This window comes from Perissodus microlepis, chromosome 8, assembly GCF_051167445.1.
Source record: "Perissodus microlepis isolate ML-2025 ecotype Zambia chromosome 8, ASM5116744v1, whole genome shotgun sequence".
In the NCBI taxonomy this organism is placed as follows: domain Eukaryota; kingdom Metazoa; phylum Chordata; class Actinopteri; order Cichliformes; family Cichlidae; genus Perissodus; species Perissodus microlepis.
Genome location: NC_140468.1, coordinates 11201669 through 11330694, shown reverse-complemented (window position 1 = coordinate 11330694; position 129026 = coordinate 11201669). Strand labels below are relative to the sequence as shown.

The 129026-nt window shown below is 38.5% G+C and overlaps 9 protein-coding genes across 14 annotated transcripts; 6 read left to right on the top strand and 3 right to left on the bottom strand.

The window, feature by feature from the left end:
- Nucleotides 1–14705: 14705 nt before the first annotated feature.
- LOC146381452 (poly(ADP-ribose) glycohydrolase) lies at nucleotides 14706–43144 on the bottom strand. Its single transcript, XM_084937489.1, has 17 exons — nucleotides 42618–43144; nucleotides 42440–42528; nucleotides 41595–42343; nucleotides 41198–41320; nucleotides 35058–35144; nucleotides 34726–34800; nucleotides 30761–30853; nucleotides 30028–30182; nucleotides 27094–27173; nucleotides 26948–27008; nucleotides 26753–26828; nucleotides 25488–25635; nucleotides 21767–21845; nucleotides 20878–20986; nucleotides 18162–18267; nucleotides 16858–16986; nucleotides 14706–15527 (listed from the first exon to the last, which is right to left on the bottom strand). The coding sequence occupies exons 1-17, from the start codon at nucleotides 42728–42730 to the stop codon at nucleotides 15352–15354; spliced, it is 2448 nt and encodes an 815-aa protein (XP_084793615.1). The 5' UTR covers nucleotides 42731–43144; the 3' UTR covers nucleotides 14706–15351.
- Nucleotides 43145–43154: 10 nt separating this feature from the next.
- LOC146381451 (disintegrin and metalloproteinase domain-containing protein 9-like) lies at nucleotides 43155–49542 on the top strand. Its single transcript, XM_084937492.1, has 12 exons — nucleotides 43155–43713; nucleotides 44019–44113; nucleotides 44196–44589; nucleotides 44834–44964; nucleotides 45168–45330; nucleotides 45518–45607; nucleotides 45734–45929; nucleotides 46060–46171; nucleotides 46756–46936; nucleotides 47090–47176; nucleotides 47251–47352; nucleotides 47849–49542. Exons 3-12 carry the CDS (start codon nucleotides 44575–44577, stop codon nucleotides 47873–47875), a joined length of 1104 nt encoding a protein of 367 aa, XP_084793618.1. The 5' UTR covers nucleotides 43155–43713; nucleotides 44019–44113; nucleotides 44196–44574; the 3' UTR covers nucleotides 47876–49542.
- Nucleotides 49543–49553: 11 nt separating this feature from the next.
- Nucleotides 49554–61558, top strand: LOC146381450 (disintegrin and metalloproteinase domain-containing protein 9-like). The gene is made up of 22 exons (XM_084937488.1): nucleotides 49554–50099; nucleotides 50407–50513; nucleotides 50600–50676; nucleotides 50765–50843; nucleotides 50926–51002; nucleotides 51221–51413; nucleotides 51507–51569; nucleotides 51844–51915; nucleotides 52011–52180; nucleotides 52310–52400; nucleotides 52920–53050; nucleotides 54049–54220; nucleotides 55146–55235; nucleotides 55335–55530; nucleotides 55659–55770; nucleotides 56574–56754; nucleotides 56909–56995; nucleotides 57091–57196; nucleotides 57497–57617; nucleotides 57707–57806; nucleotides 58760–58797; nucleotides 58918–61558. The coding sequence occupies exons 1-22, from the start codon at nucleotides 50030–50032 to the stop codon at nucleotides 59039–59041; spliced, it is 2457 nt and encodes an 818-aa protein (XP_084793614.1). The 5' UTR covers nucleotides 49554–50029; the 3' UTR covers nucleotides 59042–61558.
- Nucleotides 61559–61774: 216 nt separating this feature from the next.
- Nucleotides 61775–64862, top strand: pstk (phosphoseryl-tRNA kinase). The gene is made up of 6 exons (XM_084937493.1): nucleotides 61775–62087; nucleotides 62802–63039; nucleotides 63123–63324; nucleotides 63430–63505; nucleotides 64283–64376; nucleotides 64473–64862. Exons 1-6 carry the CDS (start codon nucleotides 61869–61871, stop codon nucleotides 64685–64687), a joined length of 1044 nt encoding a protein of 347 aa, XP_084793619.1. The 5' UTR covers nucleotides 61775–61868; the 3' UTR covers nucleotides 64688–64862.
- Nucleotides 64863–65420: 558 nt separating this feature from the next.
- On the bottom strand, nucleotides 65421–68650 carry LOC146381448 (zinc finger protein Pegasus-like). 2 transcript variants are annotated; one of them, XM_084937490.1, is made up of 4 exons: nucleotides 68545–68650; nucleotides 68108–68264; nucleotides 67828–68016; nucleotides 65421–67651 (listed from the first exon to the last, which is right to left on the bottom strand). In XM_084937490.1, the coding sequence occupies exons 2-4, from the start codon at nucleotides 68241–68243 to the stop codon at nucleotides 66723–66725; spliced, it is 1254 nt and encodes a 417-aa protein (XP_084793616.1). In that variant the 5' UTR covers nucleotides 68244–68264; nucleotides 68545–68650; the 3' UTR covers nucleotides 65421–66722. The 2 variants fall into 2 exon arrangements, with proteins under 2 accessions (XP_084793616.1, XP_084793617.1); XM_084937491.1 differs by lacking the exon at nucleotides 68545–68650 and adding an exon at nucleotides 68396–68538.
- A 504-nt stretch (nucleotides 68651–69154) lies between these two features.
- On the top strand, nucleotides 69155–73789 carry acadsb (acyl-CoA dehydrogenase short/branched chain). 3 transcript variants are annotated; one of them, XM_084937485.1, is made up of 11 exons: nucleotides 69155–69274; nucleotides 69603–69768; nucleotides 69857–69957; nucleotides 70053–70259; nucleotides 71072–71242; nucleotides 71553–71678; nucleotides 71765–71857; nucleotides 71936–72025; nucleotides 72129–72266; nucleotides 72561–72660; nucleotides 73183–73789. In XM_084937485.1, exons 1-11 carry the CDS (start codon nucleotides 69242–69244, stop codon nucleotides 73257–73259), a joined length of 1302 nt encoding a protein of 433 aa, XP_084793611.1. In that variant the 5' UTR covers nucleotides 69155–69241; the 3' UTR covers nucleotides 73260–73789. The 3 variants fall into 3 exon arrangements, with proteins under 3 accessions (XP_084793611.1, XP_084793612.1, XP_084793613.1); XM_084937486.1 differs by having other exon boundaries at nucleotides 69226–69292; XM_084937487.1 differs by having other exon boundaries at nucleotides 69249–69348.
- A 2086-nt stretch (nucleotides 73790–75875) lies between these two features.
- On the top strand, nucleotides 75876–77740 carry hmx3b (H6 family homeobox 3b). The gene is made up of 2 exons (XM_084938671.1): nucleotides 75876–76460; nucleotides 76740–77740. Exons 1-2 carry the CDS (start codon nucleotides 76181–76183, stop codon nucleotides 77330–77332), a joined length of 873 nt encoding a protein of 290 aa, XP_084794797.1. The 5' UTR covers nucleotides 75876–76180; the 3' UTR covers nucleotides 77333–77740.
- A 1330-nt stretch (nucleotides 77741–79070) lies between these two features.
- bub3 (BUB3 mitotic checkpoint protein) lies at nucleotides 79071–84666 on the top strand. 2 transcript variants are annotated; one of them, XM_084937483.1, is made up of 8 exons: nucleotides 79071–79234; nucleotides 81261–81455; nucleotides 81547–81616; nucleotides 81719–81870; nucleotides 82387–82545; nucleotides 82660–82837; nucleotides 83078–83294; nucleotides 84281–84666. In XM_084937483.1, exons 2-8 carry the CDS (start codon nucleotides 81261–81263, stop codon nucleotides 84288–84290), a joined length of 981 nt encoding a protein of 326 aa, XP_084793609.1. In that variant the 5' UTR covers nucleotides 79071–79234; the 3' UTR covers nucleotides 84291–84666. The 2 variants fall into 2 exon arrangements, with proteins under 2 accessions (XP_084793609.1, XP_084793610.1); XM_084937484.1 differs by lacking the exon at nucleotides 84281–84666 and having other exon boundaries at nucleotides 83078–83298.
- A 12204-nt stretch (nucleotides 84667–96870) lies between these two features.
- LOC146381444 (uncharacterized) lies at nucleotides 96871–114565 on the bottom strand. 2 transcript variants are annotated; one of them, XM_084937482.1, is made up of 7 exons: nucleotides 114074–114565; nucleotides 113516–113635; nucleotides 112437–112537; nucleotides 112036–112184; nucleotides 110952–111180; nucleotides 109411–109631; nucleotides 96871–98321 (listed from the first exon to the last, which is right to left on the bottom strand). In XM_084937482.1, exons 2-7 carry the CDS (start codon nucleotides 113632–113634, stop codon nucleotides 98154–98156), a joined length of 987 nt encoding a protein of 328 aa, XP_084793608.1. In that variant the 5' UTR covers nucleotide 113635; nucleotides 114074–114565; the 3' UTR covers nucleotides 96871–98153. The 2 variants fall into 2 exon arrangements, with proteins under 2 accessions (XP_084793608.1, XP_084793607.1); XM_084937481.1 differs by having other exon boundaries at nucleotides 113516–113640; nucleotides 114074–114563.
- Nucleotides 114566–129026: the final 14461 nt, after the last annotated feature.

Here is a 129026-nt window from a genome sequence, read left to right as displayed (position 1 = left end):
CTGCAGCCTGAGATGATGATCATCTGCAGTACAAACTGTGCCAAACCACTGAGGGGCTTTTAGTCTAAGTGGCACCCACCAGAGAAACGGGCAGAGTTGAGCCCCCATGTCTTTTTGGGTCTGCTTCTTCCACAGATAGGAGTTTCAATTTGGTCCCAGAAGTTCTTAACAAGTCTTCTTCAACAATCCACCCAACCACTTATCATTTTTATAATGGATTGCATTTATATTTATATATCAAAGAGCTTTACAATTCCACTATTCATTCACTGGTGGAGTAGCCACAGCTGACAGAACTCTGGCCATCACCAGTAGGTGAAGTGTCTTGCCCAAGGACACAACGACCAAGACAGACAGAGCTGGGGATCGAACTGGCAACCTTCTGGTTACAAGATGAGCTTCCCAACCCCCTGAACCACGGTCGCCCTATTTTATGGTCAAGGGGGAAACTGGACCCTATCCCAGCTGTCACAGGGTGAGAGGCAGGATACACCAAGGAAAGGTTGTCAGTCCAATTCAGGGTTAACACAAAGCGACAGCAAACCATTCCCGCTCACATTCCCAGAGAGAACCAGAGACAGGGATACAGGAAATTCTCTCTTGCTGTGAGAGAACAACCTTTTCACACATATTGTATTTACACTGATCAAAATAATTAAAGGAAGACTTTTTAATCAGAGTATAACATCAAGTCAATTCATTTTCTGGGATATTGATCTGGTCAGTTAAGTAGCAGAGGGGGTTGTTAATACGTTTCACCTGCTTTGGTGTTAATGTAATTAAGAGCAGGTGCACTAGAAGAGCAACAATGAGGCAACCCCCAAAACAGGAATACAGGTGGAGCCCAGTGGTATTTTCTCCCCATCTTTTCTTTTTGGTTACGGTCAGGGTCACTGCTGGTGGCATGAGGCCATTGCCAGAAGGTTTGCTGCATAGTCTAAAGAGCATGGGGGATATTCCAGGAGACAGCCAGTTACTCTAGGACAGTTGGATAGGGCCGTAGAAGATCCTACGGGGGGGCCTGAGAGCCTGAGCCCAGTGTCCAGTGGGCCCTGTGCTCACTGCCTGTTACCATGAAGCCTGGCCTTGGCATTTGCTATAGAATACCCAAATTAGCAAGTCCATCGGCACCCTGTGTTTTTCACAAATGTTACAGACGTGAAAGAGACTGGAGAACGTAATGCTGCCTGTAACGTCGTTCAGCATGACCAGAATGGTGGTGAGTTTGTGATGGTGTGGGGATGTGATGCATGGAGGGAATGCATACAAGCACATGTATACAAACTACTGAGCACTATTTTGAGTTGCTGGAATTAAATTTTACCAAAATGAACTAGCTTGCCACATCTTTTTTTTTTTGGAGTGTCTTTAAATTCAGCCCTCTGTAGATTGATCATTTTTCATTTCAAACAAACAATCTTTCATTCCGAATGCATTTTAGTATAGATATCTATTATCTTTTTTCTTTTTTACATTGAAATCTGATGTGTTTCTTTAATTTTTTTGAGCAGTGTATAAAATATGGATACAGATGGATGTAACCCTCTTGATGGTCTAAAAAGTGATGCACACTAAAATGCCACTGACCAGCACAAGGCTTAAAAACAGTCCGCTATCTGACATCACCCAGTTCCTACTAATGGTAAATGGACTTGTACTTTGGCAGTGCTTTTCTACTCTGAATCTCAAAGAGATTCATACAAGCACTTGTTGTATCTAACATTCACACATGCACTCCCAGTCTGATGAATGCACCACTTACAATAATCCTACAAATGTACTGTTTACACAGAGTGATTAAACAGGAATTTGTACTTGCATCTGACAGGCCAAAGCAGTGGCTTGACAAATAAAGAGCTTACAGAAAAAGCATTGTTTGTAAAGAGCTCAGGACGCTGGTAAACTGCACCAACTAAAGCAATAACTTTTTTTTTCGTTATGTTTGTTGACATGACGTCATGAATTAACTGAGTGAGGATGCAGGTGTAAATTCTTCAACCTAAACGCTATATGGTATTATGCCTATATGCTTGCTTTCAATAAACTCTGAGCTGTTTATTGGCTGAATTTAGCTCCACAATAAGGGACAAACAGCTCAAAGGTCCAATATTGGCTGTCCAGCTCAAAGGTCTATTGACAGAACACTACGATTGGTTGTGGAAAGTGAGTGCTGATGGCAACCAGCGCTTTCACTTCATGAGGAGCAGCCTGTGACAAGACTTGGCGGTGAGATCAATGGCGGAAGCCCACCTGGAGATGGATGATGGGAGAACATTACCACTAATAAGCCTCTGCCACACTGCCGACAGAGTCCGGACCTTGCTTGCTAGCTGCTATCGACTAGAGAGGGAGAGTAGAGCAGAGCTGTCCATTCACATGTCCTCTTTCCTGCTCGTGTGCTTGGCAGAGTACAAGAGAAATGAAAAGCAACTCTCTGTAACAGAGAAACACGAAGGCAAAGTAGGAGAAGAGTTCTTGAAAACTGAGAAAGTATTTTCAAATATTACTTCTTTAAGAGTGCAGAAGCACTGAGGATCACAAATCATGCAACTGTTGTAATCACTAATCCCGGTGTACCGTGCTCATAATGAGGATCAGTAATTGGACATATGCAACATGTATATTAAAAAAAGTAGCTACAAGATTACATGACTCCATTCAGCAGCTAATTAGTTACTCTGAACCTGTCCTTTCACTGTTAATATTATCATCAGGTAATTCAGAAACCTGAGTACTCATGCAGCCTGCTTTGAAAATGAAAATGAGCTTGACATTTTCCCTCCAAAATGAGACAGGAAAGAAATGTCCCATTGTCTTGTGTCTCAGATATTGACATTTATGAGGGAATTCAAAGACATTACCACTGCCATTCTTACAATATTTCAATTAAGGCTGGGTTTATAGTTAGCTGTCTGTTTTCCCTCACAAAGATATACTGATAATGGTCATACTGGCATTTATGGGGAAGCTGATCCCGGGGCAGGAGCTACATTTAGACATGTTCTTGAAGCCTAATTGGGTGAGAAGTGAGGTCCCATTAAATAATATGTCAAAGAACAGTATGTGCCAAGAGCTGAAATGAACTACTTCCACAGTACCGGTCCCATTTAATGTAGATGTGAGAGGATCATTCACAGTAAATTCCAAACCTGGTGCATTTCAGCTTAGATTAAGTAGCTTTTTCAGAGAAGGAAAGACAATATTAAAAGTTAGGCGAAGGATTTGTTTCCATCAAATAAAGAACTAACTACTCATATTTTCTGATGGACTGTAGAATAACAGCAATAATTATTACTGAATGAAAATGTTGAAATGACTCCAGTCTTTATCACACACTTGAATTTCACTGTAGTAGAGCGGCTAACTTCAAGCTCTTCACTTCAGCGACTGTCAACAGTTTCTTCAGCTGTTGTGATAATGTTATAATGAGGCTCTGTTGGATGACAGCATGACACCCATTCATCTCAAAGCACACTGCCTCTAATTTATTTTCCTATTTACTCTGTTCAGCCCAGGTACTTGTTTTCTCATGGTTTCTAAACTATAATCCATCCCCAGACTGCACATTATCCAAGCCAGGCTACTGTAAACGTAGCACCTAAACAGTGTTGGCAACGTATGATTCATTTTGTGATTGGAAGATCAATAACCAATTTGAAGATGACCTGGTGGAGAGGATCAAGATTGCGAAGCTATGCTCCGATGTGCAGCGTAAATCTCGGCTGGTGGATGTGTGTCCAGGCCTGCCACGGGCTCCTGCTCCGGGGGAATGATTTATGCCTCGGCCCTGCGATGAGTCCAGCAGTGGTTGTGCTTTCATCGAACAGGCGTGGCTAATTTGAGTGGCCTCGATAAAGGAGGTTTCTGTGTGAATAGTGGGGACGGTAAGTGTAAGGGTTTTACAGTTAGAAAAAGTGAAGAAAGTTGTGTGTCGGGGAGGAGGAAAAAACCTTAAGGGTCATTGAGCATTGCAGTCATCAGCATAATCATTACTATAAGCACCTCACAGCAATAAAGATGTCTCTATGTCTTTGAAACACTTGCATGCGCTTATTATATTTAAGGAGACAAACAAAAAGAAACAGAAAGTCTTAGTCCATGTCTTGAGCAAGTTAAGAAGGTAAATGGTTGTGCCAGGCCATCATCTTAAGACCAGAGTCAATCATACACCAAAGCGCTGCAAAGAGACAAACGCTTAAATGCCCTCCTCACATCGCAGTAACAACCGCTCGTCTGACTGCACGACCTCCCAGTTCAGCATGAGAGCTGGTTGCATAAGTGCAAAATATGAATGGATCCAAGGCGACAGGAGGGAGAAAAGTTAGATGGAAGGAAGTCATTAGGAGAGCTGCACTCTCCTCACAAACCCTATCTCAGTAATGCAGAGAAATTTGCAAACTGGCCATGAGTTCTGAAGGATATCTCATAACACTTGACAAGTGAAAATCGCCACCAGGCAGCTAATGGCTATGCTGTCAAGAGGGCAAATAAAAAGTCATGAGTTCGCATGCATGTAGGCTTTGTGGCTCTGGTCATGTGAGACACGCTTTCCAATAAGGCAATTCTCTCATTCCCTAAATTCCCCCAACAGATCTACTTAGCTGCCAGGCCAGATGTGAGGTACGGGGATCGTTGGCCTTAGGAAAAAGAGGTTGACTGAGGAGAACAGCGGCAAAAAAAGGTGTGCTTCATTAAGTGCTCAAATCCCAGGTGGCCATTTGTCCCAGTAGCACTGTCCCTGCGGAGCAGAAGTGTGTAGGGTGAAGAGGAGATGAACAGAGGCCCCCGTCAGCAGAAGTAGCATCCTCGAGCCCACAGCTGCCAATGCCTCCATCGGTCTCAAGACGTCAGTAACTAAACCACACACCACGAAGCAGTGCTCGCTCCCTGACCGCTGCCAATTACAGTGACCCATTAAGAAAAACAACTGCTGCTTCAGCAGATGGAAGAAAATAAATGTGTTTATTTGCCTGTTCTGTGAAAGAGGAGTGTAAACTTATTTTGAACCTCTCGTCTAACTGAACTTTACTTCCTTATTTTCATGTAACATTTCAGTTCTTAACATGCCAGAGGGTGTTTTAAAAGGACACTTTACCAACCTGACTTAACAGCATTGTCCAGGAATGTACATCTGAAAAAGCAGTTTCATTGATGTATGTTTTTTTTTTCCAGAAATCATGGCACAGTTATTAACAAGAAATCCACACACCTTGTTGTGTGCAATTTGAAGCAGGAAGTATTTTCTTTTGCAGAAGCATGAAGTTAACTGACATAAGGGGGACACCGGTCATGCACTACCATGAGCCTCTCATCATGGGTAGATGCATACTTTCTTCTGTCATTCTGTAGAAATAAAAAAAGTCCTATATGAAGGGGCTCAAGGCTTGTGGACTTTTCTGATTATCCAGGTCCAGATCCAGGTTTTCTGGAAAGGCAGAGCAAGTATCCTTATATTCATGAAAAGCCAGATACCTCTACCACACATAGCTCACCAAAATTAGATAATTAAGGCAAGATTTTGAGAAAGAAAAAAGATTTTAAGGTGAATTCTAAGAAAAAAAAACTTGGTAGTGCTATTTTAACATGTACCGGTATTGTTGTTTATTAAATTATTAATTTTTTTCATCTTTCCTATTAAGAAAGATGAACTGTTACCGATGTTTCTGTGTGTGACCTTATCATAAATATAGTTTATACTATATCAACAAAGACCATACATTCCCATTAGTTTCTACCCAAATCCCCAAATAAGTACTGTGGATATAAGCTAATTTCGTCAGCCTTTACAAAGCTATATTTACCTGATACCTGGAATTTTGGTAGAAGTAGTTTCTAATTTAATCCACAAACCTAACTAGCAGAAAGGAATTTAGATTTTTGTTTATCATTCTTCCCCTACTGGTAACGCAAATATCACAGCTGAAATACAGACAATACCATAGGGAATGCACATACTGTGATCAACGAACACATTATGCAACATAGTTCACAGGGGACTTCCCTGTGATATAAACTTAATCCAACCATGAAGAGTTCTTATGAGAAATAAGATGAGAAGCATTAAAAACTTTACAGACGGCACAGCTGTGAAATAATGCCGCGTGACCTCTTTTCACAGATACAGCTTAAGTGTTTCCTGTACATTCTCGGGCTCATTTGTGTCTATTTACTTCCACGGGGCCATGAAGGCACATGAAGGAGGTGCCGAGAAGGCGAGTCAGCGTCGCAAAGTAATGGTCCCGAGGTAAATGAGCAGCTGCAGCTTGCAATATCTGGTGACACAGAGAATCCCTTTGCCGAGTCTCTCTCACAAGGGAAGGGCTCATCTTAAATCATCCTCTGATTTCTACAAGCAGCGCAACAATATCTGACTCCAAAGACCGAAGCTGCGGCTTTTTATGGGTGCTCAGGTAATTGAGCAGCAACAGCGGAAAAGATCTCATTCACTTATGCGTGAAGGAAGTGTATCTAAACTAAATGACTGGTGAACTGAAATGGGGATCCCACTCTCCATCTCTTTGTCGCCTTTTAGGAATATGTCAATAAGATGTGTTTGTGAACTTGCAGTGTTTGGCACTGGAGCGATGGCGTTATCTGGGCTACATGTGTCCTGGTGTAAATAAGCTTGTCAGTTTAGCCACAGGTTCATATGTAATAGAGGACAGGGCTGAGGGATGACGGTAGTGCTGCTTTATAGCTCCTCAAGCCACACTTGTCAAGGGAAGTGGCCTACAAGACAGCTCAGATGGGCACAACAAATAGGCTTTGTGTCTGTAGTTTACAATTACCCAACACTGAGATAAACTATAAGGCGACTGACTCAGAAATATATGCTAGCAAAGATTCACCGTTGCTTATGCCAGACAGAAGCCAAACATCATAAAATTTTACTTCCATGATTAAAACACTGACAGCTATGCAAAGAAAAAATAAGAGAATAAGGATTTTATATTATGGTCGCATGAAAAAGAACAAGAAAAAACTGCCAAAATTTGTAAATCTATCCACTTTTTTTCTTTTGTGATGCGCTTTAATATATCATATTAACCTCATGTTAAGAACTCAGTCATGAATAATCTTAAGCAGAGAGCAAAGATAAAAGAGTCTTTTTCAATTAGAAGCCATAAATCCCCTGAGTTATCTGAGGTAGCTGCTAGATGTTATTATGTTTCATTTACTATGTGTTGATTAAAAAAATATGTCTCCTAAAGGACCGGGGGGCTTTAAAAAGGCCGAGCAGGAAATTACATTTTAACCAGGAAATCCTCAACCCTCGCCCTGTGGGAACAAAGACAAGTACTACATTTGGTTTCTTAAATTATCTGTGAATAACAGTCAGCTATGCATTTCTTGTCCTACATCCAGCAAAGGGACCACTGCATTGTGTGCTGCCACCCTAACAGTGACAGCTTTGTAACAAGCCCAGTGCACAGCAGAGCCTTGGGGTTCACTCTGCCAAAGCTACTCTGAAAAGCCCTGAAAGCGCTTTCAGACAACTCCCTTCGCTCAATGGACAGACAGAAACAGAGTCAACCTGCGACACGTGACGGGTCCTTGCCTCGAGTCACCACGCAGTGCTATTCTCCATGGTCCCCACCCTGTCAAAGACCCTTCACATACATGCACAAAACAACATATCAAGCATTTTATGGGAGACGTTAAAGGAAAAATTGCAGCTATGGCTTTCTATTGAAGGTTTAACTGTTTGAAAGTTAATGTCAGTATTGAAAAAATGTAAAATTGCAGGTTTGTCCGATAAACAGTGAAAAACTGTAAAGATCTTCAATTTGCAGTGCAACATATCCTCATGTTTAAATTAGAACCCACCATATTTTGATCCATTATCTACGTCTTAGTGAGTAAAGTCTACTTAAACTTATTTTTGTTACTTTGTTTTCTCTCCAGTGACCATGTGTTGGAATCTAATCATATCCTGAAAATGATCAAGGCCAAAAGCCAGGAAAATGTCTCCTTTGAAATGTTTGGGAAGCATCTGCCTCCGGCACCTTTGAAACCCCGATAGAGACATCTGTCTGATGCGGTAACATGCCCGAAGTACCCGAAGATCAACACTGACATGTACATCAATACATTTCACTTGAACGTGTGGCTTTTTTCAAATAATACTGTAATTTGAAATATTTTAAAGCCTATTTTAGGTGTGTTTCATATTCCCTAATAAGATTCACTGCTTTGAAATTTTTGCCAGGGAATGAAATATGTTTTTCTCTTTCTGAAATTATGATTGGTCTTGTGCGGATATGGAACAGATGGTGTTATCTACCTCACGGGTGAGTGGAGCAACAAGTGTTTAATTAAAGGCCCGAGGAACTACTTCATTCAAAAACACAAACTCCAGAAAGCAAACCAGCACAACTAAAAAAAAAAAGAAGAAGAAGAAGAAGAAGAAGACAACTTCCTGCATGGTGCATTTAGAGAGTTAAATTTGATGTAGTGAATCCAAATGCATGGCAAAAATGGAAAATCAGCAATCATGGGCACTAATGAACAGTTCATGCAATTTTAAGTGGTCAGCACTTTGCAGGTTCTCTCAGTTTTATACACTCACATTTGAATGTGCTCTTTCTTCTGCAAAGGCCTATCCAGCAGATTTTTAAGAACTCTGACACTGGATTCAATAGAAATGCTAGGAAGCTAACACATGCATTTTCCCCCATATACAATTATGGCCAGAAGAACTGCTCTTTTTCCAGCGTGGAATGATTGTACAGCAAATGTCTTTAATGATGTTTTAAAAAAAGAAATGCTCGCAAAACACAAGTTGAAGCCAACACATTCCTACTCCTGCATGCCAGAAGGGATGGCCTTCCTTCATCTTTCATTGAAGCCGAGTCAGTATCAATCACATGACACTCCAGTGACAAATAGGCAATCAAATAACACAAGGAGCAAAAAATAATTTCACTCACTCACTCCTTGACCTTACAGAACGAGCAGTCAGTTTAGGTATTACTGCTGGCTATCAATTAAAATTGATTTTTCTTTTGGATCAATTGCTGTGTAAACATTTAAACAAAAATGGTCATAGAAAGCTGTCACTAATAAATAAAAACTGTTTAAATGGATTTATCCACTACCTCCACGCTCTATACAACAGCCCATATTTATTTTGGCTGCTGGCTGTTTAGGCCAAATAAAAGACAATGCAAGCAAATTTTCTGGGCAGCAAAGGAACTGCCTTTGGACGAGGAACCATCTCAGCATGTGTAGAGCCGGAGGAGAGACAAAATTACCATCAAACAATGGCAACTATGCCACTGCTGAGGCACCACACAGGACGCAGAAGAAGTAGTCAAACATTTAGGTCACACTGAGTTCAAACACACACACACACACACAGATACAGCTGTGAATTATGATGGCACAAATCTGATTAAAGGGCAAAGCAGTCTGAAATTTGTTAGGTATATTTGTTCATCTGCTCTCTAACACAAATATCACATGGAAACAACTCAGTGCATTTTGACATTTAGAAATGATCAAGATAACCTGCTCAAGTTCAAAGTAAGCATCAGAATGGGGCAGAAAGGTGATTTAAGTGACTCTGAATATAACAAGTTTGTTGGTGCCAGCCACATCGAGGAATTTGTGGTTTTATTAAGTCCAATATGGCAGAAAAATATCAAGCAATATGTGTATGGTGTCATGTGAGAAACCTCAATAAAAGATTAGAAAGTGTTGTCTGGTTTAATAACTTGTTTCTGCTAAAACGTTCAGGCGGTAGGGTCAGATATGTTGGCATAAACAACATGAAATCGTGAATCCATCCTGCCTTGTATCAGTGGTTTAAAGCAGTTTCTTGAACATGAAAATGAGTTCACTGCACTCAAATGGAGCAACCAGATCTGAATCCAGTAGAGTTCTTTTGGGAGGTGGTCAAACTGGAGATTCCCATCATGGATTATGGAGCAACTGTGTGGCGCTATTAATTCAGTTCAATTCAGTTCATGCAGCAGCAAATCACTACAACAGTCGGAGGAAACCTCAACAATTATACAACCTCTTTGAGCAAGCACTTGGTAACAGTGGGAAGGAAAAAATCCCTTTTAACAGGAAGACCTGTTAAAAGGGGGTTTTAACAGGTCTTCTAATACTAGATTGGAGTCCAAGCTGGTATTTGCAAGGTGTAAGTAATAAAGTGTATATCTAAACTTAGAAAATAAAAACAAACTATACAAATTTAAGGTTGAGCATTTATCATATGACAATCCACTGCATTACACTTCAGTGAGAAAATTTCACACTTTTCTCTAATTAAATAAAACAAACCAAAATGGAAGCTAATGCACAATTTATTTCAGCTGCTGTTCTGCCAGTGCATCCCTAAAATGACACATCTCGTATTTCTTCTCATTCACCTTTGACTTTTGTCGTAGTAAGTGCAACAAGGGACAAAAATGTCCTGCACATAAAGTGGGACAACCTGGTCACTCTAAGCTTAGCTGACTGTGTCCCGCACCAGAAATGCAGCTACTGTAATAGGATGTACCTGCGTTAAAGATCTTGCTAAAGAACATTGTGCAATAAAAACTGCAGCGCGGAGATTAATTAGAGCACGCTCAGAGCTCTTTGATGTCTAAATATTTAATTATAAAGAGGTCATTTCTTTAAAAGTTCAGTCATTCAGTTTTAAAATTAACTGCTAATATGCACAATGAAGACAAATTAGGACATACAAATCCCCCAGTTTGATTCTACATAGGCTGACCTTGGGTGACGTTTTAGGTTAGTACGCTTAGTTCTGTCTATTTCGGTGTTAGCAGTGACTATTTTTACATATATTAACCATCAATGCTAGTACCAGTACTGTAAAAAACATAACCCATTTTCCTAGATCAGAATCATTTGCAAATTAGCTGCATGCCATTAGAACTCAATGCCCCAGGTGTATTTGCAACATTCATCCTTTTTTCCCCCATAAGGACTTTACCATGGAAAAGGACACAGTATGAATAATTAGCAAAAGGCTGCTCATGACAGCGAATCCTATTTTGGTTTTATGTCTTCAGTCCAAACAAATACAAGCCGCAGCTCCCAGGGTTTCATCAAACATATCAATATTCAGCTGATAATACCTTTAATCTGTGGCCAAGAAAACCTTGCATAACTCCTCAAAATGCTGCAGGGAGTTTCCACTAATGATCAAAAATGATGAGGAAATATGAAGTAAATAGCTTATAATTAATTTTAATAGGCCTCCCAATTTATAATACAGCACCCTACATTATCCAAGCTGACCCCCTTGGATGGAAACAAAACACAAGTGGATGTTTTTTTTATTTTTCAAGCTTCAAAACGAATTTATTAATGGGCTGTTTAATGTGTTGTCTTTGTTGTCTGGGCTGCATTGATGATTCGGTCATAATCATCAAATAAGATGGCTTTACATTAGTACGCCATGTAGTCTATTTTTACAGTGCATGTGTAATTATTTCTGCTAACTCGCCTTATTTAACATATGAAACATAAACTTAAATTTGAGTTTGTTGTTTTGTTATCTTACTGCTGATAATTTCTTCCTAATGATGCAAACAAGCCTCATCCAACCATTCACGTACACAGTTCCACAAGTGCCTTTTGTGATGCCTACGCACGTTTAATGTCACAATCACATTGTGATGGATGTATCGGGTCAACTCGGGGTTCAGTACCTTACCCGAAGATACTTCAACATGTACACTAGAGGAGACAGGGATCAAACCACCAACCTTAATAGGTGACATGATTTAACTCCTGAGCCACATCTGCCTTAATTAATAAACATAATAACCATCCACCCATCCATTCATTCACTTCTTATCCCGTTCAGGGCAGCGGGGGTGCTGGAGCTTATCCCAGCTGTTATAGGGTGGGGACCACCACTGGACAGGTGTTCAGGATATGGTAGACGATTCTCGAGGACAGCTTTTTCAATGATAAACTTCCTGAGTACCGCACTTGTAGCCTAGCGCAAAATGGGAATGGTGGCTTAAACTCTGGGCTTACCTGAGGATTTTTTTATAGTACAGTGTAGATACTATTTTATTAGCTTTTTTTTTTTTTTTTTAGCTTTCTTAGATTTCCACTGTGAGCTACCTTTGTTTACTTTGTGTTACACCAGAAAAACCTAGCTATGTACTTCTTTAAACACTTACTTATATACTACTGTAGAAAAAACGTACACTGCTGGAAACTTTGTTAATAATTACTTTGTTAACAGTGCAGTCACCATGGGGAAAAATACCCCAAGTGGCACAGGAAACCAGTCCACAGTAATTACTCAAAAAGCTTTTTTAATAGTCTAGTGTTTTTTATGTGGATCAGCCTGCTACAAAAGAATCACCTTTTACTCCAATGCCAACTTTTGTTGCTCTTTGAAGCACTAAAGGGGCCGATCTTTTGTAATTTAGCTTTAGAGATGTGTACATTTGTCTGCACTAAATTTCATCACAATCCATTTACAATTTTTTTTTTAGAATTTAGCATTAAAGCAAAAGTGGGTTCCCATATTAATTAGGATTAATCCCTGAATTTATGTACACAGTGTCTTCTTGAGATCTTTGAGATGAAAGTAAGCCAAGAAAATCAATCTAGAGCTGTACTTACTCGATGTCTAAAACAGCAAAAGATATTCTACATACTATAAAATAAATATCCAGTGGAAGTAAGCTGAAGAGCTAACAGAATATAAGCATACACAACAGAAAATTATTTTAAAGGACCCACTCCATACTGAGATCAATCTCGAAACTCCATTATTAATAGGACTTTTCATTACCAGACTGCATTACAGAGATGTTTAGAAGACTAAACACAGGGCATGTTTGTGACTTTCTGACAGATGGCAGGCTAAAGGTCGAAAACACACATGAGGCTCACTGTAGAGGGATCAGTCCAGTAGGATACCCCTGTGTGTCTATGGTGGAACCCCTCTGGAGAGATGCCACCAAAGGCTTTTTTGAAGCCAGCAAGGTACAAAGAGAGACCCCCTGCTTCAGGCCCTGATTCCATAAAGGCAGACAGTACCAAGCTTAGAGGCACCTACATATCTCTCATTTACTTACAAGCTCCCATGAATCCATTCAGCAAACAAAACTAAATTAACATTCAACAAAAAAAACAAAACAATCATATAGTACTGTGCAAAATTCTTGAGCAGATTGTAATTTCTTTATGTTTTACTTCCAAACGAGTCAGGCTTTCTTGGGACATTTGCTGCTTTTTCACTCATTTTCAGTCCAGTCTTTGTACCTGACAATTTTCAGAAGAATTTTTTTTCGTTTATTGAACAACTTGGCAATCATCCATAAATCATTGAAACTGAAAAAGACACCTAACTCAAGGGATAAACCAGTGTTGTGTCTCCACACAACAGACAACTTAGCAAAGAACCAATTTTATATTGTACTGAATCCTCAGTAGAGCTTTGTTACTAGCAACCTGTCACAAAAACACAATTTGTTGCCCTTTCTTTTGTTGACTTTATTAAAAATGCCAGTTGTAAATGAGTATTTAGCCCCAAATAGCTATTAACAGAAATATTGCAATGTTTGCAAAGGTAATTTTGAGGTTTTGAGGATCTTGTCAAACTCAATGGAATTGTAAATACTGAAAGGTACCATTAGATTTTGATCCACCATGCATCTCCAGCACACTCCCAATGTGGTAAAAGCATACCTGGACAGAAAACACTAGAACACTATCAGTCATGAATTAGTCTCCTTAAAGCCTGGTACTCAGCATTATTGAATCAGTGTGGGGTCATTTTGAAGAGAACAGAACTAAAGGCAGCCAACATGCAAAGAAGAGCCATAAATGAAGTTCAATAAGACTGGAGAACTATTCCTGAAGACTACTTTTCTAAAAGGGTTCAGGCTGATTTTGAAAAATAAGGTGGTCCTACCAAATATTGCTTTTCAAACTCACTTTTCCTAGCAAAATAAAGAAATGAGAGGGGGCTCTGGATTTTTGCACAATAGTGCATATAGACCTCTGCGGACTGGCCAATCTATAAATTGAAAGATAACAACTTTTGCGTTTAAATAAATGATGGTCAAATGTGAAATAAAACATCATCTATTTCATTGAAGTACACAATTACAGCTTGAGCCCATGCTTTAGTTACCATTAAAGGATAAAACTGTATCGATGTCAGACTGCTAATGGTGTTAATCGGCTTTTATTTAACACAAATTGGCTTAAATACATAACTGTAATAAAGACCCATGGAAATCCATGAAAGCTAAACACATTGTGCCAAAGATCTACCTGCAGAAACTTCGGTCAGCCAGCTTCTTGACGCAAAAGAAGCTGCATTTTGTATAACAGTCAGACGAATCACACAGAGTCCCACTACCTGACTCCCAGATCTGACTGGATGCTCTATGATCTACTCTTCACTTAATGAGGTGTCATGTGCAGTTTATATAAAAGGTGTGACCTTATTAAACTGTGAAGGAAAGGATGAAGCAATAGTTGGGGACAGATAAATGGTAAGGCTGTGTAGAAAGTCATTTTGCCATAACATCTGTGGGACAAGGAGCCATCATTCATCAAGTCAGAGATGAGATTTGTGGCTCAATTTAAATTGCGCTGTTGATTTTTAATGTAACATTTTTTAATTTTGCCAAGAATATTTCAGATTTTTAATTCTAGTGATGTTGTATAAAAATTAAAAAGGCAAAGAAAACAGTTTAACATTGAAATGAATGGAAGACGCAAACAATCATTTTTTAATATCTTAATTGCAATCACAAACAGAGAAACACCCACAACAATGTAATCTGAATGGATCCATTTTCAATGCCTGCAAATAAATAAACACAGAAGTGAAGCGATTATTGCTGAGAAATAGGCTGCTCTTTAAATCAAACCACTTTTCTGGGACCGCTCCAAGCTTTCCAACACACAATTCTTATTACTCTTTTCCTCTAACTTGATTTCTGACAGCCAATTCAATTAGGCTGGATATGTGTTGGTGTAAAAAATAGGCAACATGACAAACTGAGAAGATGGATGGCAACCTTTGCTTCACCATTAAAATCACAATCGCGTCACACTGAAGCTCAATCTACTGCAGTATTACCAGCTACAGCCAAATGAACACATCTTGGAGTACAGTGCCAGACGCAGCCATAACTAACCACCCCCTGCTTTTTTTAAAGGGTATGCATACTAGACCTTCATTATCATTTTTATTAGCCTGTGGTTAAAACCACATCTGCTACATCCACCATCATATAAACAAAAGAAAATAGATTTTGTTAAAAAAGCAAAGGAACTGAAAATATTTTATTCATTTAATGTTCATTTTTTAAAGGCAAGTCACGGTGACTCATCAGCCACCTAACCTTAATGGCAGTCAGTGGGTGCGTGTTGTCTGGCTGAACCCATGTTGGAGTCATCAGGCGCCAGGGAGGAGTTGACCTGCTGGTAGATGAAGGAATAGAGGCTGACGTCAGGGCGTCGACCAAGGCAGTTCTTGCACTCTGAGCTGTAATACTGCCCCAAGAGATCATATGCCTTTCCTGTAACAAGACAAGGAGATATTGTCTAATCTTCATATTAGGCTGAAATATGGGATGGAAATTTCATGGTTCACGAGATCATATTATTTTCCAAAACTCATAACAAAAAATAATTGCATTGTTACAGTTGGTAAAAACAATAACAATTTTCTAAGTAAATATGTTTCGAAAGGTGCTATTGTAATGAAATTCTCACCAGATGTCGGCAACAACCCATCCAATCCAGACATTCAAAGAAATCAAACCATAGATGTAACATAATTATGTTACATAATGAAGTGACACGAGAAAAAGTATTGAACATACAAAAGCCTGTTCGTGATGACAGCTTGAAGACGCCTCCTGTATGGAGAAACTAGTCCCATGCCGCGGCCATTCTTTCACACAGTCTTCAACTCCTGAAGGTTTCATGGGCCCCTTCTATGAACTCTGAGCTTTAGTGCTTTCCATAGAGCTTTATGTGCTTTCTCCAAAACCAACTGAAAGTTTCCTTGGATGTTTCCATTGTCTTTTGGTAGATGGCAGCAGATTTTTAGCAAAAATGTCCCCAATTTTTCCATTCATCCTTCCTTTTTGTAGCTCTCCACAAGTCAGTCAACTCCATTGTTCCTGAACAATTCTTCTGATAATTATTTTCACTCCTCTGTCTGAAATCTTGCGGGGAGCACCTGGTCATGGCCAGTTTATGATGAAATTATCTTCTTTCCACTTCTGGATTGTGGCCCCAACAGTGTTCACTGGAAAATTCAGTAGTTTAGAAATTCTTCGGTAACCAATGCCATGAGTATGTTTTACAACAATAAGGCTGCAAAGGTCTTGATAAAGCGCATTGATTTTACCCATCATGAAATGTTTCTTGTGTGACACCATGGTAACGAGATACCTTTTTATAGGCCATCGGTTGGGAACCAAACCAGTTGATATTAATTTGCACAAAGTTGCAGGAATTGCTTTCTGATTACTGATAGATTTCAGCTGGTGTCCTCTCTTTCCATGCCTTTTCGCACCTCCCTTTCTTCATGTGTTCAGTACCATTTCTCTGTCACTTCTCATTGTTACATATAATTTATCGACATCTATGGTTTGATTTCTTTGCATGTATGGACTGGATTGGTTATTACAGACATCTGGTGAGAATTTAATGTCAATAGCACCTTTAGAAAAATACTTATATTTACTTAGAAAATTGGTGGCGTGTTCAATACATATTTTCTGTATTTACTTTATTTCTTTAATTGCATCTTTGACAATTTAAAAATGTTGAATGTAAAAGTACAAAAAGTTTCATAAAAACAAGAAGCTGGCACGATGCCTGGGCTGTTCCCCTTACCAACACTGATGTTTTTCTGAATGAGGAAAGAGTGCATGTTGTGGACATCTGTCATGAGCTGGCTGTCACCAAAGGTGAAGTAGGCTACGTCTCGGCCCGCCTCAGCAGCTGCCAGCATCTGGAGCAGAGCTGGAGGAAAAGAAGGCAGTGATGAGCCTCAACAGTGTATGTGACACAAAATATGTTTCAATGCAGTATATCAACTAAACTGGACTTTAAAAAAACGTTATTTATAGTTCGAAAGGAAATTAACTGAGTATTCAAGTATATTAAGGATTCAAGCAAATGCTTGAAAGGAAAATATAGGAGCTAAAAACAATTTGAACATTCTTTTGAAGAGTTTTCCACACACGTTCATAGATTCAGTTGCAAAAACAAAACAAAGACAAATAAAACAGAGGTCTGAAAAGTCATCCAATAGCTTTTGTTTAAAACTGAGAAGTATCAGCTTCTGTAGCCTACAGCAAAAGGTAAGTTATCTGGGGAACTGGTCTCACCCCTACTGAGTATGCTGGATTAGTTACAAAGGGAGTCCAGGTCTGGCCCCGGTGAGCTGTGAATATTTTAAGAGACCGGAAATGTGTCTACTGATTAATGAATGTTAGTACACTGCCAAGTTAATGAGCAAAACTGAATCAACATTTTCACAGGATGTCTGAGCTGAAAATCTCTTCATTTCAGCTGTTTCTCTCCCCTTCTTTCAACTCTTTCCTCAAAAATTATCCGGCAATTAAAAAAAAGGGGGTCTATGTGATGCTACAGACAATAAATCGAGGCAGAGAACAGCATCTGAATTACAGAGCTCTTCCCTGGAGGCACATCATTAAGCAGACGGTAGTGATAGTGCCTATAACGGACTGTACCTTGCTACAGCTAATTAATAAATGGATGGATGTATAGTTTGTAAGCACAAGGTCTCCAAGTCAGATAGTAAGCGAGAAGCAGAGCTATTATTGCAAATTGTTGGCAAAAAGGAGCTCCCTTTGCTGTGACAGTGATACAAAGCACAGACAGAAAGCTGCAACAGATTGATGGACTCAAGCAGGCGATCAATTTCACTATTAATGAAACATATTAACTTTGTCATTTGATCAATAGAAGGAAGCCAACGAACAGGCCTTAAGTAAATGAACGCATTCCCAGAAGACAAATGGAGCTCACACTGATCTGCTGGAGCTTTTCTATCTAAAATACATTCTGTTATATCGAGGAAGAGACTCCAATTAGACTGCCAAGTGCACAAAGATTGCAGGAGCCCTTTTCGCCACGAGATCCTCTGACGGCAGTGTTACGTCAGTGCTTACCTTTCAGACGTGTGTCACCTCCGAAAACCCCACAGCCCCAGTTTCCTGTCGCAACTGCTGCAAGGTTCTGACTTTTTTCTTCAGGGCATGCAAAGCCACAGTAAGCCTACACAAAGACAGCAGAAAATTAGAAATGCAATCATTTAATGTAATTATATTGTAAGCAACATGAAAGGACGGATTCATTTTGCCTTGCATCAATGGTTCAGGCTGCTGATGGTGGTCCAGTAATTTATGGGGGATATTTTTTGGCCCCAAATGAGCATTGCTTCAACACCACAGCCTACCTCAGTGTTTCTGGATTGCAGTGGCGGGATGTGGTTTGTGGCTTGGCTGTAGGGTTCAATACTGAGTACATGTCCATCCATTTCTGATCACAGTATACACATCTTTTGATAGCTTATTCCAGCAGGATAACATGCCATGTAAAGAAGCTCAAATAATCTTAAACTGGTCTCTTGAACATGACCATGAGTTCACTGTTCTTCAAAGTCCACAGTCACCAGATCCCAGTCCAAAAGGGCAACATTGGGATTTGATTAAATGGGATCTTAACATCACGGATGCACAGCTAAAAAATAAACAGCAACTTTGTGATACTATTGTGTCAACATGGACCAAAGTCTCTGATACATTTTTCCACAACCTTGTTGAATCTATGCCATGGCCAACTGAGGCAGTTAAGCCCAGTACAAGCATGGTACACCTAACGAAGTGGTAAAATAGTGTAATTGTCCAGCTGTGATGTAAGTGAAATGGTTTGACTACAAAAAGTAATTGAATATTTTTTTTGTAATAACAGTCATGCTGCTGACAGGCCATAAAAAATTAGGTTTGGTTGACTAGGCTGAACATGCCTTTTTAACACGATGTCATTTAGCATCATTGTTCCACTTCATGGCTATTCACTCAATGTTATCGATTCGTTTGACTAAACCCATGTGTTATAACCAAAAACATATGAAATCACATGTTGGGTGGGTTGCAAGTGACATGGCAAATTATTTGCAAAAGGTTGTTACATGAGATATCTGCAGGGGGCTCTTAACATTAATGATGCATACTGAAAACGAATTGTAAGTGCCCGTCCTCCAACTGACCAGTCGTAAATTCTTCCTGTGAAAGGGCAGATATGACAGTTAACTGAACAATAGTCGAACTGGGATTGATCTTCATGTTGGTCCATTTTTTAAATCCTTGTCAGAGCTGTCAAACCCCTCCATGATTTCTGACAGCAGACCTGACAACATCAACATCTTGATTTTCTATTACAAATAGATATGACAACCATGGGAAGATTACACATAACAAAGGACTTTTGTTTTTGTTTTTTGTGTCTTTAACATGATGCAAATGTGCTAACAGTGATTAATTGCACTAAGGTTAATTATGCTTATTAGAATTCATGCTGGGCCTAATGGACAGTGTAATGAATATGATTATGTTTATTCTTTACAAATACAGCAATCTATCAGTACGTATTACATGCATATGGCACGTCATAATTCATCTATTTAGCCTGAGAAAAGTAAACACGAGTCAATATCAACTCAGATGATATTTGTGATGAAACAATGCAAATCAAAATTCTAAAATGACATTACTTCAGTGGCAGTGATAGAAGTTCCCTACAGATTCACCATCATAAATACAAATTTGTAAAAATTAACTGAGAATTTAGAAATTAAGAGTAGATTTTTTTAAAACCTAGCTGCTCTATAGTGTAGTGGTTAACAAAGTCACTTGGCAGGCTAGGCTGCTACACATATCCCTCTGCATGCAGTGTAAAAATTTGCCAAATCAAAACGTACAGTGCTGCCCTTAAAAAAGGAAAAAAAAAAGTATATTTTCAGCAGCACTCACTATGTATGACACAATTTTCTTTTTTTTTTTTCTATCTAAACAGGTGTGAAGCGTAAGACAAATTATAGACTGGATATAAAAGATGGCTGCACCTACTATGACATAACCAACTAGTTTGTGGATTACATCTGTGAAGTTTAGTTATCTGTTGTTTAGCTATTGTTTTAACTGCATGTGACCGTATTTGGAAAAGGGTATTGCAGTGGCTTGGCTGTGGGGTTCTATGTGTTTCAATTCAATTGATTTCAATTCATATAGTGCCAAATTCCAGCAACAGTAACCTCAAGAATTGGAGGGAGGGGTGGAGCAGGCACACCTGATAATTATTCTCTCTCCTCATATAGCCGGTGCAGGGCCGGAGGAGATGACAGAGATGAAGCACAAAGTCATTAACGCTTACCGGAGTGAATCTACTACAAGGATAAAACTGGCAAGTTAACAGTTAGCACACAATAGGTATGAAGGTGCAGCCATTATTCACTATGATAATAAATGGGATGTTAATACTGGCTAATATAAGACAGCCTTACAACAAAACCAACCTGGCATGCAAAGAGACCACAGCCCTTATTATACTAAATTTAGGCCTTTAAAGATGTGTGCTATGGTAAAATTCTTCATAGGAAGTTGTAAACATAATTCTTTCTGCTGCAAAGCTGGCCATGAAGTCTGTGAGGACTCACTCACTTTTGGAGCTAACTATAAGTGACCACACCGAACTCCGAAATTTATGGTCCTAATTTCAACAATTTTGGGCAAATACTTTACTCAACTCATCGTAACATACAGAGCGAAGAAAAACAACTGCAAAAAATAACACAAAATACGGAGTGAAACAAAAGTGAAAGACAACCTTGTTAAGTTCTCGGTTGAGTCGATCTGGGTGAAATTGTTCAAGAAAGTTCCTGAACTGCAGCGCATCGATGGCCACAATCGTAGTGCATCTTCTCTGCCAGCCATCACTGAAAATGAAATAAAAATTCAATCAAAGAAATGGTTTTGAAATGTTTTAGTGGAACAAAATGCTGCCCTGAGTCAGAAAGGACAAGGCAATCCATCCATTGTGAGATTTAAAGTTAAAGGAAAACGTATGTGTACTAAATATGGTAACCTTTCTAAATGGGATCTCAGAGTGGGGCCAGCTGGCCAGTGGAAACCTAGGTTGAGTTTTTGTGTGGCTTACATGCATTTCAAGGAAAGAATCTACCACTGCATGTTTCCTTCAGTAACTCCTTTAATAATTGCAGCTTAAATTCCATAGCTACCACATCACTATTTAATGAGAAATATATACATTTTTCTTTCAGATTCACAAAATTCTGTCTGGACTCTGAAAGTAATTAGTAATTGTGAATTTCTATGTATGTAGATGGCAACAGATTTGCAATATCTGCTGATTTATCAGAGTGAATGGCCATATTATCACAAACAGATTGCTTGTAACTGGCAACTTGGTCTCAGCCTGATAGAAAACTGATTCCATCTCATTTTGGTTTTATGGCTGTCTTGACATAACAACTATTTCAGAAGCAACAATTTCACAGGTTCATTGCACACGCTCGCAGTAATTTTGGTCATGCTACAGTTTGACTAGTGTGACTATTTTACAAGATATTTCAACTAGACCAAGGTGGTGAAAAAGACAAGCTAATCAATGTAAGGAGATCTAACAAAGTTACAACAGTTTTTATTTACTATTTTAAAATGTAAAAGGTCTTAAACCAAGTAAAATTACCAGATACCTTGGAGTTGTGTCCAAACGGCTGCCACCCCACTGGTAGGTCTGTGCATATCCTGTGTATTTACTGTACTGCTGTGTTCCTAATAACAAACAGGAACTTCAGGCACACTTAAGCAAGCAACATATAAACATATAAATCTCAATTTTATTTACACATACTTAGAATTAAAGATTATTTATCTTTCTCTTCATGATTCAAAACTAATATGTGGGTTAGTTTATTGTGTTAACATACAGAATAACAAATCTTTGATAGGTAAAAGCAATGACATTTAAAAACTCTGTTAGGGCTCCCACCTAAATGCTATCAGTAGTTGAAAACCCATGTTACTATACTTTAGTGTAACACAAACAACTGGCTCCTAAACACAGTTCAATGCTTAAAATCACAAGGAAAATTTATATTATTAAAACAACAGGACAGTCAATATAATTGGGCCACAGATTAACTTCCCATTCATTAACACTCATTAGTACCTAGCTGTTGAGAGCACTTGCAGAGATGCTTCATGCTGCAAGGTCAATAAACCAAGTGATTAGTAGAGATGCCTTGGTCAGCAGCTATTATTAGTAACACATGGGGGAATCTCTAGGGTGCACTCCACTTGACAGACACGTCATTAATAATTAACCAACCTCTATTTTTTTAAATAAGCAAAATGAGTAAGACAATGACGTATCTCATGTAGTTTAACAGCGCTAGAAAATAAATCTTCTACATGACTTATGTGCCCATACAAAGTTTTTTGAGCTTCAGTGCCATTGGCACATTTGAAATTAGAGATGCATACTTTGGGTCAAAAGGTCTGCAAAAGACTGACGTACATGCACAGGTACTTTTCAGTCACGCTGTTGATGGCAAACACATGTCAACTTGCACCCAGCACTATAACTGAATAAAAAACCCCATAAAGCTACTACTTAATAAATACTTTAGTGATGTTGATATCTAATCTAAAGATGGGATATTACAGCCGTTGTACTAGATGGTTTTGTGTGCATACACTATGCATACACCTGACCTTTACTGGTTTTCCAAATAAGATTTCTTTTCTCAAACATTTTTGCATTTGAATGGCACATTCTTCAGGAGCAAAACAGATTATGCTTTTGCTTTGTATTCAACCCATTTGCCATTTAAAAATTAATTCTAGTAAGAACTGAAGAGGATCGATCTTGGCCAGAAGAAGATGTGTCTGTTCCTTAGAAATTATTTATAAATGAACAGGTCATATTAAAAAACAGCAGGTGTAATTCACTGAAACCTGAAGGTCGTCCCATTCATGTGTAAATGCATCAAAACAAATTGTCTCACATTCTTGTGGAAGACCAGACAGTAGAAAGTCAGCAGTGTATCTCATTTGAACAAGTTTTACTTCTGCATTTGAACAAAAGAGGATAGCACATGGGTAAAATATAGCTTTAATTATGTTCAAATTGTAGATGCTGTAAAAAAAAAATACTGTGAAAAAATAAAAATGAAAAATCCCTATGACTCTGTCTCCTGCATGCACCGAGCATGAACCACATTTTCTGGTCAGCACCACCATTCATATGGTTCATATGAGTTCTCCTTGATACTATTTATACTTGTGACCGCCCCACTGGCAGCCAGATATCTAGCAATCAAGGAAAATTCAATTAGGATAAGGCACTTTTGCAAATTTCAGTGCAGGAGTACGATCCATTAGCTTCAGTACTGTATGCCAAAATGTATCACAAGGGAACATGATTTACCACGTGACCACATTGCAGCAAAGGCTTGGACTTTTACCGTGGAGGACAAGAGATACAGCCCGGGTTTAATAAAGATGATGGAATGGAAGAGTCCATTAGTAGAGCAGGTCTGAGTCAGGTCTTCCAGCTATAATTAATTCTGGGCCCAAGTAATAAAGTTAAGTGGCATAAGCAGAGACGCGGGAAAGGCGGCCAGCAAGAAGTCTCAAGGTGACTCTATGAGAGCAAGAGACTCTTATGCTGCAGTATGACTGGTGCCTCTAGGACCTCACTTCCTGTTCTTACCCAATGCACGTGCTATGTAAGGAGGACATTTAACATGATATAATATAATCCATGATGTTTGTTGTCCCTTAAGGGTATCGAAATGAGTTGTGGATTAACCAAAACATTGCAATCAATGCAAAACAACAAGCTGAAATAGGCAAAAACATAGTAGATATTTGGAGTACTTCATAGAGATTTTACTCAGCATGATTTCAAAAATGTGTAATATGTGGCCTGTGCAGACACCTGGATTAATTACAGCAGCTTATATGTTCTATCAGTTATACAAAATAAAATAACTGAAATAAATGGTGCATAAATAAGTCCGGTGGGGCCAAAGAGAGACAGATCTGACTAATTTTAATTGCAAATTACTGCAAATGCTTTTTTTCCTCGAATAGCGCCTGTGACACGGCTACCTTTAAGTATACATACGTATCGGTAACACACAAATTACGTTGCTTATGGTTTTTTTACGGAACAGTGCACAAACAACATTACAACGTCTCTTAACAACCGCTAAAAATATATACTGTATATATACTACTTATCAATTTTATTAGTCTACTGTTACCAGGCAAAATGTTTTTGGCCGCATGAAAAAAAAATGCATTAGCCGCACGTCAGTATAAGCCGCAGTGTTCACAGTGTGGGGAAAAAGTAGCGGCTTATGACCCGAAAACTACGGTAAATGGACTAAACTAACAGAATTTTAAATACTGTCTTTAATACTTGGATGAAAATAATTTTCTGTCAATGACTACCTGAAGTTAGAGCGCATGAACATCACCACATGCTGTTTCTTCCTTGAGATGGTCTGCCAAACCTTTGCCCTAACCTACTTAAGTTGATGATTGTTTCTGAGTTTCTCTGCATTCACTTTAAAGCTTTTAATAACTGAGTAGCACACTCTATTGAGCGGAGATTAGATGACTTGGCCACTGAAGAATATCAAATTTCTTTGCCCTGAAAACTGCTTTGGTTGCTTTAGCAGTATGCTTTGGGTCACTTGCACAGTGAAACCAATTAATCTATTTCTGTTTACTTCTATCAGAAGACACATCAACCATACTCACTAGTGTGACTTGGTTCCACTAGCGGCCTTTACTGTCACATTATATTTGAGAATTTGAGTAGGGTTTGTTTATTTTGTTAGTTTTTTTTGTTAGTTTGTATCTTGGTTGGTTGTCTAAAGTCTTCATCGAACACAATCAAGCCACAAAGCAGACAGGTGCCATCAGCCTCCTGCTGGGGCTCCCTAAGGGATGCTCTTGTTACTGGGTCTACTGGCCTGTTCCAGCCTTGTTTGTGGCAAACACTCCTTTCTGAGGTATTACTCAACAGAAAGCCCCAACAGCGCAATCACAACAGCATAGTCTGTCTCCAGAATTTACCGTGTGTACCCAATCAAAGAAAACAGGTGACAAGGACAGATACAGAAAACAGGACAATTGCCACAAACATCCTTTAGCCCCATGCTGAGTCAGAAAGCTGTAAACTGAAGCTGTGCAATGTGTTCTCCATGCTGGGTTTGACTAGAAATCAATGCAATTTTTCTACTGTCAAATTCGAAAAAGCAAAGTAGAAGAAAAGTAGAAGAATGAGACTATGGCGTTATTGATTTGATCGGAATCATATGATTAAATTGTGAATCATTGAATAGGATTCCTTTAGTAACAACTACTGTTTAACAAGGTTAAAGAGTGTTTGTCACTTACCTGTGATAATCAGACATTCATTATGATCCAGTGCTTCAGTGAAGAGACGAGAAACAATTAGCTCGGGGTTAATAAGGAAACGTATTTCCTCTTGAACCAGACCAGACCCGGTGACACCTCCTCCCACAAACCGATTAGCAAAATCCACCTGCAAATCAAGACAGATGGTTGATGATGAAGGAAAGATTATGAAACATTATTAATACTCTTGCAGCATCTATTGTTTTGTCACATGTGAAAGTGTTAGAAAATAAAAAGAAAATATCTAAGTGCTAACATTCTGTCTGACGTTAAAATGGACAGCTTTGGAAACAGGAAGAAAGCACCTCATGAAATGGTCTTTGCCCTTTTTATTCAGTTTGTGACAGAATCCCTGACAAGCTGATTGGAAAGGTGCCCTAAGGTGCTGGCATTACTCAGAGATCTGTCCTCCATGCCAAAATAAACTCTTCCCAGGAGAGGCATTTAGGTATGAGGCTGCCAGTAGCAAATTTCAAATGAAGAGAGCAGTCCTACAGGTGAAAATAAACATATTTCTCCAGTCACAAATACTGCTATTTCAGTCTGTTTGTGATTCAGAACAAACGTTCATCTCATTGATTCAGCTCAGAGAGACGTGAATTGATTGTTTTAGTCAGAAAGCACCCATGTGGAACATATAATCTTACAATTTCATCTCTGACAGTTGCTCATTGGCCTGTAGACAGACCAGACCAAACCCCTCACAACCCCAGGAAGAAGCTGCAAAGGGATGAGCAGCAGTTTGAGAGCAGATCTCCCTAAACTGGTCACTCATCTCTGGGACAGCGAGCCAGCCTCCAAAGTCTGCTTTGACAGGCTGTCAGCACCTCACCACAGCCCCCACCCCAACAGAGCATCCATCAATCCAAGTTGCAGTGTGCCCCGGAGCTGGTCATGTGTGCACATCAACTGTCAGTTTGTGGCAACTGGAGGCAAACAAAAGGTGAAAGCCAGAGCAGGCCATCCTGACAGTATACAGGAAGTATCGTCGACGCAGAGAGCACAAGAGGCTCAGAGGCCTCGACCCCAGTCCCAGCGCAAACTCCCTCCGACACATCAAATGCTCCCTCAAAGGCCTTTTCAGCAGTAGTAAGCATTCTGGGTGGAAGACTCTAGAACGAGGCGGCTCAGTAAAGGGAAAGAGGATGGGAACCAAGCACACTCAAACAAACAGCTCGTTTGGGCAAAGATTCAATGGGTTCAAGTCTCTCCAACTCGTGCATTCCTCGCATACTCTCTCTTACCTGAAGCATTCCATAACCATCATTTTCAATGGTTCCTTCACAGGTGATGTGGAGCTTCGTGAGTGGAGTCTGTGAGCTGAAACAGTTTCCAGTTTTTAATCAACATCAAGAACATGTGAACATGTATCCATGCTTGTTTCCAAACAGCCCAATGAATACATCATATAATATTATTTTGACATCATATTATTATACCTTTTCCAATTTGGTGGCTTATTCAGACTTTTTCGGGTGAATGTTACAAGACCTGTAGGCACTGCAAAAAACAAGGTAAATGTTTTATCTGGCAAGACAATTATGTGGCAGTAAATTTTTAACATGAAGAAAATGTGACCACTCACTTTTCTCAGTAACACTTTTAAAATAGCACATAAGGGTTTTCAGCTTTTCAGTCTTCTTTGCAGAGGACCCCTCAAAAAGCCTGCAGATGAGAACAAATCATGGATTTAATTACATAACTGTTGATATTGTACATCCTGTTTTTTAAACAAAAATTAAAAGCTTACTTCTTAAGAAAGTTGGTTTAACACAGCATCCCAACCAAATGCCCAACCCTCACAATCAAAATGCCACAGCTAGGACCAGGAAAAATTGAGACACAGGATGTCCACTTTAGCCATGTGAGTTCAGTCATGCTTTAACGTTTGATATGAATTAGTTCACCTCTCACTCAGTTTCCTTTTCAGTCAGTAGCCGGTTATGTAGGAGCTCCTTCGCTGTTTCGACAACGGAGTTGCCCCAGGCTTGCCATCACAGAGCAATACTCATGTGCCACTTCACAGCACTCACACAAAAAGGGAGAGAGAGAGGGAAACAGGCCTCCCTCTTTGGGGATACATTAAGAAGCCCCGTGTCCCTTTTAAGCAACAGAGTCCTCAGGAGGCAAAAAGGCAATCCCCCTGGAATATAGCACACATACACACAAAGCTGCTAACAGCGAGGCACAGTGGATGGGTTTGAATACACTTTGAGCATTAAGCCCACCATCTCCCACTCAAGCACACTCTAAAAAACCCTGCAGCTCACCCCACATGCCACAATATAAAGAGAGAAATTCCAAGTGAAGGAAATGAAATAATGACAAAAGCTCAGTGCACTGAGAGCCCTTTAGGGGATGGGAAACTCATTCATTGAAGTCAGTCCCAGCACTCATTTCTCTTTGTCAGTGTGGACTCGAGAAACAATCATGCCTCATGTAGTCCCCGGGGAAAATGTCTTAGACATAAGGTAGCTACTACATAAGGCAGCCTTTTAGTAACAGATCCCCATACAGTCTTTAGGGAATACGGTATTAATATATAATTATATAACATCAATTTACCTCCAACAGATGTACAGAAGGTATGATGCAACTCAATAAAAGGGTGTATATAGCTATATTTAGTATAACTGCTGGGTTTCTAATAAACTTAGCTGCACTCTGCGGTAAAATAATAGATACAGTTTCAGGAAGAACATGTTGAATGGCAGAGTCACTGCTGAAAAAAACCCCCAAAGATAATAGTGTTTATAGTCACTTTTATCTCAATGCAAATAAGAAGACTGCTTTGAGTTAAAAAAAAAATAAAAATTAAATTCACAGATAATGAGTGTTTGTTTTTCCTTTAGTAACCCTCTGGGTATTCCTGTGAAATAAAAATGTATTAAGGATTTTGAATAATGAAATAAACTTAATTTTCTGTCTCATACCACATAGGATATTTAGGACACTTTTGCGCAGGAAGACAGGGGGACGATGCTGCAGTTTCTTTGAAATTACAGCACAACCACAACATAAATGAAATTCAGATGCCAGTGAACTCCTTTACTGCCTTTTGCAAAATAGCCAACGGCCTTCTCTATTGTCACAAGCAGCCATCTGAGTCAATGTTAATCTAATTTCCTCTTCCATTTAGGTAATTACAATGTGATGCCAACAGAGATGACTCTGCAGTGAACTGCAGACTCATTTACATTACACCGCCCACACAATCTCCACAGTGAAACTTTGCAGAATTAAGAAAACACCCTAATGTTTGTCGCATGCAGTGTTTTTGAATGGAATGCACTTGTTTTTACATTCTCATACTGGAGAAACGCTCAAGTGCAAGAGAAAGCAAACAGTAGCATCGTTCAAATTCGATGAATAAATGTAAATTTATGTTCAACAGAAAGCACCAGCACCAGATAGTTCAGAAAAACACTCCCTTTAGGGTTGGCTCTAGCACATTTCTGTTCAACCTGTCATTTAGGTCATAGTTTGTCACTTAATCTTTGCAAGATTATTATAGTTAACTAAAACTAAAGTAAAAACTAAAAGCGGGTGTGTAAAAATTTACATAACAAAAATAAAAATAGAAACTAGACCTAATTAGAATTAATTGAATAACTTTAATGATTTTCTTAACTTAGAAAACTTAAAAAAAAAATGCAGGGAACATCCATATTTCTAGTATTTGTTGTTTGGTAAAATTGTATTAACAAAGTGCCTGATGAGGCACTGGTGGGCGTGTTTATTGAGACTCTGGAAGTTGTGTTTTTATTCTCATAGCTGTACCAATTTCCTAAATCTTTCCTCTGACAAATCACCTTCAAATAATAATAATCAAAAAGAGAAAAAATTAACAAGGAAACCCAAATTAAATATTTTCAAACAGCAAAAACTAAACTGAAACAAGAAAATCTACTCTGGACTCTAACTGAACTAGACTGCATTAAAAACAAAAAAGAAAAAGGAAATGAAAGTTAAAATCAAAATGCAAAGAAAATGCAAAACTATATAATATCTCTAAATTCTTGAATTGTGCTCACATACATTTTACTGATGAATTCCCATGATGCTTTAACATCTATCGCCGAAGCAAATTTTCATGAACAAACATTTCCTGAAACATCTGTGTTCACTGAGTAGAAAAAATCCATGTGAAAATGCGCCAATATCTATCTTCTTCTATGTATGAAAAAAGTTCAATGATAGGCTTGATGGATGATTTGCATTTACCAGGAGCTTGCTGCGTGGCTCCATTAGCGAACACTGATACTCCTATGTTCAAAATGTTTTACTACAGGATTCCCTTTTTGCACATCCTGGGCCCTGGTTTCCCTCAAGCCGTGCTTCATACTTTCCAAGTGAAGACCTACATTGATAATCCTGACATAGAACCGCATTATGTCATGTGACAATAAGGAAAGCATGCATAGTGAATAAAGTTAGTTGTCCCGAATGCATACTTTACCGAACAACATCATGTTACGTTTAGCACCATGAGTCAAAGAGTAGTACATCACCAGATTACCTGAAAAAGTTAATGTCTGGGTAGTTGGAGTACTCGGTCTTTCTAGAGTTCCGTCGGGGGAAGGTGCAGAAGAAGGCGTTGGCGAGCAGACATGCCACCTGCTCCTGAGACATGGTGATGGAGTGGTTCATGCTTGCCTTGAGGAGGGGTATTGGCTAGAAGAGGAAAATAGGTACAACCGAGGAAGGTCAAAATAATTTGTTCTGTCAATGTATTGAATTAGACGCTGAAAAAATCGTAATAATCTTGCACCATTATGTGCTTCCTAAATCAACCTTTAATTTAAATCAAACTCCATACACCCTCATGCCTGGGAGATTTACAGTTATGATTTTATAAATAAATTTGTATAAGCAAGGAAGAACAATGCGGAGTTTGCTACATGAATAATGTTCCATCACAAATCTGTTTGGCTAATGTGCCTACTTGTGAGGGACCGTTTGAGTTTTTAAATGAATCACAGTAGAAATAAAATCAATGCAGTGAAGTAATATTTAACAAGATGATAGGCTGCTTGGTCAAATTAGGGCATGAATTTTTTTCCTACTGCAAAAACACACTAACTACACGATGTAAGATCCAGATGATCAAAACATCTCATCTTATGTGTTTTGAACTCATAATTTTTACTATGATTTTACAGGATTATATGACTTTTCTGATCAATGTGCTGCAGTGATCTATAATGTTAAAGACCAGTATGTCGGTCTCCATTGGTTAGCAACGGATTTACCTTGGTACAGAGCTCAGATGCTCTCAGCGCTAATTGCACCATGTCTGGCAGCAGGGACTCAAACAGATGTTCAGCAGCATCAGGCTCCAGGACCTTGGAGAGAACCAGAGATCTGTTTATATTTGTTGCTTTGCCACAAATATCAGCTGTGACATTATTAGCTGTTTCGGCTGATTAGTTTGAGACAGACAGAGAAAATTACGAGCTATGATCCATATCAAAATTTTTAGGGTGAAACAAATACTGTTAAAATATCTGCACTATAGAAAATCAATGGGGATTCCAATCCACAATATGCAGATGTAAAACATCTATGGGAGCTCAATAACTATTACAGCTGACTGTTCTCTTCTTATACTGAATATTAAAAAGGGAATGTGAAAGATGTGGTGACATATTATAAAAAGACATCAAATCTTAGTGGGACAGTTCATCTATGTTAATAATAATATCACCCCATAGTAGCATATCCTCCATGACTACACCACATTTATGAATCGTATAGATAACAGACATTATATACTCCTTTTTACATCCATATTGGCTACAAAATGTCAGAATGATCAATAACAGAGCAATTTCATCAAGGTTACACTTGCATGCCAACTGATTAAACAGTCTTCCTGGAAGAAATGCAAATGACCAAGTGTCTGAAATAGAAAGGACAGTGTGTTCCCAGGACAAGAAGCCTTGACTGTTGATTTAGCCTTGGACATTTATATTATGGCGAAAGAAGCCTGACTAAACAGTGTTGTAAGTAATGACCTAGCTGACATTGTAAACTGCTCCTACAGGCATTATAAATTAAGGCAGCTGACGGAGAAGACAGTAGAAATAGCTGAGGCAGTATAAGCTGAACTCTTTAAATCAGAAGAAGACGTGCATCAAATCAGCTATACTAACTCTCTGTATGACCTCATACTGCTCTGTACATCGCACCGAAATGACAAAGCAATCAACCAAGACGTGGGGGTGTAAGCAGCAAGAAACCAGAGGTTTTCCCAACAGGTCTACAAATTAAAGCAATCTGCTTAACCAAGTCCACAGACATGAGACCATGTAAAAGTAAAACACACATGCTCCTAACTGTAAATACAGCACTGACTGGGCGGATGAAAGAGAACAAAACTGATGCTTTCTGTCAACAGCTGTTCACTTATTCATAAGGAATCCATCCTCAGATGAATATTCAATGAAACTGCCTGGCCCGTCACTCCATGCTATTCAATCCCTCCTTTTCTCTGACACTCAAATCATACAATGTGGCAAGGAGCACGGGAGAAGTCAGGAGGTGAAAAGCTTCGTGCATTATTCTACGCTGTTTGCTTTTCCACACAATTGGAAGTAAAACGAACGCTTTTATTTTTAATTAAATGTCAACAAATACTAAACTCTACTTGCTCTCTTGGATCATTTACACACATGAAGACTATTGGCTTATTCCAGGGTTAATTCTGGGGTCAACTGGGAGAATTACCCTTTAGTAGAAATTAGTTCCACTGAAACTATAAAAAGCAGAAGACTAACAGTTATTTAAATTTATTGTGTCATTTGTGCATTTAAAAAACAAGCAATCTTATTTTTTCTGTTTATTATAGAATTATCATTCAATAAAATATTGTATCTAAAAGAGCTTATTGGATTAATATAAGAAACTGTTTTTCCATTATTAGAATAACTGGAATAACTGTCTTTTAATTCTTTATTTTTTATTCACTTGGCATCTCCTGTATTTGTAATAATGTCTACTGTGGCTAACTTTATTGTGTTTAAGGGGCAATTCTGAAAAAATGCATCAGAACAAAAAGAGCAAAAATGTCTCTAAAGAAAATAATATTTTTGCTTTGAAAATAAAAAAGCTGGTCATGACTGCTTCGTTACTGTGTCACAGTAAAAACATTGACTCTGCCACAGCTCAGCTGTTTTCTGTGCAGGAATGCACTTAGGTTAACAAAGTTACTGTAAGATCACAATAAATCAGATGATTTGTGCTAGTGTTTCATGAAAACAAATGAAAGAAGCTGATGCTTTACATTTGTTCTGAAAACAGATTTCAAGAGCTGCATGCGAGTTTGTGATGCTGATGGAGCTAGAGCTGAGCTCTAACAAACAGTGATTTCGTTATCGGGAGGTGGAGCTCGGCTCTGGTGGCCTCAGCCCTTTAATATATTATAAAAATCACAGATTTGTAACACATGAAAGTTCTGAGTAAATTCTATATGGCACGAAAGTAAAAGAGTTAAGTACGGTGCCCATCAGTGACACTTACGTCACTAGTTATCAGCTGGTATCAAACATAATCCTCAATTATACCAATTTTTGTTTTTACAATTTAGCAGTCAAATGTGCACACAAGCAGATGTTTGATGTCTCTATCTACACTTTACAAGGGGCCTCATCTAAAATGTAACTTTATATGAAATGTTCATTGGTAGTTGGTATTTTTTTGTATGATATAAGACAACTTTGTCATTCAAATTGACAAATGACACAATCCAAAGCCAGCTGAAACAATAATACTTAGCCTATGGCTAAAGCTTCTCAGCCTTAACATGTTGAAAATTTGCTAACAGAATTCCCTTTATAACATAAATTATATCATACATATGCCATACAATTTATTTAACATCATAAGGCTGGAATAAATCAGTTTCCGAGAATGTAAACTCAACCACTTTCATTTCTGACAAGTTACTAAATGTGACCTTTTGACTAAAGACCAAATATTTTCTCTTGACTCCCATTTTGCCTGTAAAGGGCTGCAGGATTCTGTCCCACTGTTAAATCCATTATTGCTCAGCAAAATAACAGAAACCCATTTGGTATAATGACATTGATGAAAAAAGGTTTACGTGTCCTTTTTCATGCGGTATAAGAGATATCGGTGAAACATATAGCTGATGCCATGTAGTACATGGTGATGTAGCAATACTTCACCGTGAAAAAAAAAAGAGTATTTCTTACTCTTACAGGCTCAGTGCTACTTATATTAAACATAAAAACACAGATATCGCTTCAAGTGGAATATTCGCATCCCCTTCATGAGGCAGATTGTAGTACAGTCCTCTGTGATTCTCTACACAGAATGACACAGAGCACATTAAGACAGATGATGGATGGGCTCCAAACAAGGCCGGAGAAGACGCTGACAACTCTGAGCAAAGACCTGTGAACCAACAGTGCTCTGGAAATTATGATGCAACTCAGGCTCATCTTTGTTTGTGCTTTTACTTAGCTTGGGACAGTACCAAAAAAATCATGTAAACAACATCTTAAAACCTGTGAAATTCTCTATAATTATGAGCAATGTTTTCACTCTCATGTCTGTAATGCTGGAAAAGGAAAGTTTGAAAAAGGGCAAAACAAATCAAATGTTTTCAAGGGGAATCTATCAAAACTTGATTTACTTACATTAGTAAGAGAACTTTAGAATAATTTAGAATGACCTTATATTCTCCTTTAAAACAATTATCTTAAGTTTTTATAAGGTACAATTGTATCATTTTAATATCCATTTAATGAAGTCCAGGTGTGGATGGCAAGGATTTAACCAGACAAATCTCTCTTAGTATCAATAACCTCAAACAAGTTGTGTCTGTAATGTCTTCATAGTATTTGCAATTACGGAGCTGCAAATTTGGTTATTAGTCTTATCTACTGATACTGATTCATACTGCTTTTTAATAGTGTTTTTATAGCAGAATAATTAACAGATGAACACGGTGCTTTCTGCTGGCAATTAAGCATCGTGATTGGACAGTTAATACTTAGCTACTTAATACTTTATTATACTACAGTTAATCCTTTGACATCTTTAAGATGTGCTTGTGTGTGATTACAGACCTCTATGTCAGTATTAATTCGATGACAGCTCCAAACAAAAGATGCTTAATTCACTATATTTTCAATGCGATTAAAAAATCAACAATTATTAATCATCACACTCTGATAGCTATGCTGTTTACCTTTGTGCAATACAAATGAAGCGCTGTGAAGTCCCATTTCTTGGCATGTGATGCACTGTACTTCAACATTGCATTCTGTAACATCACAAAAATAAACATATAAGATTGATAATCAAAATTAATCTTAAACATCACTTCAAGTCACAATTACTCCATATGTATGCATACCTGCATTTTTAAAGTGTCAGCTTACTTAAATTCTGTGACAGTATGCTTTTTGGTTTCTGGGTTAATCATGCCATCTTATGGTAGAGTCTGGTAACAACAACTGAGACATACTAGAGGAGACATACTATGTCTTGCCAATGAAGGGACAAAGATATACAACGTACCTTCAGCTCATGTGGATTTGTAAATGTCTTGTTTAAAGTTTCCTTGATCAGCTCCCACCGACTTTTATTCTGCAGTTCTTGTGTTTCCTGTGGAAGTATACATTTCAGGTCTGAGATTTTGTATGCATAAACAATAATACTGTGTTGTTTTGTTGTACTTCATGACTTCAGAGATGTGAGGAATCTTTACAGCTATTGTTGAAGGAATAACCCCAGCCTGGATGAATAAGCACCATATGCTTTGCTATTTTTTGACATCTTGCCAGCTATAATGTTGCAAACTTAGAACTGTTCTAACTATTGCAACTAACAAGCAGGAGTTAAAGTGAGCTGGCAGGATCCGGAGCAGCATTAATGAGTTAGTGAACCACATTTTAGAGTCCATTGAATTCACAAAAATATCAAAGGAGTTGATTTTTTTTTCTGTGTTGCAGCCTGGTGCTGCTTACCTCTGATATCAGCGAGAAATTAACGCCACCCCATGGTCCCATCTGCACACTGCACACATTGTTTTTTTTACTTCTCATTCCTGTCATGTGTTCATGTCATTAAAGCAAGTAAAGTTGCAGTTTTTGGACTTAGCAATTCATGAGCAACCATAAACAGAGTTTAACCTCCTAGGACCTGGCGTCCACAAATGTGGACATCACATTTTGGGTTGTCTAGACCAAAATACTGCATTTTGCTCTACAAGGGCCTGATATTCACTTACGAGGACATCATACTGCCACTGTTCTATTGAAATTTTAAACAAATATGCTCATATCTGGATCTCATTTTTCTCAGAAACAAAAATTAGGTAAAAAAAAAAAATCTGGTAATTCTTTGTTTTTACATTTATCAGGTGCCAATTTCAATTCAATTCAATTCAATTTTATTTATATAGCGCCAAATCACAACAAAAGTCGCCTCAAGGCGCTTCATAGATACAGAGAAAAACCCAACAATCATATGACCCCCTATGAGCAAGCACTTTGGCGACAGTGGGAAGGAAAAACTCCCTTTTAACAGGAAGAAACCTCCGGCAGAACCAGGCTCAGGGAGGGGCGGCCATCTGCTGCGACCGGTTGGGGTGAGAGAAGGAAGACAGGATAAAAGACATGCTGTGGAAGAGAGACAGAGGTTAATAACAGATATGATTCAATGCAGAGAGGTCTATTAATACATAGTGAGTGAGAAAGGTGACTGGAAAGGAAAAACTCAATGCATCTTGGGAATCCCCCGGCAGCCTACGTCTATTGCAGCATAACTAAGGGAGGATTCAGGGTCACCTGGTCCAGCCCTAACTATATGCTTTAGCAAAAAGGAAAGTTTTAAGCCTAATCTTGAAAGTAGAGATAGTTTCTGTCTCCCGAATCCAAACTGGAAGCTGGTTCCACAGAAGAGGGGCCTGAAAACTGAAGGCTCTGCCTCCCATTCTACTTTTAAATACTCTAGGAACAACAAGTAGGCCTGCAGAGCGAGAGCGAAGTGCTCTAATAGGGTGATATGGTACTACAAGGTCATTAAGATAAGATGGGGCCTGATTATTTAAGACCTTGTATGTGAGGAGCAGGATTTTGAATTCAATTCTGGATTTAACAGGAAGCCAATGAAGGGAAGCCAAAACAGGAGAAATATGCTCTCTCCTTCTAGTCCCTGTCAGTACTCTTGCTGCAGCATTTTGGATTAGCTGAAGGCTTTTCAGTGAGTTTTTTGGACATCCTGATAATAATGAATTACAGTAGTCCAGCCTGGAAGTAATAAATGCATGAACTAGTTTTTCAGCGTCACTCTGAGACAGGATATTTCTAATTTTAGAGATGTTGCGCAAATGGAAGAAAGCAGTCTTACATATTTGTTTAATATGTGCGTTGAAGGACATGTCCTGGTCAAAAATGACTCCAAGGTTCCTCACAGCGTTACTGGAGGCCAAGGTAATGCCATCCAGAGTATGAATCTGGTTAGATACCATATTTCTAAGATTTTCAGGGCCGAGTACAATAACCTCAGTTTTATCTGAATTAAGAAGCAGAAAGTTAGCGGCCATCCAGGTCTTTATGTCTTTAAGACATTCCTGCAGTTTAACTAATTGGTGTGTGTTATCTGGCTTCATGGACAGATAGAGCTGGGTGTCATCTGCATAGCAGTGAAAATGTATGCTATGTCTTCTAATGATGCTGCCTAAGGGAAGCATGTATAATGTAAACAGAATTGGTCCTAGCACTGAACCCTGTGGAACTCCATAATTGACCTCAGTGTGTGAAGAGGACTCTCCATTTACATGCACAAATTGGAGTCTATTAGATAGATATGATACAAACCACTGCAGTGCAGTACCTGTAATACCTACAGCATGTTCTAATCGCTCTAATAGGATATTATGGTCGACAGTATCGAACGCTGCACTGAGGTCTAGCAGGACAAGCACAGAGATGAGTCCACTGTCAGAGGCCATAAGAAGATCATTTGTAACCTTCACTAAAGCTGTTTCTGTGCTGTGATGAGCTCTGAAACCTGACTGAAACTCTTCAAATAAACCATTCCTCTGCAGATGATCTGTTAGCTGTTTGACAACTACTCTTTCAAGGATTTTTGATATGAAAGGAAGGTTGGAGATTGGCCTATAATTAGCTAAGACTGCTGGGTCTAGAGATGGCTTTTTGAGTAAAGGTTTAACCACAGCCAGCTTGAAGGCCTGTGGTACATAGCCGATTATTAGAGATAGGTTGATCATATTTAAGATCGAAGAATTAATCAATGGCAGGACTTCTTTGAGCAGTTTTGTAGGAATGGGGTCTAAAAGACACGTTGATGGTTTGGAGGAAGTAATTATTGAAGTTAACTCAGAAAGATCAATTGGAGAAAAAGAGTCTAACTTAACATCAATGGTACTAAGAGTAGCTGTAGATAATATTACATCTGTGGGATGATTACTGGTAATTTTTTCTCTAATGATAAAAATTTTATTTGTGAAGAAGTTCATGAAGTCATTACTAGTTAACGTTAAAGGGATGGTTGGCTCAACAGAGCTCTGACTCTTTGTCAGCCTGGCTACAGTGCTGAAGAGAAACCTGGGGTTGTTCTTATTTTCTTCAATCAGTGATGAATAGTAAGATGTTCTGGCTTTGCGGAGGGCTTTCTTATAAAGCAGCAAACTATTTCTCCAGGCTAAATGATGATCCTCTAAATTTGTGACACGCCATTTCCTCTCCAGATTACGAGTCATCTGCTTTAGGGTACGTGTTTGAGAATTATACCACGGAGTCAGGTACTTCTGATTAGAGACCTTAGTTTTCACTGGAGCTACAGTATCCAGAGTCGTACGTAGTGAGGAGGTGAAATTATTAACAAGATAATCGACCTCTGTTGGGGTAGCGTTCAGATAGCTGCTCTGCTCTGTGTTGGTACAGGGCATTGAAGATGATAACAGTGGGTGGATTATATTCTTAAACTTAGTTACAGCGCTTTCAGAAAGACATCTACTTTGATAAAATCTACTCTCCACTGCTGTGTAATCAATTATTGTAAATGTAAATGTTATCAGGAAATGATCAGACAGGAGAGGGTTTTCAGGAAACACTGTTAAATGTTCAGTTTCTATGCCATATGTTAAAACAAGATCTAGAGTGTGATTAAAGTGGTGGGTGGGTTCTTTTACATTTTGAGAGAAGCCAATTGAGTCTAATAACAGACTAAATGCCATGTTGAGGCTGTCATTTTTAGCATCTACATGGATGTTAAAATCACCCACAATAATTATTTTATTTGAGCTCAGAACTAAATTAGATATAAAGTCTGAGAAATCAGACAGAAACTCTGTGTAAGGCCCAGGTGGACGATAGATGATAACAAGTAAGACTGGTTTCTGAGTTTCACAGCTGGGGTGGACAATGTTAAGCATCAGGCTTTCAAATGAATTAAAAGTCTGTCTTGGTCTTTCATTAATTAATAGGCTGGTGTGAAAAATTGCTGCCACACCGCCCCCTCGGCCTGTGCTTCGAGGTTTCTGGTAGTTAGAATGACTCGGGGGTGTTGATTCATTTAAACTAACATAATCATCCTGCTGCAACCAGGTTTCTGTAAGGCAGAGTAAATCAATTTGTTGATCAATTATTAAGTCATGTACTAACAGAGACTTGGAGGAGAGAGACCTAATATTTAATAATCCACATTTCACTGTTTTACTCTTTGGTTCAGATGTGGATACTGTATTGTTCTTTCTTTTTGATTGTTTATGTTTAAGTTGTTTGTTGCTGGTTTTTAGTTTGTTTTTTGTCTTTTTGGAAGCTGACACAGTCTCTATGGAGATGGGTTTTTGGGGGGGTAGCAGGAGGAGAGAAGCTGCAGAGAGGCGTGTAAGACTGCAACTCTGCTTCCTGGTCCCAACTCTGGATAGTCATATTTTGGGGGGTTTAATAAATTTGTCCATATTTCTAGAAATGAGAGCTGCTCCATCCAAAGTGGGATGGATGCCGTCTCTCCTAACAAGACCAGGTTTCCTCCAGAAGGTTTGCCAATTATCTATGAAGCCCACATCGTTTCTGGGACACCACTCAGACAGCCAGCAATTTAAGGAGAACATGCGGCTAAACATGTCACTCCTGGTCTGATTGGGGAGGGGACCAGAGAAAACTACAGAGTCCGACATTGTTTTAGCAAAGTTGCACATCGATTCAATATTGATTTTAGTGACCTCCGATTGGCGTAACCGGGTGTCATTACTGCCGACGTGAATTATGATTTTACTGAATTTACGTTTACCCTTAGCCAGCAGTTTTAAATTTCCTTCAATGTCGCCTGCTCTGGCCCCTGGAAGACAATTGACTATGGTTGCCGGTGTCTCTAGCTTCACATGTCTGAGAACAGAATCACCAATTACCAGAGTTTGACCCCCGGCGGGTGTGTCACCGAGTGGGGAAAAACGGTTAGACACATGAACGGGTTGGTGGTGTACCTGGGGCTTCTGTTTAGGACTATGCTTCCTCCTCACCGTGACCCAGCCGCCCTCTTTCCCCAGCTGCTTGGGGTCTGCCGGGGAACAGCTAGCGGGGCCTACGCTATCTTCGGCTGCACCAGCTACAGGGGCCTGGCTAGCTACGGGTGAATGAAGGGTGCGAAGCCGAGTCTCCAATTCAGTAATCCTGGCCTCCAGAGCTGCAAATATGCTACATTTGTTACAGATATCATTACTGCTAAAGGAGGCCGAGGAGTAACTAAACATCTGACACAATGAGCAAGAAAGTGCAGGAGGGACAGGTGAAGTAGCCATGGTGCTAACGAGTCGGCTACGAGCTAAGCTAAGCTAGCGAAACAGTACAGAGACAGTGAGTGAATACTTTGGCTATAAATTAGGTAGTGAGTACACAGAAAGTGTGCTTCGGATGAAGCACGTGAAGATTATACTATGAAAGAAGAATGTATTTAAAAGTTGTTAATTAAATTGCTAAGCAAATAAGCTACTCAGAAACACCACTGTGTTTGAGCAGGAACAGGAAGTGATACTCTACCGCAGAGCGAGCGAACACCAAGTGACAGCGCCACCAATCAGCCCAAATATCAGAGAGAAATTAAAAATGCATGCAATGGAAGAGTTCAGGTCTTAGGAGGTTAAGATGCCTCATTTTTAAATGCAGCTCAACAAATATCAGCAAACATACAAACTCCCTCTGTGCAGTTTGTATCACAACCTGCATCAATTGCTCTATTTCCCTAGAAGAAGAAAAATCTTAAAGTGTGACAGCTTTACTCTCTGAAATCAAGAAAGAGGCATGAAAGAGAGGACAGGAGAGAAAGATAATATTGAGGTCAAAGGTAAGGCCTAAGCACGTGACATTTGATGAACAGTAAATTTAAAGGTTATGCATTAAATTTTAATTAATGCAAGATTTTTTTAAAATCACAAAGTACATTGATACATGAAGTGTTCCTGACGTTGTTTATTATTAATAAAAGTTTTTGATTTAATATAAAGAAATCTTTAAAAACTAACTGAATTATGATACCTTTATCATGTATGTGTATCATGTGACTGCACTGATTACATAACCCACAACTTAAACAACTTAAGTAGAACTTGCGAATTTATGCCCTTAACCTGTAACTTCATGTGCATTTCTTAATTCACATCGAAAATAAGTTTTAAACACTTGAGCCTTTACCTCATCTTCTATAGGAAATAAGTTCCTGCTGGAACAAGGCATCTTGACATGTGCATCATCCCAGGCATCCTGAAATCTAGTGGGATATGGAACAGGAACTTTATCCTTTTGAAGAAGATCTGTCTGTTAATGGGAATCAAAATAAATGACATTAGTATGGACATTCCACGTGCACAAACCAAACAGTCTTATGATTAATAATACAAGTATGTCTATTCTATATATTCAGGATAAACACTGAGATGAAATCACAACAAAATCTCTTAAAGTCACATGTGAATTTCAATTTCAATTAATATTAAATTCTTGAATTGTTAGGTTTAACATTAACTTCTTGAATTGTTAGGTATATTACTATATCTGTGCTGTGATCTGAATAGAAGAGAACTGATCAAACCCTAATCATCACGGTGTGATGGCCAGGAACATTCTTCAGTGGAGGAAGTGGTTCACCACATTCTGGCATCCTCTTTAGCTCACTTATTGGTGTCCCGAGCCAACTGACTTCAGAAGGGTTAGTTTCCTTTTCTCTATCTTGTTTCTCTGGAGACTTTTCTGACCTGCGTCGTTTCCCAGGAAAACCTGGTGATGACACCCCCGAAAAGAAGTCTGTAATTTTAGAATTGAGTTTGACTGAACCATCGGAGGTTGCTGGGCATGTGTCCATTTTTGTTGTTTCTAAATCATCATCACTTTGAAGCAATGTTGGTGTAAGATCACTCCCTGCAGAATCTTTGGCAGCTGGTGATACAGGAGGATCTTGATCTAAGTCTGTTGGAGTTAATGGCTGGGTTTCTTCATCTGTGTCAGTGACAAAAAGTATTTCAGCTTCTTTGGACTCTAAAGACTGAGCTGAGGTGCTTTGAAAACCATCATCATCCATCATTTCTTCATCATTTTGGGTTTGGCACACATCTCCTGTACTCGAGGTTTCCATTGGCTTGATCAACCATCTTTCAAGAGTATTTCTGAACTTTTGTTGCTGTGTTGGACCAATTCTTTGAAGGCGACCTTTCATTTTGACACCTCTTAAGTCACCTGCTCCACTTGTTTTTGGCCTTATTACCACCTTTCTCTCGGTTTTATTGTCCATTCTTTCTTGATCTGAAGTCGCAGCACCGACGCTCTGACTACTCGAAAGTGAGCCTGACAAATAAAACACAGAATTTTTATTTTACAAAGGGGGGATACTGCAATGTAGTAATATGCTCTCCAGGGGGGAAAATATTTTTAGACAAATACCTCCACGAGAAGATGAAGAAGACAATGGAGCACTTGTTTCCACCTTTAGTCGTTTTGCTAAAGGTTCTAAGTCTGTCAGTGCAGTCATTCTACAAAAGAATAGAACAACACATAAAACATGTCCGTGCCGTGCGGGTTCAATTTAAACTTGAAGACTGCACCGTACATGTGCACTTACAGGACAACTTGAGCTGACGCCAAAGATAAGATGCTGTTTTTTGCACAGACTTGATTCTTATACAGTCCCTTTTTCAGTAGATGAACAAATCCTAAAAAATGGTGCGCAGCCATACATAACGCAATCTCTTTTTAGAAAGTAGATGCCAGTGCTTTAGTTATGAACGTAATTACTAAAGTAGCCCATTAACTTACTCGTTATCACACTTAAAATTTAATGCATGGCAATAAAGGGAAACATATGTTTGCATTTCACATTCAGCAGATAGTTGATAGGCTATCTACAAACGACTCACGTAGTCGTATCTTTTTGGTTAGCCTACGTGCTAACTATTTTTGAGCCAACAATGATCCAAAAAACTTGAGTAGCTGCTGTGTTAATCGATAGCGTTTTACTTGGAAAGAGACTCGAAGGACAGCATAGAAACTTTTCCAGCCTTTTGTTATTGTTAAACCGTAGACCCGTACTTTTTTACTTTCACTGAAGCGATGCTACAGTTCATTAGCTTACTTTAAAAACAACAAACACTTCCGTGAGAGTGACGTAAGATGTCTACGAGAAAAACGCGATAACTCAAACGTACATCACTTGAAAGCGCCCTTCGAAGGCCGGAAGTCTAACCTGCTCTTGTTGCATCACACCCATCACACGATTCTACAGACGTGGTTTACATCATTGTTTTATAGAAACAGAGAAAATCTTTATTTTTATCATGTTACGTAAGTGTTTCACATATTTGAGGCGTATTTGAGAGCTCATTCCATTCAACAGCTCTACACACACCTATAAAAGTCCACACATATAATTAAAATTAAATAAGTGCACCAATGCATACCTGTTGTATGACAAATATTTTAAATTGCTGTTATTTTCCGCCTAAATTTATCATACCTGTCTTTCCCGTCAAAGGAGGTTCCTTATTACAAGCAAGCAAAAACAGGTAGACCTACTTTGGTTTGCCTTGAATTAGGCATAAAAGACACTCAGTAGACTCAACAGGCACGAGACCTGGATACTTTAAGGATCATCATGGTCAGATCATACACTCTGATCACTATTTTCTTGCACTTTCATGTTTCTGGGATTGACAGCAGAGGTGAGACACATTTGAGATGGGCTAAATATTGTGTTGTTTGTCTGCTGACCTTTCTCTTTTGTACACTCATAACGACGATTGCTACATATTGTTGTTCATTTGTATTTTCATTATTACTCTGACTAAGAGCTTTGTTTGCTCTATAGTGTATACTTAATTCTTTCTCATTTAAAAGGATTGGATCGCAGAAATCTGATTGTGTTTTGGGTGTTGGCATTTAAAAGACCTTGTACTGATAAGTGATAATGAGATTATAAGTGAGTACTTCTCAGTATTTATAGTATCTTACTGAATTTACCTTCCAGATGTTTTCCATGGGCTTTCCAAGTATTCCATTGTAAATCCTCAGGTGATTCACAGATGGTCTAGGAGCATTAACAGTCCACGACATTCAAAAGAGGTGGGTACCTGATACCTGACCAAATCATCTTTTCAGCAGATGGTCTAATATGGAACATTTAACATTTTTTGTATACATTTAGAAATATGGAGATGAGACCTTGCAGTCACTATAGACAATAAAAAGCACGTCCTTCATCTGAAAAAGAACAGGTATGTGCAGAATTAGGCCACACAGATATTAATGTAAGTTCCTTTTTTATGCTTTAGAAGAAAAAAAAAATTTTCTCTTCCATTCAGAGACTTCTTACACTCAAATTTTGTTCAGTATTTGCGTGATGCCACCGGTAACTATGACACATCATATCTAGCAAATCAAGTAAGTTTAAGCTCAAACTCATTTGTAAGGCTGGATCTGAAGACTAGTTCTAAAACCTGTTTTTTTCTTTGCATTTCCCAGGTGCACTGCTATTACCACGGAGAAGTGGAAGGATATAAGAATTCATTTGTAGCAGTTAGCACATGCTCTGGTCTCAGGTATAAACAACTCTACTTCATCTGGAGTCAGGCTAGTTTTGTACTCCTCTTGATAACTGGAAGTGGCTTTCTAGTTCCTCCTTCAGTGTTAGGATCCCTGCGTTTTGGTCCCAGTTTTGTTTTTGCGTTTTTTGTTGTTTTCCCATTTCCTGTTTTTATTTATTTATTAACAATCTATAGTTTTGTTTCTTATCTAGTTCTGTTCTGTGTCACAATTTAAATATACTGGTGGGGTTTTTTACAGTTCAGCGACAACAATTTGGCTTTTGTCTCCACTGTGGTGGCCCATGAGATGGGCCATAACCTGGGCATGAATCATGACACTGCGAACTGCCCCTGTAATGGAACAAGCTGCATCATGTCAGGAAGTGCTAGGTAAGACATTTTCCACAAATAAATAAAAAATAAAAGTGTGATTTATTATGTTTTCTACATGCTTAATTTTTCAGCATTTATTATCCCTTCAAGTGGAATCATATGAATTATTCAAAAAGGTGTTTGGGGTTTTTTTTTTTTGTTTAATATGAGGCATATCCAATTGGATATTTCTATTAATGGATTATCCCATTACTTTGTAGTGGTGCCACCAGTTTTAGCCAGTGCAGTGCATCAGACTTTGAAACACTGATTTCAAGAGGAGGAGGCGTGTGTCTGACAAATCAGCCCACTGCATCATATGTGACTGAATGTGGCAATGGCCTACTGGAGAATGGGGAGCAGTGTGACTGTGGCAGACCAGAGGTACTACTTTAAGATACGGTCACACACACTGGAAAAAATACCTAATGTTATCATTTGTATTCTTGGTGCAGTGCAAAATCTAAAATGTTACGCATTTTATTAACTAGGGTGCACATAAACATCTGCGTCATGACATATCTTTTTGTCTGTGTAAGTAAGAATAATTATTTCCATCTATTATATACAGGAATGCAAGAATGAGTGCTGTGATGCTGCCACATGCAACTTTACTCGCGGGTCCATGTGTGCTCATGGAGCATGTTGTGACAATTGTCAGGTCTGAAATGTGTTGGACTTCTGGGCTTCTGTGTTACAATTTTTCATTTCTTGTGCATTCCAAAAACATAAAAGTAGGTTTGATTTGAGTTTTGGGTTTTTTTCTTTTTTTCTTTTTTTTTTTAAGATCATGGCTGCCGGAACACCATGCAGAAAGTCTGTCAACACCTGTGATCTTCCTGAATATTGTGATGGCACAAATGAATTTTGTCCAAATGACTTCTATCTCATGGATGGCCTACCCTGTGAAAACAATACTGCGTACTGCTATGAAGGACGCTGTCAGACATATGATTATCAGTGCAGACATCTGTTCGCACCAGGTAGATCCAGTAATAATTTATTACTTTTTTATGCTTTTAGTTTTCAGTAATGTGGTTACGATCACTAGGCAAGATAAGAATGCTCAGATTTGTCTTGTTTTTTTCTGGATATTATTTCTCTTTTTGGCAGATAATGCAATAAAAGCAGCAGATATTTGTTTCCAAGATGCAAATATGCAGGGAGATCGGTTTGGTAACTGTGGAATCAACAGCAATGGAAACTACATCAAATGTACTTTAGTGTAAGTACTGTCTTTGAATGATTAGACATCATTAATTTAACATGTTGTGAATTTAAGTAGTTTGCTCTCTCTGTACCTCCATTGGTTCTCCCTTGGGTATCCTGCTTATTTCCCACAGCTCAATTAGGTTAACTGTTGATTCTAAATTGGGTCTAGATGTGCATGTGAGCATGAGCTAATGTCTGTCTCAATGTGATAGACTGGCACCTTGTCTAGGTGTACAGTGCCAACTAATGACAGCTGGGTTAGACTGCAGCTCACTTGGATGAACGGACAGACTTTATTTATTTATTTATTCATATTGACAAAGTCATAGACTCAAGTTCACTGTTCATAAATATTACATGATTACTTTTAGCTACCTGAATAATTTATTGTGAACCCACATCAGCGCTTGCTGAAACTTTTTGTGGCAAGATTAAGATTTTCAAATAAGCTATACTTTTCGTCCAAGTGAGATAATGCGAAAACTTTTAATAAAAGTGCAATTACAAAGATCCTTTGATTAGAATAAAGAAAAATAATGGCATCTTTGGCATACCATTTAAAGGTTTGTTGATTGTTTCTTTGACTTCCTGATGCAGAAATACCATGTGTGGAAAGGTGCAGTGCGCCAACGTGGATGTGTATAACCCTCCTCCTGGTGCCACAGTCAGTATCAAAATAGTTGCTGGGAAGACTTGTGTTAATGCAGACTTCAACCTTGGCACCGATGTGGTAGATCCAGCCTATGTTAACCCTGGCAGCCCTTGTGGTAAAGGAAAGGTGAACAGACTCTCGTTGCTAATGACAACAGAAAGAAATGTAACAAGTAATGCAAATGTGATTTCACTTTTTCTATGACAATAGTGTTTCTATGAGAAGGAAAATCTTCTAATGACTCATTTTAACTGCAGCAGTAAGTAATTTTTTTTTCAGGCCTGTCTGGACTTTCAGTGTGTGAATACCTCAGCTCTCCTGCCCAACCTGGACTGTGATGCAAATACCACCTGCAATAGCCAAGGGGTAAAACTGAATTTTCTTTTTTCATACAGACACTTAGGACACGCCAGACTTTCTCTTTTTAATGTTTATTTCAGGTATGTAACGATCAAGGGAACTGCCACTGTGAAGATGGCTGGGCCCCACCTAATTGTGACAAGTCAGGGCACGGTGGCAGCATAGACAGCGGTCCTGCTCAGGTAGGTGGACTTGAATAGACCTATGATCATCAATGCTGAGTTGGGCTAACAAAGTCCGTTGAATTCATCATTAGAGACACAGTATTTCAAATTACTGTTGAATAAATTGTTCTGTCCTCCACTGACATGGTTGTGGTAACTTATTCTGATCTAGGCAATTTGGTGAAACTGTTTTGTGTAAATTTCCCAGTTTAACTATATGCGTGTTGGATCAGAAATAACATAATTATCAAGTTATGATGTGTGATCATCCATGTTCTATCTAACAGTTGATGCCTGCACAGATAAAAAGCTAAAACTTTATCTGGTTTAAATTTGGTCACAACAAGTGAACTCTTTGTGCACCTCTTAATAGCCTGTGGCACTGATACTATTACTTGTTACTATTTATTAAAAGTCACTGATTTTTGGTAATCTGATTTAAAAACATGACAAAACAAAAAGTTATTGATATACGTTGCTAATGCATTAAGTAATAAGACTTTCTCTACCACAGACTGCTCTTTCAGGAACAGCCTCCTGATCTTCTTCCTGTTGGTGGTTCATCCTCTGGTCTTTCTCATTCTGGTGTTGCTCTACATTTTGAGACACACTGTAAATATCTTAATCATCTCGACAGAGAAAGGAAACACTGCCTTTTTTGTTGTTATTTAAGGAAGAAATGATGCTTTTGCTTAAAATGTAATCAGTGCAGGGGCAAGGGAAGTTGACTAAATTAAAAGTAAACTCATATTTTTAATGTATCTTTCAATAATATCTTTATGTTCACTGATTTCACATCTACCTTAAAGGGAGATACACAAGCTGATCTGCCTAACTGGTTTCACTTGAATTAAATGTCAGTGTTTGGTATGGAGAACTGGAATGTTGGAATGCAGAAAAACTATCAGTTCCAGTTCATGTTCTCCTTTGTATTTTTTATCATTAATACCTGTTCAGGAAAGCCATGTATGAGCCAAAGGTTCAGTTTGGAAGAATAGAGGAGAAGGGATGTGTGGTTCAGTTTTGTCATGAAACCGTCAGCAGGGGTCACTATTTTAAAAGCTTTTGTAGACAAATAACACAGGTCAGTGGATTGAGATCAATGATAGAAACGGTTAATAGCTCTGACACAAACAAACTGAACAATTACTTTCATTTTTCTCAATACTTTGAAACATTGACTTCTAATTACTTATCCGTCTTCTAAACCTTAAGCATACTTTTCTGCACTTGCACTGCATTGAGAGGAGAGCCTCCAAAGTCAAGGCAGAGAGACATTTCACTGGATCTATCAGACCCTTTGCTCCTTATTGTCACCTTTGCCCTGCCTTGCACCCATTTAGCACCTACCTTCTTCTGAAGTTGAGAATAGAGTTTATCAGGTCAGCTTTTTGAACTTGAAATTCTGTGTATGTAACTATTATTATTTCTGTCATTATTGTAATGTATATTTTCATGCAGTTCACAAAGGATCTCCTTTTGATTTGGCCATTGTAAATCTCAAGTCTGCTTTTGAAAGACAACCAGTTTGCAGCCAATGGTGCATAGTACAACTTTTCATGGTGACGAAACTTGAATGCTTGGTTGTCATAAATAGGTGTACCTTTGGCTGGGTGTTGTCTGGAATGCAGACTCAAAGTACACTGAAAAGGTACTTTATTAAGGTGAAGCCAAAGATCCAAAAGGCCATTATACAAACAGAATCCAGAAATTCAACCAGGGGCAGCTCAAGTAGCCAAAAGTAGTATAATGTAACAAAAATCTAAAGCAAGAAGTGGGCTTAAATACATACAAAGTGATCAATGGAAGTGGACAAAACAGGATAATGAGAAACACCTGATTCTGATCAAAGATAATGAGACAGGAATGTATTTAATTACAGCTCATTTTAGCTGCACTTCTTGTCACACTGAACTTGGTAAAAAGGATTTGACCAATGAAATGAGCTACCAAAAATAAAATATAAATAAATTCATACGAAAATGTGAAGCTAAATTCTGGTTGTGTTAAAAAAACATTTTTTCAAAAAAATTACATCCATTTGCAGTTATTTTTTTCATGCCTTCTAGTTTGTAAACGTGAATAATGTGCTTTACCATATGTGTTTGTCTGCTTACTTTTTGAACTTAGACTGTAAATGTCTTTTGTACACAGGTATTTCTTGGGGAAAATAAATCTTGATCTCAGTGATACAACCTGTTTAAATAAAGAACGTAATGATAATTTCTGTCGTGTAGCCTATACTTCGGTTTGGTACCATAAACCATGTCATCACTAGACTAATATGCTATAGTTGGTTTATCCATAAGCTCCTCGAATTTCTGACTTCCAAATAGCCTCCGAGATCTTAACCCTGACGCAATATATACCGAAAATATCCACTCAGCAAGTATTGTTAAAAGATTGCAATCTTTATATAAACAACACAAACAAACGGAGGCGTCTCTTGGTAGAAAAGTTATTTGGGACAAAGTTGTAAGGTAGGACTGAAATATAACCTTTAACGCTTAAAACTTCTCATATAAAAATCCTCTGACAAATCGCTTTGAATTGTCACTGCAACAAAGTCTGGTTTTCTAAGGCGCTCACCTGTCCAAAGCCACACCCATCGTTAGCCACCTGACAAGGAGCAGGAAGCAAAGACAACGCAGGCACTCTGTGGGCCTAACTGGGACGCAATCTACAGACTTCAAAAATGATCATCAAAAATCGCATCCTAATAACTGTTTTTGTTTTTTCCTTTATTTCTGGGATCGATAACAAAGGTAAGACTCCTCTAAGCTTGGCTAAATGCGTAGGCTGTCGATGTTAAAGGACATACAACGAAAACTTGGAATTTTTCATTCTTAAAAAAAAAGGGGGGGGGGGGGGGAAGAGAGTCCAGAAAAAAGCTGTGTGTGGTTAATCAGGACATATTTAGCTCCTGAAAGTACAGCAAAAGAAGCTTAAATGTTGCTCTGGTCATTTTAATTTGGGTGTATTCTGAAATGTCTCTTTTCCTGAAGACTTGCATTATGTAATCATGGAGTGACTTCTCTATTTTTATAGTATCTTGTTGAATTTACATTCCAGATGCTTTCCAGGGGTTTACATCAAAGCTTTCCAAGTATTCCATTGTAAATCCTCAAGTGATTCATAGAGGGTCTAGGAGCATCAACAGACAACATCATTTAAAAGATGTGAGTACCTGATACCTGACTGAATTATCTTTTCAGCTGATGGTTTAATATGAACTTTTTTTTTAAAATGCTCTTTACATATTAAGAAATATGGAGACGAGACAGTGTCATATGCAGTCAACATAAACAACCAAAAGCATGTCATTCATCTAAAAAAGAACAGGTATGTGAATTTGGTTGTAGTGACATTATAAGCTTATATTAATGCTGCAGACAAATATATATATGTACATCTTTTCTTTTCTTTTCAGAGACTTCTTACACCCAAATTTTGTTCAATATTCACGTGACGCTGCCGGGAACTACAACACATCGTATCCGAAACAACATGTACGTTGAAACACAGCTTAAGTTATAAGGCTGGTCTTGAGCATTAACTCTAAAACCTGTTTTCATTTTGTTGTTTTTTCAGGTACATTGTTATTACCACGGGGAGGTGGAAGGCTATAAGGATTCAATGGTAGCGCTGAGCACGTGTTCTGGTCTCAGGTTTGACCATCCCTATTTAAAACAATTCAAATTATTTTCCAGTTATTCTGGTTATTGGGAAATGTTCTCGATAAGTGCCAATGATTTGCTTTAACCTTTTTGAGGAATAGTATCTAAGTTTCCTGAGCTCATAGTACCTGCTACAGGATTGCCATGCCAAGCCCCTGAGCAGAATTAGAGCATTTGTCACTTAGAATGTCTTGAATGCTTTTCTGTAGGGGTGTGATCTTCTTTGAAAATAAGGCCTTTGGCCTGGAGCCTGTGCCACAGTCCACCACCAATGACCACCTTCTCTACCTTTTGGAGGACGTTCAGACCGAGCCCATCACCTGTGGAGTCGTTACTGAGGCTACTTCAGTGCGGAGCCACGAACCCTTTGAGCCTGGCCAATCCCTGACTTCTCTGCTGCGGGTTAAATGCTCATTTGTTACTTCAATATATATTTGCAGTGTTAAAAGGTTATCCAACATGAAAATCATTGGGGGGTTTTTGTTGCTTTAACAGAGAAAACGCAATTTACCACAGACCAGTTATGTGGAGTTGGTGCTGGTTGTGGATAATCTCAGGGTGAGTGTGTAAATATATTTGTAGATAGATATATATGTGTCTATGAACTCACTGATATGGAAATAATGACTAGGCTTTTGTAAACTGATGCAGTAAATGAACATATTATTCCTGGTGTCACCAGGCATATAATAGTTTTTAAAATAACTTTTCCCACAAAATCTGAAGTGCTTATATTGTAAAATATAGTGCCAAAGCTATTGAGCAGCATGTTAATATAAACGGCATTAAATACAAATTAATTTTATTGCTGTTACGTTAATTGTGTTGACAGTATACTTTTAAGAAAAACAATGCAACAGCAGTGAGAGAGGAGATGGTGCAAATGGCTAATCTACTGGACGGGGTGAGATTTTAAGTAGTTTGTAAAAGAAAACGTGCCTAATTAAACTAGATTCTGTACTAAAACACTGGTATGTTTTATTTTCCTCTTTGTTGTAGTACTACAAGCAGCTGAATATCCGAGTTGTCCTGGTGGGCCTGGAGATTTTTAAGGATAGTAATCCTTTTAGTGTGGACGGCAGTGCAGGAGATGTGTTGGGAAATTTTGTTCAGTGGAGGAAGACTTTTCTGATACCCAAAATCAGGCATGACATTGGACAACTCATTGTGTAAGTAACGCATGGTCTTTGTCCTTTGGGTTATTTATTTATTCTGAGCAAGATGTTGTATCAATAATGCTTAATATCAGAATATCAACTGCTCTCTGACACATTTATCCCTTTTTCCATATTTGTTAGTGGTCGGCCTGGGGCATATCCAGGAGGTGTATTAGGTATGGCCTTTGTGGGCACAGTCTGCTCTGCCTCAAGTTCTGGAGGAATCAATGTGGTTAGTTCATCTCTGTTAACTTCTAACACCAGCTGACACACAGAAACTGATACCAATCATACATTATTCATAAACACTGCAGCTTATTCTCGCAGGCTTTGAATGCATTCTACTCTAGTCAAACAGGTTATACCTGAATGCACTCCACCACCATGACAATGCATCTTTCTTTGTATTATTACAAAGCCTTTTTGTAAACTGCTTTTCTTATCAGTCAAACAACATAATGTATAACATGTATCAATTGCTATTACTATTGCAGTTGAGAAAGTGATTACATCAATAAATAGATTTCTAATATTAATAGAAATCTATATGTACTATATAATATTATATTTTTTGTAGATATATTTGATATATGCTTTTAAGTTCATTTACATTTTTTTTCTTCTGGCTATACACGAATAATGATTTATCATATCATTGATTTAAACTCTCATTTCAAATTCAGGAGCTGCAAATTGGGCATAAATGCTGTTAAAATGTCACCATTTAATGTCCTGTGTTTGTTTTTTACAGTTTAGCGACAACAATTTGCCTTTTGTCTCCACTGTGGTGGCTCATGAGATGGGTCATAACCTGGGCATGAATCATGACTCTGCGAACTGCGCCTGTAATGGAAAAAGCTGCATCATGTCAGGAGGTGCCAGGTAATACAGTTTTCACTAATGTTCAAAAAATGTTTAATTTATAGTTTTTTCCATAGAAGTCTTTTTTTTTAACCTTCCTTACAATTCCAATTCTGAAAATTTGGGACAATATGTAAAATTTAAGGAAACAATGAATCCAATCACTAGTAAAGGTCATAAATCAAACATGCATACATCAAACATAGAAAACCTATCAAATGTGTGAACTGGGAAGTGTACAGTTTGTATTAGCATATTTAGAATATGGTATCAGCAACACGACTCCAAAACGTTGGGATGGGGGCCACAAAAGGATGAAAAAGTGATACTAGAAAGAAACATTTTGCAACTAATGAGACAACAGGACAATAATATTATATGATATGGGTACAAAAAGAGAGGTAGAATTTCTCAAAAGTAAAAATGGGCAGAGGTTCACCAGCCTTCAAAAAACTGCCCAGAAATTGTCAAGCAATTTCCGAATAATGTTCCTCAGTATAAAAAAAAGACTTTGTAGATGTCATCATCTACAATAAATGATATAATCAAAGATTATGACAATCTGGAGAAGTCTTTAAATTAATATTGCATTCCTGTGATCTTCAAGTCATTGCATGGGTCAGATACACTTTCAGAAATCACTGTCTGTGAACTGCAGGTTAAAGCTCTATTATGCAAAGAGGAAGCTGTATGCGAACGTTATCTGGAAACGCTGTCACTAGCTCATTTCAAATGAACTGAACCAAAGTGAAAAAACTGTTCTGTGGTTGTACGAATCAAAATTTGAAATTCTTTTTCGGAAACCTGGGCGCTGAACTGAAGAGGAGCGTTAGTGCCTATGGAAATGGCAGCTTTAACATCTGGAATGGCACCATCAGTGCTGAAAGATGTATAAAGGTTTTAGATCAGTATAGATATTTAGAATTTGACAACAGAAACCTTTCACTATAGTGAAAACATCTATATGAGGCCTGTCCAACTGTATATTTCTATAAATGATTTATCCTGTTATTTTGCAGTGGTGCCACACATTTTAGCCAGTGCAGTGAAGCAGATTTTGAAGCACTGATTTTAAGAGGAGGAGGCCTGTGTCTGAGAAATCAGCCTGCTGCATCAAATGTGATTAGCAATCCTGAGTGTGGCAATGGCCTACTGGAACATGGGGAGCAGTGTGATTGTGGCAAACCACAGGTAGAGTACTACTGTCAAATATAGTACTGTGCAGAAGTCTTGAACCAACCCTCATTTCTTTATATTTTGCTTCCAGGGAGCAGAACTTTCTTGTAATTGTTTGTTTGTTTATTTATTTATTGAGCAATAGTTTTTCAGACTTTCTAAGAGTTCATCTAAAGGTCATTTCTTTTATTGTTATTTTATTATTATATTTTTTTAAGCTACTTCACTTAAATTTTTTGAATATTCAGGAAATACCAAAAATAGCGTAGTTTAGCAATCATAAATTGTGTTTTTGCACCATCAAGGTGATTGCCAAAGAGCCATTAGCCAAAAACATGGCATGTTTGGTATGGTGTGCAAATTTTTGAGGAAACTGGACAGATGGGGGGGGGGGGAAAGGGAGAAGTGACCGACCTGAAAATCTATCTGCAGCAAATGAAAAAAACAAAAAACACTGTATTTCCATGTATGTTTGCAAATTTCAATAAATCACTGCAATTATTTTCCAGTTTCCTTGCAAACTATAATGAAATAAGGGGTGGCTTAAGTCTTTTGCTCAGTACTGTAAAGTCAAACACACTGGAAATAATACTTAATAACAAGCATTAACAATAGGTAGTCATATAAAGGTTTTTCTTACATGCCTTATAAATTTTAATTAATAGTACCATCTGTTAATTGCATTAAGTCTTAAGAGGGAATATTAGATATCATATCATATCAGGATGTCTAAATATGGAAACGGACATTTACAAATTAAATACAATGTGCAAAGAATTGCAACCTTTTTTTGTAAATTAATTTCACTTATTGCGGCACGATTACCCAATTATACTTCTGCTTCATGCCTCTGAGAGTGAAAATGCTCTGGCGGTGTTGAACTTTTGTATCTTTTGTTTAAATAATTAATAACTGTCTTTCTTTCATCTGTTTCATACAGGAATGTACGAATAAGTGCTGCAATGCTGCCACATGTACATTTACCCGCGGATCTGCATGCGCTCACGGAGCATGTTGTGAAAACTGTCAGGTCTGAAATGTGTTGGATTTAGCTTTATGGTTTTTGCACCAAGAAAAAACATTTGGAAATGTGGGTGAGTTAACTTTTTTCTCTCTTCTGTTTTTTTAGCTGAAAGTTGCAGGAACGCCATGCAGAAATTCTGTCAATACCTGTGATCTTCCTGAATATTGTAATGGAAGAAATGAATCCTGTCCGAATGACTTTTATCTCATGGATGGTCTGCCCTGTCAAAACAATACTGCGTATTGCTATGAAGGACGCTGCCAGACATATGATTATCAGTGCGGACATCTGTTTGCACCAGGTACATCTAATAATAATTCATTACTTTTTTCATGCTTTTAGTTTTCAGTAATGTGGTTACGATCACTAGGCAAGACTTCTCAGACTTTTCTTGTTCTTTTTTCTGGATTATATTTCTCTTTTTGGCAGATAATGCAATAAAAGCAGCAGATATTTGTTTCCAAGATGCAAATATTCAGGGAGATCGGTTTGGTAACTGTGGAATCAACAGCAATGGAAACTACATCAAATGTACTTTAGCGTAAGTACTCTCTAATGATGTCATTAATTCATCATCTTATAAATTTAAGGATTTTAACATGTGTTGAAAAAGTGCTGCGCTAGTCATGTTGAACATCGACTTTGTTACATAAAGTCTGTCAAATCTGAGAAGAATTCCCATCTTAATCCCATCCCCTCAGACTTTGCTCTTTTTGTACAATGATGTATAGCTATATCTAATGATATCTAATGAAAACATGGACAATTTTACTCTTATAATTTGGCACTTTCTAAGTCGTCTTATTTTCCATTTTTTGATCCCTGTTGGAGTTCGCTTTTCAAAGATGTTTGGTTGAAATAAGCACCTTCCTAACTATGGTTTGATACTTAATTCTAGCCATGATTTCTTACGGAACAACATTATTTGTGAACAAACTTATTTCCTTTTACTTGCCAAATGTTAAATGTGAGATTATATTTACTCATTGAACTAAAAACATGAGAAACCAGAAGTGCAGATTATACTTGTTTTTAAAATAAAAGTGTGGTTCTTGGGTTTTAACTTAAACCTATTGCTGATAAGTATGATGTCATGAATCTCCTCTCTCATCGTGAGCATGTGAAGCTTTGCTGGTACACTAAATTCAGCATGTATTCAATTAAGCATATGTGAATGTGTTTGAAAACAAAAGTAGCATTACTTTATCTGATGGCAGTAACTGAGTGATAAGATACAATTGTAGTATTTCAGTTAAAGATTAGATTTACCTTTTTTTTTTTTCATCCAGTGTTTAAGTCATTTGCAACTGTGATTCATTTTCTTAATTTGACTCTGTTACACAGAAATGCCATGTGTGGAAAGGTGCAGTGCACCAACGTGAATGTGATTAACCCTCCTCTCGGTGCCACAGTCAGTATCAAAATAGTTGATGGGAAGACTTGTGTTAATGCAGACTTCAACCTTGGCACAGATGTGCTGGACCCAGCCTATGTTAACCCTGGCAGCCCCTGTGCTACAGGAAAGGTGAGCAAACTATTTTAATGACAAAGTAAAGAAATGTAACAACTAATGCAAATATGGTATCACTTTTTTTACAAAAATACTGTCAACATCATAAGGAAAAACTGCTAATGACTCAATCTAACTGCACCAGTAAGTAACATTACTTTTCTTTTAGACCTGTGTGAACTTTCAGTGTGTGAATGCCTCTGCTCTCCTGCCCAACTTGATCTGTGATGCAAAAACCACCTGTAATGGCCGAGGGGTAAAGTTTCTTCTTTTCTTTTTTTTTGTCTTTCTTTACTCAGATTCCAGACACTTAGGACCTGCTGGATATTTACTCTTTAATGTTTATTTCAGGTTTGTAACAACCTAGGTCACTGCCACTGTGAAAATGGCTGGGGCCCACCCTACTGTGACAGGTCAGGGTGGGGTGGCAGCATAGACAGCGGCCCTGCTCAAATAGGTACGTCTTAATTCACTGGTTATGACTTATGACAAATAAGTCCCCTAATACCACATGTGTGGCAATATGACCATCTGAATTCATCATTAGATACACAGTCATCTGTTATCCCTTCATTAGTGGAGACATTATTGCCATATGTCTGCTGGATCAAAAACAATGTGATAGTTCACTATTTATTTTCATCTAATAAAAAGCAGAACTTTTAGAAAGTTCCCTCCTGGTGCAATTAAATTTTCACTATTGTTCCTAATTCACATCTGAACTTAATAAAGAACAAACATCTCTTTTTTGCATAAGACTACTCCCTCAGAAACGGCCTGCTGATCTTCTTCCTCTTGGTGGTTCCTCTTCTGGTTCTTCTCATTTTGGTGCTCCTTTACGTCTTTAGGAGAGAGTCCTTAGAGCCTTGCCTCAAAAGGTAAACCTCAACTCAAATTAAGTGTACATGCTAATAGCTTTGTTTTTCATATGGTGTTGTACATTTTGATTATTTTTTTTCTTTTTTAGGTTACGTAAGACTCGGACCAAAAACACAAATGCAGGCTCAAACAGCAATGCTCAAACGGGTGCCAGAACCATACCTCCACCTGAGCGTCCCACCAACCGGGTAAATATATTTATCCACTTATCTTCATAGTTATGGTAAAAAGAAAGTACACTCCCTGTCGATCCAAGGCTTTTACATCTTAGGGCATGTTACAAATGTCCTTAACAGGTTCTAAAATGATTTAAATGCAACCTGATAGGCACAAGAACAAACTGTGTCATTCTCAAATGAACAGAAATTGTGAAAATGCAAAGCAGGAAAGACATCAGAAATGAACTTAATTGATCTGTCTATTAATCTGGGAAGGGTTAGAAGGCCACACAATATGAAGGCCATCATTCTACAGTGAAAAAGATTCACAAGTGGAACACATTCAAGACAGCTGCTAGTCTTCCCAAATTCATCCCAAGGTCGGACTATGCAATGCTCAGAGAAATGGCAACAATTCCATGACGGCACAAACAGAAACACAAGGTTGGTCAAGGAAGCCGCTTCTCTTTAAAATGAAAAAATGGCAGCACAGCTTAGCTATGCAAAGTTGACCAAACTTTGCAAAGCAAATTTATAACATTCTGAAAAAGAAAGGAGTCCAGTCAAAGAATGGCCCAGTCAAAGTCCAGACTTAAACCTGTGGCAGGACTTTAAGAGAGCTGTGCATGCAAAGCTCAATTAACAGAAGCAACATTGTCCACAGTCACGTGAGACTTATAGAGAAAATGATTACATGAAGTTATTGCTGTTTAAGGTGGTTTTAGATGCTGTTGGATCACAGGGTGTAGTTCATTTTTCACACACTGTTTCTGCATTTTGGCTGGCATAATGTAATATGTCATATCCTGATGCATAAAACCTGAAAACTTAAAGAGTGTGTACTTTCTTGTGTGAAGGACGTGAAGTGCAATGTTTGTTTATTTTCTAGTGAAAATGCAAATCCCTAAAGAGGAAAGGTAACTCTGTTCGATGTTTAGTGTTTAGTGTTGCTCATTGTTGTGTTTGCCTTGTTCTTATTCTAGCCTGCATTTCCAGCAGCTGCCTCAACTCCAGTTTCTGGGTATGAACGGACTTACTTTTTTACTTAACTAAATCCATAGATAAATGGAAACTGAAGCTGTCAGTACACAAACAAACATGTGTGATTGGTTTCTGACTTACTTTAAACATAATCTGTCAGTTTCAAGTACGGAGAAACGAACTACTGGGATGATGAAAACAGTCATGACCCCCCTCAACAACCACCTCCTGTACAAGGCCCTGGAGTACCCAGACCAATCCAACCGAAACAGCTACCAAGCTAATTGTTTCATACAGTATCATTTAAATTATTTTCTGAAGTTATGAATTTGCTAAAGATCAAAACTGTATGAAGAGACTATTTTAAAATACTAATTAAAGGCACGCTGTTTGTAAGATTGACTGTTATTATGTGGTGGTGGATGAGACAGGTAAATGTTTACTGAAATGACTGTTTTATTAGGTCTTTTTACTATTTGGGGATACATGCAAATAAAATTCAAAAAGAGTTTTATATTTTACATCATCATGCTTTTTAAAAAATAAATATTATTGATGTTTCTTGCAGTTAAATGCAATTTTTATAATGTGTGCAATGTAATAATGAAGGGTATCAAAAATGGACTTTGATTGTTTCATTGTAACTGAGTAAAAAATTCTTGTGGCTTTTAAATTATTTCTACACTAAGAGTAGAAACAGAAACACTGTGTGTAGAATCATAGAGAGTCAAAATGGCAAAAAAAAAAATGTAAAACTAAATAAAGCTTCAGCATCCAGCCCATTTTGGCCACTTAAGATATGTTGATAGAACTGCAATTTATTTATTTAGAAATTTCTGTTTCCCTCAATACTATGCCTCTTTTTTACTCTTTTGTTTTTTGTTGTTTTTTTTAAATAAAGGGTATATAAAAGTAGCTTTGCCAATAACAACTTCTTGAGGCTTCTACCTTGTGACAGGAATGTGACTCAAAACTGACTCGAAATCATTTCATCACATCATAGATATTTTTGACATATTTTGAAAGATGATAGATAGATAGATAGATAGAATATTATTTTGAACATGCAAATATAATTGAAATAACAAGAGAGAAAAAACAAAACTTAAAAATCATCAAGTTTTCATGTATATATCTAAGTTTTCATGTATATAACACATTGAACATACACAAATAAAACCATTTTCAGCACATAAACCAAAACAACAACAAACTACATTTTTACATAAACTAATCACCCTGTGTTTAACACCTGCTTAATGTGTGAATTTTTGTATTGATTTACTTTTCTTGATTTCATCTGTACAGGTGTTCCACACACTAACTTCTCTGACTGTAATGGTGTGATATTTTACATTTGTCCTTACTACTGGCGTGCTGGTCATGAGTATTTGGTCTTATTTGGAACAAGTTCTGAATGTTGTTGGGCAAAGATTTATTTGCTGCCTTGTACATTGTTTGCACAGTTCTGAGGTCAACCAAATCTTTAAATTTGAGAATATTTAATTTGATAAAAAGTGGATTTGATGGTTCTCTTGAAGTAGCTTTATTTATTATCCTTATTGCTCTTTTTCTGCAGAATGTATATTGGATTTTGTACTTGTTTCCCCACACGACCACACAGTATGTCATGTATGGCGGTATGATAGAACAATACAGAGTATATAATGATGTTTGATTTATGAGATCCTTAACCTTGTAGAGAATTGCCAGAGACTTTGACATTTTGCCTTTGATATAAGTAATGTCTGGAATCCAGGATAGTTTGTGATGTATTATCACACCAAGGAATTTTATTTCAGATACTCTGTCTAATTCAGTGTTATTTATTGTCAGTTTACTATTAGTAGAATATGTGTGTTTCCCAAATATTATGAATTTTGCTTTACTCAGGTTCAATGTTAATTTATTATGGTCAAACCAGGTCTTCAGATTATTTAATTCATTTTCTAGTTCATTCAGAAGTTGTTCCAAGTTACTTCCACAGCACAGTAAGTTTGTATTATATTGTATAATATTATTTTCAAAGATGTTGAAATTGCACATATCTCATTAATGTACAATATGAAAAGCAGCAGCCCCAAAACTGATCCCCAACACAACGGGTTTCAATTCTGACTTTATGACATTTATTTGGGTAAATTGTTTATGGTTTTTAAGGTAACTGTTAGCCCATGATAATGCCACCCCTCTGACCCCATATGTAGTTTGTTATGTAAAAGGTTGCGATGAACTGTATCAAATGCTTTCTTTAAATCTAAAAAAACCTCATAAAACAGCATATTCTTTGTTTTCAATAGCAGTTGTTACTGTATCTATAAACTCCATTAAGGCATGCATTGTGGTCATTTTAGGTCTAAATCCATACTTGCTGTAGTACATTGTTTTTTTGTGATAAAGTCATATAATCTATTGTAAAATATTTTTCCAGTATCTTAGAGAACTGCAGTAGTAGAGAGATGGGCCGATAGTTTGCTATCTCCAGCTTTATACATTGGATCTAACTTTGCGGTTTTCATCTTATCAGAAAACAATCCACTTTGTAATGACAGATTACAAATGTAGGTAAATGGTTTCACAATACATCCAATAATATCTTTAATTAAGTCCATATCAATGCCATCACAGTCAGTTGGTTTCTTGGAGTTAAAGGATGTAACTACATCTATAATTTCCTCTTCATCTACTCCCCTCATAAACACTGAGTTTGCTACATTGATAGTTTTAGGAGGGTGCCCAGATTTTACAATTTCTTTAGCCAAGCTAGGACCAACATCAAGAAAAAAGTCATTAAAACTATTTGCGATTTGTTTTATGTCACTAGTTGTTGTATTTTGTATTTGAAAGTTATTTGGATATTCCAATCCTTTAGTTTCTTTATTTACAATATTATTTAGTACTGTACAACACAAGGTTGGTCAAGACGTCGTTTACAACACTTTTTTAAAATTCTTTTGGAATAACCTTTTAAAATATTATGTGCTTTTATTTTGAAGGACGTCGGCAGGAAATGACACGCGGAAGAATATGAGGAAGTTAATATCCAACATGGCTGCAAACAGAGTACAAATGTAGTAGAAGCTAGGTTGTGAAGCTGCTCTTTCGTAGCCCATGGCAACTGAGGAGGCCGTGAGTGTCAGCAGGGCTTCGGCCTGTCTGTGTGTCCTCTGCGGGCTACCCGCTGCTGGGAAGTCCACCCTGGCCCGCCGGATTCTCAGTACCGCCGCACAGCATGGATGGAGAGCCACTGTGGTGCCATACGATGACCTGATCCCAGAGCAAGCTTTTCGAACCAAAGTGGTCGAGGATGGTGTTAACCTGCAAGAAATGGTAAGGACATGATTCAAATGTAATGTGAACCAACCATCCTGCGGAATATTAGCTATAGTAGGGCATTATGACTATTAGAGAACGCAATCAAAATAATACAGCTTTACATTAAATAACAAATAGTTTGGTGCTAATTAACAGAAAAGGTAAAGTAAATAAATAAATAAAAATAAAAAGTTTATCTCTTTGACAGCACTAAGTTAGGTCAATTTATCCATCCATGTAAGTAAATTGCATGTGTTCAGTGCTTGAAGATTAGAGGTTAGATTTGTTTTGGGTTTTGGGGTTTTTTGGCTTACTCAGGTAACTCTCACTAAACTTTTCCATCAAATGTTTTACCCTTTCCCAGTTTAGGAAAGGGTAAAACACTGACATAGATAAAACATCAGATAGGCCATGGTAAATTTTAGCACTTGCATCATAGGATATTTGAGGATAAGTATTTTGTCCAAGGACACTTCATCATATACAATCCAGGAGCTGGGGATTGACCCAACATTAGTAAACAACCTGCTGTAAGTCTTGAGCCAACATAAACAACAAGCTTCTTAATTTCCCCGTAATGTTACCTTCTGCTACACGATATGTGACTGTATTAATTATTCAAAGTACTTTTATTCTGCAGCAGATTGTTTTTAAAATCCATATTGTCTCCATACATCATAAGTAGCTTGAGTATGTCCTACTAATTTTAGAACTGATTCTCCTCTCTAGCACACTGAATGGAAGTCACACAGACAAGCTGTGTTGTACTGTATTGAGCAGTTCTTGCAGAAGTCAGAAATACTGCCAGAGGCACCGAGCAGCTCTGGGATCAGTGTTGCTGCCTGGGAACAGTGCACTCAAGGTCTGATGGGGCCTAAAGGTCTGAAGCCACCTCTCGTCTTCCTACTGGACGACAACTTCTACTATCCAAGTATGAGATATGAAGTTTGTCAGCTTGCAAGGAAGTGTAAGACCCCTCTTATCAACTGAATATGCCACTTAACGTATGCGGCTCTTCAAATATTAGGTTAACGTCTTCTGATGTTGCAGATTCGCTGGGTTTCTGCCAGGTCTACCTACAGTGTGATTTAGAATCATGCATCAGCAGAAACCAGAGTAGGTCTCAGCCCATTCCCACTGAGGTGATACTGGAGATGGTGAAGCGGTTGGAGTCTCCGAATCCTCAGAAGAACTCATGGGAGATTAACAGCATTACACTTAACAGCACAGGAACTGTATCCAAATCTGACATGTAAGGCAGCAGAAAGAGCAGCCATAAAGATAAATTACCAAAGTCAATTCATAAGTCAGGCTTTAATTTGTTGCCTCTGTGTTCTCCTATGTGGCTTATCCTCAGCCAGAGGGTGATGGAGTTGATCTCCTCTGCACTAAATAACCCACTAAGCCTGGGGGAAGACAACAAAGAACAAAAGGTGCGTCACTGTAGAGTAAACTTGAGACACATGCTAGTGATGTAGCTACAGAAGCAGATCATTTCTATCATTTCTAAAGGTTTAACATATGAAATAACGCATCGTCAAGAGTCCTCAAATCAACAGTACCTATTCAGAGGGGGCCAACCTCAAGCATGACCCCCCCTTTAAAACAGCCCACAGACCCTAAGGAGTGAGACTGTTTATAAGTGGGTTGTCAGTTGAGTAAAATAGATTTTTGTCTATCTCAGTGGTAAAGAAAGTGACCCAGAGCCTCTTCCATGCAACTCTGAAAGTTTTAACGGTCAGCTATATTGGAACATCATTACACCAAGCTACCATTAAGGGGATGGATGGATGAGGGATGGGAAAGGAGACAGAGAAGGAAAAAAAACGAAGGGGAGGGGTTAAGATATAACGATTATTACCATCAACATGCAATAATAACAATCATTCATTATAAACACATACTGTTTTAAAAAAAATACTCACTCATGATCATAAACAACAGTACTAGCAGGTAGTCTTGTCTTGATACTACATAGTAATAACAGGTCCCTTAATACTACATATTATAAGTGGAAAATTAGAAATATATTAAAAGGACAGTTTTGCACTGAGATAAGAATGCATCATTAGTAGTGGAAATACAAGAAGCTAGAGAAATGCCATCATGCATAACTGAATTCTTTTTTTTATCTATGTTGCTGTTTTCATATATACATTGGTATTGGCTTAAGACATGCACCTGCACATATATCATCATCTATTTTGCAGGATGCTGATCGTCTGAAATGTGCCAATAGTGTTGTCCACCAGGCTGACCAGGCCTGTCGACGCCTCATCTCTGAAGCCATGAAGACTGCCAGAGGTCAGCTTTGGATAATATTTATTATTTCAAGTTTAACAGAGCATGCTGCCACTTGAAGCCTAGCTAAATGATCAACTCGTCTTTCCCTAATTTTAGAGAACAAAGTACCTCCTGAATGCATGAGGTCTTTGGCTGCTCAGCTGAGTGAATCCAAAGCAACGTTTCTTCATAACCTGCGGAAACACTTCCTCCATGAAGTGCCATTTATCCAAGAAGAAGAAATCAACGTAGAGCATGCAGCGAAGAGAGCAGCTGAAACTTTTAATGATGACTTGAAAGAAATCTTGTCTAGAATCATGAATGACAAATAAACTTGACTGAATAGCCAGTGTACTGTATTTTATTAAATGTAATAATTTAAAAATGCTTTTTTAAAATTATTTTTCTGCTACTAAGTGAAACACTTGTAAATGGTTGTAATGTAATAACTTGGTTATTACAACTGTGAATGAAATGTTTATTTTTTAAAATAAATTCTCAACTGATTTCAGATTTCTACATGACTTCTCTCCTGATATGGTACAGTGGCGTAATTAAGAGTATCATTATTACATTTTCTGCCCATACTAACATTATCAAACAAGTTAATGTGTCCAAGATTTGCACAAACAAAAAGCCACTAACATTAGTTCACATTACATGTAACATAATAAGGGTTATATGGGATCTATAGAGCTTAGAAAGAAAAGCGTCTGGACTTCTTTAAGTTTCTTGAAGATGTTTCACCTCTCATCCAAGAAGCTTCTTCAGTTCTAGGGTCAAATGGTGGAGAGTCCCAGATTTTAAGCCCTGTGGGAGTGTCCCTCCAAGAGGGACAATGGACCCCCTATTGATCCTCTACCTAATCATACGAGCCAAGGTGTGAAAACGGGTGTAGGTCATAATCAGCTATGGTTTCGGGTAAGCTCATTGTGAAACCTAGCCCCACCCTATCATGTGATTTCCTGAGGTCAGATGGCCCAGGATGTGAATGGGCGTTGCAGCGTCTGGGAAGGGAACTCAAACTGGATTATAGATGGCAGACAGCTGGTGTCATAAACCACCGCAGGTTATATGGGATCTTTAATATGGCTCAGCATTGGCTAATATACAGACAGTAAGTGGCTACAATTATTTTTAAAGTTGTATATACACAAAGTTACTTGAGACAGTATATAAATATTAACTGTAAAAAGAAAAAAAAACTACTAATTGTAGTCTCTGAGGTTACATATAAATAAATATTAGAACTACAACTCCCACTGAGGAATGTGTCTGGCTAATTTAACCATGATTGAGAATTTGGTGTATAATTATTAGGCATACAAGCAATTTACAAATGGTGGTGAGAATGGCACCTCGGTGGCTCCACTGTGAATACAAAACTGGTTGAGCTTGAAATGTTTGGTGCTTAATACTGTTTTGGTGTTGTATTTAAAAAAAAAAAAGCCCCACACCCAACAGCCACAACATTAAAACCACCCTCATAATATTGAATTGGGCCCCACCTTCCTGCTGGAAAACAGAGATCTAAGTATTCACGGTGTGGACACAGCACCTTTGGGATGTTGGCAGCAGGGTGATGCACTGTGGGGCTTGTTCTGGGTGTGCTAGTGTGTGCCACGTGAGTGCCACACATTGTGCCACACGCAAAAGCTTCCCATCTGAACACTGGCAAATGAACTGGTACTTGTAAAGCTGCAAGACTTCATTCACCCAATCACACACACACATTCACACAGCACTTTGTAACATTCTCACATACACTCCAATTGATACTTTGGGGGCAGTTTGAGGGTTTAGTAGCTTACCCAAGGATACTTTGGGGATCAACCAACCAACCTTCCAGTTAGTAGACAGGCCACAGAAGCCCATTTCATTGCACTGTAACGGATAATCACTGTTATTCATTTTGCCTGTCAGTGGTTTCAATGTTCTGGCTGATCAGTGTATATAGCTGCCTTTATAAATGTGATTTACTCAACAGGCTGAATGAAATCCTAATGACTCACTCCAAAGCGATGAAACATTGCAAATCCCATCACAGTCTAATGCCAAACCCAATACGTTGCATGAGCAAAGGAGTACAGATATCACAAGGCATTAACTAACTCTCACAACAAACTATGATGTGTTGTAAAGTGTCATTTGTGGTTTTGTACGTTCACAACTAATACGACAAGCCCAAAGTTGGGATCAAGGTAGAAAAGCAGTAAGGCAACAGTATAGTGCAGATGTAGAAGTGTAAAATAAAAAAAAGAAAACAACTTAAAACATGAAATGTTAAACAGTCTCACTATGTTTAGTTGCTAAATATAACCAATATAATAAAAACAAGGGCTCCATATAAGTCTGTGCTGCCAGGAATCACTTTTTATGTTGGCCACGGGCAAAATGGCAGGCAAAATCGTATTTGTCTGCGCATTTATGCCCACAGCTGTTGCACTGGAATGGACGTTCATAGCCGTGGCAGCCCATGTGAATAGTGTAGAGGATATTGTCAGAAAAGTGAATATCACAATGTTGGCATTTATACACGACCTGCTGGTCCGGTATAGTCAGGGCAGGGGCGGGTGTGCCCGACTGGCTGTTGCTAACACACGCAGTCAGAGCGTTCATGTTGTTCTCAAAGCCAAGGCTCAGAGCAGGACTACAGTTCTCGTGGCGTGAGGTGGGAGATTCTTTTTTAAGTGATGATATCTGCACTCCATTTGAGCACATTGCAACCTGTTCACTGGAGACATTATGTATTAGGATGGGCTTCTCATCTTTTATTGACTCCCTGTCTGGGGACAAGGGAGTCTGAGACTCAGGGTGGAGCTCAGCCAGCTGACCGGCTAGTGTAGACACCTGGTCAAGTGGGTTTTTATAAGTCAAACCATTAGCACTCCTGTTGCGACTTTCCTTCTCATCCACCCTGGGAGCGTTCTTATACTCGCTGCTGTTTAAATGGTGGATTTTATGAGACAAGTCAGTCAGAAAATCCGATTTTGGCATCACCACGGAAGCCGGGTTGAGATTGATCAGGAGGCGCCGCCCGAACCCCAGCGAGGCTGTCCTCTTCTGCAAAGCGCTCAGCATTCTCTTGTTGGAGAAAGGAGAGCGTGCCACCCTGGTGGGCAAAAGCTTGTGGCGGCGTCGCCGATGGTGTGACAGGTTGCTGCGGTCACTGCATCGGAAGGCGCAGAGGTCACACTTGTACGGCTTCTCTCCTGTGTGTGAGCGCATGTGGGCTTCCAAGTGACGCTCGTACGCAGATGCAAATGGGCACAGCTGGCAGCGGTGAGGCTTTTCTCCTGGGCAAGGAAATAACTGCAGTTATTACTCTGATATTAACCAGCATATTTTACTGTGATGGTTTGCACAGAGGTAAAGAAGTGTCTATTAGACAAGGTTTAGACAAGGTGAAGCTTTTCAGTATTTCACTTTATCAGCTGTATATCGGGGATATTTACATGGTGGGAACTCTGACCTGTGTGGATGCGGATATGCTCTATTAAGCGAGCCATGCCCTTGTTTGCATAGCTGCAGTAGCTGCACTTATACTTTCCATCGCAGGTCCTCTCCAGGCCATCCATCTGCACATCTGATCCATCCTCCACAGACAGTCTCACCTCCACAGACGGGGGGTCCAGACCATTTTGCTCGCACCTTGGGGCAACTACAAACAAACACAGCATGACTTCAACATATGATTTTGCTTAGTAAACACGTAAATCAGTTGTTTGTATATTAGTGTGCTTCCTTCTCACCGGCTTGAAACGACTCCGCTGTCTCTTTTTCACCACACACGGAGCCTGAAATCATGTTGACATGCTGGGTTTGCTGGGTCAGGTATTCTTGAAATTCCTTTACAAAATCCACGGGCTCGGTCTTTATCTCCTCCATGTTCCTTCTCGTGTGCTGAGCCTGAAGAAAAAGATTCAAATGTGATGGCGATGTACTACAAGTCTGCTTTGGTATTCTGACAGCAGCTAACCTACTGCTGCTAGCGTTCTTAGTGACTAGCCTACTGCTTTTAGCAGCAGCGCTAACATTACCTAGATTTAAGCTCTTGTATTTTAAATTTTAACACCCAAATTAAGCACAATCGTTACTGTGGTCCATATTTTGCCGTAACAACTCTAACAAACGCTTTTTCTTCGAGCTAACAGCAGAGTTGGGATAGTTTATCATCTCATGCAGTTACCTGGCGAACATGCGATCGCTTCCGTTTTTTCTGATATGTTAGCGGCCACCCAAACGCAACTGTTGCCTTCTCTGTTATCGGAAAAACATAACCTATGTTTATTTTCGTATGGGGCTGTCGTTCTCTTTCTCTTTCTCCCTCTCACTCTATCTATAATATATAACTGGTTGTCATTTATATATATATATATATATATATATATATTTTTTTTTTTTTTTTTTTTTTTTTTATATGTATAAATCTGACTATGCGTGAACCACACGGATCAGAATAAACACACAGAGATCTGAATGCGCGCACATGGGTTTCAGTACGCACAAACAGATGGAAACACACGCACATTCTCACAAGTCTACAACAATGGCCCTATATTTTTGCACAGGACACATATATGACACTGGCATAAGTTTGTCTATTTCGTTTGATTTCTTAATTTAATAAGTACATACAAAAAGTTAAAAATTCACAACATTAACAGGACAGACAGTGAAGCACTTGCCATTTATGTTTTTTTTTTCTCCACTCCTGCTCATAAAGATAATCCCACAAGGACATGTTAATGATTAATGTATTGCCATTAAAGTCTCCTACATAGTGTAACTTTTCGTGTCTGACTCTTACAGGAGGTCACTGAAGGCAGAAATAGAAATGAGCCCTCTGGTGGACGTACGCTGCTAAACATTTCATAACAAACATCATGGCTGCGCCGTTGGTCAGGATTTTCTCAAAGGTTATACAGAATATTTAGGTCATTATTATTTGCATTTGAAGAGTTTCTGCGCTCATTTGAATATCTTTTCTACGGTATAACCCTTTTTTATCATTGCATTTTGTAACTTGTCTGGCTCTTGCCTACGTGACGTTTTTAGCTAACTGATGCTAATATTTGCTAAAGCTCAAACCTAAGTAGTTTCATCCCAAAATAGTTTCAACACTCAATCCTCAAACAGTGGTCAACCGTCCCCGAGATTACTGCGTAATGCTCAGTCACACTGTGTGTTCATTACTAATTATTTTCTAAGCGATGTTACATATTTCTACTGCTGTTTGTTTTTCAGTCTTTCAAACAACTCTCTCGTCCATGGGGGGCATGCCAGGCAGGATGGAGGAGCACTTCCTCCAGATCTGTCCCAGATGTGGCTTCACACCATCCCGCCGAGGTGGTCTCCTCTTTCCCTCCACTTCAGACATACACAGAGGAGGAAGGCATGATGAGGGAAGCAGGTAAGCAGGACCTCTTGTTTCATGTTGTAGTTCACAGCTGGAGACAGGGTTTCTTAAAACGCTAAATATCTGCATTGCTGTTTGACAGTGAAAAAATACGCACAGGAGCGCATCGCCCCACTTGTGTCACAAATGGATGAGAATTCGCAGATGGATAAGGAAGTGATCAAATCCCTCTTTGAACAAGGTGTACGTAACTAATTTAATCGTGAATTAACGTATATGTCATTAAAAGTACGCCAGTGTCATTTTTTCCCTTCTAGTGACTCATTTGATTTTTGCAGCTCATGGGCATTGAGATCGACCCCGAATATGGCGGGACTGGCTCCTCGTTTTTCTCCTCTATTCTGGTCATCGAGGAGCTGGCGAAGGTGGATCCCTCTGTGGCTGTACTATGTGACATCCAGAACACTCTGATCAACACGCTGTTTGTCAAACTCGGTACCCCAGCTCAGAAAGAGAAGTACCTCAATCGACTGTCAACAGACATGGTAAGCAGCTTGATAATCTGGAAGAAATAAAACAGTGTACATCAATTCAACGTTAATGTTGTCAAGTGCAACTGATTAATGTTTTCTGATCATGCTTTCAATTCTGTTTAGTTTTATTTATTTATTTATTTAGTGCTCACAGCAGCAGTTGAGTAAAGGAGTGGACATGGTCAGCAACAAGACTGTTTAATTGAAGTGTTTAAATGATGCTTAATTGCTACTAAAGGGTAATACGAAAATATCTCAGACAGTGATTTTACATTTTAATATTGCCAAGTTTATGTGAGCCCTTATAAATTGTGGTCTCAGTTTTCTCTTCTTAGTTTATACAAGAGAAACCTGGTGTGGTCTTCTGCTGCTCCAGCTCATCTGCTTCAAGAGCACTGAAAGATGCTCTTCTCCAGGACTTGGCCATAACCAATAGTGATTAATTGCCTTTTATCATGAAATAAGCATGGCCTTCACTGAACAAGACACCTTCGATATGTATTAATGTGTCCCTTTACTGTCATGAATTCTGGCTTTTGAGCTTGTGCACTGTTAATAAGTTGAATGGTCTTTTTCCTCATTAGTCCAAAGATTTGCTATTTGATTCCAAAAATCATCAAAAAAAGAAAACATTCTTTGTTTTATCATTCATCATGTGATTTGTGTTCTTTGTACTGGTTTAATCTGCTGTTAAGTCAAAGAGATTTATTTATATATATACATATATATGCCGTTCTTTTTTGGAAACCGTATGTGTAATTTCTCTATATTTGTTCCTTTTTTATTTGTATTTTATATTAGTATTTTTGTATTATTTATACCAGATTGGAAGCTTCTGTCTCTCTGAAGCAGAGTCGGGAAGCGATGCTTTTGCTCTGAAGACGCGTGCTGAAAAGCACAAGGACTTTTATGTAATCAATGGATCCAAGATGTGGATCAGTAATGCAGAGCATGCTGGTGTTTTCCTGGTAATGGCCAATGTGGATCTCTCTGCTGTGAGTAACTGCTGATGTTTCTATTCTCAGAGTGTGCAGTATTTCTTTTTGAGCCTAGATTTTTAAGGCCCCTCTCAACAGTCGCTTCTGAGCTTATAATCTAATAACAATATATTGATTGCGTTTGTTTCTTTATCTTGGAAATTACCAAGACATGCTGGATTTTTTTAACAAATTCATTTAACAAAAACATCAAGTGGAACTATACTTTATAATACCCACCCTCTATAGGTTGTATTGATGCTTTGTGGTGATTAAATGCGTTCCCCTGTGACAGAAAGGTAAATATAAAGTCACCTTTGTTTGGCAGGGATACAGAGGCATCACCTGCTTCATCGTGGACCGGGACACCGAGGGGCTAGAAATCGGCAAGAAGGAGAACAAGCTTGGACTGCGGGCCTCCTCCACCTGCCCGCTCAACTTTGACAATGTCAAGGTGCGACCATACATCGTGTACGTTACCAGAGAAATGCCTGGCAAGTGCGTTAGATCGATTTTTTTAAACTCTGCTCTCTGTTCTAGGTGCCAGAGAAGAACATTTTAGGAGAGATCGGTCATGGCTATAAGTATGCCATCGGGATGTTGAACGAGGGTAGGATTGGAATAGCAGCACAGGTAAATTAAAACACAAAATCTGCTCTGTTAAAATGTCAAATTCAGTAGGGCGGTGTTCTAACTCTGTGTGTGTTTCAGATGCTTGGACTGGCACAGGGTTGCTTTGATCACACTGTTCCTTACACCAGACAGAGGGTGCAGTTTGGAAAACGTATCTTTGACTTCCAGGTCACGATCCATATTTGGACTTTGGATTTTTTACAACACCTTGTGGTGATAAGGCTTGGTTCAATAAATTCTGATGCTGCTTTTGGTGCTCCTTATATTCCAGGGGATGCAGCACCAAATTGCCCATGTAGCAACGCAGATTGAAGCCGCTCGGCTGTTGACGTACAACGCTGCTCGTCTGAAAGAAGCCGGAAGAACTTTCATTAAAGAGGCCTGCATGGCTAAATACTTCAGCGCAGAGGTGAGCATCCTGTTTTTGTGGTAGTACACTGTAGGACAGAATAAGGATATTTTTGGACCTGTTTAGGTATGTTGCCATAAAGTTATTTGTGTCATGATTTCATACAACCAATGGTAGAAGAAGTAAAAGTTGTTGCTGAGACTCTCCTGAAGCCATGGCAGTTTTTAGGTTCTGTTACATCCTATCATTTCTGTGATATCTCTGCTGCTGTCTCAGCTAGTAATTATTTTTACAATTTCAACTCAAAAAGTCTTTTTATTTTCTCTGTCTCTTTTTATAATTTACTTTCTTCAGGTTGCCACCCTTACCACATCAAAGTGCATCGAGTGGATGGGAGGAGTAGGCTTCACTAAAGACTACCCTATTGAAAAATACTACAGAGACTGTAAAATTGGTGAGCCTAACTCGACAAACGTGCTTGGACTCTGGATCACTCTGCAAATATTGGCTTGTGTTTGTATGCTGTTAGTGAGATTGCTGCTTAAATAAGGTGTACTTAGTGTAACTGTGGCTGGAGTCCTACTGTGAAAAGAACGAAACTTGTGAGTGCTACAGGAGGGTCAGGTGTAGATGTTCGTGATTGGACCAGAGTGGGGCGGAGAGAGAAGGCCCGATAGCAGTGGCTGTAATCGGACTCTGCTGGAATTCCCCAGTCTGACCCCTCAGAGTGCCATTATACCAGCACACAGCCAAGGAAGCTGCCATTTCAAAATGTTACTTTTCCTTTCATCACTGCCACTTTGGCTCCCGAGCTCTCTGGCTGGAGCACCGGCAGACCTAGCTGCACGCTAAGCCTCCTTGTCTCCTGCTAGTGAAAGCGGCGGATTCATGTAGTGTGCAGAGGAGTTTGACAAAATGGACTTTGTTGTGTATGGCAGGAATCTGTGCTAATGCTTTGTTTTCTCTCTTTGTGCAGGTACCATTTATGAGGGCACGACGAATATCCAGCTGTCCACTATGGCCAAGTTCATTGATAAGGAGTACAATGTTTGAAACTCTATGAGCAAAGCCTAAACGATTGTACTCTGCGATGTTACACTCCGCATTTTTTCCCCCCGGTGATTATAATGGGATTGATCCAGACCATACTACTATAGATTAGTTCTCGTGCAGCAGCTCAGGGTTACTGGTGTTTTGGTTACGTTTCTTCAGGTTTAGAGATAAAGCTGCTCTGGTTTAATGATGTTTATTTTGCTTTTTGTATTCAGTGAGCTTTCCATCGATTCAAATACAATGAGTAACAAACTGTATATCATTTTAAGACCTTTACAACCTTCACCCCACATTTGTTCTAGGATTATTATTAATGTAACAGTAACATAAATGATCCATACATTTGCAATGTGGGAGTTAGTTGTTGAAAGCTGATGATTAGGATTATGTTTTGGTGCCTTCGGAAGATTTGCAATTACTGAGATCAGTGATGTAAAGGTGTGTGTTCTCTCTGTATGATTCTACATCCTTTTAGGAAATCATCTGTAAAGAATGATCTGTCAGTACTATTAAATGTGAAGTATGCTGTAGTGCAGTGTATGGTTGTTTGTATTTGCTGAGGAGTCCTGGTTAATACCAAGTTCTCTCACTAGATGGCAGCATTTTCCCGAGTGACAGCCGCTCACAGAAGCGGCAGTCAATTATCATGTCTTTTAACAGCTTGTCACCTCTAATGATATTTTATATCAATTTAATTATGCCGGTGCTTCAGATGAAAAGAGCTCGCCTTGCATAATTGACTCATTGATAATTTTGTGGGTGTGACTGATTAAATTTGCACAGGCTACATGTGCTGTGCAAAATAAGGTCTATTGTTTAAACAGCTTTTAAACTTTTAGCCACGACTTCTTACAAATAATTATGTGGTGCTATTTTTTATCACTTTTAAATAATGGAGAGGGAAAAATTAAAACAGACACGGATACTATTTGATGATTTTTATTAGTCACACCGTTTCCTGGCTGTAATACAGAAACTTAATGTTTTTGTAGCAGATAATTTTATATTAAGATTTGCTTTTGCTTCTTATTTCATGTATTTGTATAATAAATTTGAAGAGTGAAAGGGACTGAAATGTATTTGCCCTCATAAAAAATTTAGGATTATGTGTGTGTTTCTAAACGATCAGTATAATTCTTGACACCACCACTGTATCTGTAACAAAAGCTTTGAATTTAAAGATGAATTGAGTGTTATTTACTGCTGGGACTTTGCTGATAGAAGTTAGAATCAAACGTGCTAGGCTGCAGTGTAATTGCATACAAACACCTGTTCTTTAAACCTAAATTTCTCTTCTTTTTTTTTTAATCACATAAAGATAGAACAGAAAATCAAGCCTGCATTTGCATCACTGATTGAGTGTACTTTGTTTGCCCCTCTGATCCACTCTGACTCGTGGACCCTCCCCCCCTCTCTTTAATGAACATAATCTGATGAAAACACAGCTATTTGCTTTTCACTTTGCTTCGGCAAAATGCTGCTCAGCTAGCCTCTTTCTCCGCCCCCATCTTTAACACAGCTATGAGACCTCTAATTATGCAAGGATTCAAGTAGCTTTTCACAAAACACAGTGTTGTCCTCTAGAGCTGGAGAGCGCTCCACGAGCTAAAAGGACAGGCTGCATATTTGCAGGTTGAGCAAATTCAATTTGTTTGATTAGTTCTCTGCATTTGCTTCAACGTTGGTTTAAATGGTGCATCTTAAATGTTTTTTAGTGTCTCATTTTTTCTTTGAGTATGCCTATACCAAATAGACACGCAAAATGTTGATATCTCTTCCGTTTTTGGAGATATGTGCCCTTAGTCTAAATAGAGATCAGAAAAGCAGTGTGCTTATAAATTCATTTTCTTTCCTGGTCTTTCTTTCGTTCATCATACGCACAAATAAAATGTGACCAAACAGCTCTTATACATGTCTCTTCAGGTACACAATTGAAATTTGCTTAATTCAAGTACCAGCACTGTTGTGTGTGCGACAGAAACAGGCCTATTGTCGTCCTCGCGCATTAGATCACCTGCTGCCCCTGTGGGTGTGTCTGCTTTGGTACTAAGCTGATGTGAAAAGACTTTATGACGATGGTTAAACATTCAATTTGATGTCTGCCTGTAGCGCTTCCTGGCTAATAAAATTACACCGAAGTCAATGCGCTCCGGTGCAGGTGAAATGGACAGCTTTCCTGCCGAACACACGCGCGTCAGGACGCAACAGAAGAGTGGCACGCCGAAATCGTGCGTCATAGTGTTCAGCGTCCGCGTTTAATGACAAAAATCATTAAATGACTAAATATTTAACAATTTTCTGAATCTTTTTGTGCGTTAAGAATAATACTTCGCCATTTTGTTATTGTATATCGTAGCTTACATTCGTGCGTAAAACCTATGCGTAATTTGTTTAATAAGGCTAAGTTGCTTGATTTCGCTGGACCATTTAATCAATGGACCATTTATTCAATTTACTGACAGGTAATTGTGGCTCGCGCACACCCCTCATAACCCTGATACATTTTCCTCTTTTATCTAATTGGTTGACAAGTGGGTGCGTACTGCTGAGCCCGAAGCCAAAACTCTCGCGCGGCCTTTTTCTTTGGAGTCCATTCTTGTCAGACCCCCACGCGGTTTCATCTCAAATCCCATTTGCTATTGTACCTGTCCAATAGCAGCGACCGAGCACGCTTTAACTCGGATGGCATTTTTATTTCATCACTACGGTCGGGAGCAAGTCTGACGCAGTGATCTCTGCGCTCTCACGCTGATCATTCTCGTGGGGGGGAAGCTGGGCACAGCTTTACGCGACTTTCTGAGTTTTCCCTCGATCTTATGCGAACTATTTTAGCTCGGACTTTAACGCCAGAGAATCCTTTAGATCTGTTTAATATCTTTTTTCAGCTTTTGATGGTGATCCCTGTCGGACAGTAAACGGTGATGGCAGACTCTGATACTCAAGAGGCTCGCCAACCTGCAAAAGACTCGCCGTTCTCCATAAAGAACCTGCTGAATATTGAAGACAAACCCACGAAGCCAAAAAGCATCCTCGGCTCGCACAAGGGGGTTTTGGAAGGCAGTTTCTTTTCTCGGCTCGGTGATTTGTCTGTTCCTCGATTTGAGCTGCCAGCACAGAGAATTGGACTATCCGCGCAATATCTGGAAAGAGCATCTACCTGGTGGTACCCCTACACGCTTGGAGCACATTTTAGGACTGGAGGTAAATTATTGTATTGCTTTAGACGAGGGACTTGTAGTGTTTTAATATTAATTCACGTTCTTCTATCGGGAAAAGCTGTGGTGTATTCAACATCGTGAATGGATACGTAAATCTTAATAAAAACGTTTTAAATACTTAAAACTCTAAATTAAACTTAATGTATCCCAACAATAAACCAATTACATAAAGGGGAAATAGAATAGAGCTAGGATAGCTTTCACTGCAGAATTTTTTGTCGTTGAAGAATAGGTTTTAACAAAATAAAATGTTTTTCTCCAGGGTCTGAGAAGGTCAGCTTAAGAGAAGCATCACAGGCACCGGACAGGCGCTCTCCGGATCTCCAGAAAAGTGATCAAGATGCCAAAGATGAAAGCGCCGACGATGACATCGCCCTGGATGAAAGTGACTCGGAGGAGCCAAAGAAAGAAACAGACCAGGAGGACGACTGGAGGAGAAAAAACGACGAGCTGGACTCCGAGAAGAAGCCCTGTCGGAAGAAGAAGACGCGCACCGTGTTTTCCAGAAGTCAGGTCTTTCAGCTGGAGTCCACTTTCGACATTAAGCGCTACCTGAGCAGCTCAGAGAGGGCAGGCCTAGCCGCGTCCCTGCACTTAACCGAGACGCAGGTGAAAATCTGGTTCCAGAACCGGAGGAATAAGTGGAAAAGGCAGCTGGCCGCCGAGCTGGAGGCGGCCAACCTGAGCCATGCGGCGGCACAGAGGATTGTGCGGGTTCCCATACTCTACCACGAGAATGGAGCCCCAGAAACGAGCGGGGGCCCTGCTACAAACTCACCGGGCGGCCAGGCACTCTTGGCTTTCCCCCACCACATGTACTATTCTCACCCAGTCCCACTGCTGAGACCCGTTTAACATTTGTGTCATAAAGCATTGTACATATGTTTTTAAATGAGAGTGATTAACTGAAAAAAAATTGTTTTGTATATTTTGTAGATTGAACGTACACAGTTATTATTATTATTATTATTATTATTATTATTATTATTATTATTATTATTATTATTATATGTAATCATGCTTTCTTCTACTAAAGTGTCCTTGAGCAAGACAGGGTCCCTTTTACAGCTCCCACGCGTGTGGGGAACAAAAGTAATGGATTTTCTGGTTATTTTCTTTTTCTTTTTAATTATTATGATCGATTTCGAAATGGGTGCATATATTTGAACGTATTCAGTTGAACAGGGTTGGCTGTCTATATGTAATTTACAGAGATTTGTGTCAGTGTTTGAATGTGGAATTAAATATTTTAATATTTTTCAATATTGTGCAATACTGTTGGCTTTAAATTAGGCTGCCAGCCTTTGTCTCCCATAGGCCTATAGCTCACTTGGTAATAGTCAAGACAATCATGTCATTCTTAAAAGACCCCCCCACCCTCACCCCACCCGACCACCAAAAAAACAACTGCAGATGATACAGGCATTTGTCTTTTTGACGCAGTGGTTGGCGTAATTTTAAAGCCATGAAAAAGCCAAAAAAGCCTCTGTTTTTTGTGTATGGTTTTCTTCTGATGTTGTTATTGAAATTCTGTATATTATATGGTCTCGCACTCAGTAAAAATTAATTCAAGCAAGAAATGTTTCCTTTTATATAGCCTTGGTGTGTGCAACACGAATGTTTATTCAAGTCATGTCGTTCTTGGTTTCAAACATTTGTGAGGGGTCTGTTCTTAAGGGTTCTTAAGTTTGCTCTAATGCTGATCCGTGTTTTATTTTCGAGCCTATCGAAAATAAAACACGGATCAGCATTAGAGTGGCAACAATATTTATACCGATCACTTAGAAAATAAACAACTGCATTCTAAATAATAGGAGCGTTGGATGAACCAAATGTTGGGTTTCTGTGAAGCATTTAGGCCTCAACGTCAGCTCTTTTAAATCTCATCATCTTATATAATTTTTGCTTTATATAATTAAGAAAAAGTATTGCGGAAAACATGTCCTATAATTAGAAGAAGAAAACTGTCACATATCCACACAAATTAGAATGTACTAGCCTAAATTACAAAATGAATCTGAAAGATTGAGAGCCGGCCTTCTTAATTTTTCATAAAGTCATCACGTTACTATATGCTTTATTTTATTATTCTTTTTTTTATTATTTTCCTTATTGAATAGCGCTTGAGAGCAGCTTAAACTAAAATATACCATTACATGTGCCTCAATGTGGTTGATTTATGGTGGTTAATTTATGTGGTATCAAACTTCAAAAAACAAAAACAAAAAGCCAAAAACAAAACAATGGACAACAAAAAAAGGCGCATTGTACAGGTGCCTGTTTAAAAATGTGCTCACTTTTCTCTCAGCTTTTCTGCTACCTGTTTATTTAACATATGAGCTATACATCTTCATGATTTTAGAGTAAAACCACAGATAAATGCTTGCATAGATAGATAGATAGATAGATAGATAGATAGATAGATAGATAGATAGATATCAGACCTATTCATCTCAGAAAGTAGGCTCTAGGAAGAAATACGGCGTAAGACAGAAAAGGGACCCATGTCACGTGTTCTGTATTGAGACAACGGAAATAACCATAAAAATCAGCTCAGCCAATGAAATCGCAGGCGCGAACTTGAACATTTCTTTCAACCAATCAGCGCCTTGTGGACCGTCAGTAGCGAGCTATCCTCACGCAGCCACATTGTGTTCTCGTATATTCATATATTTTTATAGTTAACTAAAAAGGTATAATAATCGCTCTTGACAAATAAACCAACTGGTCACGTCTGAACGACATCTGACTGAAGCGGTAAGTGAAACTACTAACATTTGTGTTCGTTGCTTTTACCCTTTCGAGCTAGCATTAGCTAACACCAGTGGCAAGAGTAGTAGTGGGCTTGGTGTAATTCCTGGATTTAACTGAACAATGAGTCCAGTCAGTGTGGAACAAAAAGTAATGCGGTTATAAAGTCACAAGTAACGCAGTCATTCAACTGACAGAAAGGCTTATAAACATGTATTTTAGTTTATATGGTTGCTAGCTACTATTTGGGGCGGGTATTCTGTCGGTGGGCTGCATTGGAAACAAGCAACAAAGCCTTTAACCAACTGCTGTTAGGCTGTGGTTGCGACCAGGGAATTTATGTAGCTTTATAATGTGTATGAAAACGCATGTTTGGTTTTCACTGAAGCCACTAATAACTTCTAAGTAATAGTAACCCTTTATAAGGGAGTCACTGAAAGACGTGGAAATTCAAAATTTCAAATCTGAATTGTCATTGGAGCACGTAGTGTTGCAAATCACAATCAGTATAATGACTCCTCCCCATCTTAGGTAAACATATTTCCAAAAAGTGTGTCTATAAAATAAAGTACTGGAAAAACTTAGAGATTTTAGGGAAACATTTTTATCTTGAATAATACTGGCATTTGTCACAACGATAACAGCAGTCCTGTTCTGTCACAGGCCTTATGATGCTTGGTGAAGCTTCTGTAAGGTGACATAATTTCCAATAAGACATTATAACTAAATATTTATAATTTTCAGCAACAATTTAAGTTTTTTCGCTGCATGTGTATTCACCTGGATCTAGGGTTTATATACGACATGGTACTTAAAAAAAAGTTCCAACTACACAAATGCAAAATGAAAGAGAGAACATAAATATCCAGCCATCTTTGAAGGTGAGCACTAACAGTGAAGCCTAAAATGAATCTAAAATGGTGATGCAGAAATTGTAAATGTATAACAAGGAGTAAAAAATGGTATAACTAGTGGTGGTACCACTTATTTTCTCTTACATGTAATTCAGTCCAAAATAAATTAATCACATATATTGAAATACTAAGTCAATTTTAGCAGTAACAAGACTCACGGTAAAAAATACATGGATGTATGCTTATAAAATGAACTAAATATAGCATTTGTGGTTCTATTTATAGCCTGAAAATGTCAAGTGGAATGCATTTGTCACTGAATCACTTTATATTATTACACAAACTTGTGGCAAGGTTCAATATACAATTGACATCTGCTGTCCTATGTTTATAATAGTTTTTTTATTTTGTTTGTTTTTCATAACACAAGTATGGCTTGCTAGATACATCCGGTGTGTGTCTAAAATGGACTTGACATCCCTTGTACCAGTTACAGGTGAACAGGTCATATGATCAAATATGTTGCTATAGTTTTTATGCCACAGACGTCTCAAATTTCTAGAAATCCTAAACAAACAACACCTATCTCAACTTCTATCACAACTATACAACTGGAACTATATCATGCATAGCTTTGGTCAGCTACCAGTGTTCATTTCAATTTTATGATGAATGGTATGGGAGTAGATAAGGGTCAAAAACACAATTCCCCAATTTGTGAAAGAATACTGAAGTGTAGGTCACTGTCTGTCTGCGTGTGTGTGTATAGATATATATATATATATATATATATCTCCTGATCTTTGCTGACTCACTGGGAGGAATCCATGGCTCTACAATTTCAATATGAAGCATTGGGGTGCTAATTTTGGCTATTAAGTTACCAAATATAGCTCCTTGCCCAATAAAGTGTTAAAAATTTCTGTACAGACATTTTTTTCCAAATGAATGAGGAAATGAATAAAATATGTGTTTTGACAGTGTCATAGATGTTCATAGTGGAGCAGTATTTAAAACTGGGCAGTTAGATTGAAATTAACAGCCCAGTTTATAATGTTTGACCTCTGTTGTGTCCTGTTGTGATTCCAGTCTAAATGTCAGTTAGGTTGCATTAAAACACCTTGCAGGGTTGATTACTATTAAAGTTTAAATCGCCTGCTCATTTTTCTCTGCTGCAGATGACAGGCTCAAACGAGTACAAGCTCAATCAGGGACCAGAGGATGGCATCTCTGCTGTCAAGTTCAGTCCCAGCACAGCCCAGTTTCTCCTGGTTTCCTCTTGGGACTGCACTGTCCGTCTCTATGACGTGGGAGGCAACACCATGCGAATGAAGTACCAGCACACGGCTCCAGTTCTGGATTGTGCATTTTATGTAGGTCACATATTTTGTGCTTAGGTGTCTTCTTGTTATGTTATAGCCTTGAAGTCTGGTGTGCTCAAATGATACAACCTTTAACTTTCAGGATCCAACACATTCTTGGAGTGGAGGTTTAGATGCACAGTTAAAAATGCATGATTTGAACACAGACCAAGGTATGTTACTAATCTGGTAGGTGGATTAAAAACTTCCAGTAGTAAAACATATATGTTGGAATGCTTTCATCTATATTCTGCTGGTTTCTTCTCTTTAAACAGACACAATTGTTGGAACACATGATGCTGCCATTCGTTGTGTAGAGTACTGCCCAGAAGTTAATGTCATGGTAACAGGTAGCTGGGATAGATCAGTTCGACTGTGGGACCCACGAACACCCTGCAACGCTGGCACCTTTACTCAGCCAGACAAGGTAAAGCAGTAGAGCCACCACTGAGCTTAACCATATTGTTTATAAGATTGTTATATACATGTTTTCAGATCTAAATCACTAGCATTGCTATTAAAGTTTAAAAAAGAAAACATGACATTTTTGGAGATTCATCCTTTTTCAAAGCAACAAAGTATTTTGGATTCTCAGGAGGGCATTACAGGTTTAGCAGTTGTTATTGAGAATGAGTTGATAAGACTATTAATGAAAACAGGAAAAAAGTTTGATGGATTTTATTTACATTTTATTTTGGCTTTACTCCTAATACTGGTACACAGTGATGTAGCTATTAAGATGTTTTCTAGAAAGCTCCCTACATTAGACATTGTAATTGTATTTATTTACTTTCCCATAATGGTTAACAAAGACAAAGATGTTAAGTTTAATGTGTTTGCATGTGGTTAAGTAATGTTGTATGCATATGCATATACATTTCATATGATTTTTGGCACTGCTAGTGATGTCGCCATCTTGTCTCATAACTTGTCTTTGTCAAAGGTGTATACCCTCTCTGTGGCTGGAGATAGGCTGATTGTTGGCACAGCAGGACGACGAGTACTGGTGTGGGATTTGAGAAACATGGGATATGTGCAGCAAAGAAGAGAGTCCAGTCTGAAGTATCAGACGCGCTGCATTAGAGCCTTCCCCAACAAACAGGTAGACTTTATAAAATATGAAGACTGTGTTAAAACCTGGCTGATAATTTGTTCTTAATAGAACCTGATAATATAGAGTCAAATTTTAACCTCATATTTTCTGTCTTGGCTCCAGGGGTATGTCTTGAGTTCAATTGAGGGACGTGTAGCTGTGGAGTACCTGGACCCAAGCCAGGAAGTTCAGAAGAAGAAATACGCTTTCAAGTGCCACAGGCTGAAGGAAGAAGGAATCGAGCATGTTTATCCTGTCAATGCCATCTCATTTCACAGTGTTCATAACACCTTTGCCACAGGTAAGATTGGCTAGTTAGTACTTGACAAAAGCAGGTATTTGTTTCTTCTTAGATCTTTCTTAGCTTATATATGTATATACAAAAAGAGTCAGTTACAGAAAATATCTTAGATTTTTCTCTGACCTTCACCTCTTAACTGCCAAGGTTGCATCCAGAACTCTTGTTAATATAGATCCATATCTCAGCAATAACAGGGCCGAAAACTTTTTGAGGTTGACCTTGAACCTCTCCTTTTACCAGGTGGCTCAGATGGCTTTGTGAACATCTGGGATCCATTCAACAAGAAGCGTTTGTGTCAGTTCCATCGGTATCCAACCAGTATTGCATCACTGGCCTTTAATAATGATGGAACCATGCTTGCAATCGCCGCTTCCTACATGTTTGAGAAAGGAGACATCAGCCACCCAGAGGATGCCATCTTTATCCGCCAGGTCACAGATGCAGAGACAAAGCCCAAGTGAGTCTTCCTCTTGTCTGCTGTGCAAAGTACTGCTCAGAATGGCAGTTTCATACCGCTGAATCTCTGAGCAGTGCTGTTTACAATGTGCACGTCGAGCTGCAGCATATGCTGATCTTTATCTCTGTCCGTCCACTTTTCAATATCCGATAGTGAAAGATAGATGAGAACTTGAAGTCCTCCTTTCACTTTGTACATCTGTGGCTGTTATAAATATCTACCCAGTAACCAAATAAACATAAACCTTCTATATAGCATGAGGCGGTCCATTAAAGTGGGCCTGTTATAAATACTACCCCTGTTTTGTCAAAGTCAAAAGAATTGAGGTGTTCTTTTGACTTGTTTTTCAATCCAGACCTAAAGTATTTTAAAAGGAATTCTTAATATTTCCCTCTATATCTAATTTGAAATAAATCATAGATTTTATTAGAGTTTGTTTTCAGCTTTATTTGAGTAAGCTGAATAGGTACTGGCAGGTAAACATCCATAATAGTCTATAAACATCACAACATACTTTTCAAATACCAGATTGTCTCTTTCACCGTCAGCCATACTTGTCCCTAGAACCTGGTTGCAGAGCTCAACAGTTTCTTGTCATGTGTTTGGTAACCACGACCTGGCATTTTGAGGCTTATCCTTGTGGTGTATATCATAGCCATGACTATACTGGGACTCTGGCCAAAAATCCAAATCTCTTTAAGGTTATCTTTTCCTTCACCTCAGGATGAAATGTGCCAAATGTGCTTTTTTTTTTTTCATTGGAGCTTTTAGATGTAGAAAGATTGATTGTAATCTCAATAAGCAGATGTTAAAAGTAATTTTAAAGTACCGACTTAATTAAAAGGTGAGTGGCTTTGGTCGAGAACCTTGAAAAGAAGCAATGATACAAAACTGTAGTTACCAAATGGGATATGACTTGTCTCCATGTATCAATTCAGTGATTGCTCAAGTTAATTGAATCTCTTCTTGTGTTTTTTGGTTTACAGGTCAACCTAAGTGCACAGAGGAAGACTTCCCTCTGCCTTTGAAGCCTTTATCACATTGGATTTATCTGCTGGCATCCAGTGTACCATTACTATATCGTTTCCTGTCATTTCTTTCCATTCCCAAACCGCATTTGTAATTTAAGTAACAGTTGTTACATTTTCTGCTCGTTTCTGGTCTGTGTTAAATATTTCATTCTTTTATGTATTTGTCTTGTTCTTTCTTGACTAAAATCATTTTTGTATATACTGTACCTTTTTGACTTTTCTTTCCCCTTGGTCTTTTTGGTATTTTGACATTTTAACAAGGCACAGTTGCAGCTGTTCTTGGATCAGTCTTTCAGTGCTCACAGTTTGATACTTGGAATTTAATAAATGTTCAAATATGACCATCATGAAGTTAATTTATACTTTGTCACATACTACCTGCATGAACAACAGCTGGAGAAATGCTAGGAATGTGTCAAGGCAATAAGGATTGTTCTCTTGATGATGTGTTGAGGGAAAGTGATGATCCACTCATCTTGCTGTGGGCTCCACTTGCCCCCAGACGGTGACCTCTGCTGATAGACATCAGAGGTCTTTGGCCTAAACAAGATCCAGGTTTATTACTGGAGAAAATTGGGAGAAAAAAACAACTAAACTTGATGACCCAGCCTATTTAATCATCCTTTTTTTTTCATCATCCATTTTTAAGTGTGTGTGTGTGTGTATATACATCTCTCTGTCTGTCTCTCTCTCTCTCTCCAGATATAAATATATCCCTTAGTAGTGGATTTATGGTAACTTCCAACCTATAAACAATGAGCTAATTCTGCTGTTTTAGCAGATGACAGCAGTGATGTTTCAGAGGGCTAAAACTTTTTAAAAGTGTATTATTATCACTGAATTTATCTATAGACTGTGTCAGTTGTTACACTGGTGACAGAATTGGATGCAACACAGGCTTTTGTAATGCAGTATTTGGTAATATACGACTGGCACAGTGCAGCTCTGGAAAAATATAAGTGATGTCTTTTCCCCGCAGATTTTCAATGGCATCTAATGCAGTTTGTGAAACCTTTGAGCCTAAGCATGAGAGAAGATATAGATGTCAGTTATTCTATTTAAGAGATCCTATTTTTTTCCAAATGGTTTTATCTGCTTCTGCAGTATCCTGGAAATGATTAGTCCACTTTGGTGAAATGATGTAACTAATTCCTGTGATTGTCGATAATGAGTCTCTTTGACGTTAGATTAGAACTGCAGCTTAATATGAAATGGCATTCATGGAAATAGAGGGAGAATGGGCAGGGGTTTGTTATTGTGGGTGTAGTGAATTACCTTGTTTCCTGCCATTTTTGGCTTCTACTAAATTGCGAAATTTAGTGTGTTCATTAAACCCATATTGGATAGGTGTTACACAGGAAAAAGTAATTTAGCAGTCTATTTGAAAGGTGCATTAAGGCAGTTAGTATTTTTCCAACCCTTTTATTAAAAGATGTATTAAGCTCTGTAATTTAACAAATTGTTGCAGATAGCTGGATTATCTATCAGCATGTTCTTCCAAATGTCTTTTTTTTTAATTTCCTCTAGCAAATGTTCAGATAACCACATCTGTGGTTGTGTGGCTGGGCTCTGATTTCCAACCACTGAAGTGTTGCAGACACTTTGGCTCTACATGAAACCGTTACATGACAATTAAAATGGGTGATTGTCCTCCAACAGCCTGTCAGGTGCATTTAACCCAACCACAAAGGGCTCTTATGTTCACTCAAGAGGGCACAGATGACCTTCAGCAGACACCTTATCTCTCAAGACTGGTTTCTAATATTATATCAAGCTGATGATAGCCCTGCGTCCTTCGTGAGCTGGGGAAAAATGGGGAAATCACATGATGCATCAGGAAAATATTGACCACATTCTGGTTTGTCTTACGTTTCATTGTTACTTACTGTAGACCACAAAGACACAAAGTGACACCATGCTATAATGCTGTTTCTTCAAGCTTTTAATTGTGAAATCACAATTTTAAATGATAAAAAATTAAACTATGGTAATTTTTAATGAGCATAAATTATATTTCATGCTGGAAGAAAACTGATTACAAGATTTCATAACCATATCAGCACACCTAATATGGTTCAGTGTTCGAGGTTTTACTGACACCCTAACAAAGCCTCCTTTAATACTTTACAGTGCTATGAAAAATGTTTGCCCTCTTCCTGGGCAAACATTTTTTCAGTTACTTTTGCATATTTGTTACACAAATTATCAAACAAATTTTAAAATTACAATAGAGTGATAGTCTGGAGCTGCTTTGATCCTGAAGGAGAATGTCTGGTCATCAGTTTGTGCCCTAAAGCGCAAGCACACCTGGGTTTATGCAGCAGGACAAAGATCCAAAACACACCGGTAAACTCACCTCTGCTCAAAAAACCAAAATGAAGGTTTTGGAGTGGCCTAGTCAAAGTCTAGCCCTAAAACTGAGATGCTTTGGTGTGACCTTAAACAGAAGGTTCACGCTCGAAAACCCTTCAATGGTCTGAATCAAAAAAAAATTGTCAGTAGGTCAGAATTCTTCCACAGTGATGTGAAAGGCTCATTGTCAGTTATCACAAATGCTTGATTGCAGTTTTTGCTGCCAAGGGAGGCACAAGCAGTTATTAGGTTTATGGGGCAATTACTTTTTGGCATGGGTGAGGTAGCTTTGGATAGGTCTTTCCCCTTAATAAATGAAACCATCATTTCAAAATAGCATTTTGCATTCACTCTAGTTATCTTTGTCTAATATTACAATTTATTTGATGATCTCAAACATGTGAAAAACATGCAAAAAAAAAAATATGTATGGGGGAAAGTACTTTTTCATAGCACTATGCCACCAGTGAGGTTAAAAAGTATTTTATTTTGTAATTTTTCTAAAATATCATTCATACATTTAATTTAATAAAGAAATGTAATCCAATTTTATAATTTTAGAGACCTTATTTTTATAAGGTCTCTAAATATTTTTAAATGATTTAAATAAAGATTTGGACTGCACTGTATTTAACCTAATCTCCAGCGCAAAGCTTATGAGCCAAAATGGAATGTCAAACCAAATATCTGTGACCCCCTTGTCATGCCCAGAGATTTTTAATTTACTACAGTCCAGCTCCCAGAGGAGTGCCCCTGTCCCCTGTCAGCCCTGTAAAAGAGATGGATAGCTGTGAGTGTGACACCTAGCAGTGGGTTACATGGCCTTAAGCTTTATCGCCTAATTACGCTCTAATGTAACTACAATGCTCTTGAGAAGATGTTGTCTTGCCCACCAAAGTTCCTTTAAAAGCCTCCCTGGGGCAGGGGCAGATAGGAGCGAGGCAGGCCACAGCCATGCCCGAGTGAAAGGGTTGGGTTTCGTTCCCCCGAAGTTTGGATGAAGTGGACACAGCATGCTAAATCTGGGGAGGACAAGACCATGATCTTTACTTTGGAGACTGTAGAAACTGAAAGAAATTATATCAGTGTAACAAACTTGTATAAAAACTCAATTGATGCTGTTTTAAATTACTGAGCCACTGATGTGTTAATCACACTACCACATCTTATTAGGTTTTACATTTAGACTAACTTCACTATAAAGGGCATCGCATAATAAATGTATTTCTGTGTTTTACACAAACAGCGTAAACAAACTTAAGCATTAATATGTGGAACGTTCAGCTACCAGGTTATCAGTTACACTTGTGTGTATCTTCCATCAATGTAAACTGTAAGGCCTCATAAATGGTCCATTTGACCACTTATTCTTTAGAAGAGTGGTTAGCAGATGCAGATGGCACATTCAGTGGCAGAAAGTAGCTGACTTTTTCATAAAGTAATAAAATGCAGATTTTTTTATAGTTACCTTTGTCAAATATGAACATTTATTTGAAGATTTAAAACAGTTAAGTGTGAGAAATATGGGAAAAACTAAGAAATCATGAAAGGGACAAATACTTTATCAAATGTCAAATATAAATCTGGTTTGTCCGGCATCTGGTTTTGAGCAAACACATTTACGTTTGGTGCTAATTAGCAAACGTTAGCATGCAATCAATGTAAATTGGGATACTGTTGTGTGCATAATAGCATTCCTGGTAATGTTTTATCACTAGCATGGTTTTGTATTTTGTCTGGCGTGTTTTTAGCAATCTATGCCTAAATGAAAGTTCAATCTAAATAATTAAGGTTGGTGATTCAGTGGCAATGCTTTATTTCTCCTGATCATAAAGAACACCTTTTCCATGTACAGGGTGTCATATGTTACCATGACTGGGTTGTTACCCTCCAGGGCGTGAAACCACAAGCACTTAGACATAACTGATCTGTCCTGTAGAGAGACACCCAAGTTCTCTGTCTCACACAACAGACTCCAGAACCTGTTGCATTGTACAGATGATTTGCGGTCAGTTCTGGAGTGACAAGCAGTCTTACTTTAAATACAGGGAGGGCACATCCCCGGGGAACCTTTGAAAAACAGTAAGTAGGTATCCCCATTTAAACTGAAATCAGATTGCAGGTCTTTTCAGGCAAACCTCTTTGTGCACTCTCCATACCTATGAACTCTCTGTGCTGTTTAATGGGTTCATGGCCACAGGGCAGGGGTTACAGTTTGTCCTTCCTGCAATTAGCATTCACGGTTAGCTTAGCAGAACTAATGCACCAAATCTTTGAGGCTCAAGTTTCCTCTGTGCCTCTGGGTGAGTGTGGCCAAGATTTAACTTACTCCTTGTATCCATTTCAACCTGCTTTATTAGAGGTTATTGGCAAAATCCCTTGCAGAATACAATTTCAAGACAGCCATTATCAGACAATTAAGTGTTAGTGTCAAATAGAAGAAGGCACAGCTAAACTTGGGCTTACCATGCAATCATATACAGCATAGCTTAAGGTTAAATACTTGCATTTATATTAACACTCGGGTCACAATGGGTGAAAGGCAAAGCCACAGTAGCCAGTGGCCTTCATTTTCAGTTCAAATCAATATAGTTCATTTCCTTTTCACTATCAATCTATATTTGCTTCTTATTTATTTGTCTAAATCCTGCATTATAAGAAAATGAAAACCCTTAGGACTATTATTGCTTTTTGTGTTTGTATATGCCCTGTGACATTTGGGTCAAGACACTGATCACAGGAACATGTATACCAATGCTATTGTCATTGTGGGCCATGAGGATCTCATGGATCTAGAGTAACATAACTACTTAAATGAAGTTGCTTGGAGCTGTTTTCTGGTATTAGCTTTCTTTGTATTCAGTAATATTGACTAGTTTATACAAGGACCTGTGGACGTTTATGTAGGTTGACCATAGTATTGTTTAAAAACTACAAGTTATACTACGATATTTGGCAGTACTGATGCTAAATAGTATAATACTAATAATATGCACTCAAATGCCACTTTGTTAGTTACACCTGTTCAATTGTTCAACTGCTCATTATGTCAAAAATCTAATCAGCCAATCCCATGGCAATGACTCAGTGCATTAGGCATGCGAACATGGCCAAACAACCTGCTGAAGTTGAAAACAAGCATCATTAGGGAAAAACGATGATTTAAGAAACTTTGAACATGGCATGGTTGTTGGTGCCAGATGGCCTGGTCTGAGTATTTCAGAAACAGTTGATCTACTGAGATTTTTCCCCTAAACCATCTCTAGGGAATGCCTTGTTGATGCCAGAGGTTAGAGGTATGAAGTATGAAGAAGTATGCAGAAGAGCATCTCTGAACCCAAAGCATGTTATACCTTGAAGCAGCAACCAAATGGAAACCGAGGCTAAAATACACACGGGTTCACCAAATTGGACAACAGAACATTAGAAAAAAGTTCTGGTCGAATCATCTCAGAGTTATTTCTTAAACATGAAGAGAGAGCACCACCGGGATGTGGTGGAACGAAAGATTCGCATCACAGATGTGCAGCCAACAAATCTGCAGCAACTGTTGATGTGATCATACTGCAACATCCCAGATCCCAAGCAGTTCAGTGACAAAAACTGAAGGGAATTTGAACTGTTACTACAACATCTTTGTTTAAACACAACGACCTATTTTAAACATGTTCTTTGTCCAAAGTTAGCGTCGGTAATTGTTATAGAGAAATACATTTGATTGCCCCTCTGTTTAAGCTCCAACCTGTTACCTAAGCAAGGGGGGAAAAATCGATGTTATTGAATATAAAATACATTTGTCATTTTCTAAGTGCATTTTGTCTGAGTGATTAGTGATTGCGGTGCATTATGCTGCCTAATCAATGAGACAAAAAGGAGATGCTTTCATAAACAGCTTTTGATTATTGGACATGATAAACTTTTCTGAATTCGGTGAAGTGAAACAGTATGTTGTCCCATCGACTCAAATACAGATTAAGCAAACTAATGTGAACACAGAGATCAATTCATTCATCCAGTAATGTTTCTGTGTGTAGAACAGCAATGCAATGAGAAGTCTGGCTCTAATTCATCATTGTCCACACATTATATTATTATTGATGGCTCTTGCCGTGGGCAAGTGCATTTGTTTTTCAGATTTGTGACAGGCGGCAGAATGCTGGATGAAGGTTTATTCTGCAGCCGGGCCAGAAACATCGCACGCGTCTCTCTTATTTCTGTATTGATCGTCATGCCTCCCCATAATCTGGCACCTGACACATTTCACAACATTATGTGGAAGGGGTCAGAGGACAGTGCTAATGAAACCGCATGATGGATGCTGTTATCCGCAGCATTAACCCAGCATTTACTCACACATAACTGTGACTCTGAAGAGCCTGCTGGAATTGTCATAAATAATAAAGAGCTGAGGTGGTCCAGAGGTATGATTGCGACAAAATAAATAAATAAAATAAAGCATATTCAGCATAATAAAGCATATCAGTGTCGAAGCGGTTTACTTGTTTAGGTTACAGTTTTTCAGCAACATTTAAATGTCCGTGTTTTAATGAAGTAGACTGACTTCCAAGACTAAAATCTCTTTTGTACCCAAATGTTTAAGATAAAAGAGCACAGTGAGCAGATTTGTGTGGAAGTCTTAGGAAGCAGAAAAAAACTTGGAAAAATCACATCGTGTGCGAGCACTGTGAGTGAAATCATAAGAGATCTGTAATACCGGGCGTGAAGTGAGCTGTATGACTGCGAACTCTCTGCTCTGCTCCTCTCCACCACATCCATCCTGCCAGGCTAATGTATCCCTCTCAATAGCCGGGGATAAGGGGAGAAAAGACTGCTTGTGTGAAGCACAAAAAGCCCCACCGTGGCCGCATTCGCAACAGTAATTGGCAAGGAAGCTTTATTTTATTCACTCCTGTATGTCTTTTGTTATCCTGTAGGTTCGTTCAAGTGTGGTGCTTTTGAAAGTTGTTTCAAAACCGGCTAATTTCTGCAGCCTCCTGTCTCTTCCTGCCTGCGTGGCCATTTATTTATTTATTCATAAATACACAACTGTTTGATTCTTTCCTCTTTTCTTTTCTTTTCTTTTTTTTTTTTGGACACTGAAATGTGTTAAAAACTAAACATTAAATTGAACATTTAATAGAATTTCGATGACACTTAATTTCGAACATCCGCAAGAGGCGGGAAAATGTTTAATCTCTTACGAGTCCTGCTGCTTTCACACTCTGAAAGCTTTATTGCTGTTCAGCAAAGTAGTGGTGACAGAATAGGGGTTGGTGGGCATTAGAGGGGCGGCTCGTCTCCTTTTATCATCACATTGTAGTAGTTGTATAAAAGCCTGTAAAATGTAGCTTGCAGTTGTATTTTCACCAAAATTACACTTTATGCTGCAGTAAAATGCATTCAAAGATTTTTCGCTGTGTTACACCAGTACATTATTCTCTTAAGCACTCTTAACCCTCTCATACATCAGTTTTATAAAAATACAGATGCCAAGAAAGTTCTCAGGGGGAATATCTACTATTTGCTTTTGCTGATATTTTTCAGGATTATTCCCAGCTCATGATTTTTTGATTTCCTCATGGATACTGTGCTATACGTGAGTATTTTAAGCATTTACTATTCACACATGCAATAAAATTACATCACAACACTTTAAAGTATAGCAGTGGTTTGCTTGTAAGCCTTTTTCAACCCTCTTGTCACCCACATCTCTGAGCTGTCAGTTCAATCAATGATTCATAACTGATTTACCTCTTTCGATTGTTTCTTTTTTAGTTTTGGGAAGCAGAATTTTGTTCCTTATTCATTTTTCTACATCTTCACAAATCCTGGCCCCATTATTTCTTTAGTATAAAGAGCGAAATATGTTTACTGGAGAGTAAAATATGTATCCATTGATTTTTAGCTGCGCTTGTTGCGTGAGTTTATGGATGGATGTAAGCTTTTTGGTCTGTAAGATCCATTACCATAAAATCTGGAATAACTGTTGGTACGAAAGTACGAAAGTACCAACAGTGCGTTTTTCCTTCCCACTTTCACTTTTAAGTACTTCATCATAGAGCGCTGTCTAATGGTTTCTTTCTAATTTTGGAGGGTCTTTCAATGTGCGACTGTTGTCACAACTTGGCGCTACACAAATAAAATTTAATTTAACTGAACTGGTACAGGGTTTTACTTATCTACTATGATATCTTAGTAGTAGCACACAGTACTCTGTAATGTTTGTCCATTTTACACATTGGTAATGCTTTTGCAATAGTTCGATTAATATTTGTAGGGTTTCTGATCTGTTTTGTTTTTGTGAAATTTCTCAAAATATATGGATTCCCCCACCCCACCTATTTTCATAACACCTTTCCATTAACAGATTGAATTAGCTTTTACACTAATTACACTGAATTTAGCCAAATCCCATGTGGCTGATAACTCAAAAATGGACACATGCCAGATTTAAGTAAGAAAAGCAGCATTTTCAAATTTGGGTGACCTGACCTGTTCTGGTGATTGTGTAAGATTTTGCCAGTTTTTTTGAGTTCAGGATACATTAAAGTGTCAAAACCGAGACCAAAATTGCCGCTGTAATTACAGGTAGATAAGAGATGCAGAGTAAAGTCGAGAATTGTTAACTGCTGAATACAAATTCACTGGCAATTTCAGGCATTTTGATGTTCAGAGTGTTTATGTTAGGGCACAACCAGAGCCAGGAGTTATTCCTACCCATTTCCCTACTTACAGTAAACCACAGGGTTATCACGTAGGGTTAGGCTCTGAGTACAACACAATTTCATCTCTAGGGCCCTCTACAGATGAAACAGGCTTGCATCTCAGAAAATATTACAGTTAAAAAGAGTGCATTGACCTGGGTCTGATCAGAACCTTTGAGCTAGTCGAGCTGAAGCAGCAACATCACAGAAGATGTGCCGCTCACATAATGGGGTCAAACTGTTTGTTGGATTTGCGCAGTGCTGACATTCTAGTGGGAAACTGCAGGTGAAAGGGAGTGCAGCAAACATTTTGGAGAGGAAAAACAGTTAAGTCCTCAAGTACTGACTGACCTATGTGAGTACAGTTACTGTGGTATAGAAACACAATGGTTGTGGCTGAGACAGTGGCTCGTTCGCTGTTATTTGAGAGGGATTAGTCCTTCATCTCTAAGTTGCAAGAGTTCCATGTCTTGTACAAAGAAAATGTCAAACCAGCTACCTGACCTGGCCACCCTTGGGACCATATTGAATGACGAGAGGTCAAAGTTGGACACCTGTAGGTTCAAGCGATAGGTTCAATTCATGAATGTTCTGGTTCAATGAGATGTTCAGAACACCCATCCGCAGGTTACCAGACATATTCGTACAGCTACAGCAAGGGACAGCTGTAAATTTACAGCTGATTATGTACTTCCAGATTCACCTAAACTCGATATCCTGGAGAATTTCCATTTTAACAGAACCCTCATTGATTCAGTTTTTTAGAGGAATTACAGCCTGGATCAGTTTACCTTGTTACATTGTCACACTATGTTCTGGTCTGATCTCCATGTCCATTTCCGCTCAGCCTCCCCTCCCAGTCACCACAGCGCTGTCCAACAGACTTTTCTTTGTCCCTGTGGCCAGCCATCCATTCCTAATCTCCAGTCTTTTACTGTGCTGGAGACATGCTGCATGCTTTCAAAGAGCAGGGTAAGCTGTTGATGGATGCCCTCCATCTCACTAATAAGGCTTTGAAGAAACCTTGTGGCCCAGTAGTGACAAATGACTTTGTATATGGGGTTCACTATTACAGATACCTTATAGCTTTAGGGAAGCAATTAGGTACAATATTAAATATAAGTAAAAACATCTACCTAAAAACCCTACTTTTTATCCAAGTCTTTCAGCAAACCTCACTTTTACTTCTTAAATATTTGAAAAACAGTTTCAAATTATTTATGTCACGAGTCCATCATAGCAAAGTAACAGCAATGGTGAAAGTGACCAACAATCATGAAATAGGTTTAGACGACTGAGTCAACCTCAGATTTGACTTCCTATCTTAATCCTGCCTATGACACCCATTTATCACACAATTATATACAGACAGTGAAACATATTGTCGTTAAAGGAAACAGAACATGAATATAATATGAATAAAAATATAAAACCCCAAATGTTCACTATACAAATGTGTTATTAAAATGTTATTAAAAAACACTGTTTTTTATGTTTATCCGAGTCCTGATCAAATGTCACACCTCAAAGGCATCTTGAGCCCACTAAGGTCTGAACACCCTATGATTCTAAATTCATACATAATTGAAGTAATTGTATCTGGAGCATTTGGTTTAAGAGATCAGGTAACTGTCATCTGAGAACAGTGAATTCATCATCATCTTCAAGAAACCACTTTGAAATATTTTGAGCTTTATGATATGGTAGGGCTGTTCGATATAACAACATATATGACGATATAAAAACGTCTATCGTTTCATTTTACGCTATCGTTTGTTTCGTGGTGTCGCAAAATAAACTGTTTACGGCAATATTTTTTCATCGTTTTGATGGTCACTGTAGTGGCTATATTAATTTCTTAAAGTTCTCTCTTTCTCTTATATTTTATATAACCACACTACAGAGGACAAGCATCTGTTTTTATGCGTTGTGGTTAGCAACAACGGCGATAACAGCATCGCGTGTCCGCTTGTTTATGTTCCACATAAACCTTTCACAATAAAGCTCAAGATCCTGTTGAGACTTTTCAAAATAAACTGAATCGCGTGAAAGAGCAGATTATTTACGGATGAGAAGTAAAAAAGAGCCGCCAGGTGCTAAAAAATAAACCTTAGACTCAAACGTTAGAACAGGCGTTTCCCCGCAGCACCCTGTGTAATAAATACTCACAAAGAAAACGGCGGCCTTTACAACTTATGTCTAAAAATGTATAGTTTCATGCATCGGTTAAAACACTCGACTCCAGCTACATGACACGCAGCTGGAAACACTTCCCGCAAGAAGAGCTGCCCGAGATTCACAGAATTTACAGAAAATGTTACATTTTTGTGATTTATATCGTTATCGGGACGATAGAATTCTTATATCGGGATATGAGATTTTGGTCATATCGCACAGCCCTATGATATGGTACATTAATCTTCTGGAAGCAACAATTAGAAGATAAGTAGGCTGTAGCATTTAAAAAAAAAAAAAAGCACAATTTGTACTAAAGGAGCCAAAGTGGGCCAAGAAGACTTCATTAAACCATTATACGAGCAATTGTATATGAGCAGCAGCATAACTTCGATACAAGGCAGGATGGATCCGTGAGCCATCTGTGTTGTTTATGCCAAAGCAAAAATCCAATTTTGGTGAGCAATTGTGATTTGTAGCTTCGGTTTCCTGTTTTTAGCTGACAAAAGTAGCACCTGGTGTGCTCTGGTAGCTCATCTGATACAAAGTTCAGTGTGTTTTGTGTTCAGAGTTCCTCCTCTTCACGCCTTGTTGTTGTAATGAGTGGTTATTTGAGTTGACTGTTGCCTTTCTATTAGCTCGAAGTAGTCCATTCTCTGACATCTGGCATGAACAAAACTTTTTCAAATGCTCGATTGAACTTCAGCAGGTTGTCCTAGTTACATGAATAGAGTGGTTGCCATGTGATTGGCTTATTAGATTTGGCACCTTGCTTCTCAGTATACTCAAAGCATTTTCCACTAAAAATTAATGCAGGAGTTGTACCTATGCGTAAGTGCATTCTAGCATTCACATGCACATACAGTGAATAAATACACTGGGGGCAACTTGGGGTTCAGTATCTTGCCCAAGGACACTTTGGCATGCAGACTAGAGCTGTCAGTGATCGATACACTGACATTCAAATTGGTGGACAACTCTTAGCCAAGTTGATCAGATACCTCCAAAAAAGTGGCTGTGGAGTGTATAATTGTTATGAGACACTAATATGCATTTGTTACTTTTGGATGATTAGGAACATTACAAAACACCAGAATTTAAACCAAAATGCTGCAGCAAAACATCTAAGAACTACAGAGATAGAGCTGCATCGGCTGATTCCAAACCATTCCTGTTATTCTGCTGTATCCTAAGATGATTCAATAACGACACTACAGAAATAAAACAAACAAACAACAACAAAAAAAAAATAGGACTGAGATGGTTGAGGCCACTTCAGTCCAAAAATGGTATAAATAACTAACTGAACCAACCAATAATCACATCTCTTTATTACAACAACACGTGGTACAAACATTTGATAACACTTGATAACTCAATGGCCAAAAAACCCCACACACCAATGAATCAAGCAAACATGCCTGAATAAATCAACTGAGAAGCATGGTTCAATGTATAATGAAATTACAGTAAAACGTGGATGCACCCACCACTTATCAGATATCCACATAGTAATTTCCTTGAAGTCCTTCCCATACCAGACCATCTGATATTGCAAATATTGTTTGTCAAGTGCTTTGGAGAAAACAGTTCCTGAGGACTATGTAGGTTTAAATATGTATAGGCAATAAATTCATGAAAACACCTATAATTTCAAGCAATGTTGACTCAAACCACAAAACAACCAGTCTCAAAAATGTGCAGCAACCAATGTAAACAACTCAGTGATGGCTTTAAAACTACAGATGATCTGCCCCTCAGGTAAACCAGTAAACAGACATTTGAAAAAGTGAGTAGCTTGAGTACAGTGTAATGATGTTTCAGGTAGACATGCCATACAGAAAGATACCATCAACAGAGAGAGCTGTTAGCTAAAGGCACTGATATCCTGTTGGGAATAACTTCATTATGACCACTGCCAGGCCCAGTAAATGCAATTGCTAGCTGTTAGCGCAGCTGTGGAAGCCTGGGCAACTGATGGAAAGTGACTCAGACACAGTTATGAATGGTGCTGGTTGCTGTGCCTGTGTGCTCTTGAATAGTTATCATCTCCTCCGTGCGGTGGAGCATATTAATAAAGCACCTTACAGTTCCACTGTCTAAACAGACCGTAAATAACTTCCCATTAAACCCACAGAGGCAGTTACATCCTCGGCCCTCGACGTGCCAGAGGCCACCGGTTTTTAACCGCCACAATTAACACATTAAACACTTCAGTCCTAAATCGGTGTGACACAATCAGCTTGCATAATGATTAATTAATGGCTAGTGTAAAGTGTGGGCCAGCTCTAGAAATTCAAAACAAGAGAAAGCTAATCGTGCTAATTGTCTGAAACCATCTACATTAACATAATATTGTCACTAAGGAGAATCAGGGAAATTGGCAAATGGGACCTTTTTTCTTTTTCCTTTTTTCCCCCAATAAATGCGCACATAAAAACATCTGGAAGTCCTACAATATTGCAAAGTACAAATGCTGCATGTTAAAATGCACTCAGTTTTTAAAAAATGCTACACACAAGTAAGCAATTTTTCTTCCCCTTGCTTCTTCAGTGCCATGTTGCGATGGCGATCCTGTTTGTATTATCTCCACACAGTCATATGCTGAGCGTGATGCTGTGAATGGCGTTTGCTGGGATTTTAGCATCTGATTCTTCGCCGCTGATCCTGAAGATCACAGAGGTGTTGGAGGGGATGGTGGTGGTGGCATTCAGGGATTTCCCCAGCCAGCTGTTAGATCCACGCTTATACATTTTAACGGTTACCTGCAAAGTGCCAAAGAGAGAAATAAATTGAAAATTCGTTGAATAATACTCATTCTGCCTGGTGTAAAGAAGGACTTCTTTTATTGGTGTACAAATTAAACATCTTTGTTTACCTTGAGGTCAACTTTACCCAGAAGTCTAGATTTGGTAATCTATTATCCTTCGTGGGTATTCTAAGGAATAATAGGACAAAAATAGAACTATACTTGGAAGTTTTTTTTAGACATCAATATGATCTACATGATAACTATATGAATTTGTATACAGCCGGATCATAAAGTCACTTCCAGATTAACTGAATTTCCAACACCATCTACAACATATAACTCAGAAAGAAAGTCTGTTCCACTGTTGGATTTTAAGTTACTGATGCAGTGAATTGCATTTTGAATTAGGTTTTTCAGCTGTTGTCTTTTAAGCTCTCTATAAAACTGAAGTAGAAGGTACTGGTATATATTTAAATGCATCACACCTGCAACTTACTAAAGTAGTACTTCAGGTAATGATGTTTTTCATGGCTGGAAAATCTACAGTTTCTTTTGTAATCACTGTATCAGTTTATAACAATGTTGAATGAAGGTACTTTCACCTGCTCCTTGTTTGCTCCCTGGCAATTGAATGTGTAAACCACAACACTATAGAATCAATTTATAATATGTAAACCTTACTAAAATAATTGTAGCGTATGCATATATATATCTGTATGCACCCCATCCTTAACTGCTGGGCCAATCTGAATGAAACCTTGCGCCAACACTGAAACGCATACAGTGATTATTACCATCTATGTTTTTTTTTTTTTAAAGATTTATTATAATACTGAAATCTGTATCTGACTTACCTCTAAATATGGAATGTGGAATTAGAAATAAAGTTCTTGGATATCACAGACATATAGCTCAACAGATGATGATTAATTATGGTAAAGTAGAAGGCGTTCCTGACGACCACCAAGACCAATGACCCCATGTAAATTTTAAAATGTTATAAATTGTAAAACTGTATTTTTAATTTGACATTTTTTGTAGTTGTTAATTATTCATGTATTATATACAGAACAGATTTAAATATAGACGTTCACTTATTTACTATGAAGTCAGCAGTTTGAGGTTAACTGATGTGTGGACAGGTACATTTCAGGTAAGATGTGTACAATGTGTATTACAACTGGGATATTAAATTATTGACCAAACAAAACAATACATGCACTATATTACTATCTTTTTTTAAAATTACAGGGTAAAGGCACATGTTTTTCTTTTTTTTAGATTATCACAGACAACACCAACATTAAGGCATTTACTTAAACATCAAACTCAAGGTTTACAGGTTAGGTTTTGTGTGTCTTATAACTGAATATATAAATAATACATAATATCAAAGAAATAATAAATTATATAAGAAAAGGTAAAACTAGTAAAATATTTGCCAGTCTGCTAGTTTTGTTCATCAATATAATGCCCATCTACGTGGCCTAGTCTAGTCTGAATTAGGTCAACTGTTTTACACAGTAAAACAAACCAGATTCTGCTTCTATTGGATGCTAATCTTTCAATACTCCTTAAAACATATTTAGAAACGTTCTTTTCAAGCTTGTTCGAATATTGAGCTCGAACTCTGTTAGAACAGTGATCCAAACGGTAGCCCGAAACAGACTAAATAATAAATTAACCTCGGTCTCACTGTGAATTTTAATTCCCTCCGCATCTTGAATGGAGTCATACCTCTCTTGATTCTATGTAGGTTGTAGGGCATAATACGCTTTAACACTACAAAAACTGCCTGTTATGTTTCGAGCCCGACAATGGAAGCCTTAACTAGATTTAGACATGCAGGTAATTGAACCACATCCATTTCAAAAAGAATGCCTTGCTGCATCTCTTGTTTGGCTGCATTTACCGGGGATAACAGAATATTACAGTGCCTTTTCACAGTTCCATTTTCTTTCACTTTAGCATTAGGCAATTTTTCAATTATTATTTTTTTTTCCATGTACTTTCATCCCCGGCTCTCCATAATGTCTGGGCCTTTTAGTTAATGGTAGCGACAGTCAGAGCCCAGTATATCGGCCCTTGTCCATTTTGCAGGTCATTGTGAAAGCCCAATAGGCCTTTTATTACGCCGACATCAAAAGGCAGATAAGCATTAGAGGTGGGGAAAATACCCTGCACTAGATATGTTCCCTCTTTCCTTTGTCTGCTATTGAAAGTGATCATTTTAATAGTGAAGAGGTTGGTGAGCTTTGGGGCTGATGGAAAGTGCGACACCCCTGACAGCCTACGAATATGAGCAAGTCGATAACACAACATGAGCACACAGTACACCCTCAACACCTGCACACTCTTGCTGCTAACCTAATTATCTACAACAAAGGCCACTGCGATTTCAGACACACATCTTTCCAGCATTTACTTACTTATTACTGTGCATTAAAACAGGGATAAAGATGAAAAAAAGCTAAACAATTGCGTCTTATATTGCAGCCTTGGCCAAATGCCACGTGGCTTCTGCTACAATAGCATCAGACACTTCAGAGTGAGTGAGTGTCTATTAATTTGGGATACATGAAAAAATAGCTTAATGACAGCTGGTGGCAGAGAGGCACACAAACCGAGACAAAGACATCAGAAAGGAATTATTCTAACAAATCACAGCGCAGCGCAATAGTTCATAATCAGCAATTAGCTAATTTAATGGAGCCAAAGTTGAGTACTTCCATACTTGTAATGCACAAGAGGCAGACAATATAAAACCCACACAGAAGCAGGGAAGCTATAAAACCCGCCGCAGAACAATCCTGCAAATTATATTAAGAAACATATTTACAGTAACAACCATGCTAATTTGCTGCCCGTGGTTGCTTTGGAGTTTACATAAATCCTGTCTGAGAATGTTAGCGTAGAGATGAATTGTGTCAAATTTAATTTACAGCCATTTAAATTCATCATCGTCCATTTCTGCGGCATCATCAAGTTTCTGTGTGGTCTAGACAAGCTGCCTGCCAGATGTTGCTCAGCACGGACCGCGTGCCAGGTACAGGAACTGTCACTGCATGTTATCCCTCAAGTGAATGAGAGGGTGTGTTAAAGAGTAAAAGATCATGCTGTATCTGACTTGCAGCAGAAGAAAAAAAAAGTAAAGTAGCTGCTGATAGAAACCAAAATGTCATTTAAAGTGCAATCTCTATCCGACACTTAAGATGTATTGCAACGTGTCACGGCGACACACTCTCCAATAAGCCAAAACGAACACTTTAAAGTCACTAAAATTAGGTATTAGGTTTTTCTGTGATTTGTTCACAATTGTAAGAGAACCATCGCTACTTCAAGCACCAGCAGGCCAAAATGGTGCATTTCATGGAAAGAACAAGACCCTTGGGGCTAAGGCTGGGTGTCACACAAAGGGCTGAGAGCTCACCTAACGGTGTCTACCCTGATCTCCCTCTCACTTTCAGTGTCGCAGAAGCCATGTGAATGACATCACTCCTCACATTTCAACAAGACAAACTCATTCTTCTTATTTACCGTCTGCTACTAGTCATAAATCCTATGTCTGGTTCACTGTTCACCTTTTAACCTCTTATACTCAACAAGACAACTCATTCTCTGAAAACTTCTCCATGCAAATTGCTGATAGACATCTCCAGTGGTTTCCTTATCTCCCATCTGCAGGGATCTCCACGGTACAGATTCAGAGCTAGTTCTTTTAAAGACCGTTCAGGCATCCTAAATCACTTCTGCTAATAAAACCAACATGAATCAATGATGTTTAATTGTGACTACAGAATTATTTCTGTATAAATGTATTTACTGGTCATTAAGGTCTGACAGGTATGACAAATCCGAGGAACTGTGTAATTGGGTAGGGACATGTCACCACCTGCATGTATTGCCATTCACAAAGTTCAGATTCTTCCCCTGATAAAGTCAAAGAATCCCAGCGGTGTATCAGTCAGCAGAGGCTGTTACCTGGAGCCATGGTGCAGTGTTTCAGGTGAACTCTGAGTGAGCGTAAAGCCACACCAGCTTCAGACGACGGGCTCTTTGTTCCACTTCGTGTCTCACTAGACACGGACAGAGGGGGGAGGGGGGGGGGGCACTGAGTAACACACCTTTGGTGCACCAAACCTCTTTGTCGATGGGCCAAATGTCATGGAAATGGACCAAAAATGGTTTGCAAGGCAATTAGGTAAGCACTGTGTGGTTTGGCTCAGAAGATGAATATATTAACAATCTGTTGAGTGAGTGACTACCAGCGGTAATTTGATTCAACTCAAGTCATGATCTTGATGATCTGACTCAATGGTTTTCCATTATGACACAAAACAGAATCTGATTAACAATCAGCCAAAAGTGTTTTTCCCCCCATAGAAGGGGCTAAATTAAATAAGCCAGCTTTATTCTAATTTAATATATAATAGATTTTGTTTTTACCTGCTAATTTTTTGAGGTTACAAGATATTAAAAAAAAGAAGAAAAAAAAAGAAATGTAAACAGCATCCCATATTCTGAGTCCAATCTCGATCTCTACAATACATTCACCCACTGAGTTAAATTCACCTGTTAAACTGCTTATTAATGCAAACAGCTAATTAGCCAGTCACACTACAGCAATGCATTTAAGCATGTAGACATGGTCAAGATAACCTGCAAATGGTCAAAACGGGCATCAGGAATGGCTGTGTTGATACCAGACATCAGGGGAGAATGGCCAGACTGCCATATAACCACTTGTTACAATCAAAGCACGTAGAAGACCATCTCTAATGACACAACATTTAAAACCTCAAAGCTAATGGGTAAGAGTAGCAGAAGACCACAACCTGGTGTCACTCCTATCAGTTAAGGACAGGAAACTGAGGCTACCGTTTGCAAAGGCTCACCAAAACTGGGCAGTAGAAGATTGGAAAAATGTTAGTGATGAATGAGTGAACGATCACGGACAAGATGCGAGAGTCGAGGCGCCGATGGTATGGCCACGTTGTCCCTAGTGATGAGAACTCCATCGCTAAAACAGCCCAACGATTAGACCGGTAACAGGCCAAGAGGAAGACCAAAAAAAGGATGGATTTTCTGGATGGACCGAATCAAAAATGAAGGCTGCGAATGTCACACCAGAAGACAAAACACCAGATCCTTCATGAGCGGGACATGAACCGCCAGGAAAGAGAGCTTTGAATAGAGGGCTAGAATTTGGCAAAATGAAAGCATTAGTCCATCTACAATTCAGGCTGACAATGGCAGTATAATGGGTTGGGGGATATTCTTTTGAGAATACCTTTTTGAGCCCATAGTATCAACTGAGCATCATTTAAATGGCACATCTTACTCGAGTACTGTTCCTGACCCATCTTCTGATGGTTACTTCTTCCATAATGATAATGCACCATGTCACAAACCTCTCCCAAACTAGTTTCTTGAACATTACAGTGAGTTCACTGAACTCTAAGGGCCTGCACAGTCACCAGACCTTTGTCCAATAGAGCACCTTTGGGATATGGTGGAACAGAAGATTTGCATCATAGTTGTGCAACCAGAAAAATCTGCAGCAACTGTGTGCTGCTATCATTTCAATATGGATCAAAACATCTGAGGAATGTTTCCAGCATCTTGTTGAATCTATACCATGAAACATATCAGAGCAAATCAGAGAGCTAGAGACATAAAGTGAATATCAATTAATTTAAACATTTAAATTCTGTATTTTGTTTTTTTTTCCTTTCATTTATATGAATCTTGGAATGGCTGTACTGTGATACCAATGTTATCTTGAGTAACGTACTGAATCATATCACGAGTTTCTATCCATTAAGATAGAGGTGGTGACATTTCTGTCCATGTTAATAACAGTGCTCGTCTGAGGCCACAAAAAGAAATAAATAAATTATATATATTTTTAAAAAATGCCCGGTTAAGTTCCGATTAGATATGACTCCCCTTCCAACCTGCCTCAGCTAACAGGAAGCCATTAGGCTGGGCAATAACCATTTGCATGCAGTCACCCAGCTCTGACTGTATTTCCATCCACATAAGTGCATTTTCTGCGGGAGGTTAAAATATGAATCCCCCTCCTTTTTCTCCTCAATAGGTCTGGTTGTCTGGCTGACTTGAGAGGGCACAATCTATGACTGATTTAATTTGCTCTTTACGAACATCTCTAACAGCATTACCCCCAGAGCATACACTGACTGCCCCCATCTGACTCCATTAACTCCCAAATCAGGTTTAAAGACCATATTGATGCCGTCCGTTATTAAGGGTGATTATCAAAACAACAGACAATGGGCCAAAGTGTCTGTTAACTAGTTTATCCATAATTTCACATAACTGTAACAGATGGCAGGGCTGTCAATTATATACTGTATCTGCAGTGCACAGCAGTCACACACTGTCTGGATATGCAGCATATTAGCATTTACATTAAAAGAATGAGAGTCTGCTCACAAATGGTCAAAGAAAGCCTGAGAACAAAAATAAACTAAATATAAAATACAAATGTATCTATTTGAAAACAAAGGTGAGAACTTGGATCCATCTGGCTTTCAGGTAGAGGCTTGCTGTAATTTAAAAAAAGAGTGGTGACAAAAATTTTTTTTTTAATAATTTAAAAAAATTACAGTTTTTGCCGTTTAAGCCACTTCAGCACCTTTATTCTCCTCAATTAACGAGAATGGCTTTCGAAGCTGTAATTAAGTGCCTCTGCTCCACTCGGCCTCTTCATTATTCATGAATCCCTATTGATCATATCTTAGCACCTATGCTGCGGGGATCACTCTAATATCCTGAATCCATAAAACAAATAACTGAGCCTACAGAGATAAAAATGAACATGTTGGCCAATGACCACAGAAAAGTTTCTTTTAAATACTAAAACCAGCATTTAATGCCAAATTAGATAATGTCACAGAATCATCAACTGGAAAAAAAAAAGTTATCTATGAAGCTTACATGGTCTTATTAAATGTGCTATGACAAAGGATTGTGCAACAATTCAATAATGGTTTCTGACTTTCCGTGGTGATCACAGAATCATATAGTAAGGGACATAGTTAATGATTTTCATTTCAAAACACTTTATTTTTGTTGTTGTTTAATTGTAAAACTGCACAAAAAAGAGAAAAAAATTCGTTCTAATTCTTTATTTATCTTGCAAAAGAATCAAAGACAGACTTTCGATCTTCTAATTATTTAAAATGTACCTATACAATATTTTTTATGCTTTCAATTCAACATTTGAATGTTGAAAATGTTCAATTGAACATTTTACATAGCTGAACATTCGGATATTTGAACTGAGTGAAGAATCACCCTGAAATACAGTTCACTGCATGGAACTTCATATTAATGGTGCTAACATATTTAAAAAGAAAATCCTGTTACTGCAACCATATTACAAAACCCTATTAATGCACGCGCTGTATTTTCTAGACAAAGTATACAAATTAACAATATTTTATATATATATGCATGCAGTAGAGCAGATATTATTACCCACAGTGCCCTGCAAACCCCCTGCTCATTCCACATTCACGGAAATTATTTGCTAATGAATAATAATGGCTTGGAGCTTAATCTTAAACATGTATTCAAATTTAGTGAAACCCAAACTCCACCTGTGTTAAGTAGGAATGTGTAAAACATGAACTTTAACGTTTCATGTTTAACTAAATTAACAAAAGAGCACTTGAAGAACCCTCTAAAATGACTGGAACTGCATGCTGGGTGATGAATTTGGAGGAAACACATTGAGTCATCTTCAAACTGACAGATGCAGAATCTCTCCACGGGACTCTTCACTGCGGTTCGGTGCTCGAGTGAAAAAATAGATTTTTTTTTTCTTTTTTTTACTAAGTTTAATCACATGCTATTACAAGGCAGCTTTTATCATTGCCTTCCACTGTATAAGTGCCGGTGTCTTCACTAGTTCATTACAGACACTTGTGATTCTGCAGCACTCTTCTCATGCGTAATTGCACAGTTATTTTTCCTCCGTAGCTTCCTACACGCTCTTTGGCGCGAATTATTTCCAATTCCAGTTTCCTTTCGAGAGCGATCCTCCAATTACAGAAATCTGAACATCATGGTAGTGTCCACATAATTTTCATCTCTGCTGGGAAATGCAATGCAACTAATAGATCTTTCTTTCTAGAAAAAAAATTCAATCTAAAAACTTTTCTTTGAAAACTTTTCCACAGTGGAGATATCATCCTACGCACTGCGTCCCTACAGGCTTGTTGGGTACGCAATGAAATAAGTGAGCTATGAATCTGGAATTAGAGCCTAAATTGTAGTCTCGGTGACACAACTTTAAAGTGTGCTTTGTTTAATTTTGCATAACTGAAAAAAAAACTACAGTTGTCTTCTTTCTTCTTTTTTTTTCTTTTAGTGAAACAGATCCTTTGATAAGTGGAGTTATAACCATGCTCACACAGAACACATAGAATATGGTTTCTAATGATTATCATAAATATTTGAAAGTAAGAGTAATGGGGAAGGCATATATTTACCTCAAAGGGGTGAATGCTGTTTTTTTCACTACAGTAAAAGAAACCCCAAAAGACACAGTGGCTGACAATATTATCTATTTAGACAGCAGAATTTGCAGGCTTTGTAAATGGCCTGCTCCTGGCCTTTTGTGTGCCTCCATTCATTATCACACAAAGCAGTTGATGTCTACCCTCTCTGCCTTTTCTGTGCTAAGCACCAAGTGCACCAGCTGTCCATTACAGGCCCGTGACGCGTGCAGCCTGGGAGATGGCCAAATGGAGAGGAATGTCATGGTGGAGTTAAATTAACAAGCTACATTTGTGTGGAATCTGTAGCCTGTCAGGGAGACGAGATGTATCTCCGGCAACAGAGATCTGATTATTTGTACCATTCTCCGTTAGCCGAGATGTTGTCTGTGAATTTGCAGATTTTCACCTACCGGCTTTGCCTCTATTAATCAGCTAGGAGGGGCTGTGTAGTCAAGTTACGCTCAAAAGAACTTAACTGTTGCTTCACAGCTCTGCAATTAATAGATGCTCTGTATAGGCTGACTGCAAGTCAGAAATTTTTTTTTTTTTTTTTTTTTTAAATCAGGGTCTTCTCTTGAATAAACTGCATTATATGAACTGGCCTTATTAGAAGAGGGGACAATATGAAGATGAATATCACAAGTAACCTGCACTTTAAATTATGACATGAATAGATCTTCAGCTCTTTCTCTCTCCTTAACACACATAGACACACACACACACACACACACACACCGTAATTACCCCTCAATCCATACAAATTGAATGAAGCCAGAACCGTGGTCTACGAATATAGACCATAATTAATAAATTACAGCCACTCCACTCAATCATTCTCCACTTTGGTGCATGTAGACATCCCATTCTCTGCAGAGTAATTGCCTGCGCTCACAGAAAACACACCTACTGCCTCCACGGCAGCTTTCTGAATGCATCTGGTGCCACTTCATGCAACCTAACAGATGCCCGAGAGAAATCGTAGGTCATGTTGGAGATCTTCTAGCCTGTGTTTACAAGTTAAAAAAAAAAAAAAATCAAAAGCATGCATTATTTGTAGGCTCTGAAAATGGGGGTAGCTATCAGGTTTCTTTGCTGCCCCCCCAAACTTCCCCTGGCAGCTGCTGCACATGAGCAGAGAGCATTTTTTTCTCTCCTAAAGACAAAGTAGGTGACACAGTGAATTAAAAAGGGCAAAACCTCCAAATATTTAAAGTCCAAATTCAGGGCCAGAATCGATTTACCCTGGTGCGGACTGCATCAACACACCTAGAAACCGATCAGAGAAATAAAACCAATTTCACAAAAGCATATTAACCATCTATTCTCCAATTTCCTTTTTTTTTGTTTTTAATATGAGGATGAGGTTTGCATCACTGTGCCTCCATTTGCAAATATCTCTTTGAAAATAATATATTTTCTTGTCATGTTTTGTGTCCCCCTGGGCAAGAAAAGAGCCCACTGGAGACTGTCTAATGACTGCTGGGTCATGTATCAAATACACAGCAGCTGGAGGCGAGGGGGGAGAGTACATACAGTCTGGGGTGCTGGGTGGTGGTGGGGGCAAACTAATGCCTGAGCAGGCTTGCATGGACATCGCAGGCTGAGTGTCTGGGTGTTCGAGGGTGGGTGTGAATCTGTAATGGATGCTGAGCTGGGTCGCACTCACTGGTCTTTAAAGAGGTAACATTTAGTTAACTGACAAGCAGAAAAGAGGCACCACTGCCAAGTGAAAATAATTAAAGGTTCGATCCTGCTTTTTGGAAGAAAAAAAATGTAACGAAACAACATTTTTTTGTGTGAATCTAACGTTCTATCATCACTGCAATTTAACTTCTATATAAACCACCTTTTTCGGTCATTGGCAAATCTTAGTGACTGCTAAGATTTGCCAATCGCATCCCGAGAGGCAACATTTACCGAGTCTGAATGAAATCTGCTTATTAACCCAAAACATAAAATCAATTTTAATCAGCTCAAATTACTGTGATGCAAACAAAATACCTGCCCTAACGCTTCAATAACACCCAGGGTGTCCATTAAAATGACCTGAGAGAGAAAGAGTAGGTGGTCGAACTGGTTTAAAAAAAAGAAAGAACCAAATTCAACAATTTACATTTTGTGAAAAAAGCATTTGTTTGGTCAGTACAGTTTAAATTAATTTATATCTAAATGCTGAACACTGTACTCAGTTAGACCGCTCTCTGTGGTGTGGTGGAAAAAAAAAGAAAAAACGGTTCACTTTCTTATCTTAATTGCTAAACTGTATCACTTTATCTGTGTTTATACAGTAATTTTCTCATACTTCTAAACAGAAATGATCCTAATTGCATTCAAATAACTGTGAAATTGGTGTCATGTTTTGGGGGTCTTCAGCACAAATCAAACCTGTGTTTTTCCAGTTACCAGAACAACAGGGGATAATTGACGGAGGCAGTCATAAAGTGCTACTGCCACCTGCTGGTTCATGATGAGCGTGATGCTTCACATTATCATTTGGACAAAGCATTCGATCCCAAGTTACAAATGGCGTTTATGTTTGCGACTGGTTCATCAGAACCACAGTAGTGGACTGACCTGAGGAGCGTGTCCCAGCAGGGCCCAAAGCGAGTCAGCAGAAAGGGTCTTGACACTGGAAAACTCGAGGGTGTCCGTCTCCTGGCGGTTGAGAGCGATATACGGGCAGCTCTGGAAGTCTCCTTTTAGCTGCTCGCCACAGTGCAGCCGCACCAAATCCCACGTTCCCACCCTCCTCAGGACGTCTCGCACTGATTCCATCTGCCTGTACGACAGATGACCTGCAGGTCAAGAAAAACACAAGTTTAACTGGCTTTTTATGAGCCTTTGCCTATTTAGTCATAATTATTGCTAAATTTAAGTCAGAAGTTTACAAAACACCATGAATGTCATAGTAATTTGGGTCGTAAATGATTTCTTTGAACTGTTCTGTTTACAGGTTGGAATAATTGCACAGCATAGATCTTCATAAAACAAGGGGTTCACAATTGTGAATTGATTTTGGATTGCCTCTAATCCACACACGGTCAAAAGTATAAATACAGGCTAAAATCTATACATACATTTACTTCAATATTTTAATAAGTAGTGCTAAAAATTATACGATGTCTTTTAACTTGACAAGGCCAAGACCAACCAAGTTTCTCTTTCTCATAAAAAGGATATGTTTGACAGCTCTCGTTGGATTGATCAACACGTAGAACAATGGAGAAGGAACTCAGTGAAGATCTAAGAAGGAGCGCTATAAAGTTACAGAAGTTGAGATGGTCTCTTGGAGGAATTGGTAAACTGCAGATTCCAAGACCATCAGCTCAAACAACTGTATGAAAGTACAAGTTATTCAAATGTATGACATCTTTGCCAAATGAGAAGAAAATGGTTACCATGCTCAGGACTAACTCAGGAACCACCAAGCCTGCCATGAATTAGAAATTGCTAGAATGCTAGCATCACTATCCTGTTGGTGGTGGCATCACTCTCTAGGGCTGTTTTGCTGCCAGTGGTAGTCGTGTATTGCACAAAGTGGATGGAATAATACAGGAGTAGGATTACCTCCAGTTTCTTCGGCTTGATCAGTTGCAGTGATCCTAAACACACACGGATAAAGCAAGCTAACATTTAGCTTCTGAAATGGCCCTCCCAACGTCCCAACCTCAACCTTATTAAAAATTTGTAGACCATGCTTGAAAGTCGGGTCCATGCCAGGAGAAACCAACCAATTTAAACATATATCCAGGCAGAATTATGCAAGACACTTGTTGATGGCTATCAAAGGTGTGGAACTCGCTAAGGAACAGTTAACCAAATATTAGTGGGGGTATATGTTTATATTAGGCCTGTATTGATACTTTGGCCATGTGTGGATTAGAGAAAATCCTAAATAAATTAAAAATTGATAAATGTATGCTGTACAAATTACCATGACATTCATGCCCACGATGAGTGTCTGTAAATTTCTGATTGATTCCACCAGAACTTTAGGCGGCAGTGGATATTTTCACAAGTTTTAGGACATAGTAACAGACATATATCGTGTTATTATAGATCAGTTCTTTTTGCAATGTGTTGGAACACTGAGTGAAGTGTTAATGCATATTCACCAGAGATCCAGGAGGGCGTCAGCGCATCTGATATCCAGGCAATATAGCCCTCCTTGAAAGATTTGAGGAAGTCCTCTATTTGGCTGTGGGAGACCAGCTCCCTCTTCTTCCTCAGCTCCTTATCCAGTTCACAATCTGGTGAGAGGAAGATGATTCTGGGGAAGAAGAGACTTTGGCGCACAGACACTCCACTCCTCTTCAAATGACTGCATAAGTTTGCTGTTTTAGTCTAAGAGACAGACATTAGGTAGATACTTATTATTTCATTTTCTTTATTAGTATCTAAGTAATAAAAACCTGGATTGTTTTGGTTAAAAAGATGATTTGTTTCATCCAACACTGATATCCACTTTGCATAAAACACCTGGAGTAAAGTAGCAAAATGTTCAGCAGTTATCTCATTTAAAGGCCAGCCGATTAACTTATTAAATGCTCCAGTATTTACGTGAACAATGCTGAAACTCATCAAGTTCAGCATGCGCTCACATTCACAGGATGTCTCAACATTCCTCCTGCAATGACCTGAATCACACACGATGTAGATGTGTACTTTTAAATTTCAAAGAGGGCCCATTTAGAGAAATTATGTAACCTCAAATTTGTCGTGTTTTGTGTAGATTAACGAAGTTAATAGATCCAATTCAAGCAGAACACGTTTCAATATTGCAGTGTGTGTTTGCCATTGAACTGTTCTGTCAAGCTTCAAGTCCAATTTGAGCATCTATAGAAATGGAAATGAATGACTCCTAACAGACCCAGCCACATAAGGTGACAGCTGTGTTTAGGCACCTGCCTGCTTTCATTCCCACCCCCACCCTCCTCAAACCGTGAATACAATTATGGCCTTTCAAATGAAGAGTGCCCACTTAGGAAGTTTAGGAAGCACTTCTGTATTTAAAATTTCCATATAAATTGTTATAGTGACTCAGAATCTCTTAACCCGACCACAGTTTGGAGGAAAACAGTGTATTGGACAATTGGTTGGACCTTGGACTCAAGTGTGCCAGACAGTTTGACATTTAGGTTTTCATGGAGCCATTGCAACATTTCAGATAAAACTTGTCTTTTTTTTAATTTTTTTTACCATGATAGCTTTGAGTGGATCTTCAATCTGCTCAATGCAGGTATTGGTAAAGTTCTGGTCCTCTTCTTTCACTTGCACATGCCAGTTTTGGTTGTGAGCAGACACTGTGCCTCTCCAGGGTTTAACATCTATGCAGAAGATCCCATGACCTTAGCAAAGAGATCAAGAAACATTAATCCTTATCACTAGTCTTATACTATTAGTGTTACTGTTAGAAAATAACTTATTCTTTCCTAAAGCCATTTTAATTCATAGCATGCAGCAAAATAGACGATTACAAAAACTGTTGTCCGCTTAAATAATCTTAAACATTTAGATGGAGATGCTAAATCTTACATCCCTATGTCATATGTATATTATTTTCACATATTATTCCATGCATTTCTTCAGCAGATACTCACCCGAAAGGATAACAAGGTTGATGTCATCTTTGGTTGTCTGAAGCTGGTCGGGGATACGCAGATTACAGAAAACATATTCCTTTTTCAGCCCGGTGAGTTTCCTACAGAGGAAGTAAATGGTAAAAATATATATTTTTGTTATTCCACTTGAGCACAGTGGCACAAGCTGCAAACAGAATAGTGATAAATTATCATTTTGCCCTTAAACTCCACCAATGCTACCCCGATAGAGGTTATATTAGATCATCATAAGCTGCTCCATCTCCACTATTATGCTGTTGAGTGCTATCACAGGTTGTGGACACCAGTGTTAGGGTTGGAGGTTGGAGGTTGTAGGCGATGGACAAGAACAATGAGGTGAAAGACACTGCAATGCTCAGAGTGAAGTGCATGGGCAGAGGATGGATTTCAGCGATGGGTAGGGGAACAGTAATTACAGGCAAAGATTGTTATAAGGGACAACTCTACCCAACTTAACCAAAAAAACCAAACAAAGATTATGGGCTTTATTGACCACAATACTGCTAGCTGGGAGTTTGGTTGATGTATTACCTGTAACGGATTATAAATGGTAGGCAGGACCACAGCCACTTTTTCTCAGATGTTACAGAATCATTCTGTCTCCTAAATTTAAAGTATCTTATTTTATTTTATTTCATTTCATTGTTTTATGAACACAAATCTTCTATATTGCTGCAAAAAAGGGAAGCTGTGCAAAATAAAATTCCTTTACAGTTTTTAGAATTTCTGATTTGGACTGTATTGCAACTCACTTCACTTTACTGCCTCAATAAAGCGCTCTGTGCTGAAATAAAGTAGAAAAGCACCTCTCCACCACACTCTTACCTCATGGGACCAAGATCTAGTTTAAGGGTAGACTCTTCCGCTGCTCCTTAGAGTACAGGTGCTACACCTTTAATATGATGCATCAAGAAAAAGACAAATCTGGACTTCAATCATTTCTAAGCCCCATTTAGCCCCTGGGAGTTTACCACTGCCAGTGTATCCCTGTACTTTACTTGACACACACTAACTGTACGACTAAGTTTAGTGCAGGTTTAAGTTGACCTAATACTTACATCACGCTTTGTAAAAAGTCAGGTACTGTCGGTGTCTGCTTTGGGATTTGGCCATGGGCAGCTTCTGACGCTTTGGAGGTGAGATGGAGCTGGCTCAGCAGACTTCCAAGCTGAAACATTCTAGTCTTCATTATAAGCACATAAACAAAATGAGAATAAAGAAAAGCATAAGCATTCCAGTTGTTGGGGTATTTTTACAGAAAGACAACGCCATTGTAAGGAAATGTAAATGATTTGTCTATATGTAACGGGAGATGTTTCCCGTAACTCATAAACTGGAGACCTAAACCCTTGTTGTCGTAAAAAACAGCATGTTTGTGTACACTTTTGTCCCCCTTTCTTTTCTCTTTTTTCAGTCCAATCAAACTTTTAGCAAAACAAATTCACCATTTTCATCATTCCAGCATTTGCGCTGTTTGCGTTTAACGGCGTGCTCACAGCTACACTCGGTTTAACCGTATTGTTGACGGTCTTTGGACGCTTGAACTTTAACGAACCTCAGAGAGGAGAACAAAGAGCGAGAGCAAAGCGGCATGCTGACGCCAAACAAATACGTACAGTTCAGGTATCGCGCTGTTTACGGAGCCTCTGAAGATGGAAACATCAGAGAATTCAGTTCGACATTTTCCCGACGTTAACGTCAGCCTGCGCGTCTTTTTCCCCCCTCTCCAAGGTAACCCTATCCAGGACAGCTGTTTCAAAATTTTGCCGACTCCCCCTCCTCCCCCTCTCTGGCTGCACTTCCACTGTTCCTGGAAGAAGTAAACAACAGACCACGTGCAAGACCTGCAGCATCAGATTTCTCCCACGGAGGAGTGACGTCACTCAGCCATCACTGCAGCGTTTGCATGATGATGCATTCAGGGAACCATTACTGTTGTTTTCATCCGCTGTTGTAAATCGCAATAACACTGTGCAAAAGTACAAAGTCGGTACATGAAAAAGCCACACAATGATATGTGTGAGTAAATGTAAACAAGTGTAGGTGCATTTGGAGACTAACGTAGTGAAAAATGAACAGTAGCAGAGTCTAGGAGAGGAAAAATATTAGACCAAGCTCCATCTGCTTCACACACACGGGCAAAACAGCCCCCCTCCACCCACCCCACACACACGTGACCTAAAGGAGGAACAAATAACCCCCCCAAAACCAACAAGAGGTAACATTATGCAAGAATCTCGAGGCTGCAGTGACGCCATACAGCTTATTCCAGAACTACAGAGGGGGAAGGGGGTCAACTGCCCACCCTGCTGTAGAGCCTTATTTATCCCTCCTTCCCCCTATTTTAAGCTTAAGCTCTCCTAAAAGAAATAGATGAAATTTGATTTAGATAAAACAGTAATTTAAGCCTTTTCCTGCATTTGTTGTCTTTTTTATTCCTTTATTGCTGTATTTGTTTTGTATTTATTTGGGGGAAATGTTTTTGTTTTATTTATACCTAAAAATATTCGTTTTCTAAGAAGAGATCATGATACAATGAATAGTTTTAAAGTGTTTTTGTGTATGTATTGTTGATTCCATTTACACATAAGGGATTTTCACATACTTTAATGAAGAGGTATCTGCCACCCCGTGTATACCTCTTCACCCTCGTTTGCCCCCCATGTAAAATTTTCTAGATCCACCTGTGACAGTTCTGCAATATCAGACAACTGGCAAGATGTAGGTTAAGGTTGATGTAGTATCATTTCCTTTCTTATCAGAAACCATGTTTCTATTTCACTGTTCATGTGCAGCTTTAAATTTTACATCACGATCATTCTGTTTTCTTTCATGAAATTTCAAAATGAATAGATAATAGAAATAAATATTGTTGGGAGGAAAAAGATCACTCCATTCATATGGTATGAAAAACAGCTCCATAACTGGTACTAATTGGACATTCATTGGTCTTCTTTGGATCTTGTCTGCCTTTGTTCTGGTATCTGTTGAGGTCCGGGTTCTGATGAGGCCAATCCATGACTGAAACTGCTGTCAGGCATTTTGTAGATGGCATTGCATGATGGATCAAAATCGAATCATACTTTTACTTTTCTGCATTCATAATTCCATCAAATGATGAAATGCAGGTCCAAACCATGAAAGAACCTCCACCTCCACCTACAGCCACCTTTACAAATGGCTTACACCGACATGAATTTTAAATTTAGATTCATCACTTCATAACACCCGCTGCCACTGATTTTCAGTCCAGTTTTTGTATAATTTGGCACATCTCAGCCACTTCCCTTCTTTAAGAATGGCTTCTTGACAGCCATCCTTCCACTAAGACCATTTCTGATGAGGCTTCAGTGAGCAGTAAATGGAGCAACTGAAGGGAATGACTAAAGACTGAAAATGTGTGAAAAAGCAGCAACCCCCCTGCAGAACTATTGCTCAAAACCACGTTAAAAAATACAAGAAAGTCTGGCTCCTTGGAGGCAAAACATGAAATGTGCGTCAAAACTTTTGCATACCTTGATTTGTCCAGGTAGTAGTGCATTTACCACCTTTTCACCATATCGTGTGAAAGGTATTGAGATCAAAACCAGAATGGTACAGTCTTCATTATTCAACAAGAATTTATGTGCTTTTGAAGGTGGAAATGCACGTCACTGAAGTTAGATTTTATTTATTTGATTTTATTGTTAACCTCACAAGAATCTGATAGTTATTCAAACAACAAAACATAAAGTTGCCAGAACCTTTGTGTAAATATGTAATTATTTGTCAGTAACAAAAGCCAAAAGTTAAGAAAAAAAACAGAAATGTATTGAACTGAGCTCTTTTTTACATTACACTGTATCTGAGGTCACTGGAACAACTTGGACATGCTGATGAATATGAATGTGCTTTTGGGTTAATGCGTTAATATTCACGCTACCAAGTCCAGACTTCAAAATAACATAGTGAAGCTGTCTAAAATAGTGTGACTTAACATTTTCAAAGCATACACAGATGACAAATATATGTTCCACGCTGTTTTTTCTTCCTGAATTCATAGATCGTCAGTGAGGATTTGCTGGCACATCCAACAGGATTCTCACATCCTGCATGAGCCTACAGAGAGGATATTACAAAAGTGATGAAGAATATTTAATTCAGCAGTAAATACACAGTGAATATCTCAATGCGGTGATAAACAATATCCGGATAGCACAAAATACTATGAAAGAGCAGATAGCCAAATCAGCTCATATGGGCTCAATGGAAGCCAATAAACAGAGGCACTCTGCCTCTCCTGACCTTCACTTCTGGTTTAGATCGGGGCGATAAAGCAGGCGCAACCTCAATAAAACCCGTACAATGGAGTAAAATAAATAGATATTAAATTAAAGCAGAGGCGATACTGGCTGAACCGCCGCAGGAATTTGAGAACAAAAGCTCCTTTGTGAAGTTTAATATTGTCTACAATCACCACCTTATGATACATTTGCAATCAATTTCATCTCTTGCCTTGATGTATCAACACATATAATCATCTTGTATTGGAACTTGCAAATGACTTGTGTGTGCGAGAGGAGCCCCGTTTAGATATTAAATGTGCTCCGTGCTCCCAGTTTGGCCTTTTCGGTCGGCATTAATATCAAATTCATAATCTCTGAGTCTCATCGGTGACTGGCCAAGGGAGGAGTTTATGGTGTCAAATATTGACATGAGTGTGTGTTTGTCTGGCACATACTTTACACTGATTCATTCGATGCTCTTTTAGGTTCATCAAATTTTCAAAAAGAAGTATTTTGCAGATAAATTTGAAACTGCTTACAGATACTGCTGCTGCAGAACCTGCACTGTTATCTTCTGCCTTTTGTCCTGGACTAAAATATGGGTGCTCTTCAAGTCTATTGCATCCTTGAAGTGGATCCTGAAGCCACCATTGTTAGCGTCAATATAATTTTCACCTAATGCACCTGAAGAGCTCCACAGCGTGCACGTGAGGAGTTTCGGAGGGGTTTCGGGTCCCCTTGAGAGGGTAATTAGGCTCAGAGTTCACACTTGGGGGCTTAGCTACTATTTTGTAAAGGGCTTGGTGGCAGTAGTAGAAGGAAACACCATAATCTAAAAAATGCTAGTAGTATGGATTTCATGCATTTACATTGCTAGTATCGTGCTGCAGTGTACATGAGGTGTCTTGCTCTGCAAAAGGAGGTCATTTTTCACACTGATGACATTTCCATTTTAAATCCTTCATATTAAATACCTCATTTGCAGAAGTAATGACTGCGCAACATCACTGATGCTCTGCTCACTAATTTTTACTCATTTCCTGTGAATTATTTATATGAGAGATTCTCCATATGCTCTCTGAGGATTCATGTCCATTCGTTTCACAGAGAATTAGCATTTTACAGTGAAGAGTATAAAGAGCTTAACTGCCCCAATCAAATAGGGTGATTTAAATCCTGTCTAATCAAGATGTTTAATAGGAGGGCTTGCAGCTGGATGTCTCAAATAAATGGTCTGAAAATATCCTAGGTCATAAACCCCCCCCCCCCGAAACAGACTGGATGGTTGAAAAAAAGTCGTTTTGGGGGCGCACTGCATAAAAAAGAAACTCAAAATGGACAAATAAAAATGTATTTGATACAATAAATACAGTTAAGCCTGATCTAATAATGAAAATCTGAACATCAGCCCCAGGACTGACCCTGGATAAGCTTCTTTGTGACTGGCTTGCTGTTATAATTAGTTGTGCTTTATGAAGAGGTAATTTGTCTGCTAAAGTTTAATTGTTCAATTATCACTGGATGTGAGAGGATGCCTTGATGCCATTTCATCATGTTTGAAAATAGTGTTGAACCCCTCATGCCACGTATTGTAATAGTTGGCAATTACGGAGAGAGCCCTCTACCTAAGTTGAGTGATGCATGCTGGCCCTGCTGAAAAGCCTTTGCTACCTGCCTGCTGCAGTTGTTGGCAGTGAAGAGTGGGTCCATTCAGGCTCCAGAGCTGAACCAGACAGGCTCTCAGTGCAGAAAAGGACCTCAACCAGCTCCTGATAGACAGCATAAATACCAACTATATAAGCACTGCTGAGGACTACATGTCAAAACAACATTATCGCAGAGTAAACAAGAGAGGACAAATTGAGCTTTTAGTCTTTTCATAAAAGAAACGCTTGTTCCTTTTCATTTTGAAAAGCTGAAATGAGCTGAAATAAACTGCCTCGTCCTCAACGTCACGTTTCAACCTGTGAAACATGGCACTGAAACACTGAAACTTCTGAATGCGTTTGTTGTTGAGCGCAACTCACCTGCTGATGAAGTACTTTCCAGTTGTTTTCTCGATTTCTCTGGAGAAACTGTAATATAAGAAAATGTACAAATGCATTATTATTCTATTTCAAACACATTTTTCCTCAATGCCCTTATTGTCAGATTCATTATGTTTTATAAGAAAACATTTTATAAAAACTAAAAAAGACCAAGTAAATTAGGAGGCAATCACTATTTAAGAAATCCACAGTATCCATAGTATACAGTCTGAAGAAAACAACAAAGATGCTAAATCTGTGTGTTTTTAGGTATCTGTAACAAAGACATTTATCATGTAATTACAGCAATATCGTCAGTTTCAAATGACCTGGGTTGTTGACCAGTGATTATGGTCTTTTCAGGGGCCCAGATGGAAATCCAGGAGCTCACCCAGCAGCTTTTCAGTATTCTCATTAGTGCTTTAAATTACCATGTGTTACCAATGTGTGATTAGTCCCTATAACACCAGGGATGACACGGCAGAGAAAAGGTCTACTCTATTAAAGGTGACAACACAAGATGTCTGTGATCAGTTTTTGGGGTTGTGAATAATCCTATTTGTAGTCAGGGAACCACTAACGTCCAAAATGTTAACACAGTAAAGCTATTTTTCTATAAGGATGTCAGCAGCAGAAATGTTTGCCCACTCTAAAATATACATACACTCAATGACGCGTGTTTGGTTTCATACTTGCACCCGTGACTCAGAAAAATTAGGAACTATTTTTCTGTCCACATTTGCCAATGCAAATAATCAGTTTGCATTATCACTGGAACTCTGCTAAGGGGGAATACATTTAGTTTTCTGTCAGGCTGTCACTACCATCTAGGAAGGTAGTTGGATGCTTTCATCTGTTAACTAACAAGGTGAGTAAAAAGAAAGAAAGAGGAAAGCTAAAGCAAAAACATACACGGAGAAAGAGAGACACGGATAATTTTTTTTTACCAAAACAACGACCACAGGGAAGACATAAATTTGTTCTTTGTTTGAAAAATGCTTTTTACTCATTATTGCATCAGACTCTATTAATGTCTGATACAACATTAGTTTTTGTTCTGAAGAAACACTATTATATGTGTCTATTGCCTGTTTACAGGAGTTATAATTTAATATTTTTTAATATTACCCACAGAGCCACAGCAACCCCACTGTGGATCTGGAGAAGGACCAGGGAACCTCCTAATCGGAAGGTTGGTGGTTCGATACCTGTCCGCTGCAGTCTGTGTGCCAAATATTCTTGGGGAAGATGGGCAAGAATGTTAGACAGAAAGCACTTATGTTTTTTTTTTTTAAAGTGATTGTATGAAAGAGGCAAGTTGTATAAACTGTGTTATGTACTCAGAGTAGAAAATTACTATATAAGGGGGTAAAAGTAAATGTAATAAATTTGTTATTATTTTTTAGGATCATTATTATTATTATTATTATTATTATTATTATGAATTCTTACAATACTTTGGAATGTGTCAGGGAATTTTTTTTTAATTAGACTAGAAGAAACATAATAATATATACAACATGCATATCTCCAAGTCTGCAAAAATGAATGCCATTATAAATTCTAATGTTTAAAATATTGACAATCATATTGGCAAAAACCAAAAATGAAGGCAATTTCTGTACATTTTATTTTGCTTTAGTTAGTTTTATAAGTACAAAATACTAGTTTTTTACTTATTAGTTTCTTTTGTTGTGAAGCCTAAAAAAAAGTTGTTTTTTTAAAAAAAAAAAATCTGTTTTACCTTTTTCATTTTCTGAAGTGATTTTGTGCACTTATTTAACACACGAATCACTTGTTAAACATGTACGAATTCTACGGTAGTCCTGCTGTTGTATTTCTAATAATAAAGATCATTCTTTTTCACTACTACAGCCTGTGGTAGTAACATTGAAAGTCCCTTTAATGAGTGATTTGTTAGACCAGGTATAACAGCAGATATTTTCAGCTCTACCCAAACAGTAAATATCCCTTTCATGTTCCTCCAACATGGCATTCACAATCTGAAACAAGGGTACAATTGTGGTTGTCACCAAACAATGACATTTTTTTCTTTCTTTTACTCCCTAAATTCCCCATATCATCTCTACACTGATGCGCAATTTGTCTGTCATGAAGTCCGGGTCATCGGCCCACTCTGGGCCTATTTCCACTGACAACACTGTTATTAGTGGTAAGCTGAGCCAGTGGCCAATGAATCTGCTTACTGTTCACAAGGCCGGGGCTCTTTTCAGCGATTAATTTGATAAATGTATTAATTATGAATCTGGATGACAGTACAATCAGATTGTCAGGCTTCCAGACTTGGCCTTTGTGATAATTTGGCTTTGAGATTGGGGCTCCTTGGGTTTCAGGAGCTATCATCCCCAGAGCTCAGCCTCTTATCAGCGCCTGACCCATTCACTCAGTAATTTCCTGTGTGTTGTAATTAAATGGGGGCTTTCTGATTGCAAGTGACTCTCTTTAAGAGGTCCTTCTTGGGTTTCAGGTGGATGGGATGTTCAGTGGACTGGCTGTCTCCTTCGCCCTCTGCAGGACTCAGTAGGCACTAAAATTGCCCAACGTATACAGACGTGTGTACACTTGTTGGCTGTTGTATAAGACACTGTTTGTCTAGCTGGTTATATATAGAGTATATAAACTGCTTTGTAACGTCACAGTCTAAATACCACAAACTCCAACCACTACTCTCATATTGACTTTGCTTTGTGAAACCTGACTTATGGTATAGTTACTGGTGTGCTGGGATCTTATGTCTACTGCTACAAAGTTTAGGAAGTCCTCTGCTGGTTGATGACAGTAGACCACGGAGGTCCAAGTGGAGATAGATTCTACCAGTCTATCTCCAGTTGGATACTGTTACAGAACTGGACGATCAGCATCCTGAGCTAAGGCGGGGCCTGAAGCAGCAGCCTGTCAGTCTAGCCTGAGTTTTTTCAGTGAAACACTTCTTCCTGCTGTATAATTTCTATACTTGTAATTAAAATAATAATAAGATAAATGGGATGATAAATGCCATTTTAACATTTATGTTTTAAAGTCAAAGCCTAATAATGCATATGACAAATACTTTTGCCCATAAACTGTGGCAAAAGGGCTATTTTTGACCATATCCGAGTTGAATTTGGCTTGTAAAAATTGAACTTCATCAGTGGCGGGGAACACTAACTAGAGAAAGAAGACCAACAACACCACCCAGGGATTTGTACTCTAGAAAATATGAATATAATAAACCTTAATTAAATTACCAGTTGGTAGTAAAAGCACACAGATTCAGCATGGCAGATTCTTTCCAATAGTTTATTTGACAAATCAATAAATCACCAATTATGACAATGACCTGCAACAAAAGAAGGAAACTTAAAACTCCCTAAAACAATAGAAATAGATAAAATGTAAAAATAAGATCAAAATATTACCCTGAATATCACAATTTCATTTTTTCAAGAACTTGAGTCTGTGGAAATATCCACATTGTTTATGTTGGAAAGTCTCACGATACACATTAAATTTTAATAACGAGCCATCTTGAGTCCCCTGTAGTAAAACACCTTCTTCTTTTGGTGACAGAAGGTCTCCCTGCTACCCCCTTTTCACATTTCCCTTTTTGTTTCACCGAGGCTTACAGCTAAAAATCTTTTTCTTCTTTTTTTCTTTTTTTCTTTTTTCATGTGACCAGGGAGCATCATTAATATAGAGAATGGAGCCATTATGGAGGTTGTGGCTCCCTGGGTAGCACTGGGGAAGAGGTGGGACAATGGCTCCTCAGCATTAATGGCTCCTGTGTGCGCCTGCTATTAATCTCAACAAGGACTGAAGTGGCGTTACAGCAGCTGCAGAAGCAGGACAACGCTCCCAAACCAGTGCTGAGATTAAATGGAGTTAGTCTTGGGTCCTTTACTCTGACCTCTGACATCACCATAGCCACAATTACATTTGCTTAACATTACTTTGTGAATAAAATCAAGAATATTGCTATGCCTGAAATCCAGTTTTAGCACAAGCATCTTGGCATTTTGGACTGCCTCAAAAAATATGCTTTGGCTGGAAGCCATTTTTATGGGACGCGTCCTGTTTAGCTTCAGAGATGTCAAATAATTCATATAACCATGACAAGCTGGGCAAGCAATTTAGAGATTATGTTCAAGGAGTCAGGTACTTTAGCAGAAGGAATATGACAAAGTGGGTAAAAACAGCACTGACCTTGCTTTGCCACAAGGAGGACCCACTGATTAAATTTTGCTGCAGTCTCATTCATTCCAACAGTTCAAAAAGCCCTTGGAGACTGCTTGTAATACTGCAGAGTTTCACTAGATGGCAGGAATACATGAGCTAACGAGCGAGATCCTGGCAATTAACTTTCAGAAGCAAACCACCTGAACAAACAGGACAGGCACACCTTTTTCTTTGTAGTTTAACAGCAGTGATCACTGAGCTATGAAGAAGGTTTCTCTGTAGCATTTTAATTAAATGATAATTAAATGGTCCGGTGCTAAATCCAAGCTACCAGGCTACATCACATTCCTTCATAAACTTAATTAAGCTTGTCCTTCAGAAATCTGATCAGGTTTCCATCTGCACAACAGCATATGTGTTAAAGAAAGGCTGGTAAGTTAATGAGACATTAATGGTTATATCACTGTATGAGCTGCATGCTTTAGAGGAGACACCAGAAGTTAACTGAAGTCTCGTCAAGCTTGATAAGGTGCCTCAATGCAAACGGAGGGTGGTGGGTATAGACACACATTCATGTAAACATGCTTCTATGAGATTTTTTTTTTTTTTAGCTGATATCTGCTGTCATCCCCTTGTTCTCATGTATTCATGTGCTGGCTAGCTTAAGCTGGAAATAAAAGAATAATTATGCATTAGCGTTTCTAATTAGGGCTTCTCTCAACGGTGAATGGACCACTGATGAAATTTTGGGGGGACTTATTAAATTACTGTGAAATCAAATTAGAAAGGCAAATTAATCCTTGCAATGAATTAGATCAGTGAATGAGAAAATTGACTTTTCAACACAAAGCAGGGATGAGAAGGTGGGATTGGTATAAAGCACAAGAAGGAGTGCAAGCAGCCGAGTTCAGATTACTATCGAGGAGGCATGGCAACAGCTCTTCTTTCACTGACCACGCAAGTACCTTATTTACATTTAGGTGGGAGCAGAGAATCCACAACAAATCCAGGGGAACGAGAAACTGATTCTTCTTTTAATCTGGGGCTACTCCAGAGCACTTCAATTTATTCTCTCACACATAAGTGCATATGTGACATTGACTCTAGACATGCTCTTGCATACCATCAATTTGCTGGTATTTTCACAGTGACCTCAGAGTAAACCTCATCAAGGTAATATATAATTTTTGACTTATAGAACTGTTGTTTTAGTATGTTAAATATGAGGATGTATATACTTAATATACACTCACCAGCTACTTTGTTAAATGCACCTTTTCAATTGCTTGTTAACTCACATATCTAATCAGCCAATCACATGGCATGAACTCAAGTCAGCAACTCATTCTGCACGTAGATATAGTCAAGACAACTTGATGTTCAATCTGAAGAATGAAGAAGAAAAGTGATTTAGAAAATGTTGAACATTGCATGGATGTTGGTGCCAGATGGGCTGGTCAGAGTATTTCAGAAGCTGCTGACCAATTAGGAGTCTCCTGAACAACCATCTCTAGGGTTTAAGAGGAGAGTGAAAAAAGAGAAAATATCCAGTGAAGAGTAGTTCTCTGGGGAAAAAGCCTTGTTGATGGCAAAGCGCAGAAGAAAATGCCAGGCTGCTTGGAGTAGACAAAAGGTGACTCAAATAACCGCTCGTTACACCAAGGTATGCACAGCATGTTGAACCTTCAAGCAGATGTTAAATCCTGAATTCAACTCTTCTCCTTGCATACAAGGCCCATTAAGCCCAGTCTTATCTTAAAGACCTGTCCTGTCTTCCTCCCATTACCCCCAACTGGTCGTGACAGATGACTGCCCCTTCCTTGAGCCTGGCTCTGCCAAAGGTTGCCAAGCATTTGCTCATAGGGGCTTGTCTCGCTGTTGTAGGGTTTTACCTTACAATAAAAAATGTCTTGAGGTGACTTTCGTTGTGATTTGGGGCTACATAAATAAAACTGAAGCAGATGAGGTACAGCAGCAGAAGACCACACCAGGCGCAACTTAACTTTCCAGCAGCATGTTGAATAAGGGCAGTTCTGAAGTAAAAAGTTCAGCCAAATTCTAAAAAGATGTAAATAACAAAGTGACTGGAAATCTCTGAATTCAAGGACAGATTTTGCTACCTTTGAACACAACTGTTTCTCATCAGTTTCTTCAGTCTTTATGCTAAGATGGACTGACAGCCTTCCAGGTCCAGTTTCGTACAGACAGACTTTCTTACAACACATTTACAAAAAAATATTCAACTTTTCCTTTAAGTGTCATCTGGTGTTTTAACATGATCTGTCAAATTCAACTTTTTCAGGGAGCATAGAAAGGTTGAGGGAAAGTCTGTGTAATCATTATTTGCTGTGTTATCACAAATAGTATCAATAAATTATCTCTAAATTATCTTCTTTATCTTTTTCTTTCATTTTTCCTGTCTTGGTTATCATTGTTATTTTTGTTACATCTCAGAGTTTTTCAACATTTTGTTTTTCGACTTCAGTAATTAACAGAACCAAATGGCTCCTGGATAATTGTCATCACAGGAGTAGATTATTTGTACTTTTTATGGCTGCCTTTACTGTCAGTGAAGCAGGTTTCACCTACAGTTTGATGGCGGGATAACACCCGCACTTAAAATAACAAATTTGGCACACTGCGTTAACTGTTGCTATTAACAGCATAAATTTCATGATTTGATATCAAAGGCAGATAAATATACAGCAGAAGTGAAATTCAGAGGTATTAGATTCAGGTTTTATTTGGGTCACAAGGTTCAGCCTCTGTCTCGATGGCTCACAGGAAGAACTGATTACCTGTCAGACATGCTCTGTAATTCTTAAGCCCTGCATTAAGGTGACTGACTCTTATCAAATTGTTGGTAGTAATAGACTATCTGGGTCCACAGGAAAAAGAGGATTGCTTTCTATTTTATGTATCTGAATGAAAAACTGATTTAAATGCTGTCAAGGGGAAAGGGTTCAGATCACAGTCCAACATGGGGGAGGAATCTAATCAAGTCCAAGTGAACTGCATTATGAAAAAATACAGGCCGCTAAAGTGCACCACAATAAAAGCTCTCATGCTCCAGAAACACTAGACAAAACATATTTCTCCCATCAGTGCTCATCTAGATACTTCCAGATAAAAAAAAACAAACTCTGCATCTCAGCATCACATCCTGACACTTCGTGTTCTGCCAGAGAATTGCTAATAATGAGATCAATACACCGCAAATTGTGTTTGCTTTCTCTCTTTGATGTACCACAGGCTTCGAGGAACGGCTGACAGTGTCGCTGTGAACTCGTCTGTGAAATCAAGAGATGAAAGACGGATGTATTTGACTTGATAAATGACCTAAATTTACAAGAGTGAAAGTGTCTTTTATTCTTATTTATTCTTAAGCTTATCCAGCTGATATAAAGCTCCCTTGGATTTTTTTTTTTCTTTCTCCTTTGTCAACACTGGAAAAAATACAGCTCATTCCAGCTCCGTCCTGTAAGGTTCAACAGTTTTAGATAATTATGCTATAAAACTGACACCATCCTACAAAATCTGGGCAGCAAATGTTTGCATAAAACTGTCCCGCTAAAGATAATTATTGCACTCCATTGTTTTAGAGTACAAATATCAAGCAGGAGGCTGAAAGCAATTTGTCGGCACCTATAATAAAACACTGTCAAGCTGGAATGCTTCGTGCTTGCGTCTGTAGGAGTTGGCCAGCCTTGAACACACACAGCCAGCGCCTTCCAGGATCCATAATGAAAATAAGCTTGTACTAGCGTCTGTATTAACTGTGCACTGATTATACATTTCTGGTGGTGAGATCAGAATGGGTGCTGGGTTTTCTCTGCCTTGCCACATGTGGAAAGACAAGTCTCAGATACTAGAGGAGGATCGGTATGGTGAGCAGCTCAGCAGGGCATACAGATGGAGGACATGAACAAAAGCTTCTTATGAGGGAGGCTTTTTTAAATTCATATGCAGCACTCAGTATTTTCTGTGATTACATTATTCTATTATTGTGACCGATGCATAATGCCCACCAGCATCAGTCTCATTTAATGTAGCTGATCGAGTTGGAATTCATTTCAAGTACTTCTGGATGTTGGTGCATCAATAATAAAATTAGAATTCGATATCTTTTAAAAGTCTTTAAAAGTCTTTGAATGCAGTTCAGTGGCGTACAACATTTTCCGGAAACCGATGACAGGAAAAGAACTGAAAGATTGTCCAAAATTTATGTAATTATGTAGTAGAAATGCAGCCGCTGATTGGTTCATGTTTTAAAAAATGTAAGGTGTCCAGTATATAAGTGAAAAACTACCTCAATACATTTAAATAAGATCAAGAGCCAATTTAGAACTTTTACTGTACTGTGGGCCATATTGTGATACAGAGAATGGTCTCAAAGAGAGAAAATATACATTGAGCAGCAGTTCTCCAGGCAAAAATGTCTTACTGATGTCAAAGGTCAGAGGAGAAAGGCCAGACTTCTTGAAGCTCATTATGCAGAAGAGCATCTTTGAATGCTGAGTATGTTGAACTTTGGAGCAGATGGACTACAGCAGCAGAAGACCACACCAGGTGCAACTCTTATCAGCTAAGAGCAAGAAACTGAAGTTTGGAAAAACATTGCCTGCGCTTATGAGTGTTTGATTTGTCACAGACAACATGAAAGCATTGAGTCTCAGTTGTTCAGGCTTGTGGTGGTAGAAAATGGCACGGGGAAAACTTTCCTAGCACAGTTTGGGCTCCTTAGAAAAACTCGATAATAACACAAAGAATGTCTTAAAGCTCAGATCATTTCAAGAAATTTTCTTGAACATGACTCATTAAATAGTTTCCACACTCACCAATTTCAATCCAGTAAAGCACCTTTGGGATGGATGGGCAGCAAATCTGCAGCAACTGTGTGATGCTATCATGTCAATATGGACCAAAGTCTCTGAGGAGTGTTTCCAGTACGTTGGATAATCAATGCCGTACTGGTATATTTTTATTATATATTTCTATTTCTAATCAGTACTCACTTTATGGTTACTAGACAACGACTCACACTGACTTCGGTACTCACCTGACTCTCCATACATCATCATGAAGTACAATGGGGCCAAGTTATGAAAACAAATTTACCTTTTATTGGTGTAAATGTCCTTTACCTGTGTAAATGCACTTTTTACTGTTTTATACGCCAGAATTTAGTCATTTGCAACAAATTATTATGTGGAGCTCTCGCCTATGGGTTGCACATTTCTGGGGGTTTTGGGACTCCACTTTGAGAACCAGTAATATCTGCTTCAAGGTAGTAATGCCAGTAATAGGTTTCAGAAACTCTACCAGCTTCACTCAGTAATTCTCTGCTGCTTCAGGTAACTGCTTTGTGTTTTAACATATGTACAAGCTTTATTAGATATCAGAGTGGTTGCATTGGTGATGACTAAGTCAGAAGTGACAGGAAACTGGCCTCTCTCAGCGTTATAGCTAGCTGTGTAAACACCTTCCTTTTCTCCTTACTTGCAAAGTGGCACTTCACTATGTTTATATAAAGCTTCTTGTATGAGTGAGCATCCCTACCGTCTTCACCGTGAGACCTTTATGAGCCATAAGGCTGCTGTTCTACAGCTTGCATGTACTCTTCTGAGTTACATAACTCAAGTCTTACTTTTACAAGTTTTCCAGTTGTCATATTTGCAGCACAACTTCTTCTCGGCTCAGAAATCCTGCATCATTTTTCTTGGGAAGGTTGGAAATATAAGTGACATGTCTATATTCACAAGAGTCAGGAAAACCAAGAAGCTAAAGCACAGCCTATATCAACTGTGGGTTTTAAATTTATACCAGCCTGCCAATCAGAGGGAAGTCAAGGGTGGAATTGGAACTGGCAGCAAATTCAAATTCACACTGTCACAGCATAAAGGAGGAGTGCCGCAGGCTCTCTCTCAACCTACTGTCTCTCACAGTCAAGTCCTGCACTTGTTAAATCTTTTGACAAGAGGTATTATCTTCAAAGTGAAGATCTGCAGACTTGAGATTTTTTTCTCAGCCACAGTAAACCCTAAGGATTCCCTTACAAAACAGAGATTTTAAGTAATAAAACCCCTAAGTTACACACTATG

What these genes read in the sequence shown, in the direction of transcription:
- LOC146381452 (XM_084937489.1), bottom strand. Translation starts at nt 42,730, where the DNA reads ATGGCTGCGCACCATTTTTTAGGATTTGTTCATCTACTGAAAAAGGGA. An exon ending in GCGTCAGCTCAAGTTGTCCT is followed by an intron (nt 42,529 to 42,617) that starts GTAAGTGCACAT and finishes ATTCTTTTGTAG; the next exon opens with AATGACTGCACTGACAGACT. An exon ending in TATTTCCTATAGAAGATGAG is followed by an intron (nt 35,145 to 41,197) that starts GTAAAGGCTCAA and finishes ATACTTCCACAG; the next exon opens with GAAACACAAGAACTGCAGAA.
- LOC146381451 (XM_084937492.1), top strand. An exon ending in ATCATGTCAGGAAGTGCTAG is followed by an intron (nt 44,965 to 45,167) that starts GTAAGACATTTT and finishes ATTACTTTGTAG; the next exon opens with TGGTGCCACCAGTTTTAGCC. An exon ending in CCACCTGCAATAGCCAAGGG is followed by an intron (nt 47,177 to 47,250) that starts GTAAAACTGAAT and finishes TGTTTATTTCAG; the next exon opens with GTATGTAACGATCAAGGGAA.
- LOC146381450 (XM_084937488.1), top strand. Translation starts at nt 50,030, where the DNA reads ATGATCATCAAAAATCGCATCCTAATAACTGTTTTTGTTTTTTCCTTT. An exon ending in CCCTGACTTCTCTGCTGCGG is followed by an intron (nt 51,414 to 51,506) that starts GTTAAATGCTCA and finishes TTGCTTTAACAG; the next exon opens with AGAAAACGCAATTTACCACA. An exon ending in TACATCAAATGTACTTTAGC is followed by an intron (nt 55,771 to 56,573) that starts GTAAGTACTCTC and finishes TCTGTTACACAG; the next exon opens with AAATGCCATGTGTGGAAAGG.
- pstk (XM_084937493.1), top strand. Translation starts at nt 61,869, where the DNA reads ATGGCAACTGAGGAGGCCGTGAGTGTCAGCAGGGCTTCGGCCTGTCTG. An exon ending in AAGACAACAAAGAACAAAAG is followed by an intron (nt 63,506 to 64,282) that starts GTGCGTCACTGT and finishes TCTATTTTGCAG; the next exon opens with GATGCTGATCGTCTGAAATG. An exon ending in AGCCATGAAGACTGCCAGAG is followed by an intron (nt 64,377 to 64,472) that starts GTCAGCTTTGGA and finishes CCCTAATTTTAG; the next exon opens with AGAACAAAGTACCTCCTGAA.
- LOC146381448 (XM_084937490.1), bottom strand. Translation starts at nt 68,243, where the DNA reads ATGGAGGAGATAAAGACCGAGCCCGTGGATTTTGTAAAGGAATTTCAA. An exon ending in AGCGGAGTCGTTTCAAGCCG is followed by an intron (nt 68,017 to 68,107) that starts GTGAGAAGGAAG and finishes GTTTGTTTGTAG; the next exon opens with TTGCCCCAAGGTGCGAGCAA. An exon ending in GCATATCCGCATCCACACAG is followed by an intron (nt 67,652 to 67,827) that starts GTCAGAGTTCCC and finishes TTCCTTGCCCAG; the next exon opens with GAGAAAAGCCTCACCGCTGC.
- acadsb (XM_084937485.1), top strand. Translation starts at nt 69,242, where the DNA reads ATGGCTGCGCCGTTGGTCAGGATTTTCTCAAAG. An exon ending in TGGTCAGGATTTTCTCAAAG is followed by an intron (nt 69,275 to 69,602) that starts GTTATACAGAAT and finishes TTTGTTTTTCAG; the next exon opens with TCTTTCAAACAACTCTCTCG. An exon ending in AACGTATCTTTGACTTCCAG is followed by an intron (nt 72,026 to 72,128) that starts GTCACGATCCAT and finishes CTTATATTCCAG; the next exon opens with GGGATGCAGCACCAAATTGC.
- hmx3b (XM_084938671.1), top strand. Translation starts at nt 76,181, where the DNA reads ATGGCAGACTCTGATACTCAAGAGGCTCGCCAACCTGCAAAAGACTCG. An exon ending in AGCACATTTTAGGACTGGAG is followed by an intron (nt 76,461 to 76,739) that starts GTAAATTATTGT and finishes GTTTTTCTCCAG; the next exon opens with GGTCTGAGAAGGTCAGCTTA.
- bub3 (XM_084937483.1), top strand. Translation starts at nt 81,261, where the DNA reads ATGACAGGCTCAAACGAGTACAAGCTCAATCAGGGACCAGAGGATGGC. An exon ending in TTCTGGATTGTGCATTTTAT is followed by an intron (nt 81,456 to 81,546) that starts GTAGGTCACATA and finishes TTTAACTTTCAG; the next exon opens with GATCCAACACATTCTTGGAG. An exon ending in TGATTTGAACACAGACCAAG is followed by an intron (nt 81,617 to 81,718) that starts GTATGTTACTAA and finishes CTCTTTAAACAG; the next exon opens with ACACAATTGTTGGAACACAT.
- LOC146381444 (XM_084937482.1), bottom strand. Translation starts at nt 113,634, where the DNA reads ATGTTTCAGCTTGGAAGTCTGCTGAGCCAGCTCCATCTCACCTCCAAA. An exon ending in ATCCACTCAAAGCTATCATG is followed by an intron (nt 111,181 to 112,035) that starts GTAAAAAAAATT and finishes TCTGTCTCTTAG; the next exon opens with ACTAAAACAGCAAACTTATG. An exon ending in TGCTGGGACACGCTCCTCAG is followed by an intron (nt 98,322 to 109,410) that starts GTCAGTCCACTA and finishes GGCACTTTGCAG; the next exon opens with GTAACCGTTAAAATGTATAA.